The 104891-nt window shown below is 33.9% G+C and overlaps 12 protein-coding genes and 1 long non-coding RNA gene across 25 annotated transcripts; 8 read left to right on the forward strand and 5 right to left on the reverse strand.

Annotated features, from left to right (window-relative positions):
• Positions 1-7252: 7252 nt before the first annotated feature.
• LOC129303266 (uncharacterized) lies at positions 7253-15143 on the forward strand. The gene is made up of 17 exons (XM_054942461.1): positions 7253-7788; positions 8485-8838; positions 8964-9104; positions 9269-9401; positions 9524-9637; positions 9732-9805; positions 9892-9966; positions 10360-10452; positions 10562-10622; positions 11177-11509; positions 11817-11943; positions 12046-12145; positions 12739-12808; positions 12898-13050; positions 13206-13301; positions 13736-14055; positions 14551-15143. Exons 1-17 carry the CDS (start codon positions 7708-7710, stop codon positions 14806-14808), a joined length of 2583 nt encoding a protein of 860 aa, XP_054798436.1. The 5' UTR covers positions 7253-7707; the 3' UTR covers positions 14809-15143.
• A 10281-nt stretch (positions 15144-25424) lies between these two features.
• Positions 25425-26708, reverse strand: LOC129304020 (pathogenesis-related thaumatin-like protein 3.5). Of its 2 annotated transcripts, none has more exons than XM_054943641.1 (2): positions 26409-26481; positions 25425-26326 (listed from the first exon to the last, which is right to left on the reverse strand). In XM_054943641.1, exons 1-2 carry the CDS (start codon positions 26456-26458, stop codon positions 25645-25647), a joined length of 732 nt encoding a protein of 243 aa, XP_054799616.1. In that variant the 5' UTR covers positions 26459-26481; the 3' UTR covers positions 25425-25644. The 2 variants fall into 2 exon arrangements, 1 of the variants encoding a protein (XP_054799616.1); XR_008591577.1 differs by lacking the exon at positions 26409-26481 and adding an exon at positions 26586-26708 and having other exon boundaries at positions 26190-26326.
• Positions 26709-30881: 4173 nt separating this feature from the next.
• On the reverse strand, positions 30882-34689 carry LOC129303128 (probable 1-acyl-sn-glycerol-3-phosphate acyltransferase 4). Of its 4 annotated transcripts, none has more exons than XM_054942207.1 (5): positions 34410-34689; positions 32811-32896; positions 32096-32699; positions 31745-31875; positions 30882-31376 (listed from the first exon to the last, which is right to left on the reverse strand). In XM_054942207.1, the coding sequence occupies exons 3-5, from the start codon at positions 32665-32667 to the stop codon at positions 30928-30930; spliced, it is 1152 nt and encodes a 383-aa protein (XP_054798182.1). In that variant the 5' UTR covers positions 32668-32699; positions 32811-32896; positions 34410-34689; the 3' UTR covers positions 30882-30927. The 4 variants fall into 4 exon arrangements, with proteins under 4 accessions (XP_054798182.1, XP_054798180.1, XP_054798179.1 ...); XM_054942205.1 differs by having other exon boundaries at positions 32811-32932; XM_054942204.1 differs by having other exon boundaries at positions 32811-34154.
• Positions 34690-36302: 1613 nt separating this feature from the next.
• LOC129301827 (uncharacterized) lies at positions 36303-37948 on the forward strand. Its single transcript, XR_008591101.1, has 3 exons — positions 36303-36479; positions 37142-37207; positions 37756-37948. It is a non-coding gene; the product is annotated as an uncharacterized LOC129301827 (long non-coding RNA).
• Positions 37949-42360: 4412 nt separating this feature from the next.
• LOC129303455 (uncharacterized) lies at positions 42361-44044 on the forward strand. Its single transcript, XM_054942786.1, has 2 exons — positions 42361-42537; positions 43096-44044. The coding sequence occupies exon 2, from the start codon at positions 43121-43123 to the stop codon at positions 43811-43813; it is 693 nt and encodes a 230-aa protein (XP_054798761.1). The 5' UTR covers positions 42361-42537; positions 43096-43120; the 3' UTR covers positions 43814-44044.
• A 2721-nt stretch (positions 44045-46765) lies between these two features.
• On the forward strand, positions 46766-47356 carry LOC129301808 (probable calcium-binding protein CML41). The gene has a single exon (XM_054940412.1). The coding sequence runs from the start codon at positions 46766-46768 to the stop codon at positions 47354-47356; it is 591 nt and encodes a 196-aa protein (XP_054796387.1).
• A 1827-nt stretch (positions 47357-49183) lies between these two features.
• LOC129301663 (protein DA1-like) lies at positions 49184-55965 on the reverse strand. Of its 3 annotated transcripts, none has more exons than XM_054940249.1 (12): positions 55434-55961; positions 54814-54964; positions 54487-54577; positions 53665-53800; positions 52835-52955; positions 52658-52741; positions 52003-52122; positions 51666-51878; positions 51169-51231; positions 50921-51039; positions 49880-49938; positions 49184-49698 (listed from the first exon to the last, which is right to left on the reverse strand). In XM_054940249.1, the coding sequence occupies exons 2-12, from the start codon at positions 54922-54924 to the stop codon at positions 49397-49399; spliced, it is 1419 nt and encodes a 472-aa protein (XP_054796224.1). In that variant the 5' UTR covers positions 54925-54964; positions 55434-55961; the 3' UTR covers positions 49184-49396. The 3 variants fall into 3 exon arrangements, with proteins under 3 accessions (XP_054796224.1, XP_054796225.1, XP_054796226.1); XM_054940250.1 differs by lacking the exon at positions 55434-55961 and adding an exon at positions 55156-55398; XM_054940251.1 differs by having other exon boundaries at positions 49476-49654; positions 55434-55965.
• A 1645-nt stretch (positions 55966-57610) lies between these two features.
• On the reverse strand, positions 57611-60167 carry LOC129301666 (type IV inositol polyphosphate 5-phosphatase 11). 3 transcript variants are annotated; one of them, XM_054940256.1, is made up of 8 exons: positions 60004-60167; positions 59696-59864; positions 59478-59608; positions 58787-58866; positions 58541-58666; positions 58243-58430; positions 58008-58145; positions 57611-57885 (listed from the first exon to the last, which is right to left on the reverse strand). In XM_054940256.1, exons 2-8 carry the CDS (start codon positions 59825-59827, stop codon positions 57709-57711), a joined length of 972 nt encoding a protein of 323 aa, XP_054796231.1. In that variant the 5' UTR covers positions 59828-59864; positions 60004-60167; the 3' UTR covers positions 57611-57708. The 3 variants fall into 3 exon arrangements, with proteins under 3 accessions (XP_054796231.1, XP_054796230.1, XP_054796228.1); XM_054940255.1 differs by having other exon boundaries at positions 58008-58142; positions 59997-60167; XM_054940253.1 differs by having other exon boundaries at positions 59997-60167.
• A 2549-nt stretch (positions 60168-62716) lies between these two features.
• LOC129301665 (F-box/FBD/LRR-repeat protein At1g13570-like) lies at positions 62717-65877 on the forward strand. Its single transcript, XM_054940252.1, has 4 exons — positions 62717-62999; positions 64088-64933; positions 65126-65281; positions 65486-65877. The coding sequence occupies exons 1-4, from the start codon at positions 62997-62999 to the stop codon at positions 65774-65776; spliced, it is 1296 nt and encodes a 431-aa protein (XP_054796227.1). The 5' UTR covers positions 62717-62996; the 3' UTR covers positions 65777-65877.
• A 2768-nt stretch (positions 65878-68645) lies between these two features.
• On the forward strand, positions 68646-72043 carry LOC129303177 (protein DETOXIFICATION 33). The gene is made up of 9 exons (XM_054942295.1): positions 68646-69184; positions 69292-69487; positions 69810-70155; positions 70249-70335; positions 70514-70570; positions 70768-71006; positions 71097-71215; positions 71374-71460; positions 71540-72043. Exons 1-9 carry the CDS (start codon positions 68924-68926, stop codon positions 71609-71611), a joined length of 1464 nt encoding a protein of 487 aa, XP_054798270.1. The 5' UTR covers positions 68646-68923; the 3' UTR covers positions 71612-72043.
• A 1954-nt stretch (positions 72044-73997) lies between these two features.
• Positions 73998-77778, forward strand: LOC129302339 (30S ribosomal protein S9, chloroplastic). The gene is made up of 3 exons (XM_054941145.1): positions 73998-74421; positions 75407-75695; positions 77558-77778. The coding sequence occupies exons 1-2, from the start codon at positions 74089-74091 to the stop codon at positions 75692-75694; spliced, it is 621 nt and encodes a 206-aa protein (XP_054797120.1). The 5' UTR covers positions 73998-74088; the 3' UTR covers position 75695; positions 77558-77778.
• On the forward strand, positions 77579-92935 carry LOC129302338 (exocyst complex component SEC3A-like). Of its 5 annotated transcripts, none has more exons than XM_054941141.1 (26): positions 77579-77720; positions 79327-79587; positions 80135-80205; positions 80864-80944; positions 81215-81282; positions 81392-81494; positions 81768-81916; positions 82203-82320; positions 82714-82818; positions 83728-83829; positions 83919-84056; positions 84642-84770; positions 84864-84944; positions 85056-85130; positions 86640-86813; positions 86900-87065; positions 87146-87210; positions 87683-87853; positions 87950-88029; positions 88752-88833; positions 90799-90896; positions 90984-91092; positions 91175-91243; positions 92028-92093; positions 92167-92256; positions 92697-92935. In XM_054941141.1, the coding sequence occupies exons 2-26, from the start codon at positions 79407-79409 to the stop codon at positions 92805-92807; spliced, it is 2682 nt and encodes an 893-aa protein (XP_054797116.1). In that variant the 5' UTR covers positions 77579-77720; positions 79327-79406; the 3' UTR covers positions 92808-92935. The 5 variants fall into 5 exon arrangements, with proteins under 5 accessions (XP_054797116.1, XP_054797118.1, XP_054797114.1 ...); XM_054941143.1 differs by having other exon boundaries at positions 86900-87059; XM_054941139.1 differs by having other exon boundaries at positions 84642-84944.
• A 333-nt stretch (positions 92936-93268) lies between these two features.
• Positions 93269-94994, reverse strand: LOC129304179 (uncharacterized). Its single transcript, XM_054943867.1, has 5 exons — positions 94376-94994; positions 94226-94303; positions 94036-94135; positions 93833-93942; positions 93269-93715 (listed from the first exon to the last, which is right to left on the reverse strand). Exons 1-5 carry the CDS (start codon positions 94673-94675, stop codon positions 93512-93514), a joined length of 792 nt encoding a protein of 263 aa, XP_054799842.1. The 5' UTR covers positions 94676-94994; the 3' UTR covers positions 93269-93511.
• Positions 94995-104891: the final 9897 nt, after the last annotated feature.

A 104891-nucleotide genomic window follows, 5' to 3' on the forward strand; every position in this document is an offset into this window, starting at 1 on the left:
GTTTGATATTTTCCTCAACAACTTACAATCCTTTATGATAATTGTCATTGACATTCCTACAGCCCAAAAAACGACAGACAATGTGTCTGTATGACTATAGGCCGTATTTTTTGTAATATAAACTCTATTAACTATGATCTTCAAGATTATAGAAAAATAATTTTTTTTAAACTATTAGCCTTTAGAGTTGTGGTAGCTGAAACAATTGAATTACTAATCAAGATGCTCATCAAAATTTCACATAGTTTAGAGAAATTATTAGGACTGTAAGACTATCCTTTTATATAATAATTATAATAAAAATTGAGATGACTTCTGACCATATAATAACAAAATTAACTATTACTTTTGGTCGAATAATCGCAAATAAATCAAATATGACTTCTAACCATTTGATCATAAAATCACATATAACTTTTGGCAATCCAGTAACAAAATTACAAATGGCTTTCAGCCATTCAATAATAAAGTTAAATATGATTTCTGATTATATGATAACAAAATCAAATATGACTTAAAGCCATACAATAACAAAATTAAATAATATTTATAGTCATATAATTTATCACGATTATAAATTGATCATTTATAAAATACTAAAAATTTAAAGTGATATGGCCTCAGGCCATAATCAAAATAAGATGGCTATTAATAATTTTACTGCAAAAGTATTAAAAAAACCAAATAAATAAAAATAAAAATAATATACACACACGCGCTTAAATATAGATAACTTTAAGATTTATTTTATATTTGTGAATAGCTTCAGGGTTCACTCTAGGTTTTGTAAATATTTTCAAATTTGCTTCATCTTTTATGTTAATAACTTTATGATTCACTTTATATTTTATATGTATAGCTTCATGATCTATTTTATGTCATGAATGGATAACTTTAGGATTTATTGTTCTAGAAATTATACATGTAAATAGCTAAATTTTATATATAAACAATAAATTAAAAATAAGAAATTGAAAGCACATGGGATAAATAAATAATTGAATGTAGATATTTTTAGAATCTACATTATATAATATGAATATATAATTTTAAGATTCACTTTTAAGTTCTATTGATCCGCTTGATATTTTATTTGAATAAAATCAGTATCCATAATAATAGATAAATAATTTTAGGATCTACTTTGTATTTTATGTGGTAATCTTCTAGATCCACTTTATATTATATGTAGATATCTTTAAAATCTACTTTTATATTTTCTACGTGAATAATTTCATAATTCACTATATATCAAATGTGAATAACTTTATGATTCACTTTATATTATGTGTTAATAACTTTTGGATCCATTGTTTTAAAATTAAATTGTGCTTCATACTTCTGGATATGATACACAATATGCAATTATTTGATTAATTGAGGGAAGAAGAAAATAATTGAACAAAAAATAAATTAGAAAATAACATAAATAATAAGAGTGCACGGATGATAGAGACTTGCTCAATATTCAACCAACCGTGCCTCCATCTCTATCAAAGATGTTCATTGGTATGGACATTAATCTCTAATCCAATAATTACAAGGGTAGTTGTGATGATAACATAATATGAAAATAGAGATCGAAAGTAGAAGAGAAAAGAAAAAACTGTACTGAAAATAAGAGAATAAAGAGATTTCTTATTCAGTGGGTAGAATAGAATTGAGGTGCCTTCTATTTATAAGTATAAATATATCAATTAAAAAAATAAAATATATAAGATAATAATAACTTAAATATATTGAAGAATACGAGATAATGAACATCCACATAATATTTTAATATTCATAATATTATTTTTTTAACGCAATATCACAATGTAAATTGTGAAAATAAAAATCATGATACTAGATAAAATGAGAGCTCGAAAAGATCCTGCATCCGAGTGACAGATCATATAAAATTGTTGTGTTGAGTGTTTCATGATCAGATTCAGGGCCAGCCAGTCAGTGTAACTGCTTATCTACCAGCTCTTTCTTTTGGGCTTGCGACAAGCTTTACGGGCTTTAGCCTCCTGCAACTTTTCCATGACCAATTGCCCACTAAAAATATGTCCATTTTTTAGCCCAAAAGAAGCGCCCATTTTAAAATTGATATGACCTCCATAGCTCACGGGACAGGGCAACGCATGATCCTATTCAGCCTCTCCACAACTTACAGGTTCGTGAACACTTGCGCGGAACTGCACACCCCGAAGCTGTTCACGTTAAATTACGAGCGAAACCATTTAATTCAATAACTAACGATATAATTTCAAGAGGAGACAAAATCGTCTGAATAAGTGCATATTTTATGGTTAAATCACATTGAAATTCAATCCACAGTACCCTAAAATTGATTGGATCAAAATTTGTTTATTTATAATCTTTTCATGAATTTTATTTTTTGTCATATTGCATCGTGGTTAAATGTAACTAATTCAGTAAAACTTTTCTTATATATGGGTTCATCACTTGAAATGATCCAACTAATTTATTATTGCAGTCTCACATACCTGCAAGAACGATCACACACATTTTATCATTAAGGTCCGATTACCTTTTCTTTTGATCTGCGTGTATGTATCATAGGTTTTTTTTGAGTTATGCGCAAATATTTTTTTTTTGTTTATTAGAGACAATTTAAAATATGATCGAGTAATAGATAGGAGCATTTCTCTTGATATAAATTCAAGCATTAGATCGTGACACTGTAAAGGTTTAGTATTCAAGTCTTGTTCATCCATAGTCATATCTTTAAAAATGCAAGTTTCTTTCTTGATGACAACGCTTTAAAACGCAAGTTTGTAGTCTGTGCGAACCCACGCGCAGAAAACAAGGGTAGCTAGGTAGGATGTTTACGAAAACAGCACAAACGTAGCTGACGCTCTCACCGGATGAAGTAAGTGATGGCCAATTCCATATAAATAAAATGTTATTAATGCCCGAAGACATCCAAACTCCAAAGGTCGCCAGTCCTTGCAGCAAGCCCTCTTACTCCCAATAATAGTAAATACATAGTGAGAGCTTTCTACAAAAAGGCTTACCCTCATTTAGCACCAACCAAAGTTCAGGCAAGCCTTCTTAATGAACTCATACTCGGACGATGCCTCCATCGTGCATGTCCCGCACTAACATTAATTAATCGAATCCTTATTTCAAGAATCATGCTGCGTAGACAAGTCTTAATTTGGTAGGTTCGGCGTGCTGTTTTTCATTGCTGGGCTCCGTTTTTTTTTGGACCACAAATTAAACCCAGACACACATATATAGTAATTGCAGTGCATGGATCAAATATCAGCAATTAACTACTGCACACTTGAAGCTGGATTTACACATACAAGGGGAAGAGTGCTCATTCCCCACCAGCTAAACTTGCCTGAATCTTGACCATACAGTGGCCCTTTGTACCTACCCTGAAATTCAAGGTACCTGTGATAAGTGGTGTCACGCTTTCTACTTTTTTTCATTTGATTATTGACATTGATCATTCTGAACCAGCCCTGGCACTTAATGTCGTCAATTTTTATATTCAAACCTTGTCATTTCTTTACTTTGAAATTGAGCTCTCCTGATCTAGCATGTATTCCTTTCTATCTTTATCATAAGACATTTTTAACTGTTTCACATATATTAAAAAAATTCATTTTTTGGATATTATAAAAAAGTAAGAGGTACTTTTTATTTTTACTTTTAATTTTAAATAATAATATAACTATATTAAATATATTCACGTTAATCAATAAGAAATCAAATTGAAAAAATAATTTAATTATTACAAGATATCATAAATTTTGAATTAAAAATTACTTCTATCAAGTGTTTTATAAATAAGTCTAGAGGGAGTATAATATTATCAAATATCTTTGCATAGATGCCCCCACTACTGCACGGAGGTTCCATCTTTCCTGTTGCTAAACTTGTTCAGAGTACACTGTTTTCAAATCCTATTATAAAAGTAGTTGAATAGTTAATTAACAATTTCACTTGATATATTAATTAGTTTAATTCAAGCTCACCGAATGTAAAATATATGGATCCAAAACATTTTTTATGTTGAAAGTGGTTGAAAAAGTTGTTTTGAAATTTGAACAGGAGATGTGTGTGATGAAAGTGCGGTGTGGCAAGTCACCTTATATACACCAACCCAGAGGCAGGAGGGAAGCGACGTGAAATTAGGTTGATTTGCACTTGGACACGGGGAAAGAGTGGTAGGCAACCTAAAATAGTTAAGAGGGTGAAATTAAGGGTACGTGCTTTGTATTAAAATTTAAATTTATACTAAAAGGTCTCTAAATTTCTAACAAATCTCTGGATCGACGTGCAGTGACTGTGTGTGTGTGTTCTCCCCATCCTTTTTGGTCTCAACCTTCCATATAATAATTGACTCACCAAGACAAATATCCCATGGCAATACTTGGATTTCGTCACCAAACTTTGTCCGTCTGTATACTCTTAGCTCTCTCTCCGGAATAAGATATAGGACCCTGTTGCTTTTTTCACTTTCTTTCTTCCTTTTCGTCCAGATAAATGAAATTGATCGTTGTTGCAAGATCGGGTATCATTCTTCCACTTAATTAATAAACTGCTCTTGGATGAGTTTTGCTGTTGTTGGAGCTCGAGTTGTTCGTTAGGGGACTGTGTCTTGAGGATTTGATCAACTGCTCAAATCATGATTGTTTCAAAGTAATGCAAGAAAAATTATTAAGCTAATCAATCACCATGTCTGGATTCAAAATCAGGGATTAATTAGTTTGGAGGAAGAGTATGAGAGCAACATTACGATTTGGTATGGCACACGTTCACTTATTTGTTCATTAAGTAAATTTGGGATCTGGGATGTGCCTGCGTGTAACTCTCCTCGATCTCTCAATTTCTAGCCCAGCAGGGGGGTTTTAGTTCAAACTAACTCATAATAGTAAAGTGGGGTTGCTCGCTCTGAAATCAAATTAGACATGAATTAGTCCATGTATAATACGGATTCAAAACTCAAAACAAGACATCGTATTATCGATGATATATAAATAATACCTTGACTTACTAAATTGGCGGAAAAGATGCAACATTAATCTCATAGACAATGAAGAATTAAGAAGTGCATTAAGATGTATGGGTGTGTGTGGGACCTGGACACATATGATCAGGACCACTTCCGCTGTGATTAAAATACATGGCCGTTTGGTGAAAATACCAATGAAATGAATGAGCTGTATCCTCATTACATCTCATTGGGGTAAACATATGAATTAGCAAAGATTAGACTTCTAAAATATAAGATATTTTAATAATTAATTACACTTTTTCAATGTATTATTCTACTAATATGTCCTTCTCTTTTATAGATGAAGTATTAAATGAAGAGTATTTTTAAAAATTTATATTTTTATTTTTTAAAAATAAAATTATAAAATATATTTAATAAGTTTTAATGTATGCGTGATTTTATGAAAAAGTGACTCATAAATTGGAACAGGAGTAGTAGTATGTATAATATGCATCAATTTTGATCAACTTGGATTGGAGGGGCTGGAAGGTTAAAGTGCAAAATAGGAACGTTGTACCTTGCTTTGTGGGTGAATAATGAAATACCATACCTAAACCGCACCAATCTTAAACTGAGAGAAATGCTCATTTTTTTGGGCGTTTTGCTTGGCAAAGGGGTCTAATTAATTTCCTTGCCTTAACCCGACCGGCTCCATCAAGAATCGTTTTTGTCCTCTCCTTCGCATCCATTTTGTTTCGTTTCTAAGTTTCTCACACATTTTGCCCAGAAAGAAAGAGTTTCCTTGTTTATCGCTTTTTTTTTTTTCCTTTAACAACAACGAGCAGCTCATTGGGCCCCCTCCAGGACTACCTACTGTCAATCCATTCCATTCGCGATAGGTGCCACCAAAACAAGGATCCAAAAACCCCCATTTCACGTTTCCCTATTCCCCGGGTGTGTGTTTGGATTTACTGATCTATTCCAAAAGAAAAGCCACGTTTTAGAAAAGTGGAACGATAAGAGGAAGGAAGCGAATTATCGTCATCAACAATTAAAATTACTTGAAGGAAGAAGGGAAAAGGGACAATTCATGTGAGGTCTTCTTTACGAATATGTTTGAATACACCCAAGGAATTGAAGATGGGGATGTATAGAAGAACAGGACCTTGACAGGGCTTTGATTAGTTATGAAGCAACAACAATAAAATATGCATAATACGGATTAGAACGAAAGCGTGTGGTGAGTAGGACAGTTGAATGCACCGGGAGGCTCATATCATAATAATATTGCCTTCATAAGGTGGGGGCCACCTTCTTGTAAGACTGGATCCATAGGACACTCCTTGCGCACATCCTTCGTCGTTTCTTTTTCCTTCTTCCTTTCCTCGCTTCCTAGAGTGCAGAACATTCTTCTAGATGATTCATCTTTTGGATAGTAATTATTCCATGAAAAAAAAAAAAAAAAAGTCTTGTATTTTTTGAGAAATGGCCTTTTTAACTGTTGTTTCCCGGTTCTTTTTCAATTTTCAGTAGTCCTTTTGTTTTATGGGTAACGTGTTGTTTTCTTATCCAACAATGTTTGTCAGGCAATTTTTCCCTTGATTAAGAAAACACACCATTTTAATTAGCATGAATTACTATGTTGAAATTTATGGGTTTTGTGTCCAAATAAATTACTCATAATATTATTTCCTTTTCTTCTATCTTGCATTTTCCCCTCCTCGCCCTTAAAAACAGGTGAATAGCATTCCTCCTAATGTAAAGCAAAATGTTTATTTAAATATTTACAAGTTTACAACTACTTTGTCGTAATCCTTCCTCGGTGATAAACACCCCCGAGTAAATTACTCATAATATTATTTCCCTTTTTTATATTTAAAATATTTTCCTACTGTCTACTATAAAAAAATAAATTTAGAATTTTGTATTCGGTAAGAAATTAGTTTTCTTCATATAATAACAGGAGGTAAACCAAAATCTCATATTTCTATAATATATATCAAACACTAAAAAATTAAACGATTTCTCAAACGCATGACTCACTACAATTTAATACAGTTTCTATTAAAAAAGAAAGTCGATATTTAAAACCGTATAAAATAATATTTTATTTTTAGGCCAAGGAAAAAGTTACGTGCACTTTATTTTTGAATGGTCCCTATAATAGTTTTTAACAAGTGGCCATGGTAGTTAAATTAAATTAAATAATTCAATGAATATCAGTGTAATAAAATATTATTAATAGCAGCGTATTATTTATTTCTTTTTGCCCAAGATGAAACAAAGAGAAGGACTAAAAAAGTGATCTTCGCCACCCGCTCCACCCAATCCACGTTCATTTGATTTTTTTCATTACCTCCCCTCCCATCCTCCCCTCCTTACTGTCAGTGTCCTCTTTTCCCATGTCAGGGAGATCGGGAACTGCGACCTGTTGAATTTGGATATTCCTCTCTTCAAATTGAAAGCTCATCTCTTTGAACCTGTCTCCGGTAATAGCACTTTTCCTCTGAAAATCGAAGTCCTGCCTTGTCGCTTCTGTCTTGGAAGATTGTTCACTCCTTTCTGATCAAATCCACTGTCAGCCCAAGCGGTCACGCTTCAATTGCTTGTTCTTTCCTATTGTTGTTCGTACAACACTTTCCAAAATGCACGGGAGCCAGCGATTTTTCTTGGTCTTAAAGCAGATCGAAAAATCGCCGGCGAATTGATGGAATCAACATCGTGGGTGTCACTGTTTTTCCCATTTCATGGAGGTAATTGTTCGGTGTAGTCGCTGCAGACGGTCCAGATTTGATTGTACGCTTCGGTTCGCCGTCGTCGTGTTCGAGGTAAGCTCTTCTACTCGATCAGTTTCTACTCCTATTAAAATCAATTCTTTCAGTTCAATGTTGCTCAAATGTTTAGGGTTTAGGCATTTTAAAATCATTTGCTGAACTATGCTCTGGCTCTGTTTGGTGGCGTTGATTTAGTCCTCTGGAAGAACAATATGATTTTTGACAATTTTTTTTTTCATATGTCAATGAAATATTATTCCCAATTTGTTTAATGGAAGGTTCCGAGAAAAAGTGTCTTACATTTCCCGGAAAGTTAGGGTTTTTTTCTGGGAGCTACGTTGGATTTGGAAGGTGCTGGGTTAGACACTATTGTTCTTTTATTTCGAAGATCCTGTTTTATCTGATCTCCAGCTTCTTAACTATCGCTTGGTACTTTACAGATTTACATGAAACTTTTCACTAGCCTCTCTGGCATCTGACTTAGTGTATCATATCTATTACTTGTTTCTCTTTTGGTTTAACGAGCTTCGTTGCATACCTTCTCAGTAAGTTTGGGGGAGCTTTTGGTTCTGAAGTTTCCCTTTTGAAGTTCCTATCTTTATTGGTGTTAGATCCACGATTTACTGCAAGCTAGAAATAATTTTTTTTTATCTTCCAATTTCATTAAATACATTGCGGTTAAGGACTTAGATTGCTTGATGGGCTCATCTTGGTTAACATACATTAGTGTTCTTCCTCTTACTGCTTTAGATTCTATGGATACTGGCATGGTCGGAGGCCACAAATGCGATACCTGAAGAACACCAACTTCTTGGGGGAGGCCTGGGAAGGAGAAGTGAGAACATTGCTTCGCACTCTTGCATCCATGATCAGATACTTGAACAGAGAAGGAGGCCTGGTCGCAAGGTCTATTCCATTACCCCTCAGGTTTATGATCCTGGTCTTCCAAAAACCCTTCAGCATAAAGGCAGGGGATTACTTGGAGTGTCAACATCATCAGGGCCTCAAAATGATGCAAAACAACCTATTAGAATATATCTAAATTATGATGCTGTAGGCCATTCTCCAGAGAGAGATTGTCGGAAAGTTGGTGATATCGTCAAAGTGAGTATTTGATATGAAGTTAAAAACAAAAAAAATCTTCTTCTTTGCATATTACCGTGGTTCAGTGGTGGTATTCTGCTTGTCATTTATTTTATTATATTTTGTCTTTGTTTCTATGTTTACAGCTTGGAGAGCCTTCAATGTCATCCCCTCCTGGTTTCCCTACTTGTAATTCTCATGGGGACCCTCCAGTTCTGGGGGATTGTTGGTACAACTGCACTGCAGAAGATATCTCAGAAGAGGACAAAAAACGTCGCCTTCACAAGGTTAAATACTTTTTACAATTATTTTTGCTTTGATTGCATGGTTGGTAATCTTAAGAAAACATCACATGGTGTTTTTTTTGCTTGTTATAGTTAATTATAATTTATAAGTCTGTTGGGTACAACACTGGTTTCATCTTTTTACACCTGTTTGTAATTGATTGCAGGCATTGGGTCAGACAGCCAATTGGTTTAGGAGAGCATTGGCTGTTGAGCCTGTTAAGGGAAACTTGCGATTAAGTGGATATTCTGCTTGTGGACAAGATGGAGGTGTGCAACTTCCTCGCGAATATGTTGAGGGTATAACTCAATTGTTTCAAGCCATTTGTGAATGTAGTGGTTTTTTTATAATAATTCCTGTCACATTTGTACTTGTGAATTTGCAAAGTGCAAGGAATGATTTCTCTTTTCCCTGTCCTCAGAGGGTGTATCTGATGCTGACTTGGTTCTTTTGGTGACTACAAGACCTACAACTGGGAATACACTTGCTTGGGCAGTGGCATGTGAAAGGGATCAATGGGGCCGTGCCATAGCTGGTAGCTTGTCATTAGGAAGATATGCTTGTTTGAACGATCATCTTTATCTTTCATTTGAGAGGCTTCAGAACTTATAATTTATTAATGTTTGCAGGACATGTAAATGTTGCTCCTCGCCATTTGACAGCTGAGGCGGAGACTTTGCTGTCAGCTACTCTGATCCATGAGGTTGGTTTGATTCTTGAATGTAATTGAAATTTGGGCAACATGGGAGACATTTAGTAGCGGTGTTCATCATATTTAATCTTTTCCAGGTTATGCATGTTCTTGGTTTTGACCCACATGCCTTTTCTCATTTTAGAGATGAAAGGAAAAAACGTCGTGATCAGGTAAATACTGCCTTGATGCTGTAAAATATTGTATATTATATTTTTGAACTGTTAGTCCTCTGGCATAATTTTCTGTGTTGAGTTTTATTGCTGGTAATAACTTTGTGCTAGCTAAGCAAAATGTGTTGTAAAGCAAGATTATCACATATACTGATTGTGCGATAAAACTTATTTGATTTGTCTCTGAAATTAGTTCTGGAGTCATAATTAATAATGATTAGAAAATCTACCTTCCATTTAATCCAGTGGCTTGTTTTGAAACAGTATCTGTTTTAAATTTATGGCAGTTGCCTGTATTGTTTCTTCAATTGATATCTACATTGCATCATTATTGTATTTTGGCATTTGATTCAGCACATTTTAGATGCTCATCTTTATTTGGTTACTTTCCAGGTTACTGAACAAGTCATGGATGAAAGACTTGGGAGGATGGTAACTCGTGTGGTGCTTCCACGAGTTTTAATGCATTCGCGACATCACTATGGGGTATTTGCTTGGGAACCCATTGCCTTTTTTATAATATTTCAAGTTTCGCTCTGTCATTTATGTGTGCTTTACAGTTTCAACAAATGATTAATGATAGATTTGATGGCAGGCATTCTCAGAAAATTTTACTGGTTTAGAGCTGGAAGATGGGGGAGGACGTGGTACATCAGGTTTTTCTCTTTTCATTTATTCTATAAGCATTTTTGTTAATAACATGCACGCCTGTCTCTTCTTCCATCCCCCTCCACCGTCCTTAAGAAATTCAAACATGGTTGTCTATAGTTTCTAATTATTGAAACTCATTAAAAGTTCAACTGTTATTTATGTGTTGGTATAGTGTCATAATCTCTTGCCTCAATTTTCCTGTTAAAGATCATAAGGGATAAAGTAGTGATGGGCCCATGTTTATAGAAAGTGTTAGGAATCTTAACTCTTGTGCTATAGTGCTATGTTATTGCTGTGTGCTCACGTGGGGTTTAATGGTTGGAAAGTTATGTATTACTTGCCAAATAGAATAGGAAGTTGATTGCTCCCTTTCTTGGTAAGATTTATCTCATTTTACTGGCCTAACCTCATTCATGCCCCCTGAGAATCTTGCAAGTGAATGGCCTGAAATAGTAAGCAACTATAATATTTTAGACACCTTGTTTGACATCCTTGAGATTTGTTTATGCTACCCACCAATGAAGTAATGGTTAATGTAAATTAAGTTATTGACTTACAGGCTCTCACTGGGAAAAAAGGCTTTTGATGAATGAGATTATGACTGGTTCTGTGGATACAAGATCTGTAGTTTCAAAAATGACACTTGCTCTCTTGGAAGACAGTGGATGGTACAAAGCCAATTATAGCGTGGCAGATAATCTTGATTGGGGTCGCAACCAGGGTACTGAGTTTGTTACCTCACCTTGCAATCTCTGGAAGGGGGCCTATCATTGCAACACAACACAGTTGTCTGGTTGTACATATAATAGGGAGGCAGAAGGATACTGCCCAATTGTAACCTATAGTGGAGAACTCCCTCAATGGGCTCAATATTTCCCGCAAGCTAATAAAGGTGTGTTCTATGTTTACCTCATGATAAGTTGATTCCTAATATTTGAAATCTAATATCTCGGGGCAGTTTCTTAAGTGTTGATGCTAGCTATCACTCATTGTACCTTGTAGACTTGCATTCAATTGATATGTAACTGCAAGTTTTAATGTCCTACTGAATAAAAATTTCTTGGCTTTGGCCAAATTGCTATCTGTAACTTCTTTAAACACAAGTCATTCATGGCTTTCATGCTTGTTATAAATTATTAAACAATATAATCTCTTGGCCATAGTAGTGTTTTTGTTGATTTATTTCTCATTTTTTGTAGGTGGACAATCCTCATTGGCTGATTACTGCACTTATTTTGTTGCATACTCCGATGGATCATGCACGGACACCAGTAGTGCAAGGGCACCTGATAGAATGCTTGGTGAAGTCCGAGGGGTTAACTCTAGGTCAGATTTGTTGCTACAAAATTTTCACTCTAGCATTGATTTGCAAGGTTTTTGTGGGCTGCTTAAAGTTAGAGGGTCTATTTTTGCATTCTTCTAATGCAGGTGTATGGCCTCGTCATTAGTACGAACAGGATTTGTACGAGGTTCTATGACCCAGGGAAATGGTTGTTATCAGCACAGGTGTACCAATAATTCTTTAGAGGTATGCACTGTGGTCTATGGTGTTAAGCTGTCAATAAGTGCTCCCGTCTGTCTGATGCTTTATTTGGTCATATTTCTATCTGGAGTTTGGCTGCAGTCTGAATCTATATGTTCTTAATCACCAGGCAGCTTCTTATATCGTTCTATTGGGTCTTCCAGCAGAGAAAGATAACAAATCACGTAGTACAGAATAATTTTGTTAGTTGTTGGTGTATATTCTTTTAATATGCTGTTTTCTAGTAAGGCAAGGATTGCAGGCCTGCAAATCCTTGGTCAATGATAGTATTTATTTATTTTTTGGATAAAACTAGGAAACTTCATTCACAAGAATGTAAATGGGTACAAACTAAGAAGTAGCAATCTACAAAGAGAAAAAACACAAAAGAACTCCTCAAGGAAGCATAACCAAACCTAGTGAGCAGGTTCATAATATTTATTTCATTCTCTAGTTGAGCAGCCACTTTCCCATAGGACAAATGCTTAAACCAATTTGAGTTGGCCATGACTACCATTTTTTTCTGTAACAGAATGATGGCTGTGCCTCCTCCTTTTTTGATGAAATGATCATTGATCATAGTTCAATGTTACTTACAGGTTGCTGTGGATGGTATTTGGAAATTGTGTCCTCAAGCTGGTGGACCCATTCAGTTCCCTGGATTTAATGGTAACAAGAAACTAATTTTGTTGATGTATTTGTTTACGCATTGATGCCTGTTGATTAATGAGTTGACAACCAATCCTATTATTAAATAGGTGAATTGATCTGCCCTGCATATCATGAGCTCTGTACCACAAATCCTGTCGAGGTGCCTGGGCAATGTCCTAGTTCTTGTAATTTCAATGGAGATTGTATTGATGGAAAGTGCCGCTGCTTTCTGGGATTTCATGGTCATGATTGCAGTAGGCGTGAGTTATCATTTCCATTTTCCCTTCATTATTTACATGTTCAACTTCTATGCTATGTTACATTCAAAAAAAAAAAAAAAATTCTATGCTATGTTCTTTGACAGAAGATTTTAGTTTTGGCCACTCTTGATTTGTTGTCATTAATTGTTTTCCAGGCTTCTGCCCCAGGAATTGCAATGGCAATGGCAAGTGCCTCTCCAATGGAATTTGTGAATGTAAAGATGGCTATACTGGCGTTGACTGTTCCACTGGTATGTGTTCAGGTTATTAAGCCTTTTGATCTCCATCCTGTGTAACCAGTATCAACTAATTTTCACCCAAATTACTCTTGTAAGAGATATTCAGTTAGGCGTTGTAATCATTTTTCTTTTTGCCGTGTTATTTTTGTGCTTATTGGGGGGTGTGGACAAGATTAGGAATTTGCTACGAAGTTATGGTATGGAGGATTTGTTTGGACTTTGAAGTGTTTGAACATGTATACTGGTCAGAAAGTAGTTTCCTATTATATACTTCAGCTTTTGTAGTTTCTGTTATTCTGCTGAATTATTTTGGTTCATAAGGACATATAAATGAAGGATTTAGATTGATTTCGTCTTGCTTAATAATTATTGTCAGTAGGAAATACATTTACTTAGTCTTTCTTGGAACAGTGAGATTATTGACCTGTCCCTTGCATGAAATGCAGCTGTTTGTGATGAGCAATGCAGCCTCCATGGTGGGGTTTGTGATAATGGAGTTTGTGAATTCCGTTGCTCTGACTATGCGGGATACACATGCCAGAACAGCTCCATGCTCCTCTCCAGTCTGTCAGTTTGTAAAAATGTGCTGGGAAAGGACGTGTTTGGACAGCATTGTGCACCCAGTGAACCAAGCATCCTGCAGCAGTTAGAAGAAGTAGTTGTCATGCCCAACTACCATCGACTATTTCCTGGTGGTGCTAGGAAATTATTCAACATATTTGGCAGCACTTACTGTGACGAGGCTGCTAAACAACTAGCCTGCTGGGTAAGTTCTCTCTTCAAATTCTTACTTGTCATCTGACTATGGGCTTATTTATTTGAAAAATAAGTGATTTTTATATTGTCTAAAAAATGATTTATTGTTTGGAGACTATGAAAAGTTGAAAGTTATTTTGTGTTTGGCTACAATTATATAAAGTACTTTTTACTTGAAAGTGCATCTTAAATAATTATAAGTTATTTCTCAAAATAATCAGATCTTTTTTATGTAGTACTAGTATTTTTTAAAAGCTTAAACAAACATTCTAAAATTTCTCAACCTACCATTCTCTAAACTATTGAATAAGCTGGATCTGACACATCTGAGAGGTATAAAAGAATCATGGTTTCAACTTGCGAGATCATTCTAGCTCTTCAGTACACGGATACTGTTAAACGATGCATCTCTTGACAATGCTAGAAACGTGAAGCTCCTATTTCATATGAAGTATGATAATTCCTAACATATATTTGTGCGAATAACTTGGTACTTGATCTTCAGATCTCAATCCAAAAGTGCGATAAGGATGGTGACAACCGGCTCAGGGTATGTTATTCAGCGTGCCAGTCATATAATCTAGCGTGTGGAGCTTCACTTGATTGCTCCGACCAAACCTTATTTAGCAGTGAAGGGGAAGGTAAGGGCCAGTGTACAGGCTCCGGTGAGATGAAAATGTCTTGGATTAATCGACTGCGAAGTACGTTTTCTTTGAGAAACAGTTCCTTGAAAGGAATTGCTGTAAAATATAGGCAGCTTTAACATCACTTCATATTTCTCTCTTGGGGGTTTTGGCTTGTAATTTTTCCAGGGCTATTGTTGTAGGGAAAAGGTGGCACGTGACTCCTTAGATTTAGTGGCTGCTTCCTCGTCCAAAATTGTTTAGGAAAAACTGGACGAGGAGGATACAGTCCGGGCTTTCGAAGAGGAGAGCCTTTTGTAGAGAAAATTGGAAATGCGTGGAAAGAGAAAGTAGCAGAGAGGAACAAAGAAATATATATATATATTGAGCTGGTTGTCAAAAATTAGGCCGAAGGCCTCTAAAAAAAGTCTGATGCTTCTTGTATATATTATTTGATCCATGTCTCTTGGTTCCATATCCCTTTCTAGTTTGTGTCGTGGCGGGTCGATAGATTTGATGGATCTTTCTCTGTCGATTCATTCCAGATTCCCCGCAACTGCAACGTCCCATGTTAAACGGTACGTTTCAAAAAATAATTATCATGCATTGCGTAACGCAGTAACGTTACAGACCACCAGGATTATCAGAAAGTTATTTCTCAACATGAGCCATTTTGCATTGCGCGCGCTTGTTAGATTGACAGATTCTTTTTCAGGTTTAGTTATACAATATTGTTGGAATCTTTGAGCAAAAGAAAAGTAGTAATCAGGAACCTATCTTGGCCATGCCTGCCCTTGAATAATGTGTTATATTATTTTCCCACGGTGGTGCGTACTCCTTCAATATTTTTCCAAGTCACTTTTAACTAATTTTTAAGTTAGTTAGAATAATAAAATTATTTTAAAAATAAATTAATTTTTAATTTTGCACCTAAATTTAAAAAAGAATTATTTGAAATGTGGAAAGATTTTCTTTTTCAAAATTGAAGTAGGATATTTTTTTGAAGAATTTGTTAGAGGATATTTTTAAAATTGTATATCAAAAAGTACAAAAAGAAGACAATAATTTATACAAAGAATAAAAAAAAAACTTTTAAAATGTGGCTAATAAAGTTAAAAAAGAGCAGAGTGTTTTTTTATTATTTATTTTTGGGTTTTACACCTGAAATAGAAGGAAGCAGAGTTTGGAATTCGGATCATAAGAAAAGGGGCGAAATGATCAGTGGGTTACGCAAGAGACGTTTTAGGGTCCATGCTTGAACAAGTAATGGTGACAATATGTCGGCCTATGTGAGTATGAAAGCGAAAGGGTATATGGCGGGGACAAGAGGAGAAGCTTCGCGCGGCTGTTGTTCCCCTGCGATTAAGATGATAATATCTCGTCCGTTCAAAATTTTCACCAAACTAAATCGGTTATCTTTCCAAAAATATATTATTATTTTTTTACATGAAAGAAGAGATTTTTTGCCAAAAAAGACAACTCAACTCTTCAATTAAAATCAAGACATTGTGTTGATGATAACAATCCTCTCACATTATTCGAACCGCAACATTGAAACGGAAGAAGAGTAAAGAAGATAATGAGATATTTTAAAATACCTCTTTAACGGGAAAAAATCAAGACATGCGTTATATGAATTTTGTTTGACTTTAATTTAATAAAGTTAAATCATACTTTTAATTCTCTAACTTTATATAAGATTTCAATTTGATCCTTAATTTTGTGAAATATTTTTTTAATTATTTAACTCTAATATTGTTAGTTTCAAATGATTTTTTGTGTGTCAATCATTATTATTTTAAAAAAATTAAACATAATATGTCAATATTTAAAAATATTTTTTTAATATTTAAAAGTTTAATGTAAAAATTTGTTGGGATAAACTAACAATATTAGGATTAAAGGACTAAAAAGATAATTTAGAAAGCTAAAGGATTAAAATGAAATGTTATATAAAATTAAAGGACTAAATATATACTTTAGCTATTTAATAAAATATACTTACATCAATTTATATGTTCACTAAAATTCTCTTACATATATTATCAACGTTATATAATGTAATAAAAATTAATTTCATATTTACCTTTATATAATATTCATTTCTTGCAATATTAAATAAATTAGGGTTAAATGATAATATGGATCCTAAGCTTTAGGGTCAAGGACGATTTGAACTCTGAACTTGTATTTGAAATATTTTAAATTCTAAACAATTAAATTTGAGATAAATTTAACCCCACAAGTTAATTTTAAGAAAACATTCATTAGTTAGTGTGGGCCGAAAATTCTCTCCTCTTTTCTACTTCTCTCCTCCCTCCCTCTCTATGTCTATCTCTTCATCGAGTGGTTCCTTTAATTTTTGCTCAAATCTTATCTTTTCCACCATCTCTGGCAAGCTGCTCCCTCCAACTATGCTTCTACTTTGTTTAACACATAGTTTGCCTCATCAACTACTTCCATTTTGTTCAACACATACTTTGTCTCCCCACCTACAACTATAACTTGTGCCCTTCACTTAATTCATCATCAAAAACTCTCATTGTCCCAATTAGAAGAAGGTTCATGTTAGTCACTAGAAAACCAGCTCCATCATCCCTAGAAGCTTATGTTACTCTCTCTCTCTCTCATTATGTCTCACTCTTTGCCTTCTGCCCCCCCTTTCTCCTCCTCGTACGCATAAAGAAGAAGCATGGTAACTCCTATACATAGAAAAGAAGGATTGTGGAGCATGGGATGCATGAGTATGTCATAACTTAGCATCTCGGCTTAGGATTATGTGCCAGGCTAGTACTGGTCTATCCAGCAAAAAAGAAACAGGTGTCGCTTATTGATTGGGCCAAGCATTTCTACCAAATCAAATTGCTAGCCCAGATTGTGGATCCAGTTTTGACTTCGCTAGAGTGTTTAAGGAAGTTCGGTGAGATAGGTACTAGTTGTCTATTGGATGATGGACCTAGCAGCAGTGCATGAAAGATATCATTTAGGGGTTGTAGTTTGCACCTATAACAAAATGCAGAACAATGAACAAACAAAAGTGGAAAACATTATAAAAAAATTGACTTGCAGCGATGATTATATTAAAGTTGTTAAAAGTTTTTAACAAAGTTGCTGCAAAAGCTTCTATGACTTATTTGCCATTGAATGTGGTCAATTAGTAGTGACCAAAGTTGCTGTTAAAGGTTAAAAATGCTGCCATTGAAAATGTGGCACCATTGAATATCTAAAATTAGTGATAACATTTATCACCATTAAAGACTACAATTTATGGCGACACTATGTTGCCACCAATTATGTTCCCATTTATGACAACATAACATTGTCATTGAGTAAACCTTTCAACTTATTCAACGGCAATGACAATGCTATTGTAGAAAGTATTATTTTGAGGATAGCCACGAGTTGAGGACATTTGATTGATAGTAGCAATGGAATGAATATAAGGGCATTTTCAAAATTTAACAAGGGTTATAGTGTAACATCCCTAAATTTAATCCCTGAATTAACTAAAATTAATTATGATAATTGAGTAATTAACATGATGTACGGCCAAGGAGATCTAATGATTGATTTTGGTTGTGTTTCAACCCTAATTATGGGTTTGAATTGAGAATAGGCCACCCGAGTAATAAAAGGAAAGGAAAACAAGGATGACATATCATTGTGCCACACATTGCAGCGTGTAATAAATTTGTTATAATACATGGACACCATTGAAATGAGAGGAAACTTCTCTGTGCCATATGCCGTGACTTATAGCCAATTTTTGTAGAATATCAATCACAAATTAAGACAAAAATTAGAGAGAAAGAAGGAGAAACTGATAACAAGTAACTTGAGCTCTGATAGGGTTCATTCTTGGATGACATTAGGAGTGTTTTAAGGCTAGAAACACTTAAGTAAGTGCCCTAAACTCTATTTCTTCCTATCTCTTCCACATTTATGAAGTTTTTAGTTAGGGTTTAATAGTAAGAGATAATTTTCAGTTTATATAGGTTATGGGTCCAAATTCATTGATTCAAATGGAATTAATATGAGTAAATTTGATTATCTAAACCTAGAATAGTTTTGGGATTTTTGATTGTTAGACCCTATTAGTGTGCATAATTAGCATTAATGTGGGTTGTTGGGAGAGTTGTAAGCCATTAATAAGAGTTTAATGGAACCTTAATGTTATTGGAAACTAAAAAGACTTAATAAACCCATTGGGTAGGCCCGAATATAAATAATATAGGATTGAAAAATCTAGAAGTGGAAGATAAGAGTTGAAAGGTATGGGTTTGACATTGTTGATAAAGTTTAACTTGGTTAATTATGGATTGAGCTTTTGAAATACTATTGTGGCTTGGGAAATCAAGTTTGAAAGCTAGAATATTAAAGGGCAAACCTTTGACCTCTCAAAGGTTTGAGGTAACTAAGAAAACCTTACTCAGAGTAGTTATATCTTAATTGTACTGTAGCGTGAAATAAATGGTTGAAATGTAAATTGTGTTTTTATGAATGTTTGTAACATGCCATGAAATTGTGTGATTATGAAATTGCTTTGATTTGAAAAAGATGCATAATAAATGCGAAATGAATTTTTAGTTCTATGGTGATGGTTAATTGAGTGGTTGATATTGATTAATGATGATAATGATGAATGTGCTATGATTAAGAATAGGAATATATGTGTTAATGTAAAATAAGATTTAATGTGCACTTAGGTAGCGCACGATTGTGAGCCCAATGTGTTGTTTTCAATAATGACTAAATGAAATTGTGAAAATAAGTTAGCATCATACATGCAATGATCAAATTAGTAGGTAGGAGTTTGCCTAGGGATTAGGAGTATAAAAAATCCATATAGTATTTTAGCTGCCCTCTGGTGCACAGGGTATAGCTTTGTCTATAGTTTATCGAGGGACTATCCCATAGCTTGTTGAGAGATTAAAACCTAGCTATCTTCACCAGTTTATCGAGGAGATTAGCTTAGGGCATATTATACGCTAGATATTCAAGAGTGGGAGAAATCATGGTCCGAGAGTGAGCCATGTAATCTTTGACTAGGTCACACCTCACGATTCATGAACTTAAGTAGTTCAGTCACACGAATAGAGCCCTATTTAGTGTTATAGCCGACGATTCAATAAGAGAGAATAAGGAGGGTATAAGGATGGTCCATTATTGCCTATGTAAATTTATGAGGTGTGTCACATGATTAAGTTATGGCAAGTCATGTTGACAACGGGTCATGGTCACATGTTTAAGTGTTTTATGGCTATATACCATATGTTTAAAATGTAAATGAATTGATTGAGATAGAATATGTTATGATATATGTGGACTAAGTATGGTGGCATGTTTTAAAAAGTTTATTTTGACACTCTTGTGCTTTATTTTAATTGATATATAACTACATAAGGTAGGTTTTACCTTAGTTATTGAATAGTTAGACTCACCCCTTTTATTTAACACTTTACAGGCTCTAGCTTTGTGTTGAAAGGATAAAACTCCTGAGGTTTAGGAATATGTGCATTCCTTTTTATATGCCTTTAGTATTCATTTATTTTATATAATAGAATATTATTACCAATTCTAAGATGAATTTTATTTACATTTATACTAATAGTTGTTTAAAATATTTAGATCATATTTTAAGCCTTAAATGGTTGTGTATGATGAGTTATATATGTTAATAAGGCTGAAATACTAGTATAAACGTAGTAAAGTTGTTTTGAGCATGATACAAATAATTTTAAATGCAATGTAATGAATTTACCTCCCTTTCTATTTTTGTATTAAAGGAGTTGAGGAGTGATTTTGTACTACACGTGTATTTGAATGCATGTGGTGTGTTGTACTTATAGTTTTAGGCCTAATGGATATGAGTTGGGTGTTAAAAATGGCTATTAGCACTTGTTTTGGGTTTTGGACATCTCTTTATGTGTGAAAGTTGTGAAAAGTATAAAAAGGTATTCGGGTGTCTAATTTTCTGGTGTGACTTGTTTTAAAAGTGAAACTCATGCCATTAGCTAATTTATAAAAAGAGTTTTTCATAGATACTTAGATCATGTCACTCAAATGTCAGACGAAGAATTGGTTTCGGTGTCGCGGTGCGTGGCACAGAGAACAACATGCTGCAGTGCGGTGTGCACAAGCTGCAGCGCATTGCTTTATTTTTCAGCAAACTTGATATGTTTTAATTATTTTTAATTTCTTTCACTTCTCAGAAGTATCTCATGCTTTCATAATTTGATTTTGCTCTGATTAAAGAGTTAATGAATGGATTAAACTCATTTTAACTTGTGAAAACTTGGGATTCTTTTGTTTTGAAAATTATATTTTAAAAATCAGAGTGTTTCAACTTGGTAACTAGAGAGTTAATCTCTTGACTATTGTGGATTTGAGTTGTAAATGGTGATTAGTAGAGTAGATATTTCACATAGTAGGGTGAACACGCTGACAAGTCAACGAACAATGAAGGTCATAATTATGGGATGTGAAGGAAATAGATTCATTGATGACAAGTGGAGAGATTTGAACTCATTGATATTTTTGTGAAAAAATTAATCTTTTAATCCTTCAATTTTAATTCACTTATAACTTAGTTTTTCAATTATTAGTCGCTGTGACTCAATCTCTTAATCCTTCAACTTTTAACTCACTTATAACTCGGTCCTTATTTTTTAAATTTTTTTTAAAAGTTATCCTTATCAAATAAGAGGGATAAAAGAAATTCTCATGTATTACTCTAAAATACCTTCATCTTGCTCTTTGATGTGGGATTTAAACTAACATAAGAAAACTAACAAAAGTTCAAGGATTGAATTATAAGTGAGTCAAAAGTTGAGGGATTAAGTCATAAGGCAGTCATAGTTAAGGGACTAAATTGTAGTGAGTGATAATTAAGAGACTGAATTATAAGTAAGTTAAAAGTTAAAGGATTAAAAGATTAATTTTTTTTATTTGTACTTTCATAACATGCGTCTATCACTTGAAATTAAGTTTAACTCCAAGTGATTATATGATGAGATTTAAACTCATTTAGATCAGCTTCATACCTAGAGCATGCTTCAACGTCATCTTCTGCTTGCGCACTCTTTCCATAGCAAGAGATGAGAGAGAATAGATTTAAGAAGAGAGAGAAAATTCTTGGGCCTGCACAATTAATGTAATTTATTTGAAATTAATAAAAGGAGTCAAATTGTGATAAATTTAATTGTTCAAGCTTAAGATGTACTAAATACAAATTCAAGATTTAAATTGTTCCTAGCCTTATAATTTAAAATTTAAATTACTATTTAACTCAATATAAATTAATTTTCATTCTTGACATGAAATGTGAAGTGTTAAAACTTGGAACAAAGCATTTTAATTTTTTTTTGGAAAAGTATATTTTTAGAAAGTTACCTTTTCAATTTCAAGGGAAATTAGCACACAATATATTCATATAAAAAGGTAGTAACTTTGTAAACATTGGTTTGAAAAAAAATGGATGCATTTTAGCTTGGATGGTTTATAATACCTTGTTGTATAACATTGATTAAGTTGATTTGTATTCTCCAAGATAAAATGTCAAGGTCAACAATCTCACTACTTCTCAACAAGAGATGGAGCAAAGAAGTGTTTGGTCATACAAAGTTTTAGAAAAAAAAGCTCCTTAAAAGATCAGAAGGTATAAATTGAGCTCTTGCTAATGGTGGACATAAAGATCACTTGATAAAGCTTTAAAAGGATTTATGGGTTGAATTGGAATAGGTTTTACTACAAGATATTATCCTTTAGGCTCAAAAGGCAAGGAGTAATTGGGCTCTCTTTGGGACCAAAACTCTCGATATTTTCACTCGATAGCAAATAGTAGAAGAAAGTCTAATAAAGTGGGGGCTTTTGCAATGATGGAGGCCAATGGGTTTATGGCGACTATCAACTTAAAAGAGATGACTTCTAATTTCTTTACCTCTTTCTTCTCAGATGATAAGCCTACTAGACTGAACTTAGAGAGCATATGTACTTACCCTCACTTAGATGATGTTATTCTAAGTAATTTTGCTTGATGGTTCTGAGATTTATGAAGCCATTAAATCTATGGGAGCTATGAAAGCTCTGGGGTCGAATGGTTTTGGTGCCATTTTTTGCCAAAGCCAATGAAGTATGGTTAGTTCTTCAGTATGTAGCTTTATAAAAAATTTATTTCTTCAACCAAAAGCTATTAGAGATGTAAATAGTACATTGCTCGTTTTTATTCCTAAAAAAATTTGCCTAAGACAATTCATGATCTTTGCCTTATAAGTCTTTGTAATATGATATATAAAGTTCTTACAAAGATTATTACTAGATGCATGAGATTGTTGCTTCTGAATATTATTTCTCCTTACCAATGCAGTTTTGTTCCTAGTAGACATAGTTCAAATAATATCATTGTGGCTCAAGAAGTAATCCATCTATGAGATCCATAGGGGGAAAAGAGGTTTTATGGCCATCAAAATTGATCTTGAGAAGGCATATGATCGATTAAATTAAAAGTTTCTCACCAAGTGTCTTAAGGATCTTTATTTTCCACCATACAGGATTAGTCTGATTCAGAATTGTGTTTTATCCTCTTTTATACAGCTATTATAGAATAGCATGAAGAGTGGCTCTTTTATTCTTTCTCGAGGAGTTCGTCAAAGGGATCCTATTTCTCCTTACCTATTTGTCATCTACATAGAACGGCTTGGCCATCTCATAACTTAATTGGTGGAGGAGTTGAAATGGACACCTATTAAATTTGGTAAGATTGGCCTACCCATCTCTCATTTGTTTTTTGGCTGATGATATATTATTGTTCACAAAGGCTTTTATAATTCAAGCCACTGTGATAAAAAGTTATCTTGATACTTTTTGTGATTATTTTGTTATGAAAGTGAATGCCACTAAACCAAAATATTTTTCTCTAATAATATTCCTAGTGGTCGTAAAGTAGAGCTTATTCTTCATTAGATTTCTCTAGACCTAAAGATCTAGGTAAGTACTTGGGTGTCCTTTTGCATACTCAGCTGGTTAGTAAAGATACTTTCTTTGAAATTATTGATAAAGTTAATAAGCAACTCTCTAATTAGAAGGCCTTTGTTCTCTTTATGACAGGTAGAGTGACCCTCGCTTCTTCGATTACTTCTACTATCGTAGGTTACACAATACAAACTTCTCTAATACCTACTAGTACTTGTGAGACTCTTAACAAGTGTAATAGAGACTTTATTTGGGGCTTAACGGAAGACACTTGGAAGACTCATTTGATCTTGTGGGATCAAGTTTGTGTTAGTAACATGCTGGACTGGGTCTCTAACACACTCATACCCAAAATCAAGCTTTCTTGATGAAACTAGGGTGGATCTTGGTTAAGAAACCTAATGAACTATGGGTTAGAGTCATTCATGCAAAGTATAAATGTGGATCTAACTTGCTTCCTAACATTCAAAAGAAATGGCATAGTTCTAATAACTAGGCTGGGATTAAAAGTACATGGGATAATGTAAAGGAAGGACTAGAGAGAATGAATAATGGTATTGATCTCTAATGGAAGTGGGAGAATCATGGCAACTTCTCTCTTCGTTCAGCTTATAATGCACTATGTTCTTCACCTCATTCCAATGATTTTAGTTAGAGAAAGTCTGAAGATAAAAACTCCTCAGAGATGTAGGACCTTCTTATGGCTCTGTGTTCACAATTTTCTATTAACAAATGAAGTTAGATACCGTAGGAAAATGATGAAAGATAAAAGTTGCTCTTGGTGAAATGATGAACAAGAGGATCTTATACATGTATTACGTGACTGTCCTATGACTTATAAACTTTGGTATGATTTAATTAGCCCTTTTTAAGATGCCATTTATTCTTCTCTCTTGAGCTTAAATCTTGGCTTGAATGGAATTTAGTTCATTCGGCTTCTATTCTTTTGATGACTGGAGTATGATATTCACTATTATTTATTGGCTTATTTGTAGATGACGTAACTCTCGAATTTTTGAGAATAAGATGGAGCACAATGAATCTATTCATGCTAAGCTCTTGTCATCTTTCAAAGCATGTCTAATCTAAGTATAGCTTATCGGCAAGTGAATTTGTATGGTCAACCTCTAAGTAGTAGTGTGATCAATTGGACGCCTCCTCCTAAAGATTGGGTAGTGATAAACATGGATGGATCTTTTGACCCGATTTCTCAACATGGTGGATGTGGTGGGGTTTTTAAAAATAAGAAAGGAAAGTTTATTTTTGGGTTTACTCTTGCTCAAGTAGGTATGGATTGTTTAATGTTGAATTATGGGTGATTCTTATAGGCATCAAACTCGCCTGCGATCTGGAGTATAAAAAGTTTTATTTGCAACTGACTCAATGGATGTAGTTAACTTAATTAAGGGTGGGGATATTGCTCTTCACAAGGAAAGGACCTGATTGCAGAGATTCGTTCTTCTCTTCTTCAAGAATGGCAAGTCTTAATCGCTCACGTCCGCCGTTTTGCTAATAAGGTTGCAGATTTTTTGGCTCGTGAAGCTCTACACCAATTACCAGGTTTTCATATTTTAAGTGATCCTTGTAGTATTAGTAATTTTTTTTTCAAGACTCTGTAAGCTTCAGCAACTAGTTTGCTTCCTTATATATATATATATATATATATAAAGAATACGGAAATTGTCCCTGCCTTTGTTAACTTCCCTATATCAGTTCTCACCATATATAAAGATTCATCGATCACATTAGACAAAAATTGCAATTAAAACGAATAATCTTTCAAGAATAATAATAAGAAAAAAGACATAAATTTGCGCAGAATCCCAACGCCCCCATCAAGTAACCCATATATATATATATGGCATGACCCCAGATCATAAATATAATTAATCATCACCCTCCTATACGGCTATACCTAACGTTCTTTCCTTATGTAATACAATTGTTGAATTGCATCATTAATATGATCATTCAATAACAGAATGCAATGCTCACTAGCAAGACGGTTACTGCGAGGGGCAAAATGTGATGAGGTAATTGGAGCCGGAACACGTGCAAGTACTGGAAGCGTCGTCGTATGCGTAACTGTAAGCGGTTGGGCACGCGCGTTTGAACATCTCCGAGTACTGCGTCGGTCCACATGTCGCCGGCGTGGAGTGATCACCGGTGCAGCAGAACTCCGGGGTGTTAAAGGCCGCGCATGCGCTCTTGCACGCCACCACGGAAGGCCCATTCCTGACCTGTAACTCACTGGGGCAGTTGGCATTTAAATCTGCAACACACCCCGCGTACTGGCAGTCACCGGTTCCCCCGGTTGCCTTCACACCCATCCCCACATTGTAACCATCGACCAGGCTCACGTCGTAGAAATCCTTAGGATTACCAGGCGTTCCGAGGGTGAACTCAGCGAGCGTAGCGGGAGGAGCGCCGCCAGAGGAGCATCGGAGTGCGCCGCAGTCGCCGGTGGAGCAGTGACCGTTGCCGGAGGACTCAAAGTTGCAGGAGGTTCTGGCCCAGAAGCGTCCGGACCAGCCAGAAGGGGCGGCGAGTTGACGAGAGGATCCCGGTGCCAAGGTGAATCCACCGTCGCCCAGAGTAGCAGCTCCATTCCCCGAAAGTGTAGCAGGCCATACTGTATAGCTGCAACGATTTTCAGGGTGAATACCGTGGTTGAACCTGTATTGAAACCTGCAAATCCATCCACAAGAACACAAAATTCAATTATTGTAAAAGGCAGGGAATGGCGTGTATATTTTGTCTATTAATTTACCATAACGATTCATGATATTCTCTGTATACGCGTGGATCAGAGAATCGCATCGCAATTAATGTTTAAATATTATGTATGATGTGTGTGGGCTAACAATATAATATGTGAGATGTGACCCAAGTATACCTCATATAAGCCGAGGGTTTGACGATGGGTTTAAGAGAAGGAGGGAATTACCTGAGACAAGAAGGGAAACAGAAAGAGATAGGAAGGAAGAGCCATTGGGACTAGCGAGACAAAAAGGAAGGCCAGAGAAGGTCGTGTGGAGTGGAGGTCACGCTTAGAAGGACTGCATTTATACTCTTTCATCATGCTTTTTCAAAAAAATAATTTATTAAAAATAGTAAATTTATAGGTCATGCCAGTGTAATAATAGGCACCGGGCCCGTGAGAAGTGAGAACACACAACTCAAGATGTCGTCCGTCCGTAACAAGAAGTTGTATCTTGGACTCTTGGGTAATATATATCTCTGCCAAGCAAAAGCTAATTAAATACTTGCAAATTGTTTTTTTTTTTTTTTGATAAAAAAGTTGATGTACGGGGAACAAGGTAGAACAGAGTCTTACTCAACCACGAGGATGCTCAACAGAAGCTAGCTTCCATGAAGCTAGAGCTGGTTGGAATCTTTTGAATGCTTCCAAAACCTTGGCTAAATTTCCGAGGAGATCTAATAACGGAAGGTAATGGTTTATGCCTAGATATTGATGGTTCCTAAAAGGATGGTAGCTTTTAAGTGTGGAGGTGTGATCTGAAATAGGAATGCTCAGTGGGGTGCTGATTTCTCTTCCAATGTTGGTCATTATCCACTAGCTATTACTGAGATTATTGGTATTATTAAAGGATTTAACATGTGTTGTCCACTCAATCTACAGAATGTACATGTGTTTACTATTGTGCAGAAGCTGTTAATCTTCTAACCAGATCTAATATTAGTAACAACCCTTTCATGGATGTGATTGACCAAGCTAGAATTGTCTATATCATTTTCGGATTGTGTCTTTGAAATTTTATGCATAGGGAGGTAAATTTTTATACTCATTATCTAACTCAAGAGAGTTTTAAATGTTGTAGGGAGCTTTTGTGCTGTTGATCAATCACCAATTTTTTGTCAAGAGGTGATAGATGACGCGAAGATTAGGTTTCTTTGATGTAATTTGACTTTTTTTTTTTTTTGTTTTTAGTCTGGGATTATGTACTCGTTTTAATTAAAAAGATAAAGGAAAAGGCAAGCAGGAGGTAGGAAATGGGAGGAAAGCATCAAATAGTGGGACGACTGTCTCGGGGTCGGGGATGATTTGGAGAACGACGCCGTCAGAGGCAACACCCCACTCGCTAACAACTACGCGTCACAGTCGCCGCCACTCTTCCCCAACCACCGAACTCCCATGCTCCCCCCGTATATAACTAATCACCCAACATTCGTGGACACGTTTTCCTTCTCGGTTTAGTATTAGTCGAGTAACCCCCACGAGACTCTAATCCAACAGAACTTGAATTGCAATTTGGCAAGATATTCCACATTCCTTTCCCTTTCCTCCATAAGATAAATTAAAGGATTTAAATCCTCTAAAATTGGGATTGGTGAATTTCAGTGAAGTTTTCTTTTTTAAATATTTTTATCATTTTATTATTTTTTTATAAATTATAAAATCTTCTCTCTCTTTCCTAAAAAGGAAAACTTGACAAAAATTCACCAATCTCAACTTTAGAGGATTTGAATCTTAAATTAAAACATGCAACATTCATTCATTGCTGAAGTTAGCATATTCAGTTATGGATATATACTAATGGATTGTCATATTATGTATCTTTGCTGTTTTCATTATGGATGAATTATCAAGAGTTACTGATCCAATGAAATACGAGACGCCAGCCTTCTGGCATTAGATCTCATCCAAAGAAGAACAATCAAAGCTAAGGCGTGAAAGTGATGCATTCCCATCAGCAACATGTCTCGCGAAAGTACGAAGTGACTAAATAAAATTAACGGTGCATTTAGATTAATTAAACTTTGGATTTGATTCAAATCCAAATCAATTTTTTCTTATAATTTTTTTATAATTTAAAATTTTCTCTGTATTTTAATTATTTAAAATTTTAATCATTTTAAACATTTCATTCTCTTTATATTTTTACTCTTGATATCTCTATCATTCTCATATATTTTTTCATATCTTATTCTCGTCTCTTGTCAATTTTGAAATAGGGATAAATCCATCATCTTCAATTCTCTATTTTCATTTTAAATTTCAAATCATCTCTCTTTTCATTTAAAATTTTAAATGTGAGATTTGAAATATAAAATTTCAAGTTTGAAATCTAAAGCTACCAATCCAAACACTATTTAAATTCTTTCTAATAGAAAACAAATATCAAACATCATTTAGAGATAATTTCTCTAGAGTCATGATTCTCTCAAATGTATCATAAATGATATCAATGGTTATTTAGATTAGGGTCGTGCGAAAGTCATCCAATTTTGTACAGTTCAATCTAACACGAACAAATTCGATTAGATTCGGTATTTAAAAAAAAAAAACCCAAAGGACTAAAAAGACAAACAAGATTAGATTTCATTTTTGAGTTTGACTGGATAAGGGACCAAGTTTTTAAAGCCACTTGGTCTGATCCATTCTTATAAATTTATTTTAATATAATTATAATTATTTTTGATAAAGTTGATTCAATTGAATGTGAAGCTTGAATGTTAAGTTATAATATAGTTTAGGCATTTTGAAGTTTGTTGAATGTTATTATTAATTTAAATAATTTGAATTGTAACTTAAATGTTTTTTGTTATTGTTGGAGATTGTTATGAATTTATTATGATCAACTTTTAATGTTTTGTAATGAATTATATATGATTTTAAGTATTTTTATTATCTTAATTGGATTATTGAGTTAAAATCTTATAAATCATGTACAGTCTAGTTCAACTTTAAGTTAAATCTAGACCAAATTAGATTATAGATTGTCTAATCTAATCTAATTTTTTTTATAAAATAGATGATATCTTGTCACTTGCAGTCCTCGTTCAAAACTAATGGATTGCTTTGTATCTGTTCAAATTATAGCCGGGAAAAGAAGATTGACACGGTGGTTCGTTCTAGCCAAACCTTTCCCGTTTTAAACCTGATCCATTATTGGCTATTTGGCTAGAACACTCCACATGTCTGATTGTCAATTGAGTCTGAGGTCGATCACATTCTTTATCATGTTATTTACCACACGGCTATATACACATCATGCAATGCTGCGAGTAAATACCATACCAGGCAAAGGGTTGTTCAAACCAAATCTGTGCAACAAAGTTAGGAATCCAACTCATGCGGTAAGTTATGCAAGCCAATTTCACTGCAAGGTTGAATGACGAGAAGCTAATCCCATAATTAGATTGTTTGCAGGCAAGGGATACTACCCACAAACCCACGCTTGTCCAAAATTAACATAATCCCACCCTGCTTGTCATGCAAAGGGGATTTATTGATCAGTTTCCAGTAAGACGATGCAGACAGAACTCTATTTCTTTAAAACTCAAGCCCATTCCCTTCTGGAGCTCTTTCGCTTGATCCCATCAATTACATCTGTCGCCAGGCCATGACCACAAAGGAAAGGGAACGCATAAATGAATTTTAGAGAAATGTGAACGAGAACGGGGTCAGAATAAATTTTAAAAACATATTTAGTCAGAAGAATTTGAATTACAATATGCATTTATGATAGCAAAATAAAGTATTGCCCTTGTGCATGTCCAAAAAACACAATATGAAAATCCAATCGGCAAGCGAACTCCCGCATCGATCTTCATCTTCCTCCCAACTTTCGGCAGTTAATCAAAATTTCATCAAGCGGATCACACATTTCATCAAAGATTTAGTGAATGGGGCCTAGCGGAGAAAGTCCAAAACTCTGGCATCGAGCTCATGCTCGCCATCGCTGGTGGACGATGGATGGAAGGGGTCATCGAGGAGGATGAAGAAGGGTGGCTGCCGGTGGAGTTGTGGATGAAGGGATTGCCAGCAAGGAGGAGGAGGAGGAGGAGGAGGAGGAGGAGGAAGCTGAAAGTTAGGGCAAACAAGTCAGTGGCAATTTTGTTCAAAATTATCTTTATTAGGAATATTTGTGTCCAAAAATTTTCACTCCTAGGAATAGATTTGCATTCGCAGGGATCCCCCCGGGTATACTCATTCCATAAAACTTGGGAAAGAACCACTCCACTCCAAGAAATGAAGTCTATTATATACCAAAACACGTGTAATGACCTTTGCCCCACCCATTCTCATTTCCTTTGGCTCATTCCTTCCTATCAAACATGCCTTTTAGGAATTAATCATACTAAATAAAAAATACATAGTTGCCATTTTTCGGCGAAAGCCCGTTGTAAAGTTTGAGCTTTTAAAGTGTCAAGTTAACCATTTAAATGTAATTTTATGAATATGCATTTAAAAAAAATTGTCTTGAACAATTCAAGATCAGGTTCATCATCATCCATGTTTATTGCATTTATAAATGCGATCATTATCCACTCTTTTGTTTCTTGCCGTAAAAGAGTGCACTAACATGGTCTGCAAGTGGCATCAATTTAAGTTTGAAACATGTAGCAATAGCAAGATATACACAAGACAGGCCTACGTACACCCTGAACCAAATGAGAGAAAAAAATGTAAGATAAGTGAATACGGCAGTCAAAGAAACCACCACAGCAAAAGTAACCAGGCACTTGAACGTAGAAAGTTCCTTTTCATTTAGTTGGTTCGGGAATTGGCCTTTAATATAGAAGTCAGAAAGCAACTGGTCCTTGATCTGGAACGCATTCATTAGCCAAGAAGCAGCTTTGGTTTCAGAAGCTGGTATGTCATCAGTTGGGATACGCCGAACATGGATATGCACTTCTGAAGGATCGATCCCAAAGACATTGTCCAGAAAAGAAGGACATTGATTCTTGTACGCAATACTCACATCATATACTGCATTATAAGGTTCATCAGCCATAAAAAAGATGAATCAGATGACAAGCGAAAAAAGAAAAGCAAAGCCCCACCAGGCATCAAGTGCTTTACAATTACAATTCTCATGTTGAAAGATAATCAAACATTATCGGAGCAAATGCAGGCCTATGAACTGGCACCACATTTTCCATGGGGAAGTTATGGAACCAAAAATTATCTATCCTTGCTAAATCATATTTTTCAATTTGAGGTTTAACGTTGTCCCAGGAAACTAGCAGGTTTATCTACTTATGATCACACAAAATGCATGATTTTCTCAAATAGCTATTTTTGTCAATTGGCAAACTGTCCTTGAAAATTCAGCAGCAGAAAATTATAGGAGGAACCTGCATCCAGTGAGTCTCGTAGAACTTCCAAGCAAGCATAAAAACCTTTAGTTTTTGGAAGTAGCACGTTTTTTAGCACAGGAAGTCCAACTTCAGCTGCATAATTTTGACTCCTTTTGCTCTTCTCTTCGCTGCATAAAAAGCAATAATACTTGTTCATTAATGGAGTTGTATATTCACAGATTATAACATGAAGCCTATATTTTAGCGTTGCTAGTCAAAATAGAACTTGACAGCATAAATTCCTAGAAGATAGAAGGCCTTCTTGAATCATATTATTATCAAATCAAGACACAAGCACTTAGAAGTCAAAAGATAGTGAAAGGCAAGAGAGGAATAATGAGGCAGTACGTATAGTCAGTTCCTTCCGGAAAAATTGCTAGCCACAGAGGATCTTGAGGATTCTTTAATGTGGAAAGCGTACTGAGCAATATTGGCTCATCTATCTCCCACTTCCTCTCAACTGCAATGAACTCCAGAATGTGAAATCCCCAACCGAAGATAGGCAGCTTCATCAAGCTGCTCTTAAGAATGTATTTTATGGAGCCCAGGCTTCCTTTTCGGAGTGCAAGATTCCACAAGTACATCCAATCAACCTCAGTTCTGTGATTTGCCATAAGTAAAACACGTTCCTTCATAGGAATACTATCTCCAGAAAAGACCACTTTAGTTTTGTTTATCTTTTCAAATAAATAAGGCCATAGGGCTAGCCAAAGTCCAAAGAGGAATGAAACGGCCTTCCTACTAGAACGCATACTGAAAAGCCGCATTAAGACAGCCGCCACAGGTGTAAAATAGGCTAAAAACATAAACGCTGTAGAAATAAACACCACTAAACATAACAAACCCCTTAAAATCCTAATAGGGGTCAGAGAACGGTGCTTTAATCTACAATCAGATTTCAGAGGTCTGGAAACTTCCATCTTCTTCAAGGAACTGTTGGAAAACCTCCCTTCTGCAATAACGGGCTTTAATGTTATTTTAAGATTTCCCAAACTTTTGGACAGAAAGAACATTAACATGAATAATAAACAGTATTTATATACAATAAACTGAAGGGAAGTACATATTATTCATGTGGCAGTTGGCTCGGAGGTCCAGAGGAAAGCAGTAATTAGAACATGTCCATCACTCTTATATAGCTCTGCCAATCTGTTTCGTGAGTGAGTTTATGTAATCGCATACTGGCTGAGTAAACAAAAAACAGAAAATCTACTTATTTCTTCTACTCCAGCAAACTCAAAATCTGGTTTCTGATGTCCTGGCTTAATGGAACAAGATTTTAATTGGTTTCAGGTGTACAAATATCATTTGAGCTGAAAATGTTATTTTGAGTCCAATGAGAAACACACATGTAGTTGTGACAGACACCACAGAAATTGTTCTTGCGTCATTAGTTGTTCTCCAATTCATGCATCATGGAGTTAACCTTTCCGGATCACTAAATTCAATGTTCCTTCTACTAAAGACGTTTTCGTCTTTAATTTTGTTGAGAACAGACAAATCCTTGATATGGCAGCCTCAAACTTAGGAAATGATTACACAAAACAGATTTATTCTTTTGGTCAATTTCTCCACCTAAGATGAAATGCGAAAAAGTAAACAAATTGATGCACGGTAAAATTCTGAGGCAAAAGGATAGAAACTACTTTAAAGGTAAGCTAACTTCAGAAAGAATTTATTTTAAAAATCTCAAAAATTCCATGGTAAGCAAAGGCATAATAACTGGTGAAAAATATCATTTACTGAAAAAAGCAGAAAACCACTAGAAATACAGAACGGCTCAGACGAAAGACAAAATCACTCAGAATCTTGTAAACATTTTCCGCTTGGAGCACAAGAACTCTTCTGGTATACGGAAGCTTGTGTTTGGACGACCATTACAGCGGATCAACAATCTGATAAGTGCTCCAGAACATCTTCTCTGTCTAATAGAGACTAGTCTATTATTACGTCCACTACATTAAACCCAAGATATTGACGAAGACCCCATTCCCTTTCAGAGTATGTTACTGTTAAAGAATCATGCAATAAGCAGTAGAAATCTATGTTTCTGATCCCAAAATCCTGAAGGAAAAGTTTAAGAAACTTAGGGGGTAATTACAAGGAAAGGCAACATTATAAATCATGATTAAGGATTCTAACAAGAGAGATTATCAGGTAATTCCTTTTTGGCCAGACACAATGCACCGGCACCGCTACGTTTGAATAAAATCAATGGATTCTTGAAATTTGGCTCCTTAGGCAAAAGTGCTGATGAGAAAGAATTGTCTAATCAAGCCATCCCTTCCCCATAAATAAGGCAAATCTTTATCTTAAGGACTGCAGTTTCCAGTGTCAACTAATATCTCTTCCTCAAATCGTAATATTCGGTCAATAAAGAGCAGCAAATACAGGGCAGTGACAAATCCTGTTAAGTGTTATGAAGAAAACAAAAATATCTATCACGATCGTTTCTGACCGACCGCAAGCTAAAACTAAAGCATGAAAAGAAATAAGGAAAGAAAGAAAGGAATGAGAAAATAATTCAAACAAAATTATCAAACTTCGACGAATTTCAACGAGATTTACCGATCAGAAAATTTCTTACAAGAAAAGAATCCAGACCAGACAAAGTAGATATGGAGTTGAATCAAAGCAAATAAATAAGATAGAGAGAATTTACCTGTACCCAGCAAGAACTGACAAATGAGTTAACGAAGGAGATTGGAAGAATTATACGTTTTCGTCGTCGTTATTAAGTATCGAGTAAACTTCCTCCGGAAGGAAAGGAAAAAAAAAAAAAAAAGTTGGATCAATGAAACAGGAATTCTGAATCTAACACTGGGATATCGTTTGGGGAGGAATCAGAAAAGGTGAGCGTTCGGGAACCCCGCATCGTGATTCGTAAAGCTCAGAGGGAATGGATTTGTTTTGTACCCTTTCGGAATGGATGTCCGATAGGGCCCAGTAAGGACTTTAGCCGCCGCCGCTTGGTGATTGTAAATAACGGTTAATTATATGGTAACATTTTTATTTATATGCCATAAAAAATTTAATACACAGTTTGGAAAATAAATTTTTTTAACGGAATCAAGTTCTTAAAATAGTAATAAACCAACATAAATGAGACGAGAATATCAAATAAACAAACTGACCAAATGATAATTATATGATGTATTTATACTATTATATTCTTATTAATTTTTAGTTTTTATACTTAAAAATTTTGTTTTATGAATTTTGAAATTTAGGGTTTTTTATCAAATTTTTTTAGTTTATAATATTATATTCTTAGCTCAATATTTTCAATTTTATAATTGATTCATTCAAAAGAAATAAATGTGATTGGTTTTGGTATAACGAAAGCTTCTGCTGTGACATAATCCCACTCTATTTATTATAGGAAACGCATATTGAAGTGCGATGCCCTTGTCCTTCTGGGCAACTAGTTTCTTTTTTTGGGTATTTATTCTATATTTTCGTAGCATAAGTCACAGTTTAAAAGTTTTACTTGATCTAAAATATATAATATTTTTATAATTTTTTTAGTTATACTATCTTTATTTCATTTATTATTTATTTTAAAATAATAATTTATTAAAATTTTAATCAGCATTGTTAATGCATTTATATAGAATATTTAACGAGAATATAATTAATTTTTTTTAAAATTATTTAAAAAATAAAGTTCCTACTATTGTTTTTAAAATGGTGTAGTTATTCATATATGTTTTCAGAGATTTAAAAGAATAGCTTTGAAGCTATAAATAAAATAATAAAACTAAGAGATAAAGAGTTCGTTTAGATTTTAATTGAATATACTTGATTATAAAAATAATTAATTAATATAATTAATTTTAATTATAATTAATTATATTATAATACAATTTGTTTGGATATTATTTTTTAAAAATTAATTTTAACAGAATTGAATAAAGTAATAAAAATAGTCAAAATTAATTTTAGTTATACAAATTATCATAAAAAAATTTCTTTTTAAAATTAAATTATTGATAAAGTTGTATATAATATTATTAAATTTGTTAAACTTCATTTGAGAAGTAAAATATATTATTTAACTTATATATATAATTAATTATAGAAATTTAAATTACATTAATATTAACTTTTTAATTTATGTAAGTAATTAATTCAAAATATATAAGTTCAAATAAATTCAATGAAAGAGAAAGATATAATTCTTAAATACCAAATGTAACATCCTAATTTTTATATAATAAAGAAATTGTGGAATTTAGGTTTTGAAGAAAAAATGATAATAATAGGAATTTATATTATTTGAGGTTATTTAGAAATAATATTATGGTTAGGTATTTAATTATAAATTTAAAAATTTAAATTTAAAATCACATAAGCAATATTTAGTTAAGATATAATACATAAATAATTTTTTTATGTGTGTGTTAAAAAAAAGAGAATGTAGAAGGAACAAAAAAAGGGAGGGAAGAAGGTTGTTATTTCTAAGTCCCACATTGGTTAGATGAGGGAAGAGAAGAGGTGCCTTCATATATAAAAAGGAGGGGGTGTGTGCATTAGGAAGCATGAGAGGCTAAGATGCAATTTAGAAGAAATTGCAACTTTTGGCCCAAAGGTTTGAATAATTAAATTCAAACCTATAATTTTTTTTAATATAATTTTGGGACCACAATCCCATTTTTATATTATTTTTCTCTCTTCCTCTCACGTTGCTCTGCGTTTTCTCGCAAGGGAGGATTATTTTCTTTTTCTTCAGGTATGTTCAAACTTTCCTGTTTAGATTAGCATTTAAAAATTTATTTAATTACAAAATTAATTTTATAGTTATTTTCTAAACAATATTAGCTTTCTAGTGATATGATTATTTTGTAGGATAGAGTAAATATTCTGATTAGGATTTTTCCATAGGATAGTTAATCTGATGATATGATGGAGTAAAAATATAGGTTAAAACTCTTAGGGATATAATAAATATTATAGAATATTTTCTTGAGGTTGAAACTCATGTTTAAGAATTTTTGAGTTAAAATCTAGATCTATATGGTTGAATTTATGTAGAATCTGAGATGTAGGGATGAACCTCTGATTATTAGATATTTATTTAAGTATGAATAGATATTTTTGAGATTATAGAAAGGTGATTTGAGGCTTCAGGATAATTCTAAAATTTTTAATTTATTTTTGGACGAATTTTTAGAATATAGAAGGATGAAATTGTGATACTAGAAGTGATTTGAGGCTTAAAAATAGTTTATTAGAGTACGAGAATTTTAAAAAAGAATTTGGAAAGTTAAATGAGGCATAAATCTTAAATTAGTGTTAATATGGATTATAGATCTAAGACTTTCTAACTCTTTAAATTAGAGTTATTTATTTTAATGTAAAATTAATATATAGTATTATGAAATAACTATGTAGATTGTGTTGACAAAGATAGTGGTGAAAGAGGAGTTGTGAAGGGGAACTTGTTATTCAAGATACAAGGTAACCATTATTAATGTGTTGTGATGAGTGTGTTTGTGAATGGTTATGTGTTGTTTTGTTGTTTGGAAAAATTATGAATTATTGAAAATAAATACTGTATATACTTGTTTGAAATTATTGCCAAGTGGGTTAAAAATTTATTTTTGTTTATCTTGATGAGATATTATTGTTCGGATATATTCCTGTTTGGATATTTGAATGATGCATGACTTGTCAGGGTATTTTAATGTATGGTGTTAATGGGAATTTCTGTTCGGTTAATTATTACCACGTGGTAAGCCCTCATTGGACCCAATGAGTGGCGTGTCGCTTGGTCCAACTCACCTTTGGCCGGGTGATTTGGCGTTCGAGTATGGTGAAAGGAGGATATAAGGTGCAGTCATGCAATTAAATACTTGTTCGGTTTGTTTGAAAATATTGTTTGATTAAATATTTTGTGTGCCCACTTAGCAATCGCATGATTAGTTACATCCGCATGCATCATTACATATTAATTTTTGGTTACTGGGACTTTTAAGTCTCATTCCCCATGGTTAATATTTTTACAGGAGCGAATCCGGCCAAGAAAGCACCAGAGGTGTAATTATGGTGTATGAGACACCATCTTTTACGTTGCCTCTTATTTTGGATTATACAATGTATCTTGTGCTAACTTAGGACATATCTTGTCTATGGAGCATGTAAACTCTAATCCTTTTTATTAAATGCATTTATATGTCTAAGAGGATTATGTCTGTCCCTTTTGATTCATGACCTAATTTGAATAACATGCTATGAGGATCATGTCTGTCCCTCATGGTTCTAATTGCTTTTTGAGATATTTTAAGACCTGTGGTATATTGTCTTGGATGTATCATGGTAGAAATTTTTCTACCATGATAAGGGTATGATAAGGGTTCAATGGAAAAAAAAAATGATTTGTTGAATTAATAATTTACGAAAAATCAGTTTGTAAATTTGAGGGTGTTACACCAAACATCAATTTTATAATAATTAATAAAGATGATAATATAAAAGTTGATCTCTAATAATACTATCGAATATTAGCTATATCTGATGAAGATGTTATAGATGATGGTAAGAATGAAAATTCACGAACGGGATGATCTTGCTAATCATTATGCTCTATTTGATCTTCCCGCATCAGAATCAAAATTAAATTATCTTATAATGAAATTATATATTGTCATTGTTGCGACAACGATTTGAACTTGTATAGCATAATCGTACCTAGGCATATTGCATAAAATTGTAAACCTATTCTTTCAAATTCAAAATGTTTTTTCTATTATACACCGTAAACTTAAATTTAAATGAAATAATTAAAAACATCATTATTATTTATAAATCCATTTGATTTTATAAATCAAAAAGATGGTAGCATTCCCATCTATACAAATCAAGATATTCATTTAATGTTGAATAGCCGACATCTATCAAATAATATTTACCCTATAAAAAAATATTATAATCAATGTTTGCAACTTGAAAAGTCCAACATAAATAAATTAAACCAACAAATCTACTTAAAATGAGCGATGAGGGATGGGAGACAAGAGAAAAGTAAGATAACAGAGTGAGAGACGAGAGAATTAAACGTGCAATAACAAGAGTAATATTGACACGTAAGAGACTCTAACAAATAATTAATATTTTAATAGTAAAATTGAATTTATAAACAGTTTTCTGGAGCTTATTTTAAAATGTAATTCGATTCGACCTCAATAATTAATTGCCAAGATTTTTTACTGTTTGGGTCATTTTTTATTGAAATCGATTACGTAGCTTTAAAAATCCGATTACTTGTTCAATCTAAATAGGCTGAAGGATGTTTGGCAAGTGATTTTGGAATGGCTTGGAGTCAGCGGCTTTTGCGTAAAAATTGACTCCTTCTGCAGTCGGTAGCCATCACGTTTGATAAGAAGGCGCCGCCAATGGTTTTCTGAATAATTGGGCGAAAAGGGCCATTTTTATTTTCTTACTTTCAACTTCGGCAAACGCCCAACCCTCGCTTCCATTCTACACACTAATACTTAACATTATTACTTGCATGTTGGGTCCAAGAAAGCAATTTCTCAACCGCCTGCACCGCAATTCTCTTTCTTCTTCTCTTCTTTCTGTTAATCTGATATTGAACTTCACAGCACAGTGCAATTCAAAACACTAGTAAAAGACATCAAACTACTATTATTAATGGCCACGGAAAGACACACATACTTGCGCAAACCAGATCAAATTAGTCTCCCATTGCCTTATTTCTATATCAAATATGAAATTAAACTCATCATTAATGAAGATAATCGAATTTGATTGCGCCAATCAATTAATGCTACACCAAGACCTACTTTGTTTTTTTTATGATTTTTTTGTTAAGTAACCATCTTCGTAGAGATCATCAAGTTAACAAGTTGTTTGTATCTCAAAAGAAATATACTTTTAAATACTCAATCGATTTAATATGAGCAAGTGTGAACTTATATTTACTTCCTTTGTTGCTCATTTTTAATTATCGGATCATCTTTTTAAGAATTTGAAAAGGATATTACAAAAATGTTAAGAGTTTCTTATTCAGGTGCGGTTTGTAACTTTATGTATGCTATGATGTGTATTAGACCTGATCTTGTATATATAATAAGTGTGGTAAAGAGATGCATATACAATCTTAAGGAGAGTCATAGGGATGCTGTTAAATGAATACTTTATTATTCAAAAGGTGCTTTTAATGTTGGTTTGGTATTTGATAAGAATAACTAAAACTATATCTAACAATACTTTTGATGGACAAAAGTCTCTTTTTACTTGTATTAAAAAAATATATAAATAAAAGATATTTGGACAGATTTGGGTCCATCCGACATTTTGTGAAAAATGTTTAAAAAAATGGTTAAAATAGTTGTATGTTGAAACAGAGATAGTGAAAGGGACAATATACAATGAAATGGACAATATACAAAAATAAGATAAACAAATAATGAAGGAACCTGCATGGCGGTTAAGAATGAGAGTTTAGATGATCCAACTCAATAAAAAACTACAGTGTGGAAGAAAAATATGAAATAGATGAAGAGAGAAACCAAACAATGATAAAATGAAAAGATACAGTTTAACAGAGAGAAGAAGATACAAAGAACAATACCTTGAAGAGCGGAGGAAGCTGAGAATGTAGAATGATAAAGATGGAAGAGACATGGGGAATCAACAGAGGCATCATATACAATACCCATTTAACTGGACATTTGAAAGTTAGCAAATATGTAGAAAATTAGTAAAATATTAGAATATACCATAAAATCTACCAAAACATAAACTATCCTTATATCCACTGTTGGCTTGCTAAGAAAGTGTATAGATCCTCATAAGTTACAGTTTAATTTTAGTTTTTCATCGGTGTCCCTTGGAGTGTATGAGGTTAACGGAGGTAGATAAACAAAAGACAGATTCCTCTGAACCTTTTCTTTGTATTTGCATGGTTTAACCATCCCCTTATATAAAAAATAAAATAAAATAAAATAAATAAAAGTAAAGATCAAAGGTCCTTTTTTTTTTTTAAAAAAAAAAGGAACTAAACTGGTTTATTGGACAGTGAACCAATGAATCTGCCATTGATCCAGTCCAGAGAATGATGTGAGCCTGAATGAGTATTGGTCAAGGATTGACAAAACTCGTAAAAAGTTAGTTTTAAACAGCGGAAATCAGTGTTGAACCATTCCTTTTTTATTCCTTAAAAAAAAAACCATTCCTTTTTTAAATTCTTGATTTTTTTTAACCAATGTATACAATTATGCAAAATTATGCCGAATAAGTATTATAAAGAAAGATTAGTCACCAAATGAGCAATATATACGGTAAAAAATATAAATTATAATATAAGTATGAACAATAATATTTTTTAAAATTATCTACCTAATTCTTGTTTAGGTAAAGTTTTTAATTAAAGTTATCCCATTGATTTTTTATACGAGTTTTTAAAGATATTTTCTCACATTTTAAGAAATATATATAATCAATATAAAAAAGTTTAGATAAGTGAGATTTTAAGACTGTGCCAATTATGTATATAAATTTAATGAGCGTTTATAAAGGTATTTATACATCGATCATTAACAAATTATTTACATTAACAACAAAATTTGATCAGACAATTTTATAAATTATAAGCCAAATTCTTACAACTGAAGCAATCTTTTATTGTTGGGTTAGAACTATTATTTTGAATTTTAAGAAAACGTGAAAAATGAAGCAATTTTTTCTAAAAATATATATTTTGCAATGGTGTAATAATAAGACAGGTGAACCGAATTTAGAACCAAATACTGAAATCCCGCTTGATTTTTAAAGGGAGAATTTCACTCAAAGGTCATGGACAAGACTTAATTACTAGTAGATCTCAAAAAAATATAAAATTTCAGCTTAATTTAGGGGACTAAAATAAAAATAATTTTAATAGTGAAAAAATTAAAATGCTCTTTACTTATTATGCAAAATCATTAATTATCAATTTAAAATACTTTTCACTTATTATGCAGAATCATTAATTATTAATTTTATTATTTTTCTTATTAATTTACTAATATGAGTTATAAATTCTATCTGTTTGTCAGATAAGCATCAACATTAGTTGTTAATTTATTAATTTTTTTGTTAATTTACTAACATTAATTTTTAATTATAACAGTTGTTAGTAATTTGTAATTGATATTAATAAATTAACAAATAAAATTAGTAATTTAATAATTGATATTGTTGTTTATGATTGAACAATTGATATCAAATCTCATATAATTATTGATATATCAATTCATGTAATTTACAACTTATATTAATAAATTAATAAGTAAAATAAAAAATTAATAACTAATAATTATGCATAACAAGTTAAAGTTACTTTAATTTTTTTATTGTTAAAATTATTTATATTTTAATTTTATAAACTAAACTGAAGTTTTAATTTTTTTTTTTAAATTTACTAATAATTAAGTTCCATATATATTTCTTAATTGAAATTCTCCATTTTCAAAAGACAGAATCGCCACTGGGAAGCATAGAATTGGGGAAATACTTGTGGAAAAGGGGTTCAAGTCTACTTTTTATATATTATTCTATATATTAATAATAGAAGATTCCACTTCCGCGTGCTTTGCTCTTCTTTTTTTTTTTTTTTTGAGCCAAACGCGTGCTTTGCTCTTTATCTTTGCCGAATTGTGCTCTTTCCGTGATCGTGTGTTTCGTGCCCAACACATCGATACCTTCTAGTTTTCGATACCGGGTTCCTTCAAGAATTCATCTCTTTTTCCTGGAATCGATCGATCGTTCGTTGTTGCTGCAGATCGGTAACTTTTGTTCTCTGAATCTGTTGATCTGTTAATTTCGTATCGTGTCCGCTAGTTTAAAACTCTGATTTCCTGTGTATCACTCTCGAACTGACTCAGAAACGGCGTGTAGTTCACTATTACTAAGAAAGAAGATCTGAGGTTGCGCCTATTGAATTTGGGAGGCATTTTTCTTTCTTTTTTCATATGGTTATTGATATTGATTTTGTTGAATTGAAGTAAGGGCTTGTTTCTTGATATTATTGCATATTTGAATGTCTCCTGGATGATTGTGGGTATCTAGCGATGCGAACTAATTTCTGCACACCATATCGGGCTTCGTGTTTGATTAATTAGGCCGAGTGTAAATGTAACGATTGTTGTTCTTGTTAATTTGAATCCCCTCCTCGGGAGGCCAGTGAAGAAGAGTTCTTTGTTTGCACCGTTATCACCCATGAAAAACGATAGAAAACTTTTGATTAGGACTTATTACCTAGGATTTCTCAAACTGGTTAGGTTTCCCCCAAATTATGTGTCTGTAGATTGCCGTAAATAATGGGTTAGATTGGGCTTTTGCAGGCATCTGAAGGTTGGGACCCAATAGATGGCAAGCAGGTTTGGGGAATCAACGAGTAGATCACCTCCAAGCCCTACCTACTCCAGCAACAATAGTAACAGCGATGCAGGCAATTTTGAATGCAACATATGCTTTGACTTAGCACAAGACCCTATCATTACTTTATGCGGTCATCTTTTTTGTTGGCCTTGTCTTTACAAATGGCTTCACTTTCACTCACAGTCACGAGAATGCCCTGTGTGTAAGGCCCTCATTGAGGAGGAGAAATTGGTCCCCTTATATGGGAGGGGGAAGTCCTCATCTGATCCAAGGTCGAGGTCTGTTCCTGGTGTGAACATACCACATCGTCCAGCAGGTCAGCGACCAGAAACTGCCCCACCACCTGAATCAAACCACTTTCCTCAACATGGGTTTGGATTCATGGGTGGGTTGGGAGGGTTTGCTCCAATGGCAACAACAAGGTTTGGGAATTTTACATTCTCCACAGGATTTGGTGGTTTTATTCCATCGTTGTTTAACTTTCAACTGCATGGATTTCATGATGGAGCTATGTATGGCAATCCAACTGGTTTTCACTATGGATTTCCTAATTCATTTCACGGTGGCCATGCTCATGGATATTATCCTCGTCACACAGGTCAAGGGCAACAGGATTATTATCTAAAGAGGCTTCTTATGCTCGTTGTTTTTTGTGTTGTTCTTGCTTTTATTTGGCAATAGATCGGATAAAGCTGAACCTGCTATAGGAAACAATGTTTTTTCCAAACTTAAGTTAGTGTAGATCTGGTGCAATTTGTAACTAAGGAAATTGTTCATATTTTGCTTTATCAGTACTGCTGTAGCTATCTTTGTGATTAATTTCTGTTAATCGATTTGCATGTTTCCCGTGTGCTTGATCTCATATGCAGAGAAAGCAAGGAAACACATGGATGGACGTTAGTTTGATGATTATTATGGTTATGTCTGCTTGAGTGAGGTAGCAGAAATAATTAGTTATACTTTTCTTGCCATTTCTTCTGGGGTTGAAAATTAAGGCTTTTATTTAGTCTTCACTGTTGGAGATGGTGTCGGTGATTACTGATTTGTCTATTGGATTGGCTAGGGTTATGCATCGCTATTCTTAAACCCGTTTGAAACTAGCGGCACCTTTTTCTCATGCTTGGTATTTTTCTTTTGATTATTATTATTATTATTATTTTGAATCCTGTAGGTATATATCATGTATCCCCTCTGGTTTACGCTGTCTTCAAGACTAGTCTTGTAACGTTGGGTGACAACCTCGCGTCACCCATCTTGGCCATTCTAGGTGCAATTCGTAGGGGCATCCTATTATAATAGCTTTATATTTTAAGGTTCCAGCCTGTTTATAGTATTAAAACTTGAGTGTCCATGGAATCGGCATTGGTAAAATATGATGTTAAGATTAGGCCTTTTCTTTTTATATTATCCAAACAAAATATTTTAAATTTATGAATTTTAAATATAAGATTTTAAATTTAAAATTTAAGTTCATTAATCTAAGCATCATCATCTCAAGTAGTAAAATTTAAGTAACACTAGACTTTTTCTTTGTTTTTTTTTTTGGGGGGGGGGGTCAAATACTGTCTATTTTAAGGTTGAAAGTCATTTTTGCACTTTAATTTTATTTGAAAGGATACTGATCATCCTAAAGTTCATTGTTGGTCAATTCTACTCTACAGCTTTAGAAATTTGGTACATGGTGCCCCTAAATTTATTGCCCCATCATGTAGGTCTTACAGTTAATTTTTTAATATTTTTTATTATAAATATTTAATAGTGGTTTTCACCATTTTTTATATTTTTATAATATAGAAAATACTACTCTCTTTTCCCTCCACTTTCTCTCTTCCCCTCCTCTCCTAGCAATCACCAATTACCATAGGGAGAAATGGACAGCTCCATTTTCCTCCTCCTCCTTTCCTCTATCTTTACACCTCACTTTTTCTCTCATCTAACCTATGTCCCCCACTTTCCATTCCATTTAGGGGTGGAAATAGGCCAGACTTTTAACAGAGACATATAACATATCCTACTTACTAAATAAGTTTAGGTTAGATTCAGACCTTTAATTAAGTCTATTTAATTAAATAAGTCAGACTTATTTTTTCAATGCCTAGCTTACGAGCCCAACAGACCAGCATATATATAAGTATATATATATATATATATATAATGTATTATATCACAAACACATCAATTTCACCATATGATTTTTAATCAATTTATTCTTTACTACTTCTAGTTATATTTTTAATCTTATTATTAAAATGCAAGCATATTTAAAAGACTTTATTTTTAAGTAAGTTTTAAATAGGCTTGTAGGATAAACTAAGTTTTAAGTAGGCTTGGGCCTGAGTTATAAAAAAACCCTTATATAAGCTTTAGGCTAGGCTCAAGCTTCTAATTTTTCGTATAAGTTCAGGCTTATTTAATTAGAATCTAGCTCCCCAACCTATTTTCACCCCTAATCCCATTCCTTCTATCTTTAGACCAACAAAATCCTTCGAAACTTCAAAATCCTCCCAATCTCCCCACTTTTTGTTTTAATTGAGCATTTTTTTGTTTTAACCGATCATTTATAATTTAACATGTTAAATTTATTAATTCCTAAAAGTTAAAATCTTAAAATTTTTCCCTTAAAAATAAATCAAGCGCATTTATATTCTTATTAAAAGATTATATAATTAGAGTATGCATTTTAAATAAGTTATATATATATATATAGAAATTTCATAAAAAGTAATAAAAATAAATTTTTTTATTAAATTAATTTTTGGATAAAAATATTAAACCAAATTTTCGCTAAACTTCAAAAGTGTGTTTTGTGTTGGGAAAGTTGATCATTCATTAGCAATTTTAATCTTCAGTGATTAATATATTTAATAGATCAAATTATAAAAGCTTGATTAAAACAAAATAAACTACATGACCTCATTTAAAATGAAAAAAATTATAATGATTTGTGAATTTTTTTTCTTGTTTGGTTAGTATTCTAAATTGCTTGAAGCACTTTTTTTTTATTTAAAAAAAAGCTTTCCAAGGATAGGATATGCATCTATATTTAAATACTGCTTAGAGAGATATTTATAAATTATTTATCAACAAGATTTTTATACCTACAATGAGATTTAAATTTATAATTTTATGAGTTATGAATCGAATGCTGGAATAATCTTTGAACGAGGTCCTTCCAAGTTACGTTTTTTTTTTTGAATATCCAACATGTGCTCCTCGATTTTTGGAACTATTCAGCGTGGACTCCTATCAGCCCTTATCCGGGCCACCCTGGTGACATGGGCTTCGGTGGAGCCTCTGGGATATCGTAATTTAATGTGCATTTCATGAGAAGATGCTGATGAAAATGCCGAGAAATTATAAGGGTAACTTTTCCTGCCTTGTTGAAAGGGCGGGGAATTACTTACTTGAAAATTGAAATAAAACAAAGTCCAGTCCTGGCTAGTGGCCGGTCGGTCTCCTCCGCAACTTCCTTGCAATTTACCCTCCACTTCCATTCTTCCAAATCCTTCCCCTGCCTGCATCTCTCTGTCTCCTTCTTTACTACACATATATACATGCACATCATCATACATCATTCATGCCTCCTCCATCTAACTACCAAAGTTGCCCCCTCTGCGCCCCCTCAATCACGCCATGGCAACCGCCATGGTTCCCAAGTCCTCCAAGAAGTTTTTCTCTGCCAAAACCTTCAGGTTCATTATCTTCCCGAGCTTCCTTTGTCCCTCTCCCAAAAACAAAGCGCCTTCCGTTACCACCACAAGAGATCAAGACGACGACATATTGGACCGGAAGGAGGAGGCGATGAGGCATGTTTTTGATCACTTCGACGTCGACAAGGATGGCAAAATTTCATGCGAGGAACTCATGGACTACCTGGCATCGGCGGGGGAGTCGGTGACTCGGAACGGGGCCGAAAGGGTGATCCGTGACTTCGATTCCGACGGCGACGATTTATTGGAGTACGGGGACTTCGTCCGATTATTAGAGCAACGGGACAGGGATGAGTCGAGTGATGATGTTCTGAGGAGTGCCTTCCAGATGTTCGAAGTTACTAAAGGCTGCGGCTACATAACGCCCAAGGGTTTGCAGCAGATGTTGCGCCAATTGGGAGACTGCAAATCCCATCAGGAGTGTGCCGCCATGATTCGCGTCTTTGATCTTGACGGCAATGGGTCCCTTGACTTCCATGAGTTCCAGCAAATGATGATGTCTTCGCCTTCTTAATCACTCACCCCTCGCTATCCTTTCTTTTCTTTTCGTTACGTTGCCTTCTTCTGCAACATCCAGCATTCAATAGGGAGCGAAATCCGAAACGTACTCTGCCTTTCAGGCGGCTAGCTAGTCAAGGCTCTTTTGAATTGTGAAGACAATAAACAAGTTTAATACTTTATGCAATAAATAGCTTGTGGTGCAGTTTGGTGGAAACTCTTGGGTATGTACAAGAAGTTATTGTATATCCACGAGGAGCGACGCCGGATGCTGTCTCGCTATATGACGTGTCCGCGTTAATTCGCTGATCATTGCTCGGACAAGTTATGTTGATAGAGTAGTGTTTTCTTACCTTAGTTCGCTTGTTTATAATGGTGACATATGGCATGCGGTGTTACTATCTCCGGAGCCCAACAATAACGCTGCTGCCATTCCCTGTGTGCACGTACCTGTAATGTTGCCTTCCAGGTTTAAGATTCCATGTGATCTAGTCCTCTGCTCTCTCGCTCGTCCCATTTATAAGCTATATTTTAAAAAAATTATTTAATTTTATTTATTACTCATGATATGACTTTTTAAATAATATTTATAAAATATTTTTAAAATTATTTTTATGAGAGAGAAAAATAACATAACATTATTTTTTAAATTTGTTATATGAAAATATATTTAAAATTTTATATATTTATATTTTTTTATATTGATATTAATAAGCTTAATAAAAATGAAAAGAATAACAAAAGTATTTGCATTCTACGAGGAAACTTAAAACATTAGGTCAAGTCAAATTATAAATGAGTTTATCCAACTTTTTGCTCAACCGACCAACAAGTTGCCCGAAACTGTGGCTCCTATTTTTTTTTTTTTTGGGTTGAAATATTTCCCTTTTTATTTTAAATTATGTAATAATTATATAAATTTATTTTTTAAAACAAAAACTATAAACTTTTAAAATATCCCTACATACATAATTATTACACTATAAAATCCTTTTATTTTTTTCCCACTTGAAAAGTAATATTAAAAAATCATCATTAATAAAACATTAGTTTTCTCAAATTGTCTTATACTCTTTTTGTTTTAAATTATAAAACACTTTTAGATAAAATTTTACATACCAATAAAAGTCATTAAATACACTTTACAACATTACTTTTTCAAGATATAAATGTAAATTTTTAAAAATATTCTTTATTTAATATTTCATTAATAAAAGAATATTGAAGAGAGAAAATATATGAAAAGGATGATATTAAAAAACTATCATTAATAAAGCTTTATTTTTATTAAAGTATTTTATATTTTGAGATACTAAATCTTCTTTAAAAATATTCTATAATTTAGAACAGAGTAACCATTTTGAAACAATAAAATACCTTCTAAGTTGTTTTATAACTTAGGGCGGAAAGAACATGAAAATAACCTCACATCCACCAAAACGCAGCTATGCTTAAATGGCAATGCTCCTCGCATAGGAAGCTTCTCAAGAGCTGATACCGTGCTGGAGCATGTAACGTGATTGATCATTTAAGAAGAAAAGAGCGTTTTGATTTCAACGGACTATGCGAACCGAGCGATCAAGTCATACCCAAATGCCAAGGAGTACATGCTTATAATATTTAGAAGAGATCCACGGGCAGATGGTAAACACGTAGCACGTCTCTGAAAGTGAGCGTGCTCAAGAAGATAAATCGTTTCAATCTTGACAAAGTTCTAAGGTTACTGTGAAAATAAAGGATTCTTCAAGAAAATATCCTCAAGTGTCGTGGGAACTGGGAGTTACAACATAGGAGTGTGATATTTCCTCTCGCAGGGTGTGGGGGGACGGCACACCACAGCACCAGGTGTAATTAAGCTTTTATTAGATCAGACAAACAAACAAATCGGGTGTATTTAATCAATAATATTCCCCATAAATAAGTAGTACTAATTACAATTACAAGTTCAATTCAATTACTCTATCAGAGCTATGCCTCGTAGCTTTAGCCTCAGTTTCTAATATCAACAGGCCAAGCTTTATCTCTCTAAAGAATGAAGATCCGTATGTAGCCAAGCTCATGGGGGAAAATTCCCCGTCATCCAAATATGGTGAAGGGTGTTTTCAAGACCATACTTACGAACTGCCAATTGGCCTGCCCTAAATCCATCACCATAAACAGGGGAAATGTCTGATTCGATCTGATGTTTGAAGAATTCCCCGAGCTTCCTCTCAAATTGTGGTCTTTTGGCTTTCCTAGATACATAGGATGAAGATGAGGATGGGGCTGATGATGCAGATGAAAGCTCAGACTCCAACCACATATGCGCCACAACCTGACAGATACCTTCTTCAACATCTTGTCTGAGAGTCCGATAACCTTCATATATATGCATTTACAGCAAATGGTAACCATGCTAGAGGAATAAAGACAACAACAAAAAAAGTTTGACACATCCCACAAGGCATGTTTAAACGGTTGTATCAAAGAAAAATGAACACCAAAAGCAGAGAATCGATCAAAAGACCACCTGAAAGTATTCCATAAAATTGAAGAATACCTTTAAGTCGCAGCCATGCATGCATCATTTCATGAGCTAGGATTGATCCAGTGAGCAACCTAGAAAAGAAACAGTACAGCAATAAGAACTCAGGCAATTATATTTTCCTCTTAGGAAAAAACTAGTATTCTTCCTAAAAGTGAGTACACCCAAACCAAACATGAATATTCAATTAGAAAACGGTTCTTTTTGTCATGCAGAAAAAGAATCATGTGTATTATTCTCCAGATACACCAGAGTAAGAAAATGAAAGCAAGTTACAACTTCACTGCTTCCAATTTATTTTTCCAAGATTTATTTAAATTGCATAATAAGGACAATACAGGTCGTGAGTTAAACACTACTTTAATCACACTTAGTATGTGTTTGGATACAGGAAATAATCGATTTTTGGCCCAAAAAATCGATTCTCCACAAAATTATCCAAACACTCAACATTTTGGTTAATCGATTTTTGAGTCAAAAATCAAAAATCGATTTTTTCTTCGAAGCTGGGAATCCAAGCGCCTGTGGAAAAGCTTGGGGAAAATTACAAACAAAGCACATAACTTTATAAAAATAAAACCAAATTCTCTTCCCTTCTCTTTCTTTTCTTAATAAAATTCAAATATTGTATCCTCAAAAAATTGATGTTTGGTATTTAAGAATTAAATTATATAGTAATTTATATAGTTAAAATTGATTCTGATTAAATTATCCAAACATCTTTAAGTTTGTTAAAATTAATTTTAAAAAAACAGTATCCAAATAAATTACGTTATAACATAATCAATTATGATTAAAATCTACCACTTAATCAATTATTTTTATAATATATTATACCTAACTGAAATCTAAACGGGAACTTACATTCTTCTCCAAACTTTCTGCAATTACATATTCACCTAGTTTCATGTTTACCATACAATTTTGTTTCCTTTGAAAATTTTCTGGTTGCATTTTGGATTTGTTACTTGTTCATTTATTTATCTGGTCATGGGCATCAAGTTGCCTCCTACTGATGCAAGTTACATTGTAGGCCCAAATTGCAGTAAATCATACCTGGGAAGGCCATACAAGATGAGAATTGCTGTCACATCACAGCGTCGAGTAAGTTTGTAGGGTTGTGTTCTCATGTCTACTGCTCTATTGCCTGCTCCAAACCGAGGTCGCCTCAAGACCTGGTCAAGTTAGAATGCAATAAACCATAAATGTTCAGTCAGTTGAGGTTCTTAACAAATTCTATTCATATATATATATATTTGTATGTATGTATCAAAAGACCCAAATAAAACACAGCAGGAATTTACAGTGCTGATAGTCTGCTCTTCGGAAAGGCAGAGTCCCCGGGTCTCAGGCATGTGATAGTGGCCCTGGATAAGATAAACAGATAACCGGTGAATAACAAGTAACAAAGGAAAAAGGGAACACTTGACTGAACCTAGAACTAACTCTTTATCTTAAAAACTATATTATGAAGTAGCAGGATGATGTCTTGCAATTGTTGACTTTGAAACAGAAGCACAAATCCTTTTCTTTTATCAGAACTTAAAAAGACATGAACATCAAAGTTAATTATTAGACATGCTTTGTGCATAAAATATCTACAGAGCTAAAATTGATGAAATAAAGTTTTAGCAACCGTGAGTGACAAGAAAAGTGATTTTATTTTTCATATCAATTACTTGTGAACATATCGCTAAACACCAAAACACAAGTTCCTTGTGTGTCCAACAGCTGCATGTAACTATGATACTGTCAGCTAATGTATTTACCGCAACTTGGTAAAAAATGCGTTTTCACTTACATTCTTCTCCCCCTCTCTTGCTTCATTCAGTGCTTGTCTTTCAACCAAGAGCAATGGAACTTGCTGTTCCAGTCTCATATGAAGACTTTCATAAAATTTTTGTATGTCACTATAAAGGGGTTGGCATTCGCTAGTATCCATGATAGCAGAGTCCAGACATTCCAGGCACAGCTTTCGACCATCATTAAGAGCAATGTATCCTGTCTCTCGTGGCTGCATATGTGAAAGGAAAATCTTTTAGCTGTATTGTTTCAGTTTAACCAAACAGGGTCATTCATCATTCCTTAGCCCAGCCAACAAATATTTGGTCATATGAACATATTGCATATAGACTGACCTCCATACGCTCGCAGCTGCAACAGCGTGGAGTACCATCATGTTCGTGAGAAGGGCAATACTTCTGGATCCAGAAAGGATGTGCTCTATATTCAATAAGACCAGCAGGGTTTGTTGGAATCTGTCAAAAGAAATACATTTTCAAATATTAACAACAAGCAAGGAAATATATGGCTGGATTCAAGGGGGAAAGCAAACTAGCATGTTATTATTACAATTCCAACATACCGGAATATATAGAAAATACAGCCATCAATTATAAAGCTTACTGATAATGCATCTGCTTGCTATAGCAGCAGACATTAAAACATGGGACAAAGGTGAAAGAAAGTAAGAAACATAAAAATTTATACACTCAAATTCCAAAAAAATCAAAGGAAATCCCTCATATTTCCAATTTTTATCCAAAATAGCGACAGACCAACCATTCGAGGTTGAGAACAGGAAAACAATCAGCCGACGCTCATACTCTGGTATATCAGTAACTCCAATGACATTTAGCATAGCTATAAGATTTATAATTTCAAAGTTCAATAAGTTCATAGTCTAAATATGGTATTTTGTTGTCATCTGTAATTGCATAACATTTGTAGAGCCAAACCATTTGAGCAAATCAGATATGAGTAATATAAAGTAAGTCACGGAAAAATACTTACAAAATGCTTGCAGACATCACATTTTGGATGATAGTTTTCTCTATAGCATGATTTATGATAAGGGTAATTCCCAGATGTGGAGAACTACAAAAGCAAGGATTGATATAAGTACATGCGTATTAAGAATAAAAAAAAAGAAAAAGGAAGAGCTTCACCAGCCACTTGAAATTCACACACCTCATAATCAGAGATTGGGAGGTTGCAAGCACGGCAGCGGAAGCATTCAGGATGCCAGAATGCACTCAAGCAATTTAGATACCGTCCATAACCAATCTCAGTATTACAACCAGCACAAATCCTATAAGTAAATGAACAGATTTAATTATGTCAGCATCACGTGTATAATTGATTACATAACAATACATAAAAAGAGAAATGATCTCTAACCAAAGTTGATCCCTTTGAAGCTGTAAAGGATTACTTTATATCCCATGTTTACCAATGTTATTTCCCCCCCTTTTCAAATTTAAATATGGTTCATGCACATAAGAAGACATAGCACTGAGATTGTCAACAGTAGCATAATTCAGCAAGCCATGACTACATCCATCATTGTATTCTAACACAATCACCCAAATAAGAGATGAGATTACTCTCCATAGCCTATACCAAATGCATATTTTGATAGTATTTCGGTAATATTGATCCAATCCTTAGCTAACACATCTATGATAATAAAATGCTTAATAGAGTCCGTGAACATGTGATCCATAGCATTCAATATATATATAAGGATAAAAGGGAGATTAGAAGGGGAAATGAACGACCAAGTAAGTTCAATAGCATATGTCTTAATAGAAATTCCAAAAAGAATAAGCAGTAGCACAACATGTATCAGGGCAAAAGGAGAATACTGACAATCAGAAATTTTAAGCACATGACAAATTGTGAATGAAAAAAGTTCAGATGATTCACTTAGCATGTCCATTTAAGTAGTCAAACTAAATAACGGTTAAAAATATAATACCCAGAACAGACAACACAGTTATCCTTTCTCCAACTCATACCTGGACCCTATGGGGAAATACACCGGCATCGGTTGATACATATTTCCGTTTCCATATCTGGGAGGAGACTCAACATTTAGACTTTCTTGTATAGCTCTAGCAAGTTGTTCATCTTCTTCTAATTGTGACTTGCGGTCTAAATAGGACAAAAAATCGTTAACATAAACATTTATATATTTGATCTTCAGAAAAACACAATTTAGAGCCTACAAAGCTGCAAAAAAAAAAAAAAAAATTGTGCAAATGATTGATTAACATTTAATGCTCCTCAAGGACATAGCATAATTTCACTAGTAGATAAACAGTCAAAATAATTATACGAGAGCCAAATAACAGATGCAGATTTACATCATAAGACCAATCCATTGTGCATTATTGAGAGACAACATGAACCAGCGAACATTTTGAACATAGAAAGCCAGATAGAGTATCAATTCAAGTAAAAATAGACATGGAGTGATGATTGGAACTGATTCCATGGCGAAAGCTATGGCTTCAAACAAGCACTAATCAAAATGATGTTTGCTGATTAGTAAAAACAATATTCAAGAAACTCTGAGCATCATTGTACATAAGTACACAACTTTGAAAATCTTATTAACTTAGATAAAAACTCCCCCACTGAATATTAAAATTTGGAAATTGTAGACGAACTGCAACATTTTAAGAAAAGATACAAGCAACATCCTGGAGTAAAATCCAGCAACCAATTACTAATTCCTGGAGGTGACAGATTCTAGCGAGAAAGACCACCAAATGGTCACTACACTGATATATATATATATATATATCAAAATCGCATTTAAAAGTTATGCCACTCACCATTTATGTTCTTCCTTCGCTGATTTTCCTCTACCAGAGATAGTGCAATAGCACGATCTATATTTTCATTCTCATTCTCTGACCAGACATCCTGCATTCAAATTCCCATTAAAATGAACCAGACAGAAAGATGAGTGCATCAAATTAACCAGTTAACAAATCCAGACAACTTATCAAAGGCTAAAATGGAGCTCGATAAATGAATGCAATAAAGTAGAATTTGTGGCATTTCTCAGTTCTTCAGATGACTATTGAAGATTTCAAATCAATTTGCCAAAAGGGAACAAAAAGAAAGAGAAATTAAAAAGAAGTTAACAATTGCATTACCCCTGAAGTTGATGGTAAGTAATAATCTGTATCCTCTCTATAATTTGCATTATAACGCCCTTCCGAAATTTTATGGTCAGAGCCTTTAAAAATTTTGCTAAGCCAACCCATTCGGCAATTCCTATATGTTCATGGTATTATTAATTTCTACCTGCAAATTAGACATCCACGCAATCGAACATGGTCAAAGCTCTTGGTAATGCAAAATAAGAGCAAAAATTCCGACCATTGTCTCCAGATCAATAAAAGAAAACAAACGTCAATAATAATCAATCTGCTCGACATAATTATTTCATGCATCTAAATCAGGTGAAACTGCCGCGAGACAGAATACAATAATACCATCAGAAGGCATCAACAATCCAGAAGAATGAAACAAATACAACAGCATTTGGTCTCAATTGCATGCGAGCCTCAATAAATAATTAAAACCTTTGAACTGCAAATGGTCCGCAGAAGCTATGGTTATATCGCAGACAAAAACAACTCATAAGAGGAAGAGAGATAGGCATAGATTCTTATTCTTCCAGCTCAATGTACCCATTAACTTCGTGACATCTGAACTCCAATTACTGACTTAGAATAAAAATATAGGGCGAGGTAGTGGAGGAGTGACTTACCTCTTAATAAACGCAAAATCTGCTGGTGCTCGAAGCACGAGTCACAAACCCAAGCAGATTATTCGACCACAAAAGAAACGATCACAGGGAAAAGATATTATCTTGCAGCGGACCTTTTCCCGTATTCTCTCAAGTTTATGATCTAATTCGCAAGTCAGAAAACTACTTTAAAATTAAATTCTGCGTGTCTGCAAAAGAATCTATGAAAAATCAAGGATTTCTAGAAACAAATAGGAACGAAAGAACTTTGGATCATTGACAACTTCAGGGATTACAAGCAAACTTTTTTTTTTTTGGGGAAAAAAATGCGTGTGTGAACAGAGATTATGACCAGAACCGCACGCGACTTCGAAAGTCAAATTAAAAGAAACGCAAAACATTGATCAAATAATTGTCATCACCCCAAAGGGGTTTGACGAAAGATCGTGGAATGCACTTGATATTGAGAATTTCTACCAGTTGGAAGGATTAGAAGGCATGTGGGGCCCCTTCTTAACTCTGCCTTAAGGAGACCCCAATGCCAAAAGTTTCTTTACGAAAGGTATAATAAAGAAGGGACAATACAAGAGTCCCTATCTGCTTTTATTTGTTTTGGTTTGGAGCCGAAGCGAGCGTACGCGGTTCACAAGGTTTGATTCGATGTCGACGGTGTCACGGTGAACAGTTCAAAAGTCCGAATTTTATCAGGGGGAATATAACTATCTAGGTTTGCCATTGCCTTGCCAGCTTAAAAATGTTGAGTGTTAAAAGTTCGAACTCGTGCCATGAATTTTAAAACATGGTAGTAAGCCACAAAGGCATGGACTAGCTAGCAAGCACGCGTTCCTTTTATCATCTCAAGGTTCCTTGACGTATGTGCTGCTTGTTGTTCCCTGTTTTTGTCTTCTCACAGTTCATTGTCACGAAGTCGTTATTCTTTCTTCAAAAGACTAATTTACAGCATGTCTATTTTTATAATCAAAACTCTTTCTAATTCCCTTTAATATGAGACATGATAGCTCCCCTAATCAATTCATAACTCTCCCATCACAGATGGCTCATTAAAGGGACCTATCAACTAAACAAATTTAGATATAGCTTTGGTACTACTTTATCGTTGAGTTATTGCTCTTCCTCTTAAAAGGCTAACCTATTGGGTTGTGTAATGCATTTATTTATATAATTAGAACCCTCCTCAAATTCTTTCAACGTGAGACATGACAACATTATGTATTTGTGAATACTTCATGTGTTATTTTTTTTTTTGACCAAATAGGACTGTTTTATAATGCCTGGCTTATGTTTTGATGTTCGTCTCTTGTCTTCCTTCAGAACGTGATCTGAATCATCAATTAAATGAAAACAACCTCTAGAATATAAAGCTTCATCCAAATTTGCATTACAAATACTCCTTAAGACGTTTAAGAATTTATTATAATTATAATTTTTTCCTTCGAAAGTATTATGGGCTACAGTTTGTAGTATATATTAGTATGTATGGTAATTCTGGGGCTCTTGCAAGGCAAAGACTTCCCCAGGGATTGGTGCTCACTTCAGCAGTAACCCATGGAAAAGGTCAGAAGATCCTTCGCATATTGAATTCAGTTTCAGTGGAATGTGAAAATAATTCAAGAAGGAATGTATTTGAGGAATTAGCATAGCCGAAGAAGAAAAGAGGCTTTTTTTTATTTTTTTATTTTGGGCAAAGCCAACACAAGGAGATTCGTTTTTATGGACGTCGATTTATATTTTTAAATTATTACATAATTAACGGTGATGACAAGGTGCCATCAATGCTTCAATCCCTCCAGGACCAGATGGTGTGTTCTAGTACTAGACGGCTTTCATCCGGGCTCGGCTTGGCGCCATTTCTTTATTTTGCAACTCTTTTTTGTATTAAAAAAATTGTATAATAAAAAAAACATATAATCATGAGTTATGATATGACCACCAATAGGAGGAAATCCTCGGGGAATTGATCAATGTCAACATTGGTGGCTATGGTTGCAACTAATTCAAGGTAATAGGCTAACCATTCTGAACTAATTCAAGATATAACTAACCAAAGGGAGAAGAAACATTAAATAGTAATAGTACTTTTTTGAAGCGATCTTGCCTCTTGCGAACGCCGGCAACAAACAAACAAACAAACACTTTTTTCCTCGCTGTCAATTCTCGTACTCTCTCTTTAATTACTCTTTTCAGGGTAAACTATCAAATTTATACATTCAACAATTTACGAGGGGAAAAAGATATATGCCAATAATCAAAGAAGAAGAACAAGAAAATTGAGAGATTAAGGTACAAGTGGTGGGGAGGTTTGACGAAGTCTTAAGCACAGGAGAGCCTTTACTGGCTTGTGATCAGAACCGTTTATTTCGTCCATTGATTCATAGGAGCGTAAAATTGCTTCCATGTTATCCGTGTCTTCTACCTTGAACAATATACGATCTGTCCAAGCTGGTACCCTCACCTGCATGCATGTATCCATCCAACCAACACAAATTTGTATAAATCTGTAACAAAATAATAAATATAGTCCACACATGTATGGAAAATGGACGTGGGAGGAAATTGAATTGCGGTGATACATACCTTATAACTCGTATCATAGGTGCTACTTCCTACATTATACTTGTAAGTTGGCCTGAATGTCAAGGTGCCCTCACAATACCCATTGAATATCTGTCCTCGTCCTGCCTCTTGCAACAGCTGATCTTTGCCAAGCAGCTGCTGAATCAATTGAAATGTAATAAAGAAACCTTCTGTTAGATTTGAAGTAGTTCTGCAGAGTCTGATGTTGTGATTGACAAATGGTAGCTGTACTAACCCCGTGCAGGTCCTTCTGTATCAGAGTTCTGGCCGGGTGGGTATCGATCCCTTGTAGCCTGTAGTTCAGATCTCCCAACCAAACGGTGACGTGGGCTGGTCTGGCATATGGATTCCAGTTCTTGGAGAAGAGGGAGTGTGATATGTGCCTGCATTCTGAATTCCTGTCTTCTACCCGGCCCGCATGAGCTGCACAATCAGGCACACAAGTGAGCACTCACCTGCTCATCGTGTACCCTTATTTCCTTCATTTAATTTTGTTCGTGTGTGAATGCGAATGGAATGCAAACAAGGTTTACCAGAGAGATGGCAAGAAATGAACACCATCCTTATGCCTTCGTAGTTAACCCAGATCGCCACTGCCCCTTTCTTCCTTCCAATTATTCCTCCGCAGCCTCCAACTGATTGTTTGTCCACCTTCAATTCTGCATGTATATGTATAACAATATGATGATCATATTATATACGAATCTCATCAATATTAGTCATAGCCATGTATCAAGATAGAGAAGACAAAGAACGAATACTTGGGCAACAAATCACACCTCTAATAGATGATCCTGCTGCATTCTTGGGTCCGAACAGGTACAACTGCAAAGACTGCATGATAACTTTACCTATCAGGCTTCATTTCAGGCAAACGAGAGAAAAAGAAAAATTCGAATGAGTTAACAGAAGCTAAATAAAGAATTTAAAAGGCCAATGAAGACAGAACTTGAAAGTGTTTTTTTATGCATTTATTTGCTCTTGGATATTGGAGTCTTTCATTTTAAACAAATTGACGCTGACAGTGCATATCAAATTTAAGAATATATAAGATTTCATCATGATCAGGTGAATTGGATTACTTGTTAAGCGTAATTATCCTAAAAGTCTAAAAGTGACAGCGTTGGGTATTCTATTGGTCCAGTCCCGACGTGACATTTGAAGGGAGAATGCACGAACTCGTTGTGACGAAACCAAATGGAGAAAAAGGATGTGATATATTTTCAAAATGGTGCTCGGTAGCAGATGATAACCACCTCTTAATTATTACAGTGTCAATTATGTAGTTATTCAAATTAATAAAGATAACACGAAAAGGGCTGTGTTTGCAACAAGTCATAATTAGATAAGAATTGGATAAGCTGGAACCTCATATTCCTCGTTCAATATATGTTAAGATTTTCAACAAAGAAATTAAGGGTAGAAAATGGAGAAAGCCATAGAAACAAATTGATGAGGCCAAGCAGTTACATGTGAGTTTGAACCAGAGCCGCTTTCAGCAGCTTTGCAACTTTGTTTCGTGGAGCCTCCTGCAAGCCAATGACAAGAAGATCAAACTCGCAGTTGTCCCCAACCATCTCTGCTAGATCCTCAAAGGAAACCTGCACAGGGAATAAAATGAACATGGCAAAGTGAAATTTCAATGTAGAGATCAAAATCTGAAGTTGTGGAGGCACAGTTAACTGCACCTGGCCGTTCATATTCCAAGTTACTATGGAGACACGGAGTTCTGAACCGGTGGACAAGGTACAAACTTTGTCCACGTCCACAGTTCTTATCCCTGCGTGCGAGGGGGAAGCTTGGTGATGAATGAAACCCATTGGCTCTCTCCTCGTCCTCGTTTTCAGTCCGCAAAATCTGACCCAAAGAAGAAAAGAACAGTAAATATATATATATATGTGTGTGTGTGTGTAGGAAAATAGCAGAAAACAAACAGCATGAGACTCCAACAAAAAGTTTATATCAGAATTATCCCTTTCATAACCGTACCCTTTACCGTGTTGATTCCCCATTGTGCAAGTTGATTGCGATTATTAATTATTGTATTTGGCAAACGAATCCCTGATCTGGTGCCAAGCGTGAATTCCCAGAGTAAGTGTGAAGACAAGACGATAGTGTTTGAGCGATGGAGCGCTGAGAAGTCATTTAAGAAGAGGGAGATATGAAAATTTAAAACGTATTGACTCTGCACCCTCATGATTAAATGGCTATATATAAGGGCTTGATAAGGCGGTGTACAAATTAAAGGAAGAGAAGTCAAACGTCTAAACAATTCGAATGTGCAACTCGTATTGCTTTTCCTGACGGGTTAGGTTCAGGCTGGTTGAAAATGGCACGGAGAAGAAGGAAGTGAAAGCAAAGTTGAAAAGGACCGTTGCAGATTGGACTATCCACGCTCCATGCAGTTGACGTTAAGCAATCTAACTCCGTCTCAGACTCTCAGAGTTATCCGTACACTGATCCACTGATTTATGCTATAATATCCATCAATCAAATAGAATTTATAATAAATCATACTATTCATCACGAGTCTTGAATGATATGACACTAGATCAAATTTGGTGTGAAGATGGAATTCATAGTCAAGTTGTCAACAAAAAAGGACCTTTGCAATGCGTTTATATAACATTGCGATAAAATTTGCATCAGTGTAATTTAATTGCCACTATTTTTGTAGTAATTATGCAAAAATATCTACTGTTGACTTTTCATGCAAACCGTTATTTTATAATATTCTTTGACAAACCATTTTCCTTGATGATGATGCCCTTTACTTTAGTAATTGGGCTGGCAAACCATTTTCCGACTTCACCACGTGACCAGTCTAATTAGATGCATCAGATAATTTTAAATTTAATTTTGCTGGTGTTCATCGTGCAAAGAAAAAAATAATAATAATTATAATAATTTTTTAATGTTTTAACTTTCAATTCACTTATAAATTTTTTAATTATAACTCGTTGTGATTCAATTTTTTAACTTTTAACTCTTTTATAACTTAGTCTCTCAATTTTTATTGACTCTCTTTTTTTCTATTAACTTAAATTTCACATCAAAAGATAAGATGAGAATATTTTATAGTAAAATATAAATATTTTTTTATTTCTTTTAGTTTATAAGGATAAACTTTTAAAAAAATTTAAAAAATAAGAATTAAGTTATAAGTGAATTAAAATTTGAGGGACTTATTCGCAGCGAATTATCATTGAAAAGATTGAGTCACAGGTGATTTAAAAATTGAAATATTGAAAGATTAATTTTCAATATATACACACACACACACAAAAAGCACCGCAGGCATGAATAACATGACTATCAGTCAAACTCTTTATGAAGCTACATCTAATTTATTCAAGAGTATTAGGATGTACAATACTAAAAAAAAATAATTACCATGACTTAAACAGTGGCTCATTGGGGATCTTTTATTTCTTCATTCGTTTCACGTTATAACACCTTGTAAAGTATTATGTTTCAATTTGTAAAGTTACTTGTAGATTTTTATATGCAATCAATATTTTTTTATAAAAACATTTTAAGAAATATATCAAAATCACTTTTCAAGAAAAGAGTAATTATTAGAAATAATTATTAATAATAAATATTAAATAAATGAAAAGTTACCAAAAAAATTGTGAAAAATTAACTAACCAATCACCAGTTCTTTTAAAATATTTAAATCAATGTGCGTTGATTAAGGGTCCATCTTTCGTAATCATTGTGATAAGATCGGGATTGTTCAAATGGTTTAAATTTAAAGGTTTTAACTTTTATTTTATGTTTAATAAAATAAACAATTATAAATTTTTTTAACAAATAGTTTATTATCAACAAGGATAGTACAAATTTAATTTAAATAGTTCAATTTAATATTAAAATTTTATAAATCGATCACCCAAATTTATATTATGAATAATCTAAATTTAATATTATTTTTTTATAATTTTTATTTTCATAAATATCACATTAAAAATAAACATAACATCTTAATTGATACTTTTAAAAAACATTTTTAAAAATGATTATAAATTAAATTGTAAATTTAAAATTTAAATTTAGTCTGTTTAAAGTAAATTTGAATAGTAAATTTATAAAATTATAAAAAATTTAATATTAAATTTGAATAATCTAAATTAAATTTAAACTATCAAGTTAGTACTAAATTGATTTATTAAAAAAATTTACTCCCTCTTTTAAAAAATATAAGACAGTTTTTGAGAAATTGAATGTTAAAAAATACAAGACATTTTTGTATTTTGATGTTTAATCGTTGTTTTTTTTTTAAAGGTATTTCTATCAATAATGACTTTATTTTTATTGTAAAGTATTTAATAAGGGTAAATATGAAAAAAATATGGTTAGTTAAAAAGGTAACTACTTTATTGGGGTAAAATTTAATTAAAAATACTTTACATATTTAAAAGGAGTGAGTATAATTTTTTATTTTAATAAATATAAATATAAATATAAAAATTTAAATTTAAACTATTCAAATTAAATTTTTTTAAATAACTCAAATCTGATTAGATGATACTGATCACCGAGCACTTAAGCTGGTTCTGTTGATTAATGATCCATTTGGGTAATTCTTTGAATGCATCCATATTATATCTGGACGTGCTTTTATTAAATTTTCAATAAAAAGTTAAATTTTTTAAATATATTTTTGTTAGATGTAAATTGAAACAGGGATACTAAAATATTGAATATGAAACGGAGGGAGTATTTTGTTACTCCGGTGTTAGGTTCGCGTTCTGTCGCACCCTCTCTTGGCCTCCGACCAAAGACAACAGTATCTCAGCTGCGACCGAAATTCATGCTGTTGCCTAATCCGGAATCCGATCGGATCCGACTTTCCCATGTGTGTTATACAATTAGTAGGTGAGGCGGCCTTGACTTGATGTTCTGAAGTGTTTCGAAGCAAATCTGTGTAGGAACAATTACTCTCAAACGTTAATTTCTTTACCTCCAATTAATTCGCCTCTGGACATGGTAACTCCGGAACCTTTTCTTTGCTTGAAACATGCTTTAGAATCCAGAGTATTTTTTGGCAAAGAATATTAATTAATGATATTCATGATTCATAATACTGTCGTTATTGTTTGTAATCTAGTAATGCCTCTGTATGGCTTCAGGTGTTTTTTCCTTGTCATTCTTCAGTATGTCTGAATATGATTAGAGGAAAGATCCTCTTGGCTTTTGATGTTGTTGTATAGATTATTCGATTGAGAAGACGGTTTAGGTCAAGTACAGGGATGCTAACCTATTGTTTCCTTTTTGTTTCAAAATATTTGTATCAATTGTTCTACAAGATCTTGATGCATCTGTATGATTTGAATGTCCTAGACTTGAGTCTTCAATGATAGTATACTCACATTGGTAGGTCTTCATGACCTAAATGCTGCATGTTATATGGCAAATGCAATAACTTGAAAATAAATTAAAACCAGTTCAAACTTATATTCACAGGAGTGATATTGGTTTTGAAAATGGAAATAAAAATCATGGTTTTATAGACACACAAGTTTTGTCCAAACACCCTGTCAATCGTCGTTTCCCAATTTGCGCCCCTTTCCATTTTCACTCCTCCCAAGCACCCCCTGAAGCGGAATGAAAAAGAAAGTGGCAGGTGTTTTAGTATTTGCTCCTCAAGCCACTGTGATGCAGTTAACTTTGACGTGGGGACAGTGTGGCTTTTGAGAAAGAGAGGTTTTGTTGTGGATGTGTTGTGTGTTGCCCGTGCAAAATTTTAGCTATCTAAATTGAGAGCATAAAAAATCCTGGTGATCACACTATTGATTTAATTTACCAAATAAGTTACACCAGCACGCAGGATGGGAAACCTTTTTTTTTTTTTTTGGCTTGTTTTAATGTTTTAAGTTTTTTCAGGAACCCAAAACCCTTACTATGATTGTCTTTTAACTGAACAAACTAAAATTCTGTCCCATATCATTAACTTCTAATGTAGTAGTGCCCTTTAAATATAGTTTGCTTTCTTTCTTTATTTTCTTTTTGTTTTTTATCTTTTTGGCCAACATTTTGTTTCTAATTCCTTGTAATCTGTGTTTCATACATACCAGAAGCGAAGAGAGCAGCCACAGCTTCCTTGTCTAACAGAAGTTGAGTCAGATAGATTAAGTTGCTTACCTGGTCATGTTATAGATCACATTCTGTCACACTTGTCAATTCGAGAAGCTGTGAGGACAAGTGTTTTATCCAGCAGATGGAGGTACAAGTGGTCTACACTACCAAATCTTGTGTTTGATAACCAGTGTCTCCCCATATCTTCCCAGGATCATTCAATTATCAAGAACAAGCTTGTGAGAATTATTGATCATGTGCTTTTGCTTCACTCTGGTGTAATAAACAAGTTCAAGCTCTCCCATCGTGACCTAATTGGTGTGACTGACATTGATCGTTGGACTCTTCATCTAACCAGAAGGTCTGTTAAAGAACTTGTGCTGGAAATCTGGAAAGGGCATCGCTACAAGATACCCTCTTGTTTATTTACCTGCCAAAGTTTAATTTATTTGGAATTATTTAACTGCTGGCTTAAGCCTCCATCAACATTTTTAGGCTTCAGGAACTTGAAGAGTCTTGATCTACAGCATGTTACCATGGATCAAGATGTGTTTGAAAACTTAATTTCTAACTGCCCACTGCTTGAACGTCTAACTTTGATGAACTTTGATGGTTTCACTCATCTCAACATTGATGCTCCGAATCTTCAGTTTTTCGACATTGGAGGCAAATTTGAGGATGTTAGATTTGAGAACACTTTCCATTTAGCTGTTGTATCCATTGGTTTGTATTTGAACCTTGAAAATGAGAAAAATAGATGGCAAGGAAGTTCTAGCAATTTGCTCAAGTTCTTTGTTCATCTTCCTCATGTAAGAAGGTTGGAGGTTCAAAGCTATTTTTTAAAGGTATGATTCTTGTAATACTCTTCTATCAGCAATTATCTATTACATCATGATTTATGTCTGCGGTTTCCCAAGCGTAATTATACCGGTGCCTCTGAGATAGTGAGATGACACGTTCAAGAACACGACCTTTGCACGCAATTTAGGTGTGTATTATAATGATTTCCATTATTCTGTATTGTCTTTTTTCTCCAGTATTTGGCAGTAGGAGTTGTGCCGCTGAAGCTTCCTAGACCATGCATAGATTTAACTTATCTTTCCATACGCATCAATTTCAACGATTCCAAGGAAATTTCAGCTTCTTTATGCCTTTTAAGGAGTTCTCCGAATCTTCAAGAACTGGAAGTGTTGGTGAGTTTTTTCTACTGATTATGATTTAGTGTCATTTTGGTTCTGCGTGCTAATTTGCAGCTGTATACGTGGGTTATACCGTTCACTAAGTTGCTTAATTTGGAAAAATACTCATGCTTGAGTTTGTTCCCTGGCCTCTTAATGTTAACACTTGGATTACACATGCTTGAGTTTTCTTGATGTTAACACTTGGATTGCACATAGGCTCGCACTGAGGAGCAACAGACCACTCTGGGGACACAGGCCTACTGTTGGGAGGATGAGTATTGGAACTGCAAAGTGATGCAACTGCAATTTGTTAGGATAGACGGTATCTCCGGTATCAAACCGGAACTAGATTTTATCAGCTTTCTACTTCTATATTCTCCCGTTCTAGAACGGATGACTGTGAAACCTGCTCCTGCTCCTTCAAATGGAGGATCAGAGTTAATGAAAGAATTATTGCGTTTCAGGAGAGCATCAGGACGAGCGGAAATTATATACCTGGATCCTTGATGCTAGATTTTATATGTACATAACTGTATTTGGGCGGGCTTGTGGGCCGCTTAGTGAATATCCCATGGATCCTAATACTAGTGGTATTTTATGTTCGGTGACGACTGTACATAATTCCCGAGTTACTACTGTGCCAATTATGGCTAACCTTTTTCAGGTATAGCTAGCTTTTGATCGTTCGGGATCCTCTTTTGGGCCCCTTTTTTCTATCCAAAATTAAAGGGCTTGTTTGAAAATTTATTTCAAGAACAGTTTTTTATTCTTCAAAATAAAAAAATAAAAAAATGTTTAATAACGTATTTTTAAAAAATATTTTAAAAAATAAAAAAAATAAAATATTATTTTAAAGAATAAAAAAATAGAAATAATTTTTAAGTGTTTTGTGATTATTATTTTAAAAATAAAGAAGAATAAAAAAAATATATTTTTATTATTTTTTGTTTAAAACATGTTTTATAAAATATTAATTTTTAAAATAATAAAATAAAAATAATCTCAAATAATTTCAAAATTTTTATTTCAATGTACTTACGGGTTGAGACTAGTGAAAAGGATTTAACACTTTTTAAATACTCTATCCGGTCTAAGTTGTTTTTTTTAAGAAATAATTGATCATTTTTTTAAGTTATTTTACATAAAAGATAGATTATTAATTATTTTTAAATTTTTGCCCTTTAACGAGTGGGGTAAAAGATTAAATATATGAGAAAGAAGTTAAGTTTGAAGATGATGTATTTAATGAAAGTAAATTAAAAAAAAAATTGTTGGTAAGACAAGACTTATATAATAAATTTTACTCTCTTCATTTAAAAATGTAAAGTATTTTTAATTAAATTTTACCCTCTAATATAGTAGTTACTTACTTTCAAACTAATCTTACATGTTTATATTTACTCCTATTAAATACCTTACAATAAATATAAAGTCATTATTAATAGAGATATTTTTGAAAAAAAAGAAATGATTAAACCTCAAAAGGTTAAAAATGCCTTACATTTTTTAACACCTAACTTCTCAAAAATATTTTACATTTTTGAATGGAAGGAATATATGTTTAATATATTTTTATTCAATTAAATTAAGAGTTATAGATTTTAATGTGTTAATAATATTAATAATAAGAATTTATTATAAAATAAATAACCTATAAAAGTATACATGTTTTGATTTAATTGAAAACAAGTATTTTAAAGATATAAGATTAAGTATATAAATCTTTTCTTTGTTTACAATATCAATTATTTAACTAGTTGCTACTAATGAGATAATCAGAAATTATTTATATATAAGACTGAAAAGAATAAGGTTTTAAGAATTGTGGATTACAAAAATTTTATTGATAGAGAATCTATTCTAATCATGGCTTGGTTCAGCTTAAATTGGGATAAGTAAACAATGATAAATACATTTTGTTATCAATAACTAGTTGGTATTTTATGAGTTGCTATGTGACATTCTAACTGGTTCGTCGATTCTAATAATTTAAGAAGCTCACTTGCAGTCAAAGCCCTCGACCTTTCGTTGAAGATCCACAAGAACAGAGACAAATCCTCCGAAAAAAGACAAAGTAGTAACTAACTGACTTTTAGGCTTCGGTTTATCTTGTCATGCGAAAAAGAAAAAGGGAAAGGGAAAGAAGAAGAATCTTTCCTAACAGTGATCTCATTATCCCCTCCAACATCTTTTTTCAATTTATTATTGAATAACAAGACATGTCTAAGTCTGGGAGAATATTACATCATTTTATCATACCAATATAGGTCATTGCATTTCATTGAAGGTTTATACCAAATAGCAAAATCATCCTCTCTATTTTGAGTATATTTAGCAATCTAATCACTTTTCTATGTGAATACATAATTTTCACATTACAGTAAAAAAAAAATTCTCTTACCTCTTGAATAATTTATACAGATGTACCACCTAAAGCATTTGTGGCGTTTCAGGTCAACCAAACCTGTAAATCACATGTGAAAAAAGAATGGACAGATGTAGAATTAGTCAAAATAAGCCATACTGATTTAGCAATCTCATAGTTTCGAAGAATATGTAGAGATGTTTCTTCACTGTTGCACTCAGAAGGACATAACGCATTCTCAATGATTCCTCTCTTGGCTCTGAGAAAGTTGGAAGGGAGTTTCTCACAGATAATTTGCCACATAAAGTGCTTTATTTTTTGAAGGATTGATCAGTATCACATCTTTTTTCACAACGGATATCAGAAGGATGATTCTCATGATTTTGAAGACATTTATAAGACTAAATGAATGCTGAAGTTTCCCTCTAAAGATTTTTTTCCACGAAAAACAATCCTTTAGAATACTTGTGGGAGCTGTGACCATCTTAATTTTATGTACGATCCAATCAAGGAGAAATTTGAGACATCTAATAATGTTCCGTTCCCCTCCGGCATCTCCACCCGCACTATCAAGATCACTTCCTTCACTGTACTCCAAAAAAAAAAAAAATTTACTTCGTTCAATATGTTGCCAAACAAACGCTCGACGTGCTTGTGTCTTCAAAGCAGGTCAATTTTAAAAAAATTAATAATTAATAATTAATAATAATATTAATAACCAAAATTTATTATAAAATAAAAAATATACCTGTCTCATTTTGTTTGAAAGGAATTGCTAACTATACAAGGAAAATTTTTATTAAAAAATTAATTGAAATGACTTAACATCTCATAGAAATTTCAAATAATTAAACATTAATAATTAATAAATGAAATTTAAGTTTTAAAATATTTTATCAGACAATATAATGTTGTATTTGTTCTCTCACACTTGTTCTTTTTAGTATGATTGGCAGCTGCTTTCTGGTTTTTTAACTCTTCGGCTGTGCTGCATTGCAGCCTGCAAACTTTGTTACAACCGTTGGTCTCCGAGTCAGCGGGGAGAAGGCTACTTCCCAGTCAGATGTCAGTCGTGCAAACCCACCTTTCAAACTTTGGTCCCCATTTCCACTTCCCACAGGCCGCAGCTACCCTCTCCAGTTTTCTGCTGTGACCCATTCCTTAAACCCCTTTCCGCGTAAATAAGTAGACGCTGCAAACCACCTTCAATTCATCTCATGTTTAACGCCATTTCGAAGTAGAAGCAACCCTGAAAAAGTAAGTGGGTTGCCCTATACCAGAGCGTAGCCATGGCCGTCGACACCCCGCTACTGCAGAGCAACGGCGGCAGTGGTGATATTGTGGAGGCAAAGCCAGAGGGGTTTTTTAAGAGATTCGCGTTCGAGTCAAGGAAGTTGTGGCGGCTGGCTGGCCCTGCAATCTTCACCGCCTTGTGTCAGTACTCCCTTGGTGCACTCACTCAGACATTTGCTGGTCAAGTTAGCGAGCTCGACCTCGCCGCCGTTTCCGTTGAAAACTCCGTCATCGCCGGCTTCGCCTTTGGCGTCATGGTGGCTATATCTTTCCACATACTTAGTCCCTTTCACTTGATTTTGCTTTTTTTTTTTTGTCCCTCCTACTTGTCTGAAGGAACTGCTTCTGATTAATTTTCACTTAGTTGGGTATGGGGAGTGCATTGGAGACGCTGTGCGGGCAAGCATACGGTGCGGGGCAGTATAGAATGTTAGGGGTGTACATGCAAAGATCTTGGGTTATCCTCTTGACTACAGCCACTATCTTGGTACCTATTTATGTTTGGTCACCGCCAATATTGGAGCTCATTGGAGAGACTACCGAGATCTCCGAAGCTGCTGGTTAGTTTTATTCGAATGAATTTGATTTGTAAAACTGGTAGCATTATAAATACATGGTTACTGGTCAGCGTGTGTTATTTATTATATTGTCCAGGAATAAGTGAATAACAACTACAAGGATTTTAAAGGAATGTGACAGAAGTTAATATTTTATTCTGTTTTTGTAAGATATGAATCACGTGATTAACTTGTAAGAAACTATTTTTTTAATTAAAAAAATAAGATTATCATTTGTATTCTGACGTCTGTTTTTACTTTTAAATATCAGCGGAAGTATATGTATGTATATATATATTTTATGACTTGTACTTTGTTGTTGCAGGGAAATTTGCTCTGTGGATGCTCCCGCAGTTGTATGCCTATGCTCTGAATTTTCCAATCCAAAAATTCTTACAGTCGCAGAGGAAAGTGTTTGTAATGGCATGGATATCGGCAGTTGTTTTGGTGCTCCACACATTTTTCAGTTGGTATCTCATATTGAAGGTGGGATGGGGCCTAACAGGAGCAGCAATCGTTCTTAACACATCTTGGTGGCTCATTGTCATTGGCCAATTGTTGTACATTTTCATCACCACATCTGATGGTGCTTGGAGTGGATTCTCCTGGCTAGCTTTTGCAGACTTGTTCGGCTTTGTCAAACTTTCTTTGGCTTCAGCTGTTATGCTATGGTATTTCTCTTTCACTTCATACTCCAATTTTCCATTTGTTTTCAATTTCTTGGGATTATGATGACTAAGGAGGTTGTGTAAATGGGATGGCAGCTTGGAGTTTTGGTACTTGATGATACTAGTGGTCATAGTTGGGCGTTTAAAAAACCCTCTGATACCTGTTGACGCCATATCTGTCTGGTAATTAATTGCTCACTCTCCTCCTCTTGCCCTTCCCCTCCCAATTCTTGCCATTATATCGCCGTGCTTGACGTAACTTTTATTTTATGTTCCGTCATGTATGCAATTAGAAAATGAACTTGTCAAATCATTGCTTTGTTCAGATGTGATCACTGACAGCTTTCTCTCATGTTTGCAGCATGAATTTAAATGGCTGGGATGCCATGATTGCGATTGGGTTCAATGCTGCAATAAGGTGATCTCTAGTCTGTCCTTCCCTTTTTACAGAACAATTTACTGCCTGATCACGTCATATCAGATGCTTCATAACGAAACTCATTTGTGCCTCTGTTTCATGTGGTTATGACATTCTGAATTTCTTGCTAATATGTGGCCTCAGCAACTATACAAGTTTGGCTATTTAAAGTAACCAGTAATTGGTTTGTTCAACAGTGTGAGAGTTTCAAATGAACTTGGAGCTGGTGATTTCCAAGCTGCCAAATTTGCAGTGCTCGTGGTTTCCATCACATCCGTGTCCATAGGAGTGGTTATCATGGCAGTTGTGCTTGCAACGAAGGATTACTTTCCTTACCTGTTTACAAGCAGTGTTGCAGTTGCCAAGGAAACAACTAAGCTTGCTGGCTTACTCGCCGTCACAGTGCTTCTTAACAGTCTTCAACCTGTCTTATCTGGTTTGCCCCATAAACGATAGAACTCACTTGTTACTAATAACATTTAATTATGATAGTTGACCCACTCATGTTTCTGTTCTTACTTGTTAGGCGTTGCTGTTGGAGCTGGCTGGCAAGCTATTGTGGCATATATTAATATTGGATGCTATTACCTTGTTGGATTACCAGCAGGAATAGTCTTGGGATTTGTATTGCATTTTGGAGCCGAGGTGAGATACTATTGTATATACTTGATATGGTTAGGATAAGTAACATGACACACGGAAGAGGTTCTGTAAGCAGTAATGTTAATCTAATTTTACAATATATAGTAAGTAGTATGAGAGTCTTAGTTCTTACTCTTGATGTGTACAATCCTTGGATTCAGGGTATTTGGTCGGGAATGATAGGAGGCATAGTTCTGCAGACCATAATCCTTGTAGTTATCACCTCAGTAACCAACTGGAGAAGAGAAGTGAGTGTTTTTCTTATCTCCTTTCTATTTAGCAAATTCTTTGTGTGGTCTTAAAACTTGTTGCCCATGAACTGTACAGGCTGAACAAGCAGAGACCCGCGTGAAGAGATGGGGCGGATCAATTGCTTCTCAGTTTAGTACCGATCAATGAGAAGTCTATGAGGACTGTGGAATGCATCGCCATCACCGAGAGATTTTGAGTATGTCGTTAATCATATTACTCTGAGGAGCACAGCAATCTGGGGAGAAGTTTAAATTCTATCAAGAAGGAGGGTAGGAATTTTGTTTTGATATTATTTTAACTTTAAATGATTGTTAGACTTATCGGTCAATGTACGACGTTTAATGCATCTTCAACGAAGACTGGTTCACTTGAAGGTTGAATTTGCTGCCTGTTTTGGGTATGCCCTCCTTGAAAGAGTTGGCTTAGCTGGGAACATGCCTTGGCCGTATTGGTTGGCATTCAAAGTGCCCTTCTAAGCATATACACTAAGTTATTGTATTTGGATGTATCATTTTACAAATTAAAGTTTTGATTGGACTCGCAAAATAAAAGAGAATCCTTTTGCGAACAAGTTCACTATGCAAATTTGTCAGTTTGATAAAGAGCAATGAAGCATGAATATGAATATGGGAGGAGACTGCCTAGGTGGTTTGTTGGGGGTTGGCTCGAGAGTTGAGAGTAATCAACGGTCGTTGAATGATAGGTTGTAGCCTTTCCTTCTAGGCTCATTTGTTAGTTGTGCGTGACTGTTGATAGTTGGAAGTATATTATTTGTCCTTTTATCCATTGTCGTTGAATGATAGGCTTTGCTTATAATAATATATTTATGTTAATGATTCCTGCTAGGCAAAATTAAAATCCTATTTTGTATAATATACGTTTATATTTTATTCAGTGAACTGTAATACTAACTAGATTTTATATCCGTGATTATCCATTTTGAAGTCATTGATTTACTTTAGGAAAGTTTTGGCTGGCATGGATGGCTAGGATGATTTATAAGTTTCAAACCAACAAAATTACCCTACACCATCAAGGTGATATGGAAGAAACAGAATTTTTGGTTTACCTTGGACTTGGAAGTTTTAGCTAGCTTTCATGAAATCCCATTCACCCAATATTTTGTGATTGTTAGCCACGGTGCTTACTTCAAGGATTTTTCATGAATATATTAGTTTGTGTGGTTGTATTGTAGATTGATGTTTAGTTAACTTCCTTAAAATCACCCAGTAGAGACATAGAAAGTTATATATTATTTTGCATGTAACCCTTATGTCCCAACATCTTATGTCTATTTTCCACTTCTAAAACAATATCAGTGCTTTATTTATCGTTTCTATTGGCGGATATCATTAAATTTTCGTGGCATTTTGAGCTCTGTGCTTTTTTCCCCCCAACTATTAGTTCTGGAAAGGACAAAAAGGAGATTATAATTACTTCAATTTTTTTCAAAAAAAAATGGAGAAGTCGGTTAACAAATTTTAATTAATTCTCCCTCCTCTTATGATTTACATCTCTTTATTAAAATTTCATAACCTTACTTATTCATTTTTTAAAAAAATTGAATTCATTAGAAACTCATTTCTCCTCTCTTTCCCGGATTGATTATAAATTTACTTCCCTTTCCTCATCCTTCAACACCCTTCAACCAAACAAGGTAAAACTCTTTGAAGAAACCACATTAGCACTTGATGGTCGCATAAGATTTTTTTTTTCCTTTTTATTTTGGAAAGAAAATAGTACCAAGCCAAGTGCGTGCATGGGGATTATATTTAAAGTTTTGAATAGTATAGGTAGTACTTTGAAACGATCAAAATTATAAGGAGATAAGTTGAAGATGGAGATAAAATATGAGGACTAAACTATAATTTTTCCTTGCTTGTTTAAATTTAATTTTATAAGAGTTAGAGCTTAAAAAAAATATCTTTTTTTTATAAGAAAATAAGATTTTGAAGCCTACCTTGATATGAAAAGGGGGGATTATGGCCACGTGGCCTTTTTAGACTTTTTTGATTTTACCCCAAAAAATAAAATATTTTAAAGTTTTATATCAAATTTTAATTTTAGAATATACTTTAAAATTAAAATTTTTATTGTTTATTTTAATTCTTAAACATTATAATTTATATTTTTAAAAAAGTATAAAATATTATAATTGAAAACTTTAATTTTAAAAAATTGAAAAAAATAAAAAAAATAATAAAAACAAGCTTACAAATGTGGTCTTAAGTTTTTGAATAAAGGTTAAGCTTTTAAAAAAATGATTGATTTTGTAGTAATTAAGTTAATGAGATTTGAGCCCATATGCTTGACCGGCCTGTTACCCGACTTATCTAATAAAAAACTTATTCAAATAAGGATTACTATAAAATAAATTGTTAAAACAAAATATAACATGATTTTTTTTTTAATAAAATTTATTAGTGAATATGTTCTTGTCAGCTACTTGTAAACTCAATAAGGATTAATGTGGCTTGGGGCCGAGAAACGAAAAGGAGGCCAAAATAAAATAAATAAATAAATAAATAAATTTTTATCCCTTCCCGCTGGTTCCTCCTTGTTTATCCACCTGAGCTTCGATAGCAAGAGTTCGCGTTAGGGCAGTGACCACGTAGTTCAACAAAATGGCAATTTCCGTATCTTCCCTCGCGGCTTCCTTCTCATCTCTCTCGTTCTCTTCCCATATTTCCCAGAAACAGCACAGCCTCTCTTTTGGAAGAACCCAATCCATCTCAATCTTCCACGTGTCCCGAATCCCCCAGCTGGTTGCATCCGCCGCTGTCGCATCTCCGGCGGAATTGGAAACTGCTGACCTGAAGAAGTACGTAAAATCGAGGCTTCCCGGAGGTTTCGCTGGTCAAACCATCATAGGCACTGGTCGCCGGAAAAGCGCCGTTGCTCGGGTTGTTCTGCAGGAAGGAACTGGCAAATTCATTATCAATTACCGTGACGCTAAGGTCTCATCCCCTGTCTTTATCTCTGTATTTATGCAATATGTACATTTAATTCCCCTGTGTCCGCCACAAGTTCAATAAGTTTAAGATTGAGTTTTGTCCAGAGTTTTCTAATTGGGTGGCAGCTTCTGCATTCTATCGTTTTTAGCCACTGTTTTCAATATTTTACCCAGTAACAATTGCTTATGTTTATGTGTCTCTAATTGTTCTATCTGTTCAGCCTGAGATCGAGATGACAAGTTTTCATGAGATGGTTTGACATAATGTTGTGTTTGTTTGGCTTCCTAGTATTTGACATCTTTTGCATTGTAGCTACGGCTCTTTCTTGCTTTTTTTAAAGTAACTGATGGTAACAAAAATAGAAGCGCCTGGGCTTCAAATTACATTTACGCATGGAAGATGCTAAAGCGAAACTTTTAATAGAGGACTTTATGGTCAATCTGAGGTCGAACTGGCGGAGACAGAAGGGAGAACGCGATCTACGTGCTTATTTTTCTAGAGTATCTTCCCAAAATTAGTTGTCATACATCTGCATCGGTGGTTGATATTTGATTCCACCAAATGACAATGTTGAAAAGCTTGTTGTATTGTGTTCAGTTACAAGCAATATAAGTCTTCGTCTCTCTGTCATGATGGAGATGTGAGATATAGAGATGGTGACAGGATGAATAAAAACCAGTTGATCATTACGGTTTGTATTCTAGATGAAATCATGAAATTTCCTTGGACAACATTTGTGAACGAAGGGCTATCACTAGGTAGGTGATTAAACCTTGTAATCACATGGTAAAACTTCTCATATTACCGTTCTTGAGCATGAGGATAAAAATGCTTGAGTTGGAATAAGCAGACTTCTGTTTCCTGAGAAGGGCATTTTATCACTGCTTTGTACTGTCTATTACGATTTATATTTATCGTGGATGCTTGTCAATTTTGTGTGTTTCTCTTTAGGTCTTCTCATGTGGTTTGTTGATTTCTCTTTGCTTAGGAATATCTTCAGGGAAATCCATTGTGGCTTCAGTACATTAGGGTCCCATTAATAACTCTGGGATATGAAAATAGTTATGATGTTTTTGTCAAAGCTCAGGGCGGTGGCCTGTCTGGTCAGGCTCAAGCAATCTCCCTTGGCATTGCTCGGGCCTTGCTAAAGGTGAGTGAAGATCACAGATCACCTCTGAGACAGGAAGGGCTCTTGACCAGGGATTCAAGAGTGGTTGAGAGGAAGAAAGCGGGTCTGAAGAAAGCTCGTAAAGCTCCCCAGTTTTCAAAACGTTAAGGTTTGGACTTCCCGTATATAGTTTGTCGTTTTAATCTTTCCATGTTCCGGAGTTTAATTGATTTGAAAGTGACAACGGTAGTCCTGTGTAGCCATCTTTTTAGAAAGTGTATGAGATAGGGACGGAGGAGTAGAGCAGAGAAAAACTGAGAGAGGTCTCAAAGTGCATTGGATGCAGAATCCCATTAATTTATACCCTCTCTATTCTTGATTTGGACCATATATATGGTAAATACAGCGTTAGCTTGTTATTTCACTCTTACCCCGCCTCTCTTGCATGTTTGTTTGTGTCTTTGTAATATCTTTGTAGTCTCAAGTCCTTTTGTATGTGTATTGAATATTCCTGTCGCGTTAGCCACTGAAATTCTTTTTTAACTCTTTGTAAGCAGCAGGTTATTCAACAGATAAGTGCAAAATTTCTGAATATCCGCAATAACTGTATAATATGAATAAGCTTTGGTTGGCCTTGTTGGTGTTTTGATAATTTGTTGATCATGTAATTGGATAAGGAAAAATATAGGAATAATTATTTTAAGGTCTCACTCAAGACAATTAATCACTGTCTGGTTCATTGACAATTAAGTTTAGGAGAATGACAATTGTGTTATAATTTTTCTAAATTCAGCTGTCTATATTATTTTTTATTTTAAAAATATACATTAAATATATTAGTTATATTAATATAATTTATACTTATATTAATTATATCAATTATAATTTTAACACTTGCAATTCTTATATAAAATTAAAATTTTTTATGTTGATAATTTTAATGATATAAAGTAAGCAGGTGATATCTTTTTTTTTATAATATATTAATTATATTAATACAATTTATTCTGTATATCTATTCATTTAATAACTTTTATTGATATCATATTTTTTGTGTTATTTCTGGAAGAGTAATTAGTTTAGTACATCTCAATTAAAATAGAAGAATAATGATTTGATGTTATAATTGTTTTGCTTGTTGTTTTTACTCTTATAGCCTGGAGATTATTTGTAATTGCTATCATAATGTGTAGTTGTGATTAATAATATTTAATAATTAATTTTAAATTGTTGATATTTATGTACTTGTATTATTTTGATTTTAAACTTAATAAATTATATGATTTAAAATTTTAATGAATTTTATTATTCAGATTTTTTTTCGACGTTGTTCGATTTATCAAGACAACATGATGTCTCAATCTTGTCTTGGTCTCATCTCGATTCTTAATAAGATGAGACGACTTTTGGGACGGGATGGGACATGGAATAAAAATTTAATTTTAATCTTTTTTTTCGAGATGAAACACGAGATAAGAGTGTCTTGGTACCGTTTCATCTTATGAACACCTCTATTTGGAAGTAATTAATTGTCTTGAGTAAAATTTGTGTGTAATTTTCCCAAAAATATATCCTGATTTACAATTCCATCTTTTTTCCCTTTTCATTTCTCCTCATTCTTCTCCCACCCAACCCAACTCTGCCACTTCCCCCTCCGTCTAATCCAAAAACGTATCTGCCTGACTGCATCAAAGTTAGGAGGATAAAACTAAGGTTTGGTGTAGTAGGGTTGAAAATGACAAGAGCATTAACATGATTCCACCTGGCTAAAATTATGAAAAGATCCATTTAATTTTTCTAAAGGAATATAAAATTTTATATAGAAATAAACATTTATTTGATTCAATCTTACCTATTTTACATGTGGTGGATGATCTTGTTCATGTGTCTCAATAAATTCGTTTTCAAAGATGGATCATTGGGAGTACATATAATAAACTAAATGTCGTAAAGTACCATGTCTTTCTCAATACTATATAAAACTAAGAATCTTTGAAATGAATATTCAACAATTGTTCCAATTCTTGATAGGGTCAAATGAAGTTTACCTTCAAGCTGGAAGTCAGATTTTTCTAATAGCTACTCTCCCCTTTGTCAATCAAGCCTCAGCAATGATGTCACAAGATGAAGAGCAATGTTTGATTAGTTCTACACCTCTATGTGTTTGGAGACTCAGCTATTATAGCTAGCAGAGGTAACAAAGGTGGAAGAGGCGGAAAAAAACGTGACATTAGTTGGCTGTTTGGTTTTTATTCTCATTTTTTGTTTTCAAAAATTATTCTATAATATAATTTTTAAAATTATTTTTCAAAACAAAATAAAATGAAAATTTGTTTGGTTTTATCAATTAAAAAATAATATTAAAATTTAAAGATGAACTAATAGTGATGATTATAAATAGTTTTTTTTGGTTCTATAATTATGAATAGTTAATGGTGGTAATTAATAATAAAAATTAGTTAAAGTAATTATAATTTTTAATAATCAAATGCAGTGTATTTTAAAAATAAGAAAAATAAAATAAAAACAATTTGAAATTGTTTCTATTTTTTGTTTTTTAAAAAAATGAAAATACTTTTAAAAATAATTAAATGAAAAACACTTATTCAAACAAATTTTTAAATTTTTCTGTTTTAAAAAAACAGTTTTTTAAAATAGAAAACAATAACACCCTAGATCTCACAATATTGAATTTGATCCATTAGATATATATGAAATTGATTGTAAGAAAGAATATTGTACATTACCAATAAAGCCCTTTGGAGGAAACTAATTATGCAACCCTTTGACAACACGGTCATGAAAAAATTTTAAATAGTGGCTATAATATAAGGTTCTCTTCTTATTATCTTTAATATAAGATTTTTTCATATGAAATTTAATAAAACATATATAGTTTATTTTTACAAATGTGCTCATCTCTTTCACTCTCCACTTAAATAATAATTTTCAATGTTTAATTTGACTAAAAGTGATTTTGAAAATTCACAGAAAATTAAAATTTTAACCAATTTTTTTTTAGCAAAATTTTAACCAATTTTTTTAATTAATATAAAATTGTTAACATGTATCTATATTTATAACAAGGAGGGGAGAGAGTAATTATTTTAAGGGGCTATGGCGAGAGGAAAAGTGAACTAAAGAAAATTTTTTTTTTCCAAATGCATAAAACGATCCTTCCAAAAAGTCTCTTACAACAAGAGAATCGTGAGAGCCGAAAACGTAAAACCTATCATCATCCCAAAAAGTTGTTTTCATAGGGTAACTGTAACTCGACTTTGGGCTTTCCAAGCTAATTATTATTTTGGGTAAAAGAAAAAACAAATAAAATATAAGTCTAATAACATTTGGGACCTAAATTCATTTTTTTAATATTTTTTTTAATTTTTAAAATTGATGTAATTTATTCTCATCTGTTAATAAAAATTAATTTTAATAATTAGTTAATTAAGAAATAATAAAAAATAATTTCATAAATTACAAAAAATAATCAAGAGAAATTTTATTTTTTTATAATTTTCAAGATGATTTTTTAATTAATTTATAGTTAAAATAAACTTTTATTAATGACAGAATGTCAAATATTTTTAAAAAGTTGAAGAAAAATCTTACATAAAAAATGATAGAACCCATAGTATCCTATTATTTTTATGATAGTTTATAATAAATATTAACTTATATAAGTTTTTTATTATAATTTTTCCCAAAAATAATCTCGCTAAAAGGTAAGCGAACATCAATGTCAAGGACACGAACGAAGATCCAACCGTGACCGTTTTTTTTGCATGTTAACTCCGAAGACGCGCACGTCTCTCTGACCTTGTGCGTAATTCTCCCCGAAAGTTTACATCACCGGAGTAAGTCTTTGAGATCAGAGCAAATGGCGAAATCGAGCGCAGACGATGCTGAACTCCGGCGAGCTTGCCAGGCTGCAATTGAAGGCACCAAACAGAAGGCTGTTATGTCGATACGTGTTGCCAAGAGTCGCGGAATTTGGGGAAAATCCGGCATGCTAGGAGGCCGTCAAGCAATGGCCAAGCCCAGGGTTCTCGCTCTCTGCAGTACGTAATTTTCAATCCTGCATTTTCCTGGTCTGTCTTTCTAAATTCAAGTTCGTGGATTCTGTTTACGATCCTTCGAGTTGAACATGGTGCTTCACCCAACTCACTTTCGAAAAATGTATGAAAGATGAATGAAGTAGACTGGAATGAGTGTTTAGAAAAGCTTGTTTGCTCTGCGTTCTGCTATAATTGATATAAGTATTACTCTACAATAATTAATAATTGCTGTTGTTGACTTTGTTTATCTTCCCATTTCTTTCTCGTTACGTTCGATGTTTATTATTCCTGCATGAATAATTCTCCCTAATGACAGTACATAGTAATTTAGTGGTTTGGTACATTCTAAAGTAGCACTCCAGAAACTTGGATGGTTTGAACGCACCTAAAAATATTATAGGCTTTAGTATACATATTATGCGGCCGTATCAGATGATGATTTAACTTCCCTTCTGCTGCCAAAAATTCTTCATAATTCTTGTTATTTCTGCAATGGTTCTTAAATGCTGCTTTTGAAGTATTGTTGACGACATCGTGCTATTTCACGCAGTCAAAGTGAAAGGTCAGAGGACAAAAGCTTTTCTTCGAGTCTTAAAGTACTCCAATGGAGGAGTTCTCGAGGTAGCTTTCTCCTACCCACTTGTCATTGAAATGGGCGTTTCTGTTTAGCCTTTACGTGGGGTTCAGTTGATAAGCGTGTTTTCGGGCTTTTTTGTGTTTTTCGTTGACTTTTCTTGTTATAGGCAATTCTCCTGTTCTACATTTCCTTTCTCTTGTAATGATTTCCAATGCCTGAAAGGAAAATATCCTCCCAAGCAGGGGTAGAGCCACTATTTTATGACCACCCCCTCCCCCCGGGTGGAGGGGGGTGAGATTGAAATTTGGCCTAATTAATATAATTTTGGAGAGGATGTGATGACACCTTGGTTCGCTTGGTCATAGAATCTTAGTGCCATATTAAACAATCATTCAATTTAAACACACTTCGTTGAAGGCCAAAGGATTTTATAATTAATTGTGTCTTTCACAATATCTCTGTCAACTGTCCCTTCCTTGTATTCATATATATTTGAGAACTTCTGAAACTTTATTATAGACATACCACACACCTCCCTCCTCCCCTTCTGAAATCATAGTGATAAATAAAGTTGGGAAATGTGCACTTTCCAACAGATAAACTGAAACTAAATCACTTGATGCTTGACAGTTTCGAGGTACAGTAGACTTGGTTGAAGATCCCGTCATGCTTTCTATTTAATTTCTTTTTTTGTCGTTGTAGCCTGCAAAGTTATACAAGCTGAAACACCTCTCAAAGATGGAACTTATATCAGCTGACCCCAGTGGATGTACATTTACGCTGGTAATGGTCTATTCTTTCATTCTATGACAGCTCTTTGTTTTACATAGCGGCTCGGGGGTATAGTGTTTATGTTTATTTGTTTTTAGAAAAATTACCTTCGCTGTGCTGCACGGCAATTGTGCAGGACAGAGGATCTTCTGTGTATGTTCTATACAGTATTCTCAGCTGCAGCACTGAAGCAAAATGAGAAGCAGTCTTATCCTGTTTTGAAGTTTGTTTTTATCTCTCTATGTCATATATTTATATAGATGATGAAATTGCATCTTGTAGGGATTTGATAACATCAGAAACCATACTGTAGCTCCACCTCAGTGGACAATGCGCAATGTTGATGACAGGTTTTATCATTAAGAGAGAAGTATAATCTCAAAAATTCAAAATTTTATAGTAAAATTTTATGTTTGGACACAACAAAAATTCTTATCATGGCTATTACTTTTCTTGTAGGAACCGCATCCTAATGCAAATCTTAAATATATGCAAAGATGTACTGGGTCGCCTTCCTAAGGTTATTGGCATAGATGTTGTGGAGATGGCTCTCTGGGCCAAGGTGTGAATTAATGAAAGTGTTATATGGTTACATTCCAGTGAAAATCATTCTTTACTGGCACATTTCTATTTACTTGTCTTGGTTTATTGCTTTGCACTGAGTGTGGCTTATCTCACTTATAGTCATTAAGTCCATATTCCAAAGAAGTTTTTAATTTTTAATGATGCATCTGCTAATGGATTGAAGTGTCTTTTCAAAATCTTATAGCACAATGACCATTATAGACCATTAGTTTTTTCTTATTACATTTTTCTTTAAACAAATGTGAAATAGGAGAACACACCTGCAGTTGCTGCTCATACAAACCCACAAGATGGTGGTCCTGTTGAATCTGCTGTGACCGAGACAGAATTGAAAGTCAATGTAGAGAAGGAACTTGTTTCCCAGGCAGAAGAAGAAGACATGGAGGCTCTTTTGGGAACGTAAGTGCTATTCCTCTCAAACTTATTTGTTTGGATTGATTTAAAAAAAATGTGGAGGGTTCATTTCAGTGTTGCATGGCACATCTCTTTGTCTCCTCGCTCATAAATATTATATGAATCACTAGCAGGCACTAAATATGATGCTTATACGTGTTTATGAGAAAAATTTCAATGAAACTAGTTATGTGCAACGAATATTTATTGAGTCATTTTCTCTCACATGGAAACTGCACGTTAACCTTCCCACTGATGTTTGTCGTACTAATATCAATGTCTGAATGAGCAGTTATGTCATGGGTATTGGTGAAGCAGAGGCATTTTCTGAAAGATTGAAGAGAGAGCTCCAGGCTCTGGAAGCAGCAAATGTGCATGCCATCTTAGAAAGCGAACCTTTGATAGATGAGGTATAATTGTTCTTAAGTTTAAGGACGTCCTTCTGTTATTGCCATATTGTTTGTTAACCGTTATAAACCAGCCCTTGATTCATGTATTCCATGATATCTCCATTTCTACCTGTTACTGTTTAGGATAGAACAAAGCATTTGCACTGTTTACAGCATATATTAATTATTTAAAACAACTTATATTAGGAAGCTTTGTATAAGATCAACCTCTTTATCTAATTTAACCTTCTGCTTGATGCTGATGCTTCTAACTCACATTGAGATTCCAAGCTTTAATTGTATCTCAGCATTGTTATTTTCTTCACCTATTATAATCTGCTTTCTTCCCCAAATTTTGTTTCTCAATTCTAGCTCATTTCAAATTAGGTGGTTGAAATGATTTTTGCCTTGCAGGTGTTGCAGGGGCTTGAAGCAGCAGCACATTGCACGGAAGACATGGATGAATGGTTGTGCATTTTCAATGTGAAATTAAGGCACATGAGGGAGGATATTGAATCAGTAGGGACTTTTACCTTTCATGTTTGGAGTATAATTTGCTTAGCACAGATTAATTAGTGGTTGTTATAGAAATGCCTGCAAAATCATTGAGAATACTGCTAATTCTTGTGCATGCTAGATTTTTTTTTAGCACAGGAGTAGAAATTAACTTAGAGGGGGCAAAACTTAAAGTTATATAATAAATAATTTTTTAAAATAACACTAAATATAATTATATTCTATATGCTAGGAAAAAAAGACTAAATTAAATTATAATTAGAAAAGTTAATTGTGTGCTAGACTGTACACATGGCATGCAACGTGAAAGGGAATAAGCATATTTTCCTCAGTAAAAATTTATTTGATTTATCAATTGGTTAAGATTCTATAAATTTTTAACTAGTTTCATGCTAAAAAATATTTAAAGTTGTTGATAATCTATATAACAATGATAATATAAAGCAATTTATCCCTTTGTACATATACAAGTATCAAAATGTTCAGGGTGTCCAATGGGCTTCCATCTACCTCTGCTCCAGTAGATTGTTATCACTGCTCTTGCCTTGGTTCAACCTGTGCAGTAACTGAAAAAGGGAAATTATATTAATGATCCTGGTGTAATTAATTCTGTTTCTATATTATAATAATAGGTCACACATTACCGCCACTTTTAAAGATTTAGTTTGTTCATTTAAAACCAAGAGGAATGTGCGTATAAATGATAATTAAAAGCTGAAGGGAAAAATATTAATTTAGGCATGGATGTTTTTACCTATGAAAGTTAGATCATAATTGGAAACCTAAGAGGTGGCCTATCTTGCGATGCTACTGGTGTTCCTTTCTGCTTAAATTGAGAATTTTATATGTTACTTCTTCAAGTCTTGTAGCCAATATAATTCTCATAGTTGGTCTCAATTTTGTATTGTACAGATAGAAACTCGCAATAACAAGTTGGAAATGCAATCAGTAAACAATAAAGCTCTTATTGAGGAACTCGATAAACTTCTTGAGCGGTTGCATGTCCCTTCTGAGGTATACCTTTATTGGTCAAATTAAATGCTTTTTAGAATTTGACAAATATAGTTAGCCTAGTATTTATTGCAATATTTCACTGGGGGCAGCTTGCAGCTTGTCTGACAGGAGGTTCATTTGATGAGGCACGCATGCTTCGGAATATGGAAGCATGTGAGTGGTTGGCAGGTGCCTTGCATAGTCTCGAAGTGCCTGATATAGACCCTGCTTTTGCTAATATGAGAGCTGTATGTTCTCTGCCTTGCTTGTTTGACTTTTGAAAACCATCTGGTAATCTATTTATTCCACATGACAACCTTGTTTTTGCTGGCTAGAAAAGGATTGAAAGAAATTCAATTGGTTGGATAGGCACTGTCTGAGAGTTCTACTGTGCATTTGAGCTCAAAAGGCAGATACAGTTTTGTTTGTGGTTGATACTGCATATAGGAACAGAAAGTTATTTGCTTTAATGGTGGTTCCTGCTTGTCCTACAAGTTAACTTGTCGTTGGGCAGAACTTTGACACGGAAAACCTTGTTTTTTTGGGCCAAACATGGAAAGCTTGCTGTTTGTTATTAAAGTATTGTGTGTAATTTGATATCCAAGGTGACAATTATGAATTCTATCCATTACCTTTGACTGCTATGATTGTTGGAAAGGCTCCGTATGAGAGTTTTATTGTGAATTTGAGCTTGCAAATAGAGTACTTGTGTTTGTGGCCAATACTCAATACTGCATATATATATATATATATAGGCCAGAATATATAAATATATTTTTTTTTTGTCTAAACAAAGCCGTTTGTTTTAACTTTGTTTCTGGCTGTCCATACAGGTTAAAGACAGGCGTGCAGAACTTGAAAAATTAAAATCTATTTTTGTCAGGAGAGCTTCTGAGTTCCTAACAAATTATTTTGCCAGTTTGGTGGATTTCATGATTAATGATAAAAGTTACTTTTCCCAGGTATTTTCTATTCAGGTTCTTAAAAGAATTACAAACTTCAAAAAGCCTCAGAATTCTAAGCACCACTTTGTGGGCTGTGCTTGCTTTAAACAGAGGGGGCAGTTTAAGAGGCCTGACCATGCTGACTTACGGCACAAATGCAGGACATATGTACGCCTTCTGCAACATTTAAAGGTTAAATTATGAAAAACTTGACAATTTCTTTCTGAAGTTTTGTTTTGTGCGCATATAATTGGTGCTTCATCTTTTGGTTTATCCCCAAACTATTCTTATTTTCACTTGCAGAATCTTGATAAAAAATTCTTAGGTCCATTGAGGAAGGCTTATTGCAGCTCTCTTAACACGCTTCTCCGAAGGGAGGTCTGAGATTACAAACTATTGATACCCCACATTAATGTTGTTTGTTCATTAATCTGCTGGTGTTTAAGTTATTTCTATGAATTACTCTATCCCAATAAAAACTGAAGTCACTTTTATATTATTGGGAAAAAGAATAGAGAGAGAGACAGAGTGAACTCACTTTTATATTCAGTTGAGTAATTTATATACTTATTTAAGGTTGGTCAATGATTTCCTGACTATCGTCGGGGAGACAGTATAAGATTGAACTTACTTGGGGTTGGTCAACCATTTCCGATAATTATGCCAGTTCAAATTGTGCAGGTTGTATCTGATTAATAGTTTAATATTTAGTTGTCTTGGCATAAAATATTGGGCTACTCATGAACAGAGTCAATATGGGGAAAGAAATTATACTATTGGCGCTTAAGCTGGAATCTTGCTTACTTGACATTATCATGAATCATATGTAAACTTTTAAGCCTTTCAAATCTGCTTCCACTTGGGGGCCATCAAGTTTTAGTATTATGTTCTTACTTGGTAAGTTGGCATTATATAGGGGTTGCCTTATCTTGACACTGGGCACTTGGTCCTTGAAGGAAACGTGACTCAGACAGAAAAATGAAGTGGCAGGCTTGAAGCTTCGTATACTATTGTTGAGAAACGAGGGAGAGAAGAAGTTAGGAGGAAAAAGGACCATGCAAAATACATTATTGAAAGAATGTTATAATGCGTACATATATGCTGAAACCTCAATGACAATGATCACAAAACTTCCCAAATCCTTTAGTACCTGTTAACAGATATCATTTGCTTTTCATCAGAAGATCACATTATCTTAATTCTAATGTATCAGAGATAATTGTTAATTATTTTCTTAATAATGAGATTTTAAAATGGTTGTTAGCAATTAGCATAGAAAAATGTTTTTTTTTTTTTTTACTTTATAAGGCCGCATACTGTAGACTCAAACTACATCCAACTCTCCCTGGACCCTGCGCCTAGCAGGAGCTTCATGCATCGGGCTGTCCTTTTTTTATTTCATTGCAAATCTTGTTTGAATAGGGATGAGATTGCAGTTATTTTTAACTAACCAGGAGAGATTTTGCAATTACTTGTCTGCCAGCTTCCTCGAGACATTTTGGCCTGGATTATTTAGTAGACCCTTTAGTTTGGTGCTGCTTTATCTGTTTTATGATGACCCCTTCGGATCTTCCTAACTGTAACCTTAGCGACTTTTGTTTGCAATTTTGTATTGACTGAAAGATTTGTGCCAAGCCCACCTTGTTCTGTAAGGTGGTGGATGATGAAAAGAACTAGGTTTTTTTGTTTCCATTGCATGGACCTTGTTTTGAATTAATATATGTTGAATGTTTTATTCAAAAAGAAAAAGAAAGATGTGTGTCATGCCTATTGTTTGAATTCTATGACCCGTCCCTTAATCTACTGATGTTGCATTGAGAAAGTGTGCACGGAGTCATGAGTTTCTAAGTGTGCACGAAGTCATAAGTTTCTTTCTTCCTTCCACAGGCCCGTGAGTTTGCAAATGAACTTCGTGCTAGTACTAAAGCACCTAAAAATCCAACTGTTTGGCTTGAAGGTTCCACAGGTTCTGGTCAGAATGCAAACACTGCTGACACTTCTTCAGTTTCTGAGGCTTATGCAAAGATGCTCACAGTTTTTGTCCCTCTTCTAGTGGATGAGGTGAAATTCTTCCATATTTATTAACTTTTGATGTTGCTTAAATTTTTTAAATTACATAATAAAAATCTTCATGGCTTCAATTGCAGAGCTCTTTTTTTGCTCACTTCATGTGTTTCGAAGCTCCCACACTGGCTCCTCCAGGAGGCACTAATAATGGTAATGAAGATGGATATGATGACGAAGGTGATGAAGCCAATGATGAGGATTTGGGGATTATGATCACTGATGAGAATGATAGCAAATCCGGTGCTTGTTAGTCTGCTTTCCAAAAATAACCTTTCTTCTGGCACTATTAAGTTATCCAGAATTTCACAATTGGCTTAATTTTATAGGTATGAATCCTGCGGAGCTTGCATCTTTGAATGAGTTCCTTCAGGATTTGCTAGATGGAATCCAGGTATGTGTAGAAAATCCTCCGTATTGCTTTCAATGTATTTTTGAGCCTCTGATATTTTTGAGATGTAATGATAAAGCTCTGTGAGGCTTTCTAAAGCAATCCCCCACAATAATATTGTGAATGATTGCTAACAACCTAAGTTGCAAGCAACTTGATCTTCTTGTCAACATCAGCATCCTAAATAGAAAATCCTTGGCAAGAGAATGTGCGAAGTTAAATAATGAGATTCATTAAAGCTAGCTTCCACGTAAAGTGATGTGGATTGTAATCTGCATCCCGGGCTTATGAAGACGAAGGGAAGATTAGTTTTAACCTATCTACTGTTATTTTTTCTTTCTTTGAAGACAGTACATAAAACTGATATCTATTGTTTCTCAGGATTAGACACCCTTCATTGACTTGCAGGATTTGTTATCTTTGTTGATCAAAAGCTCGTACATTTTATTGACACCAAGCTACTCAATGCTTTCAGGAAGACTTTTATGCCGTGGTAGATTGGGCATACAAAATCGATCCTTTGTGCTGCATATCAATGCACGGAATAACAGAGCGCCATCTCTCTGGTCAGAAAGCTGATGCAGCAGGATTTGTATGCCTTGTGCTCGGTGACCTAGAGTCTCGGATATCCATGCAATTCATCCGTGTATGTAATTAGCATTACTAAGAAGTTCATTGTGCAAAATACATTCTGAAGACAAGGTTGCTAACCCATTTGTTTTAATTCGAACTCTTACTGTAGTTTGTAGATGAAGCCTGCCATCAGATTGAAAGACATGAGCGTAATGTTCGCCAAATGGGTGTCTTGCCTTACATTCCCAGGTGAAATGGATCCTCAATCTCTAGTTCTCCCCCTTCCTACTTCTTTTTAAAGAAACGACGAGTTATTTTTTGAAAATGATAGCACAGTTGTACTCTTCAACCAATTAGAGGCTTTAACAGCTTCTTGTAAGCTCTTCATTAAAGACGATCATTCACTATACATTGGTTTCTTTTTAATGCCCACTCTTCTGGGAACCATATTCATTTGATTTTTTTTCCTATTTCTAAAAGGGCGATTCTTTTGCAGCTATAAAGATGGCTTCTCTCACTTTTGGGAATCCAAAAGGGTGCTCAAAAATCTCATGACACTTAATGTTATGGGTGTTAGAGTATTTGAACACTTTATACTCCAAGTAATGGGTTGTGCCTGGTATTTTGAAAAACTGATTTCTCATACTAGGGAATAGCTGGTTCAAATTGTGCCAGTTGTTATGATTGATTTTGTCCATCCTGGCTTTACCATATGGTTCGTATATGGCTTATGTAGTTTTTAATTCCCTATAAGTCAGTTTCATGATTGGCCTTGGATAATTTCTATTTTGATGTTTAAATTCTGGTATTTTTTGGAAAAGAAAAATATTTTCTCGTTCTCAATTTTTCGACAGATATTAAAGCTATAACTGCAATGTCTCATAGTTCTCAGTTTATAAATCATATGATTCACATCTCAATTCTTTTTTTCATGATGGGCATCTATTATTTTCTTACCCACTCTTTTGTAGATTTGCAACCCTTGCGACGCGTATGGAGCAATACATCCAAGGGCAGTCAAGGGATTTGGTTGACCAAGCATACATGAAATTTGTGAGTAATTTTCATCATGAACTTGCGTGTTTTCGAATATATCACAATTTTCCCGAGTTACCTACAATTTCTCTTGGAACATTCTTCTTCTTGTTGTTTTTTTTTTTTTCGGTGAATGTTGGATAAGCCCCACTATTATTCCATTATCAAAACTTCCCATGGGCAAGAAACACCCAAGAGATCATCATACAGTAGAGACATCAACTGATCAGGAGGCTCAAAATCCCTCCTAACGGCAAAATCCAGTGAAAAACTCCTATTAACCAACCAATCTGCGCACTTGTTTCACTCCCTAAACACATGTTGTATCCTAACCTGAGTAAAAGAAGAAAGTTCTTTACAAATATCCCCCACCAGTACCTTATCAGTAACGCCATCCTCCCAAGCTTCCTTCAACGCATGAACAACAGCTGCAGAATCACCTTCCACCACCAAGAAACTTCACCCCCAACTCTTTCGCCAATCTGACACCTCATGAAACCCCCCATATCTTAGCATTTATGGCAGAACAATCACCAAGCTTCTTTGAAAAACTACCAATCCAACCCCAACCATCATCCCTCACCAAGCCTCCACATCCCGCCATCTTGATACTGCCACGTGCAGCTCCATCGAAGTTGAGTTTATACCACCCAGCAGGAGGGCGAGACCGGCTAATATTCACCACTTTCTTCCTGCCACCAACCATACCCCTACCACTAAGCACAGAATTGACCCCCTCCACATAATGCAGAATGATTCTTGATGGGTCGACAGGGAGCTCAAACCCATCTTCAAACAAAATTTTATTTCTCCAGGTCCATTGCCGCAAACAAGTCACCCCAAAAATTCTGGACCAGTCCTCAGTACCCATCAGATTGCCACCAATCCACTCTGTTAATCCCAATTGAAAGAAACCATCATTAACTTCCAACCTACCCAAACTATGCCGTATCCTAGCAGCCATCTCACAGTCACGAATGGCTTGAATCTTATTTTGAAACATTTCTATGTAAGCGTTTCTTTCAAACAGTTTCCTTTCAAAGAAAAAATATAACAATTAGACTTTTCAATTTTTAGAGTTGCATTCAATGTGGGTTTCTTATATAACAGAGAAGCTGACAGCAAAAAAATTTCATTTTAGATACACATTAATACATGGATTGTCATTTAATATGCTCGAGTAACTAGAGATAATAAATTAATAATGCACGTTAGCCTGCGATGAACTTTCCAGATGAAAGAACTTGAAACCTTTTGACTTCTTCCACATACAGTATGTATCCACTACTATATATGTTATACTGGATGATACACATAATTTGTTTTAAGTTTAACATTTTTATTATTAGTTTTTTATTTGAAATATTTTAAAATGGCCTAAAAACTTAATGAAAATTAAATTGTTTGTTGTTGTTATCTCTGTATTAGTTTCAAAATATTTGTTGAAAATTCAATTATTTTTATATTATTCATTTTTCATGCGTTAATTTATTGAATTCATACATAATCACATGTGTATATATCCTGTATCTATATTCTAAAATTTTACAATTTATTATATCTGAAGTGTCATATTATGTTTCATCCAATACACATACTCGTATTTGTGCATCATAGATAACATTTAAGGCATACACCGGGTTACTTGGGTTCTGGAAATTCTAACTAATATGTACATCAGCCAGAAAGTCAAGAAAGTTCTTTGTGAATCGACTTCTTAAATGAGAGAGATTTCTTTGAGAATCTTTGCCTTGTCTATATGTCTTGGTATTAGTGGTTAAGTTTACCGCTTACCCTTTTTGTCAGCATATGTTGCATACATGCAGATATGTGAGGAGCAGCCTTTAATTGATAGTATTTGAGTCTTTCATCATTTTTTCTTCCTTTCAACAGTCTTGAGCATTTTTTTTCTTTATTAATTTTAAACAAACTATAACTGCAATTTCTATACTGTCATTTTCTGGTGGGATGGTTGCTTTACAGGTTACCATAATGTTTGTGACTTTAGAAAAAATTGCACAAACAGATCCAAAGTATGAAGATATTTTTCTATTAGAGAACTATGCAGCCTTTCAAAATAGGTAGGTTCTTGTCTTGTGTTAAGCTGATATTGCAGAGAAAGACAGGTTCATTTTTTAACTCGCTACTTTTTTGTTAATTTTGCTCAGCTTGTATGACCTCGCTAATGTTGTTCCAACTTTGGCAAAGTTTTACCATCAGGCCAGTGAATCCTATGAACAAGCTTGCACACGCCACATTAGCATGGTTATTTACTATGTAATGCATACTCTGTTTCTCATCCGTTGATCAAGCATGATGTGTTAAACTTGACTGATTATCCTTCTTTTTCCTTGGGAAGCAATTTGAACGTCTTTTTCAGTTTGCTAAAAGGATTGAGGACTTGATGTTCACTATCCCACCTGAAGAGGTGAGTGCTAATTTCTGTGCCAATTTATCTGACTGTTCTTTGTAGATTTGCGTCATTTAGCGTCTCCACTTGTCTAGAAATCTTTTATCAATTATATTGTTTTTATCGTTCATATTACTATTTAATCTATGTAGATACAATTTAAAAGTTTGTCTGCATCTTATTAATGTCAAACTGACGATTATTAAAAAATAAATTTATTCAACAATGGATTTTCAAAGGGTTAATTTATTTAATGATGTAAGATTAAGTTTGACTGACATCAGTGCCAATTGATATGCATACACACACATGGTTCATGTAATGTTGCATCCTTCTTTTAATGGTCACGAACAGCAATATTTTTTCTACTGTGCAATGTTGAAGTTAATTTCCGGGCGCTGTCTTCCTTCTTTGGATTGACCTGACGTAGCATTATCATTTATCGATATTGCCGGGCACTGTCCTCCTTCTTTAGATTGACCTGATGTAGCATTGTCATTTATCGATGATGTTTCTTTTACAAAGGAGGCACAAACCTTGGAAATAGAGAATGGGAAAAGGATACCAAGACTCATTGACACTTGTGTTCACGAGAGTGTCACTTGAGTCATGGCTTTCGGAGCCTTTTTAATCTGTAAGAAAAGCATAGTACATGCGATAATAGGAGCTCAAAAAATTGCCTCTACTAGTGAACGTCTTAGAACTCTTTTCCCCCAGCGATTGTGAGATGAGCGGATAATATTTCGTTCCATGTAAAATTTTGAATATTCAGCAAATACCTGTTGTTCTGCATCAATTTCAGATTCCTTACCAGCTCGGGCTGTCAAAAGCGGATCTTAGGAAGATGTTAAAAGCCAGTTTATCCGGGGTAAGGTGATGCATATTTATTTGGAATCTGTCTTATCGTAAGTATCAAACTTATCTTGGCTATTATGTCTCAGGTTGATAGGTCTTTTGGTGCAATGTATAAGAAATTACAGAAGAACTTGACTTCAGAGGAACTGTTACCTTCCTTGTGGGAGAAATGCAAGGTATGCAGTATGAGCTCATTTGGCCAACCAGATACCACCTGTTTAAGAAAAGCAAGAAAGTGGTAAAAAAACTGCGGTAAATTGATATATTTTAATTGAAGTAATGAGTTGATCAAGAGAATAGTGCATCACTACAACAGATAGGTGCAAACAAAAACCAGTGAAATTTGCAATAGAAGCAGAATCTTTTGCATGCCCAGGTTTTCTAGTGCTTAAAGCATCTATGTTGAACTCTAAATGCATTTGATCCAAGGAGAAAGTGGATGGGGTATAAAGCTGGCACGATCTTCCATGCAAAAACCTGCACAAACTCAATTGGCGGTTAGGTGAACTACATTGTAGCTCCGTGTTGTGCAGGTTTGTGAATGGAAAGATCGTAAAAGCAGTGAATAATAATGATGCTATCTGATTGTGGTTTTTTCCAAAAATTGATATGACAGAAGGAGTTTCTTGATAAGTATGAAAGTTTTGTCCAGCTCGTCGCCAAGACGTACCCTTCGGAGAATATACCATCTTTAGCAGAGATCAGAGACATTTTAATTAGCATTTAAAAATTCATTTTGATGTATTCCTTTACTTTGCTTGATGCCTATAGTCATTCTTTTTTAATCGCCATATGTAATTTGATTTATTTTATTCTATTAAGTGCATTTATTGTGTAGGTTTAATTTTTTGAAAATTTCATTGCAAGTTCTTAACAGTTGGTTCATGATTTCAATGTTTGAATCGGATCGACCGATCGAGTATAAAAATACTAAAATCAATATAAATATCAGAGATTCAAACATACTAGTAATTTTTAATATCCCATGTGATTAAACGGAATTTAAAAATGATTAAATAATTTACTCTAAATCAAAGCTCTGCTTAACTGGGAAAGCAATTGTCTTACTGTCATGCTTAAAAAATTTCTCTCTCTTTTTTTTGGGTGGGGGGGGGGGGAGAACCCTAGAATAGGCTCGATTAAACTACACATACAGGATGGGTCCCAAAGAATTATATCAACAAAAAATAACGACAAATCAATATTAATTCAGAAATCCTGAAATACTACTCTGCCTTGGAGAGATGGGAGGAACGAATGAGTGACATGCCCAAATCCAATCAATGAATTGGGTCCCGTTGGATAACTATCTAACCATATCCTTGTTGTTAGGGAAAAGAAAAGGGAAATTTTTGGTAATTAAAAAGCTGGCCCCATTATAGGTGGAACTCCATTTTTTCGGTTGAATTCATAACTCCCTATGAGACTTGATTATCGAGCAAGTCTGGACAGCAGAAAAATGCAAGCTGAAGATGTCAGTATTGCTGCTGCAAAGCAAGCAAGATCGAACCCCGTGACTACAGGAACGTCCTTCAACTTCTCCAACACTCCGACCTGAAGTATCAGCATCACTGCATGCCCAATTTTCGACTTTGCCTGTCCAATAGATTCTATTCCCATCCATCGTGGAGTTGACTGAAATGAAAAACCCCCACCAGCCGTTCAAACGATCAGTTTTAAAATCGCACGTAACTATAGCTTCTTAATTACAGTCAAAAGTGATAAAAAGAGAGTGCATGTTGCCGCACTTACCTGAAAGTCTGGTCCATAAAGCCATGGCTGTTCTTCAGTCTTGGATCCGACAAACATGACGTACAAACCCACCCCAAACATGAGCATGCCAGTTCCTACCAGGAACATATCTGCCCAAAAACATAGAAACAAAAAGGATGCAATCAGATTCTGTTTTGAGGGTGAAGATGGAGCCCATGCAAAGGCTTAGTCCAGATAAAGACCTACGGCTTCGATTAGTAGTTTGACCACATGGCCTTGATCCGACATGTTTGACCAGATACGAAAATATTGAGCGTAGGACTGGATAACAAGAGCAAAACCCTGCATTTCGGGATGGAGAAAAAGTTTAACATTGCACGCAGATACAGGAAAAGGTAAAAGACTTGCAAAAGGAATAGCTCAATCAATCACCTCAAAGAAACATAATACGGAAGCAAGTAGAGATCCTAACACGGCAAATAATGTCAAAAACCGGCAATCAATGATGGCCTGCAAGTGTCTGAAATTGTCAGCGCCTACGTAGTTAGCTAGAAATGAATGGACGGGCATGCATAACATTACCTTCTGAATAAGCAGCTGGAGCTGTAGATCGGAAGGGCGAGTTTTGAGAGGAGAGGAGGTGGTCAATATAAGAGAGTTCATGAGACGCCCAAAACTCGGCACCAAGGTCGCAGTGAAGGCGGAGAATCCTGACGGAGGAGCTACAGGTGGAGGGTGGGATGTGAGGGATGCCTTCGGATCCGGAGCGGCCTTATTGCTTTGGGATCGTAGAAATGTGGTGAAGGAGGGAGCGTTAGAAGAAGAAGAAGAAGAAAGGTGGATAGGCGGAGACGGCGTGCGGAGCATTCTGGAGATTGCCATTGCAAAGGCGCAAGAGTTGAATTGAAGGAGAAGGTAAATATTGTGCGTTTTATTTGGGGAAAGAAGATTCGGAGCAACTCAGCCTCCGGAGTGCCTTTCGGACACCGGCGGGGACACGAGCTAGCCCTGTTGAACGCCAACGTGGCAACTCCTGGGTCTGACCTCTCAGCCGTGTGGGACCCATACCTTTTACTTTTAAACCGATGGAAGAACCCACTGAACATTTGTCGTTTTGTAATTTGTTGTCCAAGGATAGAAGAGCCCACTTCGCCACGCTCTCCATTGTGGATCGCTCATTTCAGAGATCCCGGAATTCGAACAAGGCCGAATCACTTTGACTTCCCACGCAATGCATCTAGAATTCTAGATACAGTACAATTCCATAAAATTATAAAATTTTTCTTTTAACAAAATTATCAATTTGTTATTTTAAAGTTCTCAATTACTTTTTTATAATTGTTGATCGAATTTTTCAGTTGCCAACTAAACGGTATTGATTGACAACTATTTTTTATCGAAATTAATTAACGATTGTTATTCAACAATAATTGATAGTTTCAGCAAAAGATATGGTATTTTAGAGAAATTTTATGAATTTTTTTATACTTAAATCCTTTGCATGAAACTTTAATGCTACGTTTGGATGCATGTAAAATTTGAATTTATATTTGAGCCAAATCTTACCTCAATTTTTTTGTAATTTTAAATATTTTCTAAATCATTATTATTTTAAATTTTAATGAAAAGTTTTTTTCTTTCATTTGCCTTCATTCGTCGATTTCACTACCTTGTAGACTTGAACATCATTGCCTCCGGCTAACATCCATCAAAATCAAACGGCCAACACCAACTGGGACCAAATTGCGGAAGTCAACCAAGACCTAACAAGCAACATTGATAGGGACTAAACAACCGGTGCCAGTTGGGATCGGACGGCCAACTTTGACTAGCATCTCACGGATAACACCAACTAGGACCGAACCATCATCTTTGACTGGGATCATACAGCCAACTTTGACTAGCATCTCACAGATAACACCAACTAAGACCGAACCATCATTTTTGATTGGGATCGGATCTCCCATGCCAACTAGAACCTAACTACCAGCACCACCCAAGATTGAATAGCTGGCGATGACCCAAATTGCATGATCGGTGTTGATCAAGACCAAAGGGCCAAAGCTGACCAGGATGGAACCATTGATGATGACTGAGACTTAATGTCTAGCTGTGACCAGGACCAGATGACCGGCTTTAATCAAGACCGAACGATCAGCACAAACCAAGAACAGAGGGCCAAAGCAAATCAAGACAAGATCACCGGTGTCAACCAAGACTAGATCGCTGGCTGCGATCAAGATCGAACCATCGATTGTAACTAGGATCATACCACCAGCATTGACTAGAACTGCATAGTCGGTGCCGACCAATACCTAACCACTATTTATGATCACCATCTTTGATCCATCTGCCTTTGCCATCTAGTGCTAAACACTACTTTAACGAGGAATGGTCTGGTGTTGTCATCTAGGTCCAATCCTCAGCCCTCAGACTACTGTAATCATCTTGTGTTAATTCGTAAGCACTGTTTAGTATCGAGCTACTGATGTCGATTGAGATCGGGCTACTGCTACTAATCAAGACTAGATCTCTGACATCATCTAGGTTCAAACAGTTAGAGTCGATTGAGATTGGACTGCCACCCTTGATTTGGACTGGACCACTGACTTTTGACTAGAACCGAACCATCATCATCGTCCTAATTGCCTTTAAATTCAAATATAAAATTTAAAATTTAAAATTTTATTTAAAATCCAAACAAATAATTTTAATATTATAATTTGAATTTTGGTATATCATATAAACAAAGAATTTAAAATTTATAAATTTTAAATGTGAGATTTTAAATTTAAATTTCTAACTCAAACCAACCAATTCAAATCCAACCTAAATGATTCTTCCAAACAAGTCTCTCCCTTTCGCTTCAGGTCCCATCAAAAAGACTCGTGTGCTTTTTGAGTAGTTTTGCTTGTTTCCCCACCAGGGGGGGTCATACCGACCTCCCTGGCATCTTCGTTCGAATCATTTCCATAAAATTTCTTCTAACTCCTGGCCCACCTCATTGTGTTTCTTCTTTTTCTTGGCTCACAATTTCTCGTTTTTCATGTTTCTGATTTGCATTTGGATCCCTGGTGTTGACCACTCAATGCATTTCAATATATGAACGTCCTGGAATCATATTGATTATATCATCAAAAACTTAATCCAATTTTACTATGATGTAAAAGTCCTTTTTATTTATGTTCCCCCCCCCCCAAAAAAAAAGTCATTTTATTCATCGTGTATTTTTCTCTGACTATTTGTACGAGGATGAATTTGTTCACCTGTGACGTCGGATGATGAAACTACTCTAATAACTCAGAGGTACTAATATTAGTTGATTCCATCGTCTTAGCGGACAAAGATTACACAATTGGTCCAAATCCTCACCCTACATTCTCTCCATACTTCTCTCCCTACACAATATCTGTGATCCATGCACCGCTCACTTAATCCTACAGTTCTTGCTTTGCTACATACCAGGATTAATTAAATGAAACGCATAATTTTGTTGTGAGAGACATTTTGCTGCATTGAAGAAATTCCTTTGAGGATTAATTAATTAAATAAAATGCAATATCTGTCAACAATAACAGTTTCTCAGTGTCGCTTTTGAGGCCACTGTTCTGTGTCTAGAAGGAGATGAGTGCGGCTGTTTCGCATCGAAGAAGGAGATCAATGTTTCTTTAATCACTGTTCCCAGTGCCTCTCACCAGCCACATCACGAGATTGAGTTGTAGGAGATCGTTGTGACCATTCCGTGTTAGAGAAGATGATGGATGCAGTTTTATAATCACTTGTTTGTCTTGGAACTGTTTGTGTCGGCATCACTCATCTTCATCACAGACAAGAATGAAACGCGCCAAAAGTTAAACTTTTATTTGCCTCAGCAAAGCAGGAACCGTTGGATCAAGTAAATGGTGGGTGGACAGCAGATATCAGGTAAGGAGAGAGGTGTGGAGAGGATGTAGAGAAAGGATCTGGATCCATTAAATTTAAATGACTTCAAGAAGCATAAAACGGCACATTAGGACAACACGACACCAAGCAAGCGTTGGTAGGTCACGCACCCATGGTTTTTTTTATTTCCTTTCCTTTCTTCTTTTAAAATACAAGCTCATGGTGAAACCTTAAAACTGTGTTTAAAAAAAAAAAAACGAGTTACAAAAATTCCTGCATCCAAGAAGGGGTAGATCATTGAAAATCTTAACACGCGGATTGTCTGTGAGCACACTTGGTTGACGAGTTGACAGGCATAATTATAATTGCTTGTTCAAAAACATGGTCAATAATGACAATATAGTCTCTCGATGATCAGATTCCTAATCTTCCTAATGCATGAGTTTAGAGCCTCAATCAAGTCATGTTGAAATTTGACATTTATCAGGCTCTATATATTATTTATTTTGCATCCGTTTTTTTTTTAAAAAAAATATAATATTTCGTATCAGTTGATATTGATTTAAGATCATGGTTTCTAGACACAGCGAAGGGGAGCAAAATGTGGGCTTGAAGCCCGTGAAGTGGCCCACTGATGGATCTGATTTTCCTGAAAAAAAAAAAAACAGTTAAGAGACATGTGCACTACTTTTGCCTTGGCTCTCGTTACTCTAGGCGTTGCAGCAGCTCCTTCACTGAAAATCAAACACACTTTGATAAGACCCGCAATGAAAAAACTTTGTTGTTCTTGCGTTGGAAAGAGGCGGTGCTACGCTGGGTTTAGCCCGTCTGGGCCATTTGATGTGTCTCCTTCTCGTGTTTTTAACAATGTCATGCCTTTTTCTTTTTTTTTTTTGAAATTTTTGTCTGAATTTTGGATATAAAATAAAAGATATACTAATATTTTGAATATGTATTTTTTTAATATTTCAAATAAAAATACCATAAAAATGATTTTTTTCAAAAATTTTAAAAATTTCAAGACTCTACCAAGCCTCAAAATATCAACATGTCTCTTATTTTATTTAGAGACTAATGATAAAAAAAAATTACAAAAAAAGATATTAAAAAAATTTAGAGAAAAATACATGAGATACCCAAGCTTGTGTTAAGCTCAAGTCATTAAAAACATGAGTTGTGTTTGGGCCTAAAAGGAGGTGTCCAACCTAAAATTATGAAGGGGAAGGAAAAATTGAAATAATAGGCTTAATGCTCAAATAAATATAAGGCTCAACTCATTTTTAAAACAAGTTTCGTGACATGCACGTATTCAACATATCCTTTAAGATTTGCAATAATTGGATGTTGGAGACCATTGAGTGAACATGGGGTTGTTATCTAATGTGCCAAGAATCTCACAAGGTTATGCTTAGTGATCACAAATGTTTCGTATATAGGCTTTAGATTCTTTGGGGGCAACAATATCAAGCGTACGATTATAAAAGAGGCTCAACTAATGCAATTAAGAGATAGATAAGAATAGATGAAATACACACTGTCTGAATCAAAACAGTTTCAAACTTATTTTTTGAATTCATTTTGCCTTGTATTCAATAATTAGACTTAGGTTTTTAATATACAAGTTGTAATTGATGCAACTTTGTACATTAGCTTTCAGTAATCAAAAATACCATTTACACCAATCTTTTTACATCTTCACATCCAGGTGAATTAATGTAAGAGAGCTTGGGGACCTTGCATTTATCCTTGAAATTATGTGTCTCTCACACACCTGGCCTTTGTCATTCAGACACAACATTCAATTTGTGAAGAATAATAATTCGTGGCACGTCTAATGGGACAAATGTGACAAAGATGCCCAGAACATCCAAAGAAAAAAAGATTGATGAGAAGTGTGATGGTTTTCACAAACTAAGAGGAGGCTCTAAACACATAAGGTTAGAGGAATCATTAGCGCACAACACTGGGATAAGTACACATCGTGGGCACATGGTGCCAATGACAACAAGTAGTTGTAATGCAAGCCTTAGCTCAAGGGCAGGTAACGAGAATATAAATCCTCTGGCTGTATCCAACAAGCTTGTTGTGGAAGAACTACATTGAATTCGAGATCATATGGATAAACAGCCAAAGAAAAGCCAAAAATTCTATGCACTCTCTCTCAAAGAATCAGAATGTAAAGAAATTGACAAGTGATGATACAATTCATTTTATCATAATAACAACATTTGGGATGAAACTAATTAAAAATAATGGATAAATAACAGATAGTATAGCAATAAACACCTTAATGTAGGGTAATGAATAACATTATATAAAAAAATAAATAAATTATATTATCATAATGACAACACTTGAAATGAAACTAACTAAAAGTAATGGACAAACAATAGGCAATGAATGCGTTAGCATAGGGTAATGAATAATAGTACGTAAGAAAATGAATAACTTGTGTTAGCATAATGATAATACTTGAAAAGAAATCATCTAAAAGTAACGGACAAACAATAAATGATAGAGGAATAAATAATTTAATGTAAGATAATGAATAATAACATGTAGAAAAAGGAACAACTCATATTAATAAACTATCTTTCAATAGGAACATTTAGGTAAATTTTTTAAGCATTTTAATTTTACTTCAATGCCCTTAGACTAAAGCGAAATTTTAGAGTTTACCGGCCTCTTTGTTTAATTAAGTCTAGTTAAGAGGTCCTAAATGAAAATTTTCCAATTTTCTATTATAAAAAAATTACAACTTTCAAACATTAATTATATTTTCCTCAAATTATCCCTTATAAGTTAACAATATCATTAAATTAGAGAAAAAAATTAATCATAAATGCATTTTAGTCTAAATATTGTAATTTTAAATATAATCATTAGGATCAATTTCAGACCGCATCAATTTGTCGAAATTTTTTATATTAAAAAATGGATGAAGTGCTAACATTAATATCCTGGCACGCACCATAATAGGTTTCGTTGAAATTGGAATCACGGAAAACGGGCCTTTTGGTCAAAGTCACCGCCAGTCAAGGATCTTGAATCCACGTTTTGGTACCCTCGCATTCCCTCCCTCCTCACAAAACGTTTTTGGTAAGATGGAGAATACTAATATTCGCTTTATCAAAAAAAAAAAAGAATACTAATATTCGACCAAAAAAAATAAAAAATAAAAAAATAATAAGACTAGTTAAATATAGTTTGAAATTTTAATCTCTAAACGAGAAAGTATAAATTTTAAAAAACATTCGTTATTTAACAAGGGAGAGAAAGAAAAAGAAATATACTGTTTAAAGAGTAAAATAACAACAAATAATTTTAAAATAAATTTTACAAAAAATTATTATTTTTATCAAAACATTTTATATTATATAACATCAAATCACTCTTAAAAAAATATCCTATAAATTGGGGAGGACGAACTGAATAAGTAATAGTCAATAGCTATTTTTGCTTGGACTGCCTTCGATACAGCGTCATTCATGAATCATGAGAATTCCTCTTTTGGCAATTAAATGGGTGGTTTCCTAGAAGCTTCGTCTTCTTATTTTACTAGAGATTTAGATTGGCCGACCGTGTGAAGTGTAGGAGGGATAGTTATCACCACTTAAAAAGTTTGCTGAAATGAGTGATAAAAACTCTCATTAGTAAGTAATTAAGAGGTCAAATCCTAATTTTTATATATGTAACAACTCGATTGAGAGAAGTTTGCCCTTTATCCTTTGTACCTTAAGGAAGATAATCTTTACTGCCTTACTGCCAGCGGACCACTTCTTTTGCTATTTAAGGCTTTCTTTACTTTCTTTTATGTTAGCAATATTCTTTGCTGAGAATTATAAGATATATTCTTGTATTTTGTAAGAATGATAATGAGTTTTTTTAAAGGTGAAAATATATTTTTAATCATCTAACTTTATATAAGGTTTAAATTTAGTTCCTTAATTTTATAAAGTATATTTTTAGTCCTTTAACTCTAACATTAATATTGTTAATTTTAAATAATTATTTTTTATGTCAATCATTATTATTTAAAAAATAAACTCAATGAGTCAACATTTGATAATATTTTTTAAATTTTTAAAATTTCAATATAATTTTTTGTGATAAAAATAATTTTATTGGGCTTAAAAAATTTAAAATACACTTTATAAAATTTAAAAATTTAAAAATTAAATCTTGTGTAGAATTAAAAATCAAAATATACTTTAATATTTAAAAATATATTTTTAATAAACATTTGAAAGTAATAACAATTTTATATTTTATTTTACTTGAGTTGCTCAATTGAATAAAAAAGGGCATGGAAAAAGTAAGCAATTTTTAACAATGTTAGCCGTTCTTTTGCTTGGGCCAAATTTAACTGTTTTGTTGAGAGGTGGAAATGAAATTAAAATACCTTTTAATTTAAACAATGAGAAAAAATTTTAAATAAAATTTGTTTCAATTTATATGTCTTTTTAGAATGATAAAAAAAAACCCAAAATATGCAAATGTAAATAAAATAACGGTAAACTTGATAATTATTATTTATGCCTAGAAACTTGTCTAGCATCTTGATTTTTTATGAAATGAAAAATTTTCCCTCATTGATTGTTTTTAGAAATAATTAATTAAATTGTGTCATTGATTAAAATAGAATAAAAAATAATCATTTTTATGTAAATTTTTTTTATAGATGAATTAAAAAATAACTATTTTTTTTAAATCACTACTTTATTTGTGAGAATGATTACTTGGTTTTCTGGCTTGTTTGTTGTTTACAGGTTTTTTTTTTTTTTTGTTAGAATTAGTGCGTGTAATAAGATTTTCATGCCAATAAAAAAATTGGGGAATTCATATCCGTTAACGTGGATGTATCATGCATAGGAAACGGATTCCAAATCCAGTTTTCAAGGTAGAAAATAATGGAGAAGGAAGCGATGATAACTTCAAGGTAGAAAATAAGAAAGGATTTCTGCCACGTAGAATTAATCTCGCCCCTGCTTTAGTGCCTTCAGGCGACGCCATCAGTCATATCATATCCACAACCATTCATATTTTTACCATCTATTTCCATTTTATTATTAATTTTATTATTATCTTCTTATTCCTTGTACATATCTGTTACGTATTTATCATTTCATATATAATTTTCACTATTAATTATTTTATCACCATTTTAAAAATTAATTACTTATCACAAATTTATTAGTCTCATTAACTATAAACTATTTCCATTATTTCGGAATCGTATAAATAATGCATTTATTATTTTCCATTTATTTTTTAATACCGCTTACTAATAGTTCACAATGAAAGGATTTCATATTTTCCCCAAAATATATTACATTAATGTTCAATAATTCCGGACGCATATTAATCGTGAATTTATTTTTTGGACTGAAATCTTGAATTTATTTTATATGTGTATATATATATATATATATTTTCACATCTCTTATCATGAGAAATCCGGTCAATGACTTGCTGTACCACACTATACATGCTTTGTCCAATAAAATCATGTTATGTTAGGAGAGAATTTTAAATAGATTAGAATATACTATATCATTTATAATTTGTCTAGTAAAAATATAACATTCAAATAATATTACATATAAATTAATTCTAACATTAATGACATAAAGAGAGAAAAGATAAAAAATTAAATTTGCATTCCATTAAAGAATAAAATTAATTAAAAAATGTAACATTAGATTTTATTCGAGCATTCTAATTTGACAGTTTACAAATGACATAGCACACTCAATTTAACTAAGAATTTATCGCCATCAAAATTTCTTGCATGAACTCAGTACATCACATAATTTATGCTCTATTCAATAAAAACATGATATTTAGGTAATTGTAAATATAAATTAATTATGTCATTAATGACAGCAGAAAGATAAAAGGCAATAAATTAAATAGGTATTCTATTCTAAAAGCAAAATTATTAAAAATAATGACACTAAAATTTATTTAATTGAATTGAATTGATATAATTTTATTGGATGGAGCATGGATGATATAGTGCACCAAACACATACAAAAATTTCTCATGAACTAGTGCAACTTGACACACTTTTATTAGATAGAGTATAAATGACATGGTGTATCAAACTTTATATCGATACTAGGAAGTTGTCATCGTTAGTCTTGTCTTGGTGAAAGTCGGCAGGTTGTCATTGTTGGTTTGGTTCTGGTGAAAGTCAGCATTTAGTTCGAGTTGTTGCCGTCAGTCCCATCTCAATGAAAGTCGATTGTCTGGTTTCAATTATTGTCAAGGTACGATTCCAATAAAAGTCAACTTGGTCAAAGTCGAGGCTTGCCCAAGTTATCATCAATGGTCTAATTCTTGTAGAAGTCAACAATTCGGTTTGGGTTGGTGCCGACAATCCAGTCTTGATGGATGTCGGTCGTTTGGTCTGGATTGTTGCTTGAACTTCAATCCCTACTCACATGGGCGATCAGGTCCCAATGAAAGTCAGCCATTTAATCCCAATTGGCATCGGCGGTGCAATCTTGGTCAAATGGTCTTGTCCCGATTAAGGCTAGCGACTTGGTTTTGTGAACTATCAGCTTCGGCTGTCCAATCTAATTACCATTGCTAGGTAGATCAAATCTTCATGGATTTAGGTCAAATTACGAAAGAGATTAAGTTGTGATTTAAAATAATAAAGGTTTAGAAATAATTTAAAATTACAAAAAGATTGAGGTAAAACTTAAATTTAAATTTAGGTCAAATTTAAATTCATACATTTTTAATTACACAAATAATAAATTTGACTCAAATCTAAATTTATATATATCTAAACATAGCATAAATTATTTTGTGTATTTTAAGGTGTAACTAATAATAAGGCCTTTTCACTTTTAATTAGAGGTGTAATTAATAAAGTTTTTTTTTAACTCAGACGCTCTATTTAACAATAGTCTTTTCATTTGAGACAAGATTTTGTACACTAATAAAACTTTACAATAACATTTTACAAACTTATTTTTTCAAAACAATAATGTAAACTTTTAAATTTTCTTTTATTTAATATATTTTTAAATCTACACATTTAATCATTATATTATAATCTTTCAATTCTATACTATCTAAAAGGGTAACATTGAATACTCAAAATTAATGAAAAATTATTTTTATTAAATTATTTTATATTTTAAAATAATAAAATACTTTTAAAATGTTTTTATAACTTGGGACAAAATTAGTAAGAAAACA

The sequence above is a fragment of the Prosopis cineraria genome, unplaced genomic scaffold, assembly GCF_029017545.1.
Source record: "Prosopis cineraria cultivar Desert tree isolate PC_DT_omini unplaced genomic scaffold, ASM2901754v1 PC2, whole genome shotgun sequence".
Taxonomy (NCBI): domain Eukaryota; kingdom Viridiplantae; phylum Streptophyta; class Magnoliopsida; order Fabales; family Fabaceae; genus Prosopis; species Prosopis cineraria.

What these genes read in the sequence shown, in the direction of transcription:
- LOC129303266 (XM_054942461.1), top strand. Translation starts at nt 7,708, where the DNA reads ATGGAGGTAATTGTTCGGTGTAGTCGCTGCAGACGGTCCAGATTTGAT. An exon ending in AAAAACGTCGCCTTCACAAG is followed by an intron (nt 9,105 to 9,268) that starts GTTAAATACTTT and finishes AATTGATTGCAG; the next exon opens with GCATTGGGTCAGACAGCCAA. An exon ending in TCCTCGCGAATATGTTGAGG is followed by an intron (nt 9,402 to 9,523) that starts GTATAACTCAAT and finishes CCCTGTCCTCAG; the next exon opens with AGGGTGTATCTGATGCTGAC.
- LOC129304020 (XM_054943641.1), bottom strand. Translation starts at nt 26,458, where the DNA reads ATGCGATTCTCTGATCCACGCGTATACAGAGAATATCATGAATCGTTA. An exon ending in GAATATCATGAATCGTTATG is followed by an intron (nt 26,327 to 26,408) that starts GTAAATTAATAG and finishes ATGGATTTGCAG; the next exon opens with GTTTCAATACAGGTTCAACC.
- LOC129303128 (XM_054942207.1), bottom strand. Translation starts at nt 32,667, where the DNA reads ATGGAAGTTTCCAGACCTCTGAAATCTGATTGTAGATTAAAGCACCGT. An exon ending in CCGGAAGGAACTGACTATAC is followed by an intron (nt 31,876 to 32,095) that starts GTACTGCCTCAT and finishes CTTTTTATGCAG; the next exon opens with CGAAGAGAAGAGCAAAAGGA. An exon ending in ACGAGACTCACTGGATGCAG is followed by an intron (nt 31,377 to 31,744) that starts GTTCCTCCTATA and finishes CTTATAATGCAG; the next exon opens with TATATGATGTGAGTATTGCG.
- LOC129303455 (XM_054942786.1), top strand. Translation starts at nt 43,121, where the DNA reads ATGGCAAGCAGGTTTGGGGAATCAACGAGTAGATCACCTCCAAGCCCT.
- LOC129301808 (XM_054940412.1), top strand. Translation starts at nt 46,766, where the DNA reads ATGGCAACCGCCATGGTTCCCAAGTCCTCCAAGAAGTTTTTCTCTGCC.
- LOC129301663 (XM_054940249.1), bottom strand. Translation starts at nt 54,924, where the DNA reads ATGGGTTGGCTTAGCAAAATTTTTAAAGGCTCTGACCATAAAATTTCG. An exon ending in TATTTCCCCATAGGGTCCAG is followed by an intron (nt 52,956 to 53,664) that starts GTATGAGTTGGA and finishes ATTTACTTATAG; the next exon opens with GATTTGTGCTGGTTGTAATA. An exon ending in GCAGCTGCGAGCGTATGGAG is followed by an intron (nt 51,879 to 52,002) that starts GTCAGTCTATAT and finishes TCACATATGCAG; the next exon opens with CCACGAGAGACAGGATACAT.
- LOC129301666 (XM_054940253.1), bottom strand. Translation starts at nt 60,019, where the DNA reads ATGGGGAATCAACACGGTAAAGG. An exon ending in TACAGAAGGACCTGCACGGG is followed by an intron (nt 58,146 to 58,242) that starts GTTAGTACAGCT and finishes CAATTGATTCAG; the next exon opens with CAGCTGCTTGGCAAAGATCA. An exon ending in CCTATGATACGAGTTATAAG is followed by an intron (nt 57,886 to 58,007) that starts GTATGTATCACC and finishes ACATGCATGCAG; the next exon opens with GTGAGGGTACCAGCTTGGAC.
- LOC129301665 (XM_054940252.1), top strand. An exon ending in TTCAAAGCTATTTTTTAAAG is followed by an intron (nt 64,934 to 65,125) that starts GTATGATTCTTG and finishes TTTTTTCTCCAG; the next exon opens with TATTTGGCAGTAGGAGTTGT. An exon ending in TTCAAGAACTGGAAGTGTTG is followed by an intron (nt 65,282 to 65,485) that starts GTGAGTTTTTTC and finishes GATTGCACATAG; the next exon opens with GCTCGCACTGAGGAGCAACA.
- LOC129303177 (XM_054942295.1), top strand. Translation starts at nt 68,924, where the DNA reads ATGGCCGTCGACACCCCGCTACTGCAGAGCAACGGCGGCAGTGGTGAT. An exon ending in CGAGATCTCCGAAGCTGCTG is followed by an intron (nt 69,488 to 69,809) that starts GTTAGTTTTATT and finishes TTGTTGTTGCAG; the next exon opens with GGAAATTTGCTCTGTGGATG. An exon ending in TAACCAACTGGAGAAGAGAA is followed by an intron (nt 71,461 to 71,539) that starts GTGAGTGTTTTT and finishes TGAACTGTACAG; the next exon opens with GCTGAACAAGCAGAGACCCG.
- LOC129302339 (XM_054941145.1), top strand. Translation starts at nt 74,089, where the DNA reads ATGGCAATTTCCGTATCTTCCCTCGCGGCTTCCTTCTCATCTCTCTCG. An exon ending in TCAATTACCGTGACGCTAAG is followed by an intron (nt 74,422 to 75,406) that starts GTCTCATCCCCT and finishes CTCTTTGCTTAG; the next exon opens with GAATATCTTCAGGGAAATCC.
- LOC129302338 (XM_054941139.1), top strand. Translation starts at nt 79,407, where the DNA reads ATGGCGAAATCGAGCGCAGACGATGCTGAACTCCGGCGAGCTTGCCAG. An exon ending in ATGCGCAATGTTGATGACAG is followed by an intron (nt 81,283 to 81,391) that starts GTTTTATCATTA and finishes CTTTTCTTGTAG; the next exon opens with GAACCGCATCCTAATGCAAA. An exon ending in CCTTGTGGGAGAAATGCAAG is followed by an intron (nt 92,257 to 92,696) that starts GTATGCAGTATG and finishes TTGATATGACAG; the next exon opens with AAGGAGTTTCTTGATAAGTA.
- LOC129304179 (XM_054943867.1), bottom strand. Translation starts at nt 94,675, where the DNA reads ATGGCAATCTCCAGAATGCTCCGCACGCCGTCTCCGCCTATCCACCTT. An exon ending in TCCAGCTGCTTATTCAGAAG is followed by an intron (nt 94,304 to 94,375) that starts GTAATGTTATGC and finishes AGACACTTGCAG; the next exon opens with GCCATCATTGATTGCCGGTT. An exon ending in ACTACTAATCGAAGCCGTAG is followed by an intron (nt 93,943 to 94,035) that starts GTCTTTATCTGG and finishes GTTTTTGGGCAG; the next exon opens with ATATGTTCCTGGTAGGAACT.